The sequence below is a fragment of the Pleurodeles waltl genome, chromosome 7 (assembly GCF_031143425.1).
Source record: "Pleurodeles waltl isolate 20211129_DDA chromosome 7, aPleWal1.hap1.20221129, whole genome shotgun sequence".
In the NCBI taxonomy this organism is placed as follows: domain Eukaryota; kingdom Metazoa; phylum Chordata; class Amphibia; order Caudata; family Salamandridae; genus Pleurodeles; species Pleurodeles waltl.
In genome coordinates this window covers 593,819,689-593,963,867 of record NC_090446.1, presented here as the reverse complement: position 1 = coordinate 593,963,867, position 144,179 = coordinate 593,819,689, and the positions used below count along the sequence as shown (strand labels likewise).

The following is a 144,179-nucleotide window of genomic DNA, read 5'->3' as shown; positions in this document are numbered from 1 at the left end:
AGTCTAGCACGACCAGATGTCTGCGGTTATCTTTTAGGTACTATTTTGAACCTTAACCTTTAAAAATTCATAACTCCAGTTCTACTCACTGGATTTTTATCGTTTTGGTGTCAAATAATTTATTAAAAGGTACTTTATTTTTCTAAATTGTTTTGGGATTTGTTTGTGTTGTCTTTTCACTTTATTACTGTTTGTGTGTTGCATAAATACTTTACACATTGCCTCTAAATTAATCCTGACTGTTTTTTGTGCCAAGCTACCCAGGGTTAAGCACACGTTAATTTAGTTACTTTTTGTGGTTCACCCTGCAAAGGATTGTAGCTGTTGCTTGACTAGGGCTCACACCCCAGCCAACCGACAACCCAATTTCTTGCAAGAGTTCTTTAAAGAGTCATCCTTTTTTGGACAAAACTTCCAGAGAATGGCTTGTTCTAAAGCACTGCTCAAGACCCTTTCTCATAATTGTCATGTGAGGAGCTTCAGGCCGTTCAAGATAGGCCAGGCTCAATTGTGTTATCCGCTAGGGTGGGGAGTCTTGTTGGCGAGAGGTGAACCCCAGTTGCATAGGCTTTTGGATGGGCTGCCAATATCCTAATACACTGCTGAAACCTGCAGGGGTCTACCCACATAACCCTACTAGACCTGGGTAATGAACAATATCCAATGTTTAAGTGTTTTATGCATGTGATGCACAAACTAAAAGGTTTGGAATTGCTCACTTTTTTTGATGTATACAAAAAAGACTGCTGTAATTTGAACGGTTGTCTTAGTTGGTGGGATGTGCAAAGATGTTTTGATAGAAAAGCAATTAAATTGCATGCTCAATGATTGATTTATTGCTTCATTGTATGTTACTTATGATTGGATTTTTTCCTACTATTTGACCATTACTTTTTTAGACAATATCCTAATACACGTCAATCTTAAAGTTTCAAGGGGCTTAGTGTCGCTGATTGTTGAATGGCAGGTATGACCGATGAATGGAGGGTGAATGAAGATTGAATCCAGTGTCCTTTGTACTTATTCAAGGGAGGACAGAGGCATATTCAGTTTATGAAAGCGTTGCCCTTAGGAGGTGCCCCACACATGAGTTACAACCCGTCTAAAAACGCACCATGAGTAAGGTTAGGTTTTCCAGTTCCACATTGTACTGTTACTTCACAGTGGCAAGGAAAGATATTCAAATGCGGAATAAAGTGGGGTTCCTAGCACACTGGTCACAAACGTGTTGTGTGACAACTTGCTTGAACCTGGGGACCCTTACAGTAGGGTGACCACCCGTCCCTAATTTTCACGGACTGTTAGTAATTTCGTCCTGCCGTCCGCTGTCTGTGGTGAAAGGCTTAACAGAAAGCGTTTGTCCGTAATTTTAGCCTTTTACCTAAAGGACAAAACGTAATTAGGACAGATCAGTTTTCCCATCTGGACTGAAAGGCAGGGAGTCTCCTGTGCTCTGAGGGAGGGAGGGGCAGAAAGATAAGAAAAGGCCTGCTTGCCAGGGTGTCTCCTTCCCTAAAGAAATGCAAATGTGCTCAACTAGTAATTCTGCATATGTAAAGGGGCTTGGAAAACTGCACTGACTTAAATCAAATGAGACACTTGAAGCTTTTAATGGACTGCAATAAAAAATGTTAGTGCTAGGTATAAACTGTATATTTTTCAAATCTGTATTTTAGAAGGTTTTTTTTTTATTTAACCGAAATGTATTTGTGCATTTTGAAGCAGCCTATATTATGATGTATGTAATGCATGTTTAAAATAAGGGCTGACACATTCACAGTTCTTTCAGGGACCTTGGTACCTCATAGTACTAACAAACATTGGCAAAGCCAATAGGTCTTGTCTATGCAAGCGTTATCGGCTTTGCCAATGTTTTTTAGCCATGTTATATACCAGAGTGACTGCTGTTCAGCATGGCTAAACATTAGTGGCATAGTGTGTAGAGTGGCATAGGAGTAGTGGCACAGAGCACAGTGGTGCAGAGTAGAGTGCAGTGGGGTACATTGACATAGAGTGCAGTGGTTTACAGTGCAGTGGCATGGAGTTGAGTGATGCAGAGTACAGTGGCATAGAGTGCAGCGACATAGAATGCTGTAGTAAAGAGTAGAGTGTGCATAGAGTACAATGGCAGAGAGTGCAATGTTGCAGAGTAGAGTGTCAGTGCAGTGGTGTAGAGTGGCACAGTGAGCAGTGGCATAGAGTACAGTGGTGCAGAGTAAAGGGCAGTGGCATAGAGTGCAGTTGTTTAGAGTGCATGGGCATAGAGTGCAGCGGCAAAGAGTGGCGTAGGGCAGAGTAGAGTGGCATAGAGTGCAGTGGAGTATAGTGGCATACAATAGAGTGACAGAGAGTGCAGTAGGTTAGAGTGGTGCAGTGGCATAGAGTGCAGAATAGACTCAAGTGACAGAGTGCAGTGGCATAGAGTGGTGCAGAGTGGAGTAGTGTAGAGTAGTGCAAAGCAGAGTATAGTGCTCTAAAGTGCAGTGGCGTAGAGTGAAGGTATGCAGAGTAGAGTGGTATAGAGTGCAGTGGAATATAGTGGATTGGTGCAGAATTGCAGTAGTACAGCGTAGAGTGGTGTAGAGTATAGTGGCTGCCAGTGCAGTGTTGCAGAGTAGAGTGTCAGAGTGCAGTGGTGTATAGTGCAGTTGTTTAGAGTGCATTGGCATAGAGTGCAGTGGGACAGAGTGGCGTAGACTGCCGTTGCGTAGAACAGATTGTTTCAGAGTAGAGTGCAGTGGCATAGAGTGGAGAGGTGCAGGGTAGGGTGCAGTGGCATAGAATGCAGTGGCAGAGTGCAGTGGCATAAAGAAAGTGGATTGTTTCACAGTAGAGTGAAGTGGCGTAGAGTGGAGAGGTGCATGGTAGAGTGAAGTAGAGTGGCATAGAGTGTGATGGCATAGTGTAAAATGGTGTAGAGTGCTGTGGCATAGAGTGCAGTGATGCAGAGTAGATTAGAGTGATGTACAGTGTATTGATGTAGAGTGCAGGAGCATACAGTTGAGTGTTAACAGAGTAAAGTGCACTAGCATAGAGTGTATTAGCATAGAGTGCAGTGGCATACAGTGCAGTGTTGCAGAGTGGCATAGTTTGGAGTTGTGCAGATTAGATTGGTGTTGCCTAGACTGTAGTGGTACAGCATGCAGAGGCGCAGAGCGCAGTGGTGTAGAGAGGTGTAAAGTGCATTGGCATGGAGTAGAATGGTACAGAGTAGAGCAGAGAGGTGTAGTGTGAAGTAACAGAGTGCAGTGGCAAAGAGTGGAGTGGAGTAGAGTGGAGTGTCCCAGAGTGTAGTGGCATGGAGTGGTGTAAAGTGAAGTGATGCAGATTAGGGTGCAGTGATGTGGAATGGTGCAGAGCAGAGTGGAGTGGAGCATGCATGGTGTGGTAACCCACTGTCATTACAGACAACACATTTTTAATTGAAATGACCATTACATGTGCACAGGCATACAGTAAAAAACTATACAGTGCACAGACAATCATGTGTGGAAATTGCATCACCTAATGCAATGATTTGTTTTAATCCTATAAAGGTATTTGTTTCCAGCATAGTTCAGAATTAACAAAAATGCGCTTCATTTGTACTCCTAATTCTGTTATATTCTGAAGTTTAATTAAATGTTGTCATGTGATAGTAAAAACTCTTTCCTAACCCTAGTATCCAGCAAGATTTTTGCATAAATCCTCTCACTTTGAAGCCATATAAAGCAAAGTAAACACTATGGGGGTTATTCCAACTTTGGAGGAGGTGTTAATCCGTCCCAAAAGTGACGGAAAAGTGACGGATTTACCACCAGCCGTATTACGAGTCCATTATATCCTATGGAACTCGTAATACGGCTGGTGGTATATCCGTCACTTTACTGTCACTTTTGGGACGGATTAACACTCCTCCAAAGTTGGAATAACCCCCTAAGTTCCCACCGAAGTCAGAGCCCGACATTTGACCTTGTTCTTTGAATGCGAAGCAAATGTGATGAGATAAGAACAAGATTTACAGGCCTGTTTACAGAAAGGGAGTACTCTGAAGGATACTGTAAATAAGGTTTGGGCAAAGGAAGGGACGAACTCAAGCTGCATAGCCTAAAACAAACAAAGCCATCAAATTGAAAGCAACGAAATGTGAGTTACAAACCAGAAAGCCAATGGCAAGCAACAGGCGGAATGCATTCCCAAGGAAGCACTATGAATGTACGTAAAGTGATAGCCATGTGATACTTTGCGGAGAAAGTCCAGTATTTTAGTACAATCCGTATCTTGCAGAGGTTTTGCCACATAAAATCACCCAGGCAGTATGACGAGAAGACCTGGAGTGGTCTCTTTGTTGCAGGAAAAGTATGTACACCCATTCTATCAGTTTGCCACCAGTCCCTATGGTGTAGAGCTTCTGTCACACCTCATGTAGTGTTAGTGCTAGGTGGCAGACATGAAATAGGGCATTTAATGATTATTTAAGGTGGTTGTAAGTGAGGAGTTGACCTAGGTGAAGATGGTAGTCTGCCACAAGAGTTTGGAGATTTAGTAGCTCACCAACCAAAAACAAATCCCCCAATTTTAAGACACCTGCAGCATGCCACTGATGGAGTTACTCTGAGCTCAGCAGTCCTCTGCAAGTGGGAAGGCTTAGCAAAGGTAGTGCAGGAGCACAGGGTTTCTTAGTGTCAATGAGTTTACAGGTTCTAGCAAGGCAAGACAAAGCTGTGCATGATAACCCCGGATGGTGATCCATAGAATGGTCATTAGGTTACAATGTGCAGTAAGCCCTCCTTAAAAGTCTTTACGGATGAACCCCATCTCATGCAGGGGTGTGGGCAGAAAGCAAGGGAGCCACCCATTGGATCTGTGCAGCTGAATAATTGTGTTCTAATCAGATGGGTGGTGTGTCTGAAGAAGGAATGAAGGACGAGCAGGGGAAGGTTTGCAAAATAATACTAGCATTGGGGTAGCCCACCATCTTCACTAGTGCCACATGGCCCACTACAGAAAGCAGAAGAGAGAACCAAAAAGCAAACTGGGCTTGGAGGGACCGTGACGCTCTGCAGAGATTTCCATCCTGCAAATCAGTGGGAGAATGGTAGATATTAATCACTAGGTATCGAAAGGTAACTGGTTCTCAGTTCAATCTGAGGTCTAATTGTATATAAAGGGGAAAACAGTGTCATATGTTAAAGAAACACTAATTAGATTTTTTTTTAAATTACATTTTGTTTGTGCAGTTTATTCCCAAATATTTTGAAGATTATGTGTGTACTTTTGACATTTAGGGCTAACCCAGATCACTAGTTTGGCTTTTGCTCAATTTCAAAACCGTTTTAAAACATAGACAAAGCGGGCAACTGCCTTGCACAACCTTGCAAGGGGTCTGGCCACTGCTCACCCTTCACAAGCACGAACAGCGGACCATTGCACCAGAAGAGTTTGCCAAGGTTAGTGGGTGCTGCTTGTTCAAACACTTGACAGTCGCTCTTCTGTTTCTCTCCTGTCTGCAGAGACAGCTGCCCAAGTACCCAATATCTTCAGATAGTCTTGGTGGACCCATTGCGTCTGATTTTAAGAATTGTCCCACCTTGTTCTTCTCTTCCTTATTTATCCAGTTCTTAGCAACAACCCTTTGATTCAGTTGCTGTGGATCTCCCATTTGATTTCGATTTCATCCTCCCCTTTCATTATCTTTGATTGTTAGTCTGGGCTCCCAGTTCTGAGATAAATGTAGAGTCGCAGACATACCCTCTAGTGCTGTGAGACTACAGACAAGTTGTGGGTACCTCGCATACTGACATTAGGTGTGAGACTGTCACCCACACCATCTGCCCTGCCTCATTAATTTTTTTTTAGGTTGTAAGTCTATAGGCGGTTCGGGTGAGCCAGATTTTTTTGTTCAATTTGTTTAAACTAGCATAAGGTCAATTGACTTAATGTTTTCCAAACTGTTTGCCAGGGGTTTTCAAATGTTCTGAAACATAATCAAAATGTTGCTGTTACTTTCTCTTAAAAAAAGATTGGGTAGATTTGGGTAGGGGTGATGGCCTTGACACAGTGCTGAAGGGCGTTAATTTACTTCTGAACAAGTACATAATGTGACACCTGAATGTAGCATGCCAGGAGACAATCACAAAAATACCACAGTGAATTAATAGCTCTCTGTTAAAAAAGAGTAAATAAATGCACTGATAACATAGTAAGACATGGCTTCTCTTGGGTGTGTCTGTAAAACTGTAATTTGTTCTTGAAGCTTTGTCCTGAATCTTGACCCTTCGTCCTGAATTTTTGTCCTGAATTGTGACCCTTTGCCTTGAAATCTGTGCAGTCCTGTCCAGAATTGGTCTCAATGCCAGGTGGTCACCCTACCTCACAGTGGCCCCTGCTGTGCAAATGTACGAGTACGCACTGAGATACTATGAAGGATGTTTTGAAAGTGTTTTAAGTAATGACAACACCACATGGTGAAGGTGACTGCAAACTAGATCAGGGTGACATTGACTTTTGCACCTAGTGTATTAAAGCTGTAAGTGCTTAAGCATGGTCATTGTTTAGGAGGCATCTACAAGGCTGGAATATCAAATGAGGGAATTATTTTTCCCATTCTCAGAGCTTAACTCAGTGTGGTGGATGCAATGAGATTTGAATTAGGAGTATTACTAGAAGTTCACCATGGTGATCTGGCAGCATGGAAACACATCCCTGGTATGACAGTCTTAAAAAGCAGTTACACCATCACCTAGGAGTTTTGTGTACCAATAATTCAAGTTCACTGTAGGCGAGAAAGTTGAGGAATAGGAGTGAGCTCTAACTGTTAACAGGGTGGAACTATCCTGCTTATGAGTTACAGAGTTGAGGTCTATGCCTAGGGCATAGAAGACATAATTACGATTAGTGCTTTCTTGCGTCAGAGCCGATGTGACCAGTTGCAAGCCAAGCATGTAAGAATGTCAGGCCATAATTTTATTTTTTTGGGTTTAAGCAGCGCAACAGGGGGCGATTCCATGAGTGGTTCCAGGGCCGCCTTTAGAGCTAATGGCACCTAGTGCGACTTTTTGAACCAATGACCTGCTCTATGGTTTCCCTCCCTGCAACCCTTCCCACCAGTGCGCCTCATCTCTCCATAGCCTTTCTCTTACATACATTTAATTTGTTTTAAAGCGCTAATTGGGATTGACTTAAATAAAAAAAATGTATTTATACTTTTTCAGCACTATTAGAAATAAATAATGAAAGCCTGGGGAAGTAAGAAAAAAATATTCTAACCATACTATTTGCCATCTACGACTTTTTTGCCGTTTGATGACAGTTGATAAGTCACTGTGCTATGTTAGCACTGTAACTTATGAACTACAAGTAACAAAAGGATCTCTGTGACAAAAGCAGTAACCCTCTGAGCTATCCACATAAAATACAGTTCTGTGATCTGTCTAGTGCACCTTTCTATCTCCTCCTTTGTAAGGAGTCAAACCGGCACTAAGCAGAACTCCAATCTCTCTCCAGCAGGTACATTAACCACCAGACTTATCTTGACATTTTTATTGTTGCCTGAAATCTCCTGGACACACAGGAAACCCTACCGCATGTGCCTGTAAGCTCATAAGTTATTTCTAAACACAGCGCCCCCAAGGTCAGCGCCAGGTGCGGCTGCACTGGTCGCACCGCCCTGCAGCCGGCCCTGAGTGGTCCCATACTCAAATTCTTTGGTTACCAACACCGCCTAGTTTAGGATTGTTCGATCAATTGTGTCGAAAGCTACAAGCAGAAGGAAGCCTGTCCCTCATCGGCATTTGATCAAGTTTCGAATAACGGGGAGTTGATGAACCCCAGCGTTGTGTTTTTTTTAGCTGTGGGTGACACTGAGGGAGGGCGATGCCTCGTGGCTGCTTTTGCAGAAGGGTACGGCCGCCCTGAACGAGTGATAGTTAGCTTTACACTGATCCTGAGGGGATTATTAAAACGTGACCAGGTTACCAAGGAAGAGAGAGGTGCCCACATTGAAGGTTAGAAGTTACATTCATCCTCGGATATCTCCGCGAAGTAGTCACATGAGGCATATTTATAAAGGTTGCACCACCAGAAATTGAGGCAAAGTGGCACAAGGTTTTAATAAATGATTTACAATCTGGCTAAAAACATTTTTTGTGCTAGAAAGTTGCCCTTAAAGGCACACAAAGAACACTTTGCACTGCTTTGCATCAAATAGGTGTTCCATGGGTGGTACCTGGATTTTCTAGCTCTACAACAATGTTTTGTTACACAAAGCCAGCTCTACAAAGATTGTCAGACTTTGGTTTGTGTAAAAAAAAAGTAACACCTCTATGATGCAGGCGCTAAGTAGGAGAAAATGTTTTAATTTCTCCAAGCATTTCATGTGTACTGAAGTCTACAGCGCCCATCTAATGTGCGTTATAAAAAAAAAATGTCTAACCATATGATTTTGAAATGGTGTCCTTTCAGTGCACAACCTCTGCTAGACAGCACCTACACACCTTTGCACCGTGGTGCAAAGATGGGTGAGTGGTGCTAGGCAGGCGCTTTATGCGTCAGGGTAGGGAAAGAACAGCACCTGCAATATTTGGTAAAGATGGCTTTGTGCTGTTCTCTCCCTTTATCGCAGCACAGTGCAGCCACGTTAGATGCAAAGCTGCGTTGCATTATTTTTTGAGAAAATGTGCCCCTTTCTTCTGAAGCCAGCAGTTCGCAGACAGCACGAAGACAGTGTGCATGCTGAGATTATAAAGCGAATGAAACACATAAAACATCTTTTTCCCCTGTTTAATTATCCAAAGAACTGACATTTCAAGGGTAACATTTGTATGTGTAACCGTCTGGTACATAGTTAATGTACGTGATTCGGTCTGCAAGGATGAGTCCACGTGCTGAGACTGTGAAGGGGCCTAGAGGCCTGAGGACCAGAGCACTGACCGAGGGAAGAGACGTGAGAAGCTGAGCACTCAGGCAGTGAAGGGAGTTGACAGGGCAGGAGCCCTAAGAGGCTGAGCACTGAGGCAGTGAGGAGGCCCGAGTGCAGGACTGGAACCCCGAGGGGGAGAATACTCAGGGCAAGAGGGGAGTTATGGGACTAGACCCCTGGAGAACGAGCTGAGAGACTGTGAGGGCTGTTGCTTGGATGGAAAGCCCCCTGAATAGACTTAGAGAGCGCCGCCCATGCCTCAAGCTCCCCATAGCAAGTTCCGCAGGTTTGTGGCCATTGGTGACAGCCATGTAGGTGTTCTAAGGTTCCCTGTGACGTGGAATGTGACACAGAGTGGACTGTGTGGCCTGAGGTGATATAAGTGTGACTAACATCGGTTCACCTGCTGTAGAGGGCTGAAAGTGGTGGTGATAGTAACAGGCCTAAGGGCAGGATGGGCCGTTTTACCTGTCGCCTCACAGGGAGAATTGCCCCCCAGCCTCTATTATGTTATTAAATTGGTCTGCCAGTCCCCTGCAAACGGGACCTTCACTCCATCCACGTGGGACACGTGCGACACCGATGCGTGTGACAATGTGTGTGCAGTAGGTTGAGTGTGGCATGTGTGAGTTTCATATGACTGTGGCAACATAGGAATTCATTTTGACTTCCTGCACTGGTGTGGACCGTAAAATGGAAGGTTGAATAGAGCCCCAGACAGGAATGAAAATTGCAAGGTGTCTGCCAATACTTTCGGAGTCCTTTGATATGGGCCAGACATGAGGGTGTGGAATATAGGAAACAGAGGGTCTCTTTGTAGTGCAGGAAAAACCCAGCCCCTCCCTCTATTAAGACTTAAGTCTTTCCTCTCAACCCCACACAACTTTCTTGCTGGAAATGTAAGCCAAAGACAATGGCCGAACAAGCCTGGGAATGCTGAAAAGGAAGTAGCTGCCTGGAACAGGCACCAGAGGTGGGATTGTGTATTACACTATTTCTGCCTGCAAAGTTAGGGACTCATTTACAAGGCCTTTGAGCCATTGTTGCATATTTATGTTTACGCATCGGTGGCGTTAAGCAGTGCTTTACACTGCTCCAGATTTACAAACTGAGGGGCCTATTCACAAGTCCCTTGCGCTGCCTGACCCACTGGCAGAACAAGGGGCTTGTAAATTAGCCCCTGAAGCATTGGGCCCAACACGTCAGTTTGTAAAACCTTGTGTCATGTTATACCTGCGCAAGGTATACTGTAAGCAAAGTAGGCGTTCCCAGGCAAAAAGACACACAGAACTAATGCAGTGAAATTTACATTTCACTGCATCATTCTACGAATTCACTGTGTCATAATTTGAATGCCTACTTAGAGCAGGCATTAAACTGACGCAGGACTTTTCTCTATGGGAGCCTTCCTCGCTTTGCTGGACTAGCGTCATTTTTATGACGCTAGTCCAGCAATGCACCAGCATAGTGTCACAGATGCATCAGAATTTCTGACGCATCTATCAAAACGTGAGCCATGAAGCCCTGTATAGTAAATACAGTGCATCCATGGCATCATTATGGAATCATTAGGCAGCACATGAAATGTGACGCATCGGGCCGATGCCTCAGTTTCTTGTAAATGAGGGTCTGAGTATATACATATGAGGTAGAAACTAACAGCCTGTGAGCCAAGTTTCTTTATTAAAATCTGTGGCTCCATAGCGGTGGAGACCAAAAAACTCTTCTGTCCTGCTAACTCCAATTTACCAGGTTTGGGACGAAAAACTAGGGGTGTTTGAAAGCCTATTGTGGGTGGGCTACCTTGGTCTAATCTTTTAGGAAACAGTTGCCTAACTACTTAGGAAAGGCATGGGGCCCTTGTAAGGAGAACATGCTGCCTATAAGAGGGGGGTTATCAGGAGTTCTGGCAGGACAAACTGTAGCTGTCTGCTGAGAGTCAGGAGTAGACTGGCACCCGTTGACTGTAGGCTGAAGTCCTGAGACTAGAGTATTCACTAGTGTGATCAGAAACTAAAGCACCTGTGATTGAAGGGTGCACAGGAAACTGCACACATACTGTGCAGGTTTCCACCAAAGAAAACATAGTTTTGACGATTGCCTTGGCCTGTCAAACATTGACCAAATTCAGTGGTCTCACCTGAAGAACTGAAGCCCCGGAAGAGGTGTTGCATCAAGCTGACAATTGCTCCCTCAATCCACAACATCATTGAGACCCAGGCCTGGCTTTTTTGGTTTATTTGACTGGTAGGATGATTGTGTTTAATCCTGGGAAAGATTCATCAGTGAAGACTCCACAGACCAAAAGCAATATGAAACAAGCGCTATCTCTTCATGACTGATGCTGGCACTGGCCATTGCCAACCAATCAAGGCATGGACACCAGATTAGGGCTTCAACAACATCAGCTAGGTTTGGGCAGAGTCAGTGCTGTTGCATTCACTGGGACCTGGTGAAGCCACACACCACCTGGAGGGGTGCTACCACCTCCCTAATAAGACTCACTTTATTAGACAATTATAAGGCAGGTATATGACAACCAAGGAGAGAAAGTTACTATACAAAGGTGATAACCCCAGGGGGAAAGGACACCTTCCATTGGCACTGATTTAATCATAAGCGGTCAGCAGACATCTTTGGGAATAACTTGCGAATATTACCTGTTAATGTCTTCATGAGGGCAAATGTCTGAATTGCATTGAGATACCAACCAATATATCCTAGTAGAGCAGCCTAGGCTGTTTCCCAGCCCACAATAATTGTTATGTAAAATACGTGTACCAAATGAAGTGCTCTCTGAAGATTATTTACAGTACTGTGTTGTGTATCAGAAGTAAAGTACTTTTTATATGAAAAATCTCTGGATGGACCCAGATGTATTGATTGTTATCAGATGTCTCATTGTGTTCTTAGCGTCTACCATGCTCTACCTCCCTGAGTAAGTCTTAGACTGCTCAAATACACTACCCTACGGGGTAAGTGCTACATAGGTGTACTTGGTGCTCCATTTTGGGCTCAATAGTGAGGTAAAACCACAGGACACCTGTTGAAAAAAGCTCTAATTATTCCATTCTGAGCCTAGTAACCCGGGTCCACCCTGGACACCAAAAAAGGTCCCCACAGTGGCCTACAGGATTGGAGGTCTGGGGAGCTAAGGGCCATATGTACTAACACATTTTCCCATAGACATAGAATGGGTAAAACCCTTTGCTACATCTAGCCCCAAGTACTGTGGCTGTGAGGAGGTCTAAAGAAATGTGTCCCTAATGGGATGAGTGAAGGGGATGCAAGGTTGCCTTGAGTACTCCTGTAGCGAGTGGCTGAGGGTATAATTGACCTACACTATTGATGCTGTGAGGGCACTGTGGCTAATAGTGTAATGTACTGTAAGGCCTGGGTATTCAAAGCTGCCTAAAGTTCTGGAGTCATCTTCCCTGACAACTCAGGTGTTGAAAAGGCAGTGGGCATCTAGCAGTCGAGTATCTAAGATACAATGGGGCCAGATGCCCTGAAATACCAACACTAGATAGTTTGACGAGGCTTTCCTGCATTATTGTCAAACATACCAAGCCTTGAGGGTGTAAAGGAGTTCGAGCAGTGTAGTGTCAATGGGACCAGTACCTAGAGGGACAACTGTGGAGAAGACAATAGGATCATGATATCTAACGTCCTGAGTGAACCAAGTATCTTAGGGTAAACCTGGGATGTAAAATGTAATCCAATTTCGGTCGGAGTAATGTTTCCGTAGTAGCCTGCTCTCTTCCTATGGTCCACATCATGGGTGTGACAGGCCTCAGTCCCAGAGAGGCAGAAGGATGAGGGTGTGGTGGGGTCTAGTGCCCTAAGGTGCCATGCAGTGAACTGTGGGTGCAAGGAAGTCAACAGGCCTGGAAAACACAGTGTTCAAGCGACTGAAGGTACATTGGGATTCAGAGGCCCAGTGATATAAGGGACTAGACACGGAGAATACATTAGGATGTGGAGTTCAGTGTAACAGAGCAGCAGATGGTCTAAAAGGGCATTCAAGTCTGAAACTCTTAAGTGCAAAGTGCTGAAGGTGCAAGGGTGGGAGGGGCCTGAGACACTAAGCAGCTCAGGGTTGAATGGGACCTTGTGCCCTTAGAAGCAGAACAACCAATGGAGCCTCCTAACTTGGAGAACTGAAGGACAGAGCAGCCCAGGGCAAGATGGGAAATATATCCAGGAGGTGCTGAGCACTGAAAATGTGCTGGAGCCTGAGGCCAGACCTGCAGATCGGAGGGGCAGCGTTTGGCCAGTGGTGTGGAATCCAGTGTGGCTGATGATGCAGTGCTCAGCTGCCTTTGGTTAGGTTCACTCTATAGAAATACCACATACATACATACATGAATCCTCTGGGCATAGAGATCTGTGAAGCCTAAATTCTGAGGGCACATTATGACCACGTGAAGCCTTGAGTCCTAGAGCTCTGCCTGCATGTAAAAACGTTGATTCTTTCCATGGAATCCGAGTGTAGGGCAGTTGTGCCTCTTGAGGGAGAGCAGATGGGGCCTAGGGCCCCCTCTCTATTTATCCTGCTTCACCCGGGCCCCCTGCACCATAGCACCTGAATGTTCCAAGAAAGACAGACACTGCACCTTGCCCGTACACGTTAACTTGTCCAAATACCTTTCACTACAAAGCAGTGGTGTTTGCTTAAAATGTATAAATCTCACTTTATATGTATGTGTATCTATGTATACCTACAAAGATATGGATGTATATACACATGCAACGTTAGATTTAAACATTTTAAACAAACATGTTTAGATAGACATTAGATAAATAAAAAAAAAAAATTACTGTTCGTCGCCGCCGCCGTACTCTCTGGCTGCCTTGTTTGTCTTACTTTCCTGTTCTGGTGTCCCAGCATTCCCTGGGACACAAGAAAAGGCACCCAGCAATCCTGGCATTGCTTACATGCTAAACATAGCATTTAATCAGTGTCAGGATTGGTGTGAGCGGCAGCAACTGCTGCTAAGACACAGCCCTGAGGCCTGTGCAGTTTCTCCAGCCCGGCAGTGTACACAGCCGGGCTGGAGAAACCTAACTGCACATGTGTGTTTGGACGGCCGTCTTAGGCCGCCCAAACACACATTTGCACTTAGTGCACACAATTCCTCATTCCCCCTTCAACCTCTCATATCCCAAACCTGCCCCTTCCTTCACAGCAGAAAAATAAAACAATATAAAAATATTATTTATTCTTCTGCTGATGGCTCTTGGCCAGGGGGTCGACGCTCTTCCGCTCTTGCAGAGGAGCCGCCCAGGCAAAGCTTGTGTCTCTAGATGGCTGATAGGACAGAGGCAGAGCCAGTCAGTCTGGGGTGTCCAGAGGTCCAGGACATATCAGGATGGGTTGGTCTTCTTTGGTTGGAGAAACACGGACATCTGCCTTACCGGAATTCGTGTTTGGTTAACTTTTTGGATAAATCTGTGTTCGGGTCAGAGACAACAGCAGCGTGTGCAGAAAACACAGTACCACAATGTTCAGATGTGGCTTGAACAAGTGCTGAAAAATCTAGCTACATTACATGTTAGTCAGACTTAGATTATTGGTTTGGCTCCAGCCATACTAACCTGTCTACTTATCTCCCGGTTTCACTACAGGCCAGTTCCTCAATATTGTTCCTACATCACAATATTGCGGTACGCTCTCGAGGGAGTTTTAGGTCTAAAAACTGTCATTTTCTTAAAACTATTGACCGGAAGGGTGCAAAGACTTAGGACCTGATTTAGAATTTGGTGAATGGGTTAGAATGTGATGGATATTCTATCCTCTATATTACAATCTCTATAGGCTATTATGGGATTGTGAAAGGGCGGACGGGATATCCGTCACGTTTGTGACAGAGAATCCCACTCCACCAAATTCTAAATCAGGCCCTTAATGCGCTCCAGGTAAAATAGCATTTTCCTGTTGAAGCACCCATACGCACTCCCTAACAAAATTGCAATTATTCAGACCTTTCCCAGTACGTTGGCACTAACAAGTGGTGGGGATCTTGAATTGTCTTGCCTGTTGTCTTGCACTGCCTTTTAAACAAAGCAGCACACTGCTATGACGCTTCACGAAGATGCACAGGTTTCCAAACTAATAGGTGCAGTACATCAAGAATGTTTACCATCCGTTAATCGTTATCAGTATTTTTTTAATTATGCACCCTGAAGAGGAGGCCAGTCAGGGTCTCGAAACGCGCAGAGGCACTTTTGCAGTACAGCACTTTCTTAAGGATGGCTCAGTGAGTTTTACGACATGATCTGCTATATTGGTTGAGTGCAGTGCTCAGTTTCTAAGGACTTGATTAAAACTGCTGTCCTCTGAAACTTCCTGTACATAGTCCATCTCTATTGTACTTTTGTGTGGTGCACGCTTTGGGGCTACTATTTTGTTCACAACAACCTGCGTTCACTTTTTCCCACTGAGCACATTTATTTGGATTAATGTCCGTTAATTGATTTATATCTGTTATGATAATACAGTCTGGCTAGTAATGTCTGTATGCTAGGTTGTTCATTTGTTTGTTTGCCATTTACTGTCTGCTCAGATACACTGTAAAGACCACTCTGAACTATTGGCTCTTTTTAGTTAATAATACCTGGATGACCATTGTTGTCTCTCTATATAAGTTTAACCCATGTCCATCTACGGTCTACAAGCTGCTCCTATTGTTCATTACTAATGCTGTCCTAAGAGAGTGTAACACCTGTAATTTATAGCGCTTAGAAATGCGGTATGAAGAACCACCTTCATACAGTCGTTTGGATGGGATCCCTGAAGAGTGTGAGAAAAATTATGTCCTGCACTAGGACTGAGAAGACATCTTTGAACTGATACAGGGCTACAGACACTGGGAGCAATATGTATCATTATTTCATGAAGCCCGACACAGCAAGATACCTTGTTGCAGGATTGTGTTTGTGCAGTAAAGGACATCTTCCCACACAAAATCAATCCTCTGATGCACATGTAGAAAGAGACAAAAACAAGGAGCTATAAAGATATTTCTCCTTCTTAGGACTCCCCTGAGAAGGCACAGGATTCTGATGCATTCCCAGGTCTACCAGTATCAGTAAATCCGGGAATGCTTCAGAATCTATGGGTGGATGTATGGGAACACCCACCCTTCACCCAGGGAACGCCTCCCAGGGACACAGTAACGCAGGGCAGCAACTTACGCTGCCTTGCATTACTCCAGCTTTACCAAGCCACGCAAGGTGGCCTTGCATAGCTTGGTAAGTCTCATTATAGGTTTGGCATTGCGCTACACCACCTTGTGTGGCGCAAGGTTGCTGCAAAACCCTTGATAAATGTGCCCCCAGATAGACCTTTCATCGTTAGTGGGTGTTAATGTTAATCATCTGATTCCCAGACCAGTGGGGCAGAACCTGAAGCCTTAAAAGGGTGATTCTTATAACCCTCTAAAGACAAACAGCAGGTCCTCTGTCTAGAATGGACAACCATTTTCTATTATTCTGGAAACTGAGGAGAAGACTTGAGAACAAAGATCTGATGACCTACCTTCCAGAAGTCTGCAACACCTTAAAAGCACACTGGCTCTATACAGTGGATATTAGGCATCCTTTAAATGGGCCGTCCAGTGTAGGGAATAAAAACACTTCTTTTTATCCAGTTCTGCCTATTCAGCAATCACTAACAATATGTTTTCTGGACTGTTCTTTTGTTTGATGATATCTGCTGTGGTTTTGAAATTCACTGTAAATGAACCCTTCGAGCAAACAATCCTTCATAAAGCCCAGTATGACGGGGGCTCAAGGTCCTTGTAAATGCACCATCTAGGACAAAGTTTCGGTGTGTGACGTCATGGGACACTCTAGGTGGATGCCTGTATGGAGGGCACCACCTCCCCCTTGGATCCTTTCCTCTTTAAGGATGCCGGAGCAAGGGCCTAGACTGAAGGGGACTAGAACCTTGGAAGCTGAAAAGGGAAAGCACTGGAGAAAAGCTGGATCCATAGAATGAGAATCTGAGAGGCCAGGGTGAGGCTTCACAGTCATAGCTTCTTACTGGATCTTCCTCAGCCCGCCTGGGAGAAGGGTTATCAGAACAGGAGTGCACAGGGGACCGTTTGGTCGGGAAGATAAGAGCATCTCTACTTCCCACCCTAGGCTGGAGGCCTCCATGATGAAGGCTGGTAGTTGAACATCCTCTCTAGATGAAATAGCTCCAGCGCTGGCTGGTTGGGCATCTTATACACCTTCTGAAAAATCCTCCCATGTGGGTTCTAGTCCACTGAGGAGTAAAACACCTGAAAGAGCTAATCTGCATTTAAATTCCCTTTTTCTGGTGAGAGGCTGGTATCGGGTACAGTCGTTGTGCTTCAACCCAGGAACACTTCGGAAAGCCGGGACTACCTTTTCCTGCTCTGGCGATATATTAAAGCATTGCTGCCTGGAGGTCTGTAAAGAAAAGAAAGGCCTTCCCCTGAAAATGTGGAATATGGCCACCAACTCTCTCTGGTTTGAGGATTGGCAGGTATTTTGTGACGCCCATCATTCTAGCCCAGCATTGCCCTCAACAGGTGCTCAGGGGTCAGGATCATCACTAATGAAAGACTCGCAGGCAGATATCTCTGACCTGATTTCTGGAATGACTGACACCAGTACCTCACAGCCTTGCTTCTTCAGTCTCCGGCTTCACCTTAAGGTCAATGTTGGCTAGGCCCAGAGGCCTCCCCAATTTCTCCTCCAGGATTCCCCTCATATTTCACCAGTGGACATTACAATCTGCTGGTTCTAGCTCATATCTCGGGTTATTTTACCTTTCCTGTGTGAGCCTTTAATTCTTTGTGCACGAAAGCAGAGAGAAGGAAGAAGGAAGAAGGCAGAAGACACAGGAAAGGTCCGTTCATTTTGGGCTTGAGGTTCCATGATGACCTCGAGCTGAGCCAGAGGCCGGCATCATACTCCAGCCTGGCTCGAGCTTCCAGTGGGCGCCCACCTCTACCTACAAATGTACCAATTCAGACTATTCCAGGCCACCCAGAGCTTTAGGAAGGGGTGGACAGCAGGTCCCATTCATTTTTAATCTATATTGATTTATTAAACACTGTTGTGCTCATCTCAAAATTAGACAGACAGCTCCACCAGGTAGTGGATGGTCATTACTGCTGTGTTGAGAATTACATGCTGGTGCCAAGCACCAAAAATCACCGGCTCAAATTAACCACTGTATCAGGCTAAGAAGTTATGCACATGGACCGGACTTATCTGCATAGGCGCAGTGCTGCCATTACATGTGCATTAGGTCAAGAACACAGAAACTTCCTAGCATGGTATCCATATTATGCTAGTCACAAACTGCCCACCATGATGGATCCAGGCATTGGCACTTTACTGAGAACACGTTAGAGACCACATAAACAGAGCACCAACACTTGTACCTGCCCACTTCCTCGGGTAGGTCTGATAGAGCTAATGTAGTGAGGGGACACTTAGACCACCCCAGTTTAGATGAGGAACTTTGGTGGACCTGGGGTAGAGGTGTGTGCATGTTTTACTGTCATCAACCTGCTTCAGCAAGGCATGTGAACGTGGAACTTTATGGAAAGATACAATAGCAGGAGAAACACCAATAGCTTCTACAGTTATTTGCCTACTTACCGAGAGAGATGGAACACTCATTTGGCAAGGCTATTGTGAGTTACAGTGATAACAGTTTGAGACACGTTTACCATCGCAGATCTGGTGGATACTGGGCAGAAAACAATTCAGGCAAATGTAGAGTGTTGGGTGCTCTTTCTTACAAAAGGGTATTGGCCCAAGGGAAAGGGAGATCCCTTGTATAGTCCAGTCTCATGTTTGATGGAAGGGACATTTGTAAGCTTTTTTTTAATCTGCAGTGACATTTTACTTGTGGTAGAAATATTTACTCTGCCTCCTAAAATTCTGACGTATTTAGCAGAAAAATGTAGAACTGCCGATGTGCATATGTCAATAATTGATTAATATCACAAAGCTCCAAACAGACTATAGCAACCAAGGGCCCCTGAAACTTCTGGTGCCCCCATTTACTATTATTTAGTAGGAATTTGCATGATGCAAAGTGTCACAAATGGCAGCACACCAACCTTTTAGGGCAAAATATATTTATGCTGAAAAGTTGAAGCAAGCATATTGAAAAATTACCATTTGTCATGGAGTGCCAACACTTTTTAGGTCGAATGCTACCAAACAGTGTAGGTGTCTGGTTTGCTAAAGACATCTTTGGGACATTCAGAAAGCCCACCTAGGAATGCATTCCGCCTGTTGCTTACCATTAGCATTGGTTTGAAACTCACATTTTCTAATGTTTTATTTGCTGGCTTTATTTGCTGTAGGCTGTCCATCTTGAGATCGTCTCTCCTGTTGCCCAAACCTTGTTTACTATATTCTTCCACAAACTCACTTTCTGTAAACAGACCTTGTGGAAATGGCCCTTTTTGCAGAGTCATCCCCAGTCTTTTTGCTCCTTCCTCCTATTTTTTCTGACCGGTTTTTGTTGGCTTTAGGACTCTAGGCACTTTATCTCTGCTAAAGTGCATATGCTCTCTGTGTAAAGTGTACTGTTTATCCATGATTGTCATATCTGATTTACTGGTAAGCCCCTAGTAAAGTGCACTAGAGGTGCCCAGGGCCTGCAAATCAAATGCTACTAGTGGGCCCGCAGCACTGGTTGTGCCCCCGACATTAGTAGCCCTGTAAACATGGCTCAGACCTGTCACTGCAGTGTCTGTGTGTGCAGTTTTAAACTGCCAATTCGACTTGGCAAGTGTTCCCACTTGCCAGGCCTAAACCTTCCCTTCTACTACATGTTAGGCACCCCTAAGGTAGGCCATAGGTAGCCCCAGGGGCAGGGTGCAGTGTATGTTTAAGGTAGGACATATACTAGTGTGTTTTATATGTCCTAACAGTGAAATACTGCCAAATTCGGATTTCACTGTGCAAGGCATATCTCTCTCATAGGTTAACATGGGGCCTGTCTTTAAATATCCTTAAAGCGTAGATTCCCTTTGAGAGCAGATGAAAATGTGGAGTTTAGGGTCTCTAAACTCACAATTTAAAAATACATCTTTAAGTGAAGTTGTTTTTTAAATTGATTGTTTAAAAATGCCACTTTTAGAAAGTAGGCTTTTGGTTGCTTAAACCGTTCTGTGACTCTGCCTGTTTGTGGATTGTCTGTCTCGGTCAGTTTGACAGTTGGACTGTTTTGCAACTCTCTAGACAGTGACACAAAAGGGGGTGGGGTGTAGCCTGCATAGCCTGATGAGCCATCTGAGCTAGAGGGGAGGGAGGAGTGGTCATTCACACCTGAAAGGACTGTGCCTGCCCTCACACAATGCAGTCTCCGACCCCCTGGTGTGCGTCTGGGGCCTGGCCTGGACAAGGAATGATCTTGCAAACACTTGAGACTTTGCTTTGAACTTTGCCAAATTTTTGGCAGAACTGGGTATAATAAGAAGACCCAAAACCTCAGACTTTTAGAATCTTTCTTGAATCAAGAGGAACCTCTGCCCAGGAGAAGAGCTGTCCCTTTGCTGTGCTGCTTTGCTGGACTGGCCTGCAGTTGCTGCTTCTGCCTGAAAAGAGTACAAAGGGTGAACTTTGCTGTGTGTCCTGCTTGAGAAAATTCTCCAAGGGCTTGGAGTAGAGCTTGCCTCCTGTTGGAAGTCTCAGGGACACCAAAGACTTCAGTTTCCTCGACCTGCAGCACTGGGAACTGTGTGTTTTGTGCTGTTCAAGAGGAGAAACCACTGCAACGTAGGCAACAACCCTGGTCTCTTCAACGTCGTCATTGGACTACTTCACCGAGCCGCTGCTCGCACCACGACCTGAGGGCCCCGCACTCCGGCATCGCCTGCTCACACCGCAGCCTGGGCATCCCCAACGCTGCCGCTCCTGACACCGGTGCCGCTGCCTACACTGTGGCCTGTGGACATCGCTCGTGAAGTACACGAAGCACAGTCCCGTCCCTCACCGCAGCCCCGGTCCACCGACGCCAGCACCATCCACTTCTGTGTCATCACCAGGCATCCTGCCTGCGGACAGTGCTCGTGAGGGTCACAAAGCACCGACTCATCACGCACCGCTGGCTTGGGCCTACCGACGACAGCGATTCAGCAACGACGATGCTGCCTGCACCGTGACCTGTGGACACCGCACGTCACACCGCCCCGCTTCACACCACAGCCCTGGTCTCACTGACGCCACTAGACGCTGCCTGCACCGTGATCTGTGGGCACCGCAAGTCGCATAGTCACGCTTCACACCGCAGCCCCAACGCCATCCACGCCAGTACACCTGACTTCATCAGCCTGGAGTTCGCTCTGCAACCTGTGTGACCTCAAGGGCCCGACAATTCCTGCACCGACTCCGGAACCGACACAGCGACGCTACTCTCCGGAGCTCACCGCGAGGATCACAACGGCCTGCAAATCCAAGTTACTGTTTGTGGGTCTTCCCGACACTGTAGCTGGCCCGCAACGCCGCGGCAGGCCTGAACTGTTGGTTTTGCTGATCACGACGCCCTGATAGCCCCAAGTGGAGCTATCGACTTCAAGGAACTGTATTTTTAAGTAAATCTTACAGAATTCATATTTTTATTACTGTATGTTGGATTTTTATCATATTTGGTATTGTTTTATATAGATAAATATTGGCTATTTTTCTAAAACTGTTGTGGTGTCCGTTTGTAGTGTTTTCACTTATTAAAGTGTGTTATGTGCAAATGCTTTACCCATTGCTTCTGAGATAAGCAAGACTGCTTGTGCAAAGCTACCAAGGGGGTGAGCGGGGTTATCTGAGCGGATATCTCCCTTATCCTGACTAGAGTGAGAGTCCCTTCTTGGACAGGGTGCAAACCGACTGCCAAGTAGAGACCCCATTTCTAACAGGCCTTTAAACCTTGTTCTTATCTTTGACATTTGCTGTGCATTCAAATAAAGATGTCAAATGCCAAGCTGTATCTTCTGAGGGAGCTTGGTGTTTACTTTTCTTTCTCTGACTTCAAAGTGAGAGAATTTATGTGACAACTCTGCTGAGTATCCATGTAAGAAGAGAGGCTATAGTATGTTTTTTTCCTAGCACACAAAAAAACTACTTTGCTGATGTTTCAAAATATATCAGAATTAGTACAAATGAAGCATATTTTCTTTGTATTTCCTGATAAGTGGTGGAAACAAATATGTGATCAAAAAACTTAATTACACTATGTGGTGACATTTGCACACATTATTCTTTGTGTGCAGTAAAACTGTATTTCAATGCAAATTTAATGGTCATTTCAATTGAAAATGTGTTGTCTGTAATGGCAGTGCACTACCACATCATGCATACTCTACACTATGTCACTCGCCTCCACTCTATGTCCTTCCACTCCATTCTACGACCCTCCACTCTATGGCATGCCGCTCCACCCCTCCACTCTAAGACACTCATGACATGCAACGCCACTGTCTGACACGCCATTCCAATCTACGCTACTCACTCCATGACACAACATGCCACTAAAATCCTCACCACTTACCCCACTCCACTCTACCCCAATCGCCCCAATCTACTCCAATCTAATACGCTCTAGTCTATCCCACTACACTCAATCTAACCCAGTCAGCCCCACCCCACTCCAATCTACTTCACTCTACAGCAATCTACCACACTCCACTCAAATCTACCCAACTCTGCTCCAATCTAACCCAGTCTATCCCACTCCACTCCAGTCCACTCCAATCTACCCGGATCCATCCCACTCTAATGTACCCCAATCCAACACATTCCATTCCAATCTAACCGACTCCATTCTAATTTACCTCACTCCATTCCAATTTACCCCACTCCGCTCCAAACTCTACTGCAATCTATCCAACTACTCTCCACTATAATCTACCCCACTCCAATATCCCAAAATCTACCACAAACTACCCCGCTCCACTCCACCCTAATCCACTCTACCACACTCCACTGTACCCAAATTTACGCCAATCAACGGCACTCCAATCTACCATACTCCACACAAATCTACCACACTTTACTCAAATCTACTCCTCTACACTTCAACCTAACCCACTCCTCCCCAATCCACCCCACTCCACCCCAAACTATCCCTATCTACTCCAATCCACTCCACTCCAATCTACCCTAATCCACACCACTCAACTGCAATCTACTCTACCCCACCCCACTGCAATCTACCCCACCCCACTCTACCCCACTCCACTCCATTCTACCCCACACCAAACTATCCTACTCCACACTAACCCCGCTCCTATCTACTCACTCTACTCTAATCCACTCTACTCTAATGCACCTAGTGTACCCCACTCCACTTCACTCCAATCCACTCCACTCCACTCCAATCTACCCCAACTCCACTTTTCCCCAATCTATTTCACTCCACTCCAATCTCGACTCGAGTCCAATCTATCCAACTCCGCCCCAATCTACCGCACTCCACTCTACTCTAATCTACCAAACTCCATTCCTCTCTACCTAATCTACCCCCTCCACTTCACTTGTCACATGCCACTCAAATCTACCCCACTCTAGTTCAATTTAACCCATTACACCACAATCCACCCCACACCACTCCAATTTACCCGACCCCACTCCACCACAAACTATCCTACTCCAATCTACCTCATCCAATCTGTCCCATTGCAATCTACCCCAATCTACTTCACTCTAGTCTACCCCCACAATAACCCAATCCACTCCACTCCAATCTATCCCACCCATCGCAATCTACCCACACCACTCTGTCTAACACCACTCCAATTTACTCTGCTCCAATATACCCCACTCCACTCCATTCTACCCCACTTCTGTCTCACTCCAGTCTACCCACTCCACTCCATTCTACCCCAATCCACTGCACTCCACTCTTCCCCAGTCTGTCTCAGTCCACTTCAATCTACCCCAATATATCCCACTCCACTGTACCCCACTCCAATCCATTCTAGCCCACTTCACCTCTGTCTACCCCAATTTAATTGACTCCACTCCATTCTACTCCACTCCAATCTACCCCACTGTACCCCCAAACAACCCCACTCTACCCCAGTCTAACCCATTTGAACGCAATCCACCACATTCCAATCTAACCCACTCCCCCAATACATCCCACTCCACTCAATTCCAATCTACCTACTCCAAACTATCCCAATCTATCCCCACTCAATTCAATTCTACCCTACTATAAAGCTCCCAATCTACCCCACTCCACCCAACTCCACTCTAGTCTACCACACTCCACTCCAATCTACCCCAATATACCATACTCCACTCTTCTCCAATCTACCCCACTCTAACCCAATATATCCCTCTCCACTCTACCCCGGTCTACCCTACTCCTAACCACCACACTCTAATCTACCCCAATTTACTTCACTCCAGTCTACTTCACTCACCCCAATCTACCCTACTCCACCACAATTCAATCTACCCTACTCCAAAGTAGCACGCCAATCTACTCAACTCCCCCACTTCAATCTACCCCACTCCACCACACTCCAATCCACCCCAGTCAACCCCACTCCATTCTACCTGACTCTACCCCACTTCACTGTACATCAATCTACCCCACCCCACTCTACACTAATCTACCCCACTCCACTCTACCACAACCTACCCCATAATACTCTACCCCAATCTAGCCCACTTTAATCTACCCCATGCCACTAACGTTTAGCCATGCTGAACAGCAGCCACACTAGTGTACACAATGGCAAAAACACATTGCCAAAGCCAGTAGCTCTTGCATAGGCAAAACCTATTGGTTTTGTCAATGCTTGTTATCTATGCAACGATGGTGTAATGTTAATCCCGAGACAGAATTACTGCACACATTGATAGGTTTTCACTCAAAGTCAGATCTAATAAAAAGGCCTGACTTGGCTTTTCAAGAAATCCTAAAGTGAAGTAGGGTGCCAAGAAGGGACATACGGAATATCGTGTGGTTTTCCAGTGGCTTGGATATGTAATTATGGCGAAATTACACACTGTATGTGGCTTACCCTTGGTCAGTAGTCCTCATGGTGAGATGTCTACTGGGGGGTATACTTTGAGTACAAATCTCACTCAAGACAGATTTGGATCACCTGTGAGCTGAGGGTCAATGATAAAGGTCATGTTAAAATGGTTGAACACATCATTTGTGTGTAAGCGTTAATAAAGACGGCGTTAAACATGTTTTTAACCATTCACGTAGCACAGCACTGCTGATTTTCATATAGCGCTGTGCGAACTTTAGTAAATCTGGTCCTGGGTGTATGAACTGACTATGGGGGTCATTCTGACCCCCCAGGGTTGGCGGGAGCACCGCCAACAGGCTGGCGGTGCCCCGCAGGGCATTCTGACCGCAGCGGTTTTGCCGCGGTCAGAAGTGGAAAACCGGCGGTCTCCCGCCGGTTTTCCGCTGCCCATTAGAATCCTGCGCCGCCATGGGGATTCTGACAGCCCATACCGCCATCCTGTTCCTGGCGGTCCTCCCGCCAGGAACAGGATGGCGGTATGGGTTGTCGTGGGGCCCCTGGGGGCCCCTGCAGTGCCCATGCCAATGGCATGGGCACTGCAGGGGCCCCCGTAAGAGGGCCCCACAAGGAATTTCACTGTCTGCATTGCAAACAGTGAAATTCGCGACGGGTGCAACTGCACCCGTCGCACCTTCCCACTCCGCCGGCTCAATTCTGAGCCGGCGTCCTCGTGGGAAGGTTGTTTTCCACTGGGCTGGCGGGCGGCCTTTTGGCGGTCGCCCGCCAACCCAGTGGAAAACCCAGAATCACCGCAGCGGTCTTATGACCGCGGAGCGGTGTTCTGGATGGGGGAACTCTGGCGGGCGGCCTCCGCCGCCCGTCAGGGTTAGAATCACCCCCTATGTTTCTAGAATTAGACAAGAATTAGACGTTAATGAAATTAAACTCTATATTTATTACACAACAGAAATATTTACAGCTGTCAAACACAATGAAAGCAGAGGCAGAGAAAGTATATATATACATATAGGTAAAGCTACCAGTTGGTTCCTTGTCACCACATGTGCAGTGCCTTTTTCTCGGTCTTCATCCTCAAACCTCATGCATTCTGGGAGATGTAGTAGTAGCTCACTTCAACTCACACACTTGACAGTAAGGTTTTGTAAAAGAAAAGTCCGGGACCAAAGCACTGCATCGTTGCTGACATGATGTCACCATGTACATATGTTACAAAGGCCAGAAGGTGCAGCAAGTCACTCAAAAGATAACAATATTTAAACTGCTGACAGTACAAGCCTGATACCACCTTCTCTCTGACTTTTGATTGGCCTGGGGGAGGACCTACCCCCAGTTCTCACAGGTCCCTGTTGAATCCCTTCCTACTCTGTAACACCACAGCATCCTTTCTTCCAGTTTACGCACCCTACTCTCCCCTCTCCAGGGCAAGTATCATATAGATCTCTCAGGCTTTGGGCAACTAGCAGAGGACCAGGTGTCATTTACTGTGAACACAAATGCGTTCAATTAACTTGTACAATCAAGGAGGCCATCAGTCCTCCGACTACTTTCCTGGAATCCAACATAGATCAGAGGCCAGGCAAGCTAGTAGTATCTCCGGAAAGTAGTGTGAAAATGCCCATGGCTTATAACCATGGATGACAAGAGGTTAAAAGGAAGACTGTACCTTGTGTTGTTTGAGGGGGTCAAACCATAAAATGCCAGAGAGCGTCCTGGCAGTACTGGAGTGCTGTGGATCTGCTAATGCACAAGAAGGAACTGCTTAGCTGGACCAGAGGGATTCTGTGCTGTCCCTTGCCCCAGTGTCTATTAACATAGGAAGAGAGTCACAGGTGCACCCACCGCACACCCTCCATACAGAGGTAAGAAAACGCAAACAGCATGGTGCAAATGGGGAAAATGTCCTATGAGGGACCTGCTTAGACCACAGGATATGCTAATAAGCCAATCTTACTGGATGTTGGATCCGTAGTGGATGAAAGAGTCCTTGTACCCATAACCATGCAACACATCATTTGAACCATACCTGGAGTTCCTAGGAATATCAGTAATTCATTTAGGTTTCCCTCTAGGTATGTTTACAAAGATCTGGATCTTAGCTTTGTCCAGTCTTAGCTGTATCAAGAACCTCATCTCAGTAAGGTTCAGTCTGCCGTGGGGATATTATCTCACCAGGGTGGGATGAGACTGCCGATCATGAAACTTGTCACAAAATGTTGGTGAGGCTTCCTCATCCACTATGACTGGCTTATTAGCATATCCTAGAGTCTAGGCAAATGCCCAAATAGGATATTTCTTCCATTTCCACTGTACCTTTTGTGTTTTCCTTTACCACAGAACACAGACTGCTGAGATCCCCAGGGCAAACAGTCAGCCACCGATGTTGGCTTTTAGAGAGTGAAGCTGGAGTCCACACAAACATAATACAAAAGAGAGTAGTGGCTGCATTAACACCATGCAAACACCTCGAAAGATACTAATCCTGCACTGTGGAGATAGGAGGTCAGGCACTCTGCCCTAGCAGGCTAGATGTAAAGTGGTGAAAACCACAACTCCATTTCTTGACACATTAATTACAAATATACCTTTTAAATTAGAGCATTGATGGAAGAGATCGAGCTAAATGCACAGATGGGGAACACACAGGTTGCAGTAGTTGCAGACAGAAACTGTTGGTTTCCCACTTCGTTAATGGGAAAGAGATGATCGTTGAAGGTCAGTTGAAGCAGTTCTTGGCTGCTGCAGTCAGAAGGAGAGAGATGGCTCCCTGTGAGCCCTCCCAGACTCTGTGGAGGACTGCACGGGGCAGAGGACCAGGCACAGGATCAAAGACGAGAATGGAACTATCATCAATGAGAGTCTAGAGCCCATAACTAGCACATGCCACACATGTGGCTTCCCATCGCTTAGGGGCTTTGGCTCGCCAGGGTTTGGTGTAGTATCACATGTTCTGTGGCTATGTAAACTGTTGTTTGTGTAAGTGAGAAAGGACAGACATACTGATTGTTAGTGTCTTGTGTGCCTGAGCTGCAGGAGAGCTATATCACTTGAAGTGTGTCTCCTGTGGCCGTCTAAGTATATCAGTAGATAAGCTAAACTTACAAATTCCTGGTGAGGTGTGTTACTGGGAACAAACATATAGGATTCTTCCAACTTAGACCTAGAGAATAAAGTTATCTGTGTTCTACCAGTACATGTGGACATTCTTGAATATAACATTTGTGTCTATCTTCCTAGCACAATTGAGAAATCTGTTCTCCCTACTAAGGGGGTTATTCCAACTTTGGAGGAGGTGTTAATCCGTCCCAAAAGTGACGGAAAAGTGACGGATTTACCACCAGCCGTATTACGAGTCCATTATATCCTATGGAACTCGTAATATGGCTGGTGGTATGTCCGTCACTTTACCGTCACTTTTGGGACGGATTAACACCTCCTCCAAAGTTGGAATAACCCCCTAAGTGTTTTTCATCTCTCCTCCTTCTGGTGGATTTCTGCTCCTGTCAACCAGGGGATGATGAGATCGCGACAGGCCCAGGGGACCTTTCTGTTGATGTCCCCAGTGCACTGTGATATACAATATGAAAGAATTCCCTTTGCATGGAAAATGGTGGGTAAACCCAAGGGAGGGACAGTTAAAGGAAACACAAGGGCCTGGATACACTAAGGGTTGCATGAGTTCTTGCCCAACACTAAACAACTTTGTGTTGCACCAGCAGACGTTTTAAATGGAAAGTAAACATACTATTTTTGGCATTGCTTTTCATTATGCAAGCCCCCACACAAAATGTTAGTAAATATCCTCCAAAGTCTTCCAAATGAGACATGCGGCCTCCTTCACCACAGGACAAGCACGCAAGTTACAATATGGCTGACAAAAGCCTCTCAGGTGTCCGCACCAAGTCAATGGCAGAAATCTGGCTTGTGCTAAGGTGACCGGAGACATACAGCACTAGATTGGTGGAGTAACACTCTAAATGTATGGTGATCTTTGTCTCCCAGTGGTAGTGTTTAGAGGCAGTGTATGTGTTTGTCTTGTATGTGGGCATTGTTGTTTGAGAATGTGTGGATGTTTGATGTGTCTGACAGTTTAAGTTGTATGTGTGCAAACAAGTATTCATCCATTCAAAGGGAACACGTATGTTGTGCGAAAGTTTGTGTGCAGTGTGTGTAAGGAAACGCGTACATGAGCATCTAGGTATATACACATACTGTGAGAGAAAATGTGTCTATATACCTTCACGAAGAATGCAAGCTTGAATGTATGTGTTGAAGGCATGAATGTGTATGAGTCTTTTTTATTCAGTAAAACATTGGAATGTTGGGAGCTCTGTTGAAGAGAATGAAGTGGCTCAGGGCCAATGATGGCTCGTAAAATCTTTCTGCTCCAACATTCCAATGTTTATCTTTCTGTTTGCCCCTGTTTCATTATAACATTCTGCTTTTAGTCGGTGGAATATTTAAAAAGCCTTAAAGCCCTTCTGCGTCAGGCTGTAACAGTTATTAAAGGACCTCATAATCAATCTAGGTCCTTGTCTGTGGCTGGTACCTATAACTGAGGTTTGGGTCTCGAATAACTGTTACTGCCCTCGGCAGTGGGCTATAACACTTAAATAACTGGACGCATTTGGGGCAATAAAGTGAAAGAGAACACACTGAAAAGACAATATTGACATACACCACAGGCAGAGTTGTGGTGGCCAGGGAATCAGAGGCCAGTAATAGAGATGGTGATGAGGGGTTCCCACATGTGGGCAGGAAGTTGTTCAAGAGTTTGAGCATGCCATACTAAGACTTTAAGTACCTTCAGAGAGGTAGTGTGAACCTAAACGTGGGAGAAAAATGTGAGAGGAATTGATATCACACACCCTTTGTCCCTTGGTCCATCAAGAGCCTCTGACTGGTGAGGGAAATGTTGTGTAGGGCAAGGTATGGAACCTATGGAAAGTAAACAGGGCACATAAGGCTCTGTTTCCTCTCTACTCCTGCTACCTTCATGACTCAATAAATAGCAAGGGAAGTATCAGGGATTCCAAGGGGCACATCAAGGTGGCAATTGCTATCCCTTATTAGCACCCACTAGTGAAATGCAAAATGGTGGTGCAACCTGCAAAATGTAATGAATCTTCAAAACTGCATTTCACGTGGTCATTCCACAGACTGCAAAGATCTTTGGCTGAGTGGAGGAGCCTGCGAGAGGGATTTCTTTACACCACATTGGTTGAAGGGTTATAGGCTATGCCCTTCATCCCAGAAAGTAAAAGATGACCCAAAAACCGACCCTAAGCAAATGCTCCAGTCACAGCCTCGGTGGAGGCTCTGTAGCAGGTATTAAACTCCAGCGGAGAGTCTGGCTACCATGTGAGGAGCTGGAGGGAGCCGCACCACTATGTGCAGCGACTGGACTGTCCCGGGTATGTGGACTGTGTGTGAGGGGCTGGAGGGACCCACACCACTATGTGCAGCGACTGGACTGTCCCGGGTATGTGGACTGTGTGTGAGGGGCTGGAGGGAGCCGCACCACTATGTGCAGCGACTGGACTGTCCCGGGTATGTGGACTGTGTGTGAGGGGCTGGAGGGAGCCGCACCACTATGTGCAGCGACTGGACTGTCCCGGGTATGTGGACTGTGTGTGAGGGGCTGGAGGGAGCCGCACCACTATGTGCAGCGACTGGACTGTCCCGGGTATGTGGACTGTGTGTGAGGGGCTGGAGGGACCCACACCACTATGTGCAGCGACTGGACTGTCCCGGGTATGTGGACTGTGTGTGAGGGGCTGGAGGGAGCCGCACCACTATGTGCAGCGACTGGACTGTCCCGGGTATGTGGACTGTGTGTGAGGGGCTGGAGGGACCCACACCACTATGTGCAGCGACTGGACTGTCCCGGGTATGTGGACTGTGTGTGAGGGGCTGGAGGGAGCCGCACCACTATGTGCAGCGACTGGACTGTCCCACGTGGGTGGACTGTGTGTGCAGGAACCGGAGAGCAGCATATGGTGGAGGGCTTGAAGGAGCCATACCACTGTGTGCAGGAACTGCAGGGATACACAGACTGCGCAAGGAAGCTGAGAGAGACACAAACTATGTGCAGGGGACGGCGGGCGATACACACAGAGTATGGTGGAAGGAGACAGAGACACACAATGTGCTGGGCAGCGGGGAGACATGACTGTGTATGCAAGGGCCGCAGAGAGACAGAGACCTTGTAGTTGCTATACTGCTATGTGTAGGGGTAGCAGACCCAGATCATGTGCGCAGAGTAGATGTAGCTAGAACGCAATCTGCATTTATTTGAGAGGGAAAGGGAAAGAGAGAGGGAGAGTTACCGTGTGCAAGGACTGCAGAGACAGAAGGGAAGAGTTGTGAAGAGTCCAGAGGGAAGCAGGCTGCTATGTGCTGGGGCTGCAGGGGCCGGGCGTGAGGCCTGGGAGCCCGGAAATGGGGGGAGAGCATACATTTTCCACTCTGCCATTCATTAATGCTTAGCAACGTGATATGATCTGTAATACTGTTGTATTTACAGTCCCACTCTCTAAGTGCTAATTGAAGTCTATCTCAGCCCCCGGCCCCCAGGGGCATACCATCCGAGTATCACTGCTCAATATGGTATTGTCCAAGTGAAGAATACGCCTATGTTCCATCAGCCCGGCCTTCACTGCTCGAGAAGTGCACAGAGAAGAAGGAAGGACTCAGGAGTCGTCGATGACTGCCTCGCTAGTCTGGAACATGACTCCCATGGCCCTGAGGAGGGCTGGGCTTCTTCCTGTTCAGAACATCCGGGAGAGTGTCATTTCATTGAAGCAAAACCAGGCCCTCTAGATTCATGCCTGGTTGATTACATGTAGACCATGGTCCAATGAGCTCCAAGCATGTCTGATCCAGACCCAGGCCCTCACCCAAGGCCGCTGGGTCTTATGGCTAATGCCTGGAAGAAATAGAACCTAGGGCACAGAACGAGGGCAGTGAGCTCCACACCAGCCCCCCCTCGTGGATACTGTGCTGGACAGGTTGGTTGCATGTCTAAGGGAGGCTGTGTGGGCACGTGCAAGGACATCTTATGCTGACTTGCAAAATACAAACGTCATTAGCAGTTCCTATGCAGAATCGGCGGTCTGTGTGCACATCTTGTTCTGGTAAAGGCTCGGGGTGTCTGCACATCCATGGGTCTATATGCATATCCACGAGGCGAGGGGCTGCTGTGCACATCCTAGGGAGGGTTTGATTACATATACAAGAAATGCACTGTGTGCAACTCCCTAGAAAGTCCTGTGCCGCTGAACTGGTCGTTGAGTTTCTTCCTGGCAGATGCCGTGCACAATAAGTCTGCCTTCATCAAACATCAGACAACTGTTAAAACCTTCCTTCCAGGAACATTTCTCAGAGTGTTTACTCCCTCCATAAAATTGTGGCAAGAGATGGTACAGCCCTGCAAAGAGATGTCCAGGGCTGGTCCACCTCCTTAAAGCGGTGTCACTGGCTGGTCCAGCCCTGTAAAATAAACACAACAGCTGGTCCAGCTCCATGAAGCAGGGATGAGTGCTGGCCCAGCACATATGAGAAGCAGTGACTGCTGAACCAGTGGTGAAGAATGAGCGGGTTCTGCTCCCATCTGTAGAAGCTGTGGATGTGCTGTTGGGCCCTGCAGAGAGGCTGCTGGTCGAGCTAAATGAAGTGGGGGGAAGGAATGGATGCTGGGAGCTGGTCCATCTCACTGGAGTGAGGGTGAAAGATGGTCCTTCCCAGTGAAGCAGGGGTGAGTACTAGAACAGTCATAGTCTGCAGAAGGGAATGCAAGAACTGCCCAGCCTTGAGATTTGGTGATGCGTTCTTGTCGGTTCTGGGTGAAGAGTCCCAGTCTTGGGGATGTCAGTAGTTTCCGCCGAAGCCAGGTGTCTTTTGCAGTCTTGTGGAATATCCCACTCAAATCAGATGTTTGTCCACTGTGCCGTGTCTACTCGAGATTGCACCCTATTCAAAAATGTCAGAAAGAAGCCGATAGGTGGCCCACGCATCATCAGAGCTGAGCGGCCTGCAGGAAGCCTAGAAGCAGTGTCAGCGGAAGAGAGGGCATGAGGGAGCCTGCTGACGTATTATTAGTAGATGTCCCGGAGCCCCATGTGGCGACTTCATGACGTTCTGCAAATTTACCAGTGTCCACCTCCACCACCTGCGGTAAGTAGAAACAACAGCCAGTAAGACAGGGGCCGGTACAAATAGAATGAAAGAGGCACAACAGGGTGACCAACCAACCTTTATACGGCAAGTTGCCTGCAATTCTGCAATTGCCAAATATTCTCAATTCACTCTTATTCTCAATACACTCTGCTTCCGACCCTCTAAATGTGTCAGTCAACACAACAAGCTGTCATAAGCATCATAAACACCCTTAATCATGTGAACAACCTCAATCTTGCTACTCGTCAGCCAAATGCCAACTGCCCCTTTTCAACCATCCTTGACACAGACGCAGCCTCTATCCTGCCAACCACCTCATCAGCCTGCTACTGCAAATCACTGACATTTTTTTTATAGCTGTCCTGCTAACCACCCACAACATTGCTAGCCACTCCGGCCGTCCCTGACATGCAACCTCATTCCTGCCAATCACTGAAGACCATCCAGAATCCTGAAAACTTTCATCTGTGACTGCCATCAATCATGCCACAACCCCGTACAACCAATATAGTTTCGTACTTCCAGCCTGCACCTGGCCCTCCTTCCTCTTTTGTTTAGTGGATATAACTTGCAGAGATTTTAAGAGCAACTTATTACCTGCTGCATTTCAGACGTCAAGGAGGCATCACTGCCGCTCCTCTGGAAGGTGCCCGAGGTTGCAAGGGCATGAGGCAGCACTGGGTTCAATCCCATCTGAGCTCGAACTGCCGTCTCTATAACAAGAAGTTAAATCCTTATTGTAAAAGGCATTTTCATAAGGTCAAACTTGCCAATAGAGGATGGAAAGGGTAGTACATAGCACTGCAGAATATTTATTATTTTATTTATTGATTGAAGTACCTGTTTAACATGGACCACACCACTCAGATATACAACAACAATTGTAGAGGAGTACAGTAAAGTCAGTAAGGTGGAGATTGTTGAGTTAGTCTTTTGGATATGAGCTAAGTAAGTTGGTTTTCGGGTTTGCCCTGAAGGAGTACAGGTTGAGACTCAATCTGAGATCCTCACGCAGAGGGTGTTAGAGTCTTGCAGTTAAGTGTGATGGCCTGGTTTGTGGTCTTGGATGTATTTTGGGATTTTGAGGATCATTTGAAATTTGCTTCTAGGAGAGTACATCTTTAAGCAGTAGTAACTAAACGTTGTAAGCATAGTTCACAAACTGCTGGTGCACTGAGAACTTGGCACGGAGAAACATCATTCCTAACTGTGTGGACATCTGATTGGCTCTAGCAGCCCAAGGCTGACATTGGACTCCACTGCATCTCAGCCATGAGTATGATTCCATTCCATAAGGTGTTTCTTTCAGTTTGAAAAGCAATGCTGAGGTCACCTTGCTGAAGACCATTTCAGATTACCAAACAGGGGTGGGGCTGAAGTCCTTGTGACCTCCAAACTTTTTCTGAAGCCAAGAGCGCTAGTCCCCTGAGCTCTGGCACCACAAAACGGGGTACGGGTTGCGGAGCTTGATGATGGAGTAAGAGGACAGCAGTGCAGGCAATCCAGGTATATCAAGAAACCCAACAGAAAAAAACACACACTTCGGCATCAAAATCCTGTCAAAAGAACTGTGCAGCAGCGACATGGACCACTGTCCTGCAAACCCTACTGGAATGGAGTCAGCTGGACAATGGGCGCCAATGGAGGATCTACACTGCACTTCTAAGGCTTCATTATGATTGGTCCCTTAATGCCAATTGTGCCAATAAAACAGCATTTACCATATCTATCAGAACTATAAGATCTATGGAAAACCTAGACTGATTTACCTGAGTTGACTGATGAGGTTTTGATATGGGTCAGTGATAAAGGGTTCTATTTATGTATACAGTTGACCTGTCTGTTTAATCTTATTTTGTTGCGCTAAAAATGCAATAAAAACGTTATTAAAAAAAGAAATTTACTTAGCATGTATTGAATTGAACGTGAGGGCATACGTTGCATAAAAAAGTAATGCAATACACTCGAAAGACTGGTTCAACAGAAAATGTCTCTCAGACACAGAAGAACTACGTTTTACTGTCCCTCTGAGAAGTTCTGCTAAAACCAGGCTCCAGTGGGCCGATAACTTTGCGAAATAACACAGATGTGAAATGGAAAACTAACGAGTCTGTTTGCCTGTCACTTTCAAACGATGACTTTTCGTTTCTCATCAATATCTGAGAAAGCTGAATAGAATTGGATTGGTTTGTGCATCTGGTATGCCCAAGTATAAGTAGCTTTACCAGTATTGAATACCTTACGGTAAGGCGGAAACAGAGGCCAGTGAGCTTGATTCACAAAACCTTTTGCCGTTCTGTTACAGCCAAAAAGTAGAATTTATGCTAGCAATTCCCAAATCCTGGTTCAGGAGCACTTGTGTATATATGTATGCAGTATTTGTGGAGCAGAAATGCATTGCAGTACTGTACAGGGTTAAAGGCGAGGATGCAGTCAATGTGTGATAGCAGGGGTAGATGGTTTGTGTATTGTCACTGCACTCTGGTGTAGTGTTCTTTAAAGATGTGTGTCTTCAACTCTTCCCTAAGTTAGAGCAGGGTTGGAGTAGTGCAGGTGGATCTGTGGATGCTGCTCCAGATGTGGAGAAGGCCTGTTATCTTGTTTTTTAATCATTTGCACTCCGTCATCTCCAGTCTGATGGGATTCTGGCTGCTGCAACACATCGGAGGTGTTGAACTTTTCGGTCAGATAGGCAGCGTTGCCAGTCCTCCTGGCTTTCTAGATGATGTAGCTGTTTTCAAATTAGTGTGGGCTGAAAAAACACCAGGATTTGTGAATTTTCAAACTTCAGATTCTACTTACTACTGCCTAAACTCCACTAAGTTGTCAGGAGGTTCCAGACTAATATATTTAGTGAAGGGTTAAACAAGTAGGTGTTCCCAGGTAACAAACCAGCAATATTTAAAAAAACAGCCAAGATGGAACGTTGTAGGTTTTCACAAAATATTGACTCACTGTTCCTACTGTATTTGCACACCTACCTTTGGGCCTGAAAATGTCATCATTCATGAGCAAGCATGGTTGAAAAGTGCCCCAAACACCCCCATAGTTTCAGGATGGGAGACTACGGGAAGCAAGCCCTCCCATAGGGAAAATTATTTCAACAGTAGAAAAAAGCTTCACGTAAAATGCACAAATGCACATTTGTACCATAATTACTCTTGAGGAGCTCAGTAGTAGCTACCAAAGCTCCAAGTATTTCAAGTGCTCTTGAAGTTGGCCCCACAAGATAATATTACTCCATAGAAAGTATAGATGGCAGACACCATTTTCTGTTGCTACATCATACTATGTAAAAGCTGTCTTGGCTTGTAGGTTGGCATCTAATAGGGCTAAGCTAAGAAATACATTGATTTAAAAACTGCGATAACCTTCTGCTCTATTGTATTTGAGGCGAAACTGTCACCACCTTTGAGAGTGAACCCCGACTGCACCGCGACAGCTACCACTGGAGAGTCCAAAAACCTGAAGGTGTCTTGGCTAACTACTGGATGCAACAGTACCCACCGCCCTGTGCCAGTGACAAGAAGAGCCTTTGCCAGAAGCAATAACGATGAGCACTATTACCTGGCCGCACCAAGGCTTGGAAAAAATCATGTCTGTGGGTATATCAATCTCTGCATGTGTTTGCTTTGTACTGAACACAGAGCCACAGCTCTCCTTCCTTAGCTCTGAATAACAACCTCTATCACTACATTGTCCTCAATAGCTGTACTCCACACTGCAGCATGTCTCATCAGAGGTCTGAAGAGGTAGGTTTAACCTCCTTATCCCAACACTGAAGGAACAATGCTGGCTCCTCCTTGAAGCTTGCATCATCTTGAAAATTAGCCACAAAAAATGGCACTGCAGCAGATCTAGCAGACAAAATAATCACCTCCGGCGGATAGCGTCACAGTGGGAGCCAGAGCATTGCCAGACTGGAGACGAGGACATTCATGTAGGAGAAGACCAGAGGCAAGCCTGCTCCATTTATGCACCCAGCATCTGGAACAACATCCTCACCAAGCTCAGAACTACTGCTAAAGCATGTCATTCAAAAACAAGCATTGGCAAACCCAATAGTTTGGGCACTGACTGCCTGACTTTCGAGTTTGAGGGGAGCTGCCAGGCCCTTGTCAATATATTAAAAAAACAATGGCTAGAAGCAGAAATATTTTTTGGTCTGAAAAACACAATCATCGTAGGAGTCTCTGGCACTTAAGGGGTCGTCTTTGTGTGGGATCTGCTCCTTGTGAAAGAGCAGAATGCCATCACTCACTGTAAAGTTATCCAATGGCTGAAGAGGGCTGAACCCTTGCCACATGCTGTATGCCTTAATGAAAGGGGAGGAGGGGAGGAGAATGTGACTGCCCCAACACAATAACGATGAAGAGAGCTGGCTGAAAGCAACCAAATGTATGTGTACTATATATATATATATTCTTCGAAGAAAAACAACTTGTAACACTCAGAGCCCAACATCAGATGGCGGGATGTGCACAGCATGTGTATCTGCAGCTACACATGCCATCGAACATATATATATACATGGAAAATGTCACTTACCCAGTGTACATCTGTTCGTGGCATTAGTCGCTGCAGATTCACATGCTGTGCACATCCCGCCATCTGGTGTTGGGCTCGGAGTGTTACAAGTTGTTTTTCTTCGAAGAAGTCTTTTCGAGTCACGAGATCGAGGGACTCCTCCCATTTCGGCTCCATTGCGCATGGGCGTCGACTCCATCTTAGATTGTTTTCCTCGCAGAGGGTGAGGTAGGAGTTGTATATGCTAGTAATAGTGCCCATGCAATGGAGTGAATACGTATGTACATAATGTAGTTTAAAGTAATATATTTACAAATATACAGATGTTCAAGATCAACTTCTAAACGGCTACAGGCTCCCGGGGAGGCGGGTGGGCGCATGTGAATCTGCAGCGACTAATGCCACGAACAGATGTACACTGGGTAAGTGACATTTTCCGTTCGATGGCATGTGTAGCTGCAGATACACATGCTGTGCATAGACTAGTAAGCAGTTATCTCCCCAAAAGCGGTGGTTCAGCCTGTAGGAGTTGAAGTGGTTTGAAACAATGTTCGTAGTACTGCTTGTCCTACTGTGGCTTGTTGTGTCGTTAGCACATCTACACAGTAGTGTTTGGTAAATGTATGAGGCGTAGACCATGTAGCTGCCTTACATATTTCGGTCATTGAAATATTTCCTAGAAAGGCCATGGTAGCACCTTTTTTTCTAGTTGAGTGTGCCTTTGGTGTAATAGGCAGTTCTCTTTTTGCTTTAAGATAACAGGTTTGAATGCACTTAACTATCCATCTAGCAATGCCTTGTTTAGAAATTGGATTTCCTGCATGAGGTTTTTGAAAAGCAATAAATAATTGTTTTGTTTTTCGAATTAGTTTTGTTCTGTCAATGTAGTACATTAACGCTCTTTTGATGTCTAATGTATGTAGTGCTCTTTCAGCTACAGAGTCTGGCTGTGGGAAGAACACTGGTAATTCTAGTGTTTGATTTAAGTGGAACGGTGATATGACTTTTGGTAAACATTTTGGATTTGTCTGTAGAACTACTTTATGCTTGTGTATTTTAATAAATGGTTCTTGTATGGTAAATGCTTGAATCTCACTTACTCTTCTTAAAGATGTGATGGCAATAAAAAATGCAACTTTCCATGTTAAGTACTGCATTTCACAAAAGTGCATGGGCTCAAAAGGTGGTCCCATGATGAGTCGTGTTAAGACAATGTTGAGGTTCCATGAAGGAACTGGTGGTGTTCTTGGTGGTATAATTCTCTTTAGACCTTCCATAAATGCTTTTATGACTGGTATCCTAAATAGAGAAGTTGAGTGCGTAATTTGCAGGTAAGCTGAAATTGCTGTAAGATGTAGCTTAATGGAAGAAAAAGCTAGCTCTGACTTTTGCAGATGTAGTAAGTATCCTACGATGTCTTTGGCAGATGCGTGTAAGGGTTGAATTGGATTATTATGGCAGTAATAAACAAATCTTTTCCACTTATTTGCATAGCAATGTCTAGTGGTAGGTTTCCTAGCTTGTTTTATGACCTCCATACATTCATGTGTAAGGTCTAAGTGTCCGAACTCTAGGTCTTCAGGAGCCAGATTGCTAGATTCAGCGATGCTGGATTTGGGTGTCTGATCTGTTGTTTGTGTTGCGTTAACAGATCTGGTATGTTTGGTAGGTTGACATGAGGCACTACTGAGAGGTCTAGTAGTGTTGTGTGCCAAGGTTGTCTTGCCCATGTTGGCGCTATTAGTATGAGTTTGAGTTTGTTTTGACTCAACTTGCTTACTAGATATGGAAGGAGTGGGAGAGGGGGAAAAGCGTAAGCAAATATCCCTGACCAACTCATCCATAACACATTGCCCTGAGACTGATCTTGTGGGTACCTGGATGCGAAGTGTTGGCATTTTGCGTTTTCCTTTGTTGCAAATAGATCTATTTGTGGTGTTCCCCAACTCTGGAAGTAAGTATTCAGTATTTGGGGGTGAATCTCCCATTCGTGGATCTGTTGGTGATCCCGAGAGAGATTGTCTGCTAACTGATTCTGAATTCCTGGAATAAATTGTGCTATTAGGCGAATGTGGTTGTGAATCGCCCAATGCCATATTTTCTGTGCCAGGAGACACAACTGTGTTGAGTGTGTCCCTCCCTGTTTGTTTAGGTAATACATCGTTGTCATGTTGTCTGTTTTGACAAGAATGTGTTTGTGGCTTATTATGGGTTGAAATGCTTTTAGCGCTAGAAATACTGCCAATAGTTCTAAGTGATTTATGTGAAACTGTTTTTGGTGAGTGTCCCATTGTCCTTGGATGCTGTATTGATTGAGGTGTGCTCCCCACCCTATCATGGAGGCATCTGTTGTTATTACATATTGTGGCACTGGGTCTTGGAAAGGCCGCCCTTTGTTTAAATTTATACTGTTCCACCATTGAAGCGAGGTGTATGTTTGGCGGTCTACAAACACCAGATCTAGAAGTTGACCCTGTGCCTGTGACCACTGTGATGCTAGGCACTGTTGTAAGGGCCGCATGTGCAACCTTGCGTTTGGGACAATGGCTATGCATGAGGACATCATGCCTAGGAGTTTCATCACCATTTTGACTTGTATTTTTTGTTTTGGATACATGGCCTGTATTACATTGTGAAATGCCTGAACTCTTTGTGGACTTGGAGTGGCAATCCCTTTTGCTGTGTTGATTGTCGCCCCTAAGTATTGCTGTGTTTGACACGGCAGAAGGTGTGACTTTGTGTAGTTGATTGAGAAACCTAGTTTGTGGAGGGTTTCTATGACATACTTTGTGTGTTGTGAACACCTTTCTAGCGTGTTGGTTTTGATTAACCAATCGTCTAGGTACGGGAACACATGTATTTGCTGCCTTCTGATATGTGCAGCTACGACTGCTAGGCACTTTGTAAAAACTCTTGGCGCAGTTGTTAATCCGAATGGCAACACCTTGAATTGGTAATGTATCCCTTGGAATACAAACCTTAAGTACTTTCTGTGTGAAGGATGTATCGGAATATGGAAATATGCATCCTTTAGGTCTAGTGTTGTCATGTAGTCTTGTTGTTTGAGTAGTGGGATTACGTCTTGTAATGTCACCATGTGAAAGTGATCTGATTTGATGTAGGTATTTAATGTTCGGAGATCTAATATAGGTCTCAGACTCTTGTCTTTTTTGTGTATGAGAAAGTACAGAGAGTAAACTCCTGTTCCTTTCTGGTGTTTTGGTACTAATTCTATTGCTTCTTTTAGTAGCAATGCCTGAACTTCTAGTCCTAGAAGATCTATATGTTGTTTTGACATATTGTGTGTTTTCGGTGGGACGTTTGGAGGGAATTTGAGAAATTCTATGCAATAACCATGTTGGATAATTGCCAGTACCCAAGTGTCTGTTGTTATCTCCTCCCAATGTTTGTAAAATTGGCTTAGTCTCCCCCCCCACAGGTGTTATGTGTTGGGGATGTGTGACTTGGAAGTCACTGCTTGTTTTGAGGGGTTCTGGGGCTTTGGAACTTCCCTCTATTTTTTTGGAATTGTCCCCCTCTATATTGCCCCCGAAAACTTCCCTGCTGATATTGGCTTTGATAAGTGGGCCTTGCTTGTGAGGTTGTGGCCTCTGTAGGTTGACCTCGAAACCCTCCCCTAAATTGTGTTTTGCGAAATGCGCCTCTGCTTTGTGGGGAGTAGAGTGCGCCCATGGCTTTTGCGGTATCAGTATCATTTTTGAGTTTTTCAATAGCAGTGTCGACTTCCGGCCCAAACAACTGCTGTTCATTAAAGGGCATATTCAGCACGGCTTGTTGTATTTCCGGCTTGAATCCTGACGTACGCAACCATGCGTGTCTCCTTATCGTTATTGCAGTATTTACTGTCCTTGCAGCCGTATCTGCTGTGTCCATTGATGACCGTATCTGATTATTGGAGATACTTTGTCCTTCTTCTACCACTTGTTGTGCCCTTTTTTGGAACTCTTTGGGTAAGTGTTCTATGAAATGCTGCATTTCGTCCCAATGAGCTCTATCGTATCTTGCCAAAAGTGCTTGTGAATTGGCAATACGCCATTGGTTTGCTGCTTGTGCTGCAACTCTTTTACCCGCAGCATCGAATTTGCGACTCTCCTTGTCTGGAGGTGGTGCATCTCCCGAGGTATGAGAGTTTGCTCTCTTGCGAGCTGCCCCAACAACCACAGAATCTGGTGTTAATTGCTGCGTAATATAAACAGGGTCTGTTGGTGGTGGCTTGTACTTCATCTCCACCCTTGGAGTTATGGCTCTGCCTTTTACAGGATCCTGAAATATTTGTTTGGAATGTTTTAGCATTCCCGGGAGCATAGGTAAGCTTTGGTATTGGCTATGAGTGGAGGAGAGTGTATTAAACAAAAAGTCATCCTCAATTGGTTCTGAATGCAAGGTGACGTTATGAAACGCAGCTGCCCTTGAGACCACCTGCGTGTAGGATGTACTGTCTTCAGGTGGCGACGGCCTCGCAGGGTAACAGTCTGGGCTGTTATCTGATACAGGAGCATCATAAAGGTCCCATGCATCGGGATCATCTTGACTCATTGCAGTATGAGTCGGGGATTGCATCAGTGGTGGAGTGGCTACCGGTGATGTGTGCATTGATGGTGGTGGAGATGGTGGTGGAGTTGTTTGTCTTGCCACCTTTGCCTGTGGCTGCTTGTCCTTTTCTTGAAAGGCAAGTCTTCTTTTCATCTTAATTGGGGGAAGAGTGCTTATCTTCCCTGTGTCTTTTTGAATGTGGAGCCTTCTTTGAGTGTAGTCTGGCTCAACAGATTCAAGTTCCTCTCCGAACTTGTGTCCTTGCATCTGGGAGGACAATCCCTGTTCCTCTGTGTAGGAACCTGTTTTTGGTTCCGAGGCTGGATGTTTCGGAATCGAAATCTTTTCAGTCGCCTTTTTGGGCTCCGAGGAAACCTTCTTTATTTTTGGAGTTGTGGTGTCTCTGTGCCGAACCGTTTCGGTGCCACTGTCTCGGTGCCGAATCTGCTCGGAGCCCCTGTCTCGGGCCCGAGATTGTTGTGTGGCGGTATCTCGACCGGAGTCGGATGACTTCGCCACATGCATGCCCTTTTTCGGTGTCGATGATCGGTCACCTATTTTTCGGGTTAAGCCATGGCCTGTTGGCGGTGGCGTCCCCTGGGCTTTTGTTGTCTTCTCGTGAGTTTTATGTTTCGACGTCTTACTCACGGTTTTCGGCGTTTCTTCGGGATCGAGCTCATCCGAGTCCAATTCCTGGATGGAGAAGGTTTCTTCTTCCTCCTCGAAACGCCCTTGTCCTGTCGGCGCCGACGCCATCTGCAGTCTTCTCGCTCTTCGGTCTCTTAATGTCTTCCTCGACCGAAACGTTCGACAGGCTTCACAGGTATCCTCCTTGTGCTCTGGAGACAGACACAAGTTACAGACCAGATGCTGATCTGTATATGGATACTTGTTATGACATTTTGGGCAGAAGCGGAATGGGGTCCGTTCCATCAGCCTTGAAGAGACACGTGGTCGGGCCGACCAGGCCCAGACGGGGGGATCGAAAAAACCCCGAAGGGCCACCGGAGCTCTTCAAAAGTCGGTGTCGATCTGTTGTAACTAACCCGATACCGAACGCAAACAATACCGATGATTTTTCCGAGATTCTAACTAACTTTCCGACCCGAAACACGGAGCGAAAAGGAACACGTCCGAACCCGATGGCGGAAAAAAAACAATCTAAGATGGAGTCGACGCCCATGCGCAATGGAGCCGAAATGGGAGGAGTCCCTCGATCTCGTGACTCGAAAAGACTTCTTCGAAGAAAAACAACTTGTAACACTCCGAGCCCAACACCAGATGGCGGGATGTGCACAGCATGTGTATCTGCAGCTACACATGCCATCGAACATATATATATATAATTTAAGTAAAATCAAAGGGTCCTGGCTAATGGCACGCCTAAAAAGGAACTGAAGACACAGCTCTTTAGAAAACACTACCTCCATACACAAAAGGAAGAACCTGTCTGAACATTTTGCCTCACTGTAAGTTATTAATCATATCACTGGGAATAGGAACTCGGTTCAGGGCTCCGTTGCTCTTTAACTCGGTTTGCATTGTAAACTACTTGTACATAAACACATTGACGTGTTGTGGTATTCTTGGCCCATGTGCGCTTATGCATTTAGCGACACATCTGAGTCCCAGAAGTTCAAGGGTGAAACTGTGCGTTGAGTATGACCACCTAGAAGACCACGCCAATGGTAGACTGTGCATATGGTAATACCTCTGACTATGCAAGAATGCGTTATATATTTTTCGCGGCCTGTTGCTACATCCTTTGGTTCCTTCTGCCGATGATGCGCATATGCTGGCCCTGGGCATCCCAGGAGCAACCACTCCTCACTTCTTGTTCAAAGGCCTACGCAAGTCATTTCTAGCACTAAATTACTTTTCAAATCAAAATTACATAAAACAGATGCCCCGATCACAATTTAGATTTCTCTGCAGTAATTGCAATTCACAATACCATTATGTGGATGAAAAAGAACCTTAATGGATTCATGTTGTGTGCACAACACTTTCCGAATTGAGGGGCATGCGACATTTCCTGTCATTTGGCAGAACATTTAATTCCTCTTGTGTAAGGCTCTTTGTTTCACTGCAGAACTGAAACATGTTTTCTCCATTGTGGAAGTGGGACAGCTTCCAGAGGATGTCTGAGGATTTCAATTGCCCCTGTTGTTCTGTGTCTCAATTGAGTTTAAGACACTTGATTGGTGTGAGACCATCTCGATGCAGATTTCATTCTTCTGAAGAGTGTGCCAACTGTGCGCTTAGGGCACGAGCTAGAGTTATTTGTATTCTATGACGGGGCCCATCAAGTGTAGAAAAAAACAGAACAAATCGTTTTTCCTCGTCCTGAATCTCTAACAATCACTGTCAATAGACATTCAAGAATTGCCTTTATTTGTTGACGTCCAGGGGCGTCTTATAAGGCCCTGCAGCCCCCGCACTGCGGGAGGCTCCCCAGCTCCCGGGGCCCCATCTGCACACAGTACACTCACTGACAGCGACAGTCCCTCTGGGATCTAGTTTTGAACATACGGTCGTCATTCACCCATTGAATTAATGTTGGAGGCTGTGTGCCACGCAGCTGCGTGGTCTTCAGCCTCAGGGTGGGGCAGGGCTGGGCTGGTGTGACTGTAGTGTCATGCGCAGTCAGTGTAAACTGCACGTGCGGTGGCCGATAGGTCTGGGCATTGGGACCATAATTTACTTGCCACACCAGCGGTCTTCTTCCGCCCGCCTGCAGCCAAAGCTGCAGGTCCGCCTCAGGTGAGTCGGTGAGAGAGTGAGACAACCGAGACGTAGAACTAGTAGGCCAGTCGCTCAGCCTCACTATTGAGTTGTTGTATCCTAACTTATCTCTTCATGTCTCTGCGGTGCGGTGGTGGCTCCTTTTATTCAGTGTTCCGGTTGGACCACGGGGTTGCTTGCTTTGCCAGACTCACTAGAGCCACCACGAGCCTCAGCCATAATGAGGCAAGCCTTTAGCCTGCCTGGCCCTACGCCAGTTATATTGCGGATGTGACTATGCAAGCCTGCAGCCCTGCGAGAAGGGCATTAGATTGACTGATGTGATGGAAATCTTTATTGGAGGGAGTGGTGGCTCATGTTGCTGCAAGGGAGAGAGGGGCCGGGGTTCCCATGGGGGCTGTAGTGGCAACGCTGCTTTTTAGGTCAAGCGTGCAAGCGCTTTAGGTCAAGCGTGCAAGCGCTTTAACGTGTTGTAAGTATTGTGGGCTTTTAATCACGCCCATCTCACACTCATCCCTTTTATTCGTTCCTGGGCTTGCCTTTCAACAATTACTTGATGTCACTGGTAAATGCTTTACGTTTGTCCTGCCTTGAGGCTGTTTTTGTCACGCCTTGCAGACTGCTGCTTTTACATGTATTATCGCATAAGTGGCAATATACTTCATCGTGGGTGAACTATTTTTTGGTTTGTCTCTTCCCGTTGTGCTGCACGACGGCCTTGGGGCTCACAACATGAACAAGCACAACAGTGTGAACTCGATCTGCAGTATTGGAGCGCTGAGCACATTGTTTACAGTGGCTCTCCCCATAAAACATTTCAAATTGGTAAATGCTTTACATAAAACAGAAGTCCGCAAAGCAAAAGCGGCTCTCCCAGCACAGTGGGAGAGCCTATACTACAATATTTACTGCACTCAGAAAACTCGCCCCATAATACTTTGCAGGGCATTGCTTTTACAAAACATTGTTGCTTATAACTCAGCCTGTGGTGGTCCTAGGACAATGGGACCACCACTAGAATGTTCAGCACAACACACTCTTTCAGTCTAGGTCAACTCTGGGTCCCCACACTAGGTTGATGGGGACCCCAAAATAATAACCCCTCCTACCATTCAGTGCCTTTTAAACATTCTCATGGCTGGAACTTTTGTTTTGTAGCAGGGAATTACTAATGCTTTAAGGGCCTTGTTTGTATTGTCACTGCTATAGTCCTGCTACCTTTGAAATGTGTAATGCACTATGCTTCCTAGGGGCTAAGTATATGGTTACACTGCATTATTTAATGACATCTTCTTTTTGTGTGTTAAGTCCTCTAGGGGCTAACTATATTGTTACATGACCATGTTTCTTACAAATGCTAATTTTACTGTGGTATGTTTGAGGGGCTGTTCTAAGCATTACAGTCATATCAACATACTAAAATGTTTGTGGTACAGAAACTTGCTCCATAATGCTTGCAGTGCATTACTTTTACAATGCTCTTTCCGTATACCTCATCTCAGGTTCCCCACACTCTGCTAATGGGGACTCCAAAATTAGAACCCCAACCACAATTCATTATTATTTAAGCACTTTAATGGCTAGAACTTTTGTTTTATAGCTGGGAAATTATGTTTTATGGGCCTTGTTTGTAAAATCATTGCAATAGGCCCACTAGCCTTGAAACTGTGTAATGCAGTAGGGCCCTGATTTATACATTTTGACGCAAACCTGCATTAGCGCAGGTTTGCGTCAAAAAGTATACCGTCGGCTAGAGCCATTCCTGGAGGCCAGCCGGGCATCATATTTAAGCAATGATGCTAGCCGGCGGTAAGGCCCAGTTAGCGTCAAAATTATTGACGCTAACCGGGTGGGGGAGGCGTAGGGGAAACTAGAGTTTGTGCGTGAAAGGATGGCGCTAGTCAGGTTAGAGTCAAAAAAAGATTCTAACCTGATTAGCGTCATTATTTCCACGCACAACCCCCATGGACATGACTCCTGTCTAAGTAAAGACAGAAGTCATGCCCCCCAGCCCCATGGCCATGCCCAGGGGACTTAAGTCCCCTGGGCATGGCCATTGGGCACAGTGCCATGTGGGGGGCCCAAGTTAGGCCCCCCCTATGGCTCTTTGCAAAACAAACAAAAAATACTTAACTGGACTTCCCTGGGATGGGTCCCTCCCCATCCTTAGGTGTCCTCCAGGGGTGGGTGGAGGTGTCCCTGGGAGCAGGGAAGGGCACCTTTAGGCTGTTTCCATGGTCTCTGACCATGGAAAAAGGCCCACAGGTCCTCTAACGCCTGCCCTGACCCAGGAGTTAAATAATGGTGCTAAGCAGGCTTAGCTCCATTATTTAAGGCCCTCCTCCTCCTGCGCATTATTTTTGCACAGGAGGATAAATAAGGCACTAGGGCCTTTGAGTAATTTTTTGCCCGGGAACGCCTACCTTGCATCTCATTTGCGCAAGGTAGTTTTCCGCAGGCAAAAAATGACTTCAACTCCAATATTTTGGCGCTAGACATGTCTAGCGTCTAAATGTAAATATGGAGTTAAGTTTGCGCTGGATTTGTGTAAGAAAAAAATGATGCAAATCCGTTGCAAAGAGAGTATAAATATGCCCGTAGGTTCTCTAGGGCCTACGAATATGGTTACACAGCAGTACCCATTCTTTTTTATGTGGTCATGCTCTCTAAGAGTTGACTGTACTGTATGGTTACATGACCATGTATTTCCAAATGCTGTTTTTATTGTGGTGTCTTCTAGGGAGTGTTCTGAGCATTGCAGTCAACATACTATGAATATTTGCGGCACAAAAACTCACCCATAATGCTTTGCAGGGCATTACTTTTACAAAACATTTTTGGTCATAACTCAGCCTGTGGTGGTCCAAGAACAATTGGACTACCTTCAAAACGCTCTTTCTGTCAACATCATCTCTGGGTCCCCAAACGAGGTTAGTGGGGACCCCAAAATAATAACCCCTCCCACCATTCAGTGACTTTTAAGCTTTCTCATGACTAGAACTTTTGTTTTACAGCTGGGAGAAGTTTTGTTTTAAAGGCCTTGTTTGTAATATCATTGCATTGGGCCTGCTAGCTCTAAAAACTCCATCTAGGGTCTAAGTATATGGTTATACTACAAGGGCTAAGTATATGGTTATACTACATTCCGTTCTCCTGTTGTTTTCAAGGGGTTATTCCCCTTAGGGGCTAACAAAATGGTTTCCTGACCATGTTTCTTACAAATAATATTTTTGTTATGGTGTCCTCTAGGGGCTGTTTTGAGCATTACAGTCCAATGACAAAACTTTATTTCTGATAAAGGTGTATATGATAATTGTATATGTTTTATAATCTCTCCTTCTTAGACTTCTGACCATGATTCAGGCCAACTTAACATCCTTATTACACTATGACTGTCTGAACATTCTTGATATGTTTGGGTGACACTTCTAGTTTATTTCTCCTCTGTGGCTGTCTTGTGTTTTTTGGGGGGGGGAATTGTGTTAGCCAGCCAGCATATCTGATGATGGGGTGGTAAAAATGGTATTCTATTTCAATTAGCATTGAAGATTTAAATTAGGATGCTAAATGGCAACATTTTCATTTTTGCTGCAGATAGAGGAAGAAGGTAAATGAAGTGCTTTAGTTATACGCAGGGCCACTGGAATTATATGGCATGAAAAGACGAAATTATGAGAGAGGGTTGACCAATTTATGTGGCAAGAAAATTCCTGATATGAATTTACAATGCCAATAGCGTTAACTCAAGAAAATGCAAGAGCTATTGCATTGCAAATGCTTGTTTGGGGTTTCTGCTACCTACATTGGAGGCCCCCCCTGCCTCAGTGTACGGCTTTTGTGCATTGGGGGGAGAGGGTTTGGTCGCAGAAACCGCAAGACATCATTTAAAATGATTTCTGTAGGTGGATTTTGGTGCCCCTCTGCCTACAAGACTGTCTCTCGCCACCCTGCTACTTGCATTTACATGGCCACCATTTCATGAAGGTCTGCTATCTTCCCTTACACCTCCTTCCACGCACAGCAGCTCCTGTTCCACGCCACTGCTCCAGGCCTGATTCTGAGTGCTCTGCCACATATCATGTTTATTGAGCCATATCCTTAGACTCGCCTCTTGCCAGGGTCTCCCTTCCTTTACTTTTCCCAGATCAATTGTATCTGCCTCTTGTCTCCAGAGGTGTTTTAAGGCATGGGCAAAGTGGGCTATGGCCCCGGGTCCCCAGCCTTTCAGGGGGCCCCTTGGTAGAACCATCTGTCTTTTGCAGACTCTTGCCCTGATGACATTGAAACAGTTTGTTTTAAATACAGTTTTCCTTTGCTTTATTTTCAATGTGGTTGATATAGGACTGTCTATTACAGACATTTTGTAGTGAAATGTTGTGTTTATGTTACATGCAACATCCATAAAAAAAGGTGCTTTTAGATCAAATCAGGTCCTCACGTATAAGACATGGGAGAGTGTCACAGAGATTATTTGCAGTAATATTAGTGAGTGCTTTGTTACAATATCGAAAACCCCCACCACTATCTCTGAATACTGCATGTAAACACATTTAGAATTTGGATGAGTTTGGCTGTGCACTGTCAGTGGCCAAAGAGGGCATGAAAGAGCTGAAATTGGATGATAAATTCAAAACTGTTCCTAACAGGGGCCCCCAAAATCCTTAAGATGTCCGTGGCACCATCTGTGAATATGATGGTCCTAATTACCATGTCATGGCACGTCTAGGCCTATGAAAAAGACATTATGTGGACAAAATTCAGCAAAACAGAATTGTAGCAAAGGTACTTAGGGCGTGATTTATGAAAAGTTTTTCACAGCCTTTGTGTCATTTTTTGATGCAAAAGCGGTGCAAACTTACAAAATATAATTATATTTTTTAAGTTTGTGCCGCTTTTACGTCAACAAATGACGCCAAGGCAGAGCTAACTTTTCATAAATCAGGCCCTTAATGTTTAAACTCTACTAAGTATTTATGAGGTTATATGAATTGCTACTAGCACTGTGCATCATTTCTCTTTGTATTACAAGTATGCTTATATCACATTCCCTCCAGTTGTTTAACAAAGGCCTTCGTAGCCTAAACGGTGGGGCCCGGAGCTCCAGGGGGCTCCCTCCGGAGAGCACCTAGCCTGAGTGAGTCTGGACGGGGGCCTCCTCCATGTTCTTTGCAGGGGGGCTCCCCTCCAAGTGATGATGTCTACTTGGGCTTTGAAACCTAATGAGACTCTTTAATTGGTCCCACACACAGATTTTTATTTGGCTAAATATGCGTTTGTGGAAGCAACAGGAGTTATAATGCCTCACATAGGGGGTCATTACAAGCACCGCCAACAGGCTGGCGGTGCTTCCATGGGGGATTGCTTCCGCCGCGGTCGCACCGCCGGGACCGGCGGTTTCCCACCACTTTTGTCCCAGCGGGAGTAATCCCCCAGGGCATTACGAGTCCCCCTCCCGCCAGTCTTTTCATGGCCGTTTGAACCGCCATGAAAAGGCTGGCGGAAAGGGGAGTCACGGCCCCTTGCAGCTTTAAACTGTCTGCTGTGCCGGCTCCTGTGTTGCGGCCGAGATCCCCGCTGGGCCGGCGGGTGGAAACTAAGTTTCCGCCCGCCGGCCCAGTGGGGATCTCCAAATGGCCGCGGCGGTAGTGCGACTGCATTGGCGGCGAAGCCGCCCGCCAAGGTTGTAATGAGCCCCATAGTGATTACATATTTTTGCTAATATGTTGATTGGGTATTACATTTTAAATGTCATTATATTATGCAGAAGCAGTGATGTGAGGCAAAATGATGCCCCCCCTTGCAAAATGTGATGACAGGCCTCTACGTCTCCCATATTCATTGGCTTTGGGCTGACTGGGGGTGCCCTGAAGGATTGGGGGCCCCTCAAAGCATGGCTCCCTGGAGGCACCACAGGCGACCACTTTGTGCCCTGTGCGTAGGTCCTCTGCTATCATTGATATAGGAATGAAGAACTTACAAAGAAGTGGCAGGAACTAGAGGAGATGTAAGAAAGTAGAAATGGTAATCGCGTAGAAATGTAAGGGGGACACAAAGACAAGATTAATAACATGGCGATAAGTACATTCAGGTGCAGCACTAGGCTTATTATTTTTTTAACGTAGTGTGTACAGAGAGAGAGCTTTTGAAGAATTTCTGCTAGGAGCAGTGCTTAATTTGTGCTTGTTGTTTCCGGTGCTCAGCACCGGCACTTATTTTTGCGGGTCGGGGCTTTTTCTTCTGCCCCAAGCATTTGCTGCGAGCAAAAGACATATATGGAAAAAACGGAGGTAGAGAAAAACGAAAAAAGTGTCACAATGTGAGAAAGCAAGAAGCTGCATGAGTGAGCTGAAGGGGCAGGGAGTGGCTTTAAAGAGGGCCGAGATGGCTTCAGGATTACGCTGCCTAAGTATTCCGTGTTCGCATATTTATTTACAGCAGCCACCTGTTCAAGAGGAGAGCTTTGGCACCAGCACTTTTTTATATACAAATTAAGCACTGGCTAGGAGCGGATATTTGTGAAGATGAACTTCAGGCCTGTAACCTCAGGACCTGGACTGACTGCTTTTCGGTGAACGATAAAGAAAACGACAGTGTAACTCGCGTAAATTCAGGGATTTTGTATTATGCTTTCTATATGGGATTGTGTGAAATTACACAATTATACTACTTTTCCTAATTTTGGCGTCACTTAGATGAAAATCCTATTGCATGAACAAAGGGAATGCAAGACGTCTTGGGTGCATCACTTGTGTTTTTGTGCTTTAATTTAGCGCAAAGTGTGCCATTGCATCAATTCAAATACAGTGATGTTTTACACTACAAAGTAGTGCAAAATGCCAGATAAGAATTTTACAGCATCCCACATCATTTTTCTGAAATTTCTCATTCTGCAAAATAAAATTATATGAATTTTGCACACTAATAGCTCAGTTCTAGTTATTTTTTATTAAGTTTTGAATACACAGTTGTAAGTAAAACCTAGAAAATGTGTTTGACACAATAATCCAATCCATGTAAAAGGTTTATAAAACAAGTTACAAAAACGGGAATACTTAAAGAAGAAATTGCGTTATAAGCTGAAATTAACCCTTCGAAAAACAAGCAGAATTGAGGTTATATGAAATGCTACTGGCACTTTGCATCATTTCTCTTTGTATTACAAGTGTGCTCACATCACCATACCGCCAGTGGCATAACAAAGGCCCCTGCAGCCCCTGCGATGCAGTGGGACTGAGCTCCAGGGTGGCCCCCTCCGCACAGCACCTGACCTGAGTGAGTCCAGATGTGGGCCCCCTCCATGTTCTTTGCAGGGGGGACCCTCCAGTTTTGGTACGCTAGTGGCCACCGCATTCTACGCCGCTGCATTGTATGCCGCTGATTCAACGCCACTGTACTCTACGCCACTATACTTTGCAACACTCCATGCCAATGCACTCTACACAAGTCAACTCCACGCTATGACACTCCAGTGCATGCCACTCTACGCGACTCCACACTGTATCGCTCCAATACACAACACTCTATTCTACACTTTAAAACACTCTATTCCACTCTTTGCCATTCCACCCCATGCCACTCTCCTCTACCCACTTTTAGCCATGCTGAACAGCAGCTACGGAGGTGAACAACAAGGCTAAAACACACTGGCAAAGGCAATAACCTTGCATAAGCGAGCCCTATTGGCTTTTCTAGTGCTTGTTTAGATTGGCGCCCCCTGGCTCGGTGGGGTTCTCCCCCCAAAGCCATTATGCACGCTGCTTCAAGTGTATGTCAGGCCATTATTTTGCCTTTCCTCCCGGTGATGGGGGTAGGGATGCCAGATGCTTAACCCCCTTCTTTGTGCGCATGCCTAAAGGGCCTGCTCTGTTGTTTTCTTGCATTAACCTCCCCGACCCCCTTTCACCTTTCATTGTTTTCCAGTCTGTTATTGCTGGGTTTGCCATATATACTGCTAACGTTGAGGGTTCAACAATGTACAGAGCCACTATGCACAATTGTCGTTTGTAACCAAGCTAGATCCCGCAGAATGAAGACGAACGCTCATTTCTGGGGAGGAAGCAGATAAACAGCAGGTGAAGGAAGTGGGACAAAAGGCCACCATATGCCAAGGTCAAGTGGCTGAGTGGATCTACAGTGGGGACGTGTGTCTGCTTTAATAATATCAGGTTCAAATCCTGGGGGGTCCAACCTGCCTTTAATCCTCCTAGGGTAGATAAAATGAGTGCTATTAAGTTGGGTAACAATAAACCTCTGCTTTCTGTCAAAAGCACCAGCAAGCACCTTGGATCAAATGCATGCCCAAGCCACCACTGTAAGACCACTATGTGTCCATCCTGTGGGGGACGGGGGGGGCTAGGGGAGTTCCCCCTTCACCATTCCACAGCCATACTGATCGAAGGCCTTTTCAAAAGCAGCTTTGGACCTCCCTGAACTGCAGATGCCAAGCTCTGAGAGCCCAAAGGCATCATTGACCCCTATTCTCCCAGCATGCTCCAGGCCGTAGATAGCAGGGTGAAAGACCCACGGATCTACTTCTTGGTGCCCTATAATATCACGATTTCATTCTTTAGCAGCCTTACTCATGTACCCATTTAATTTCTAAGGTTCCACTTTGATAATAATCCACACCATATTCCAAGATAACGGGCGACTCACGTAAATACTTTTTCACTTAGACTGTTCATTTATCACATATGAATACTCTGAAAATCTACCAGCAGGGCTTAATTTCTCCTGGCGGTACCAGGTGACAGACACTGGCACTCAGTGACTTATCTTTCATCACCAGACTCGGACTCTGAGCAGAAGGGTGGAAAGCAGAAAAGAGGTAAATAGAAACAGGAGGCGAAAGCAGGGGTGAAAAAGAGCCTGCAAGAGTGAGATAAAGAAACAGGAACTGGAGGCTGGTGCAAGAAAGAGGCCTGGGGAGGAATTAAGTCCATGCAGCCTTGTTATTAATCAGCCCCAGCATTCAGCTCTGCCAGCTGCGGTCTCCTTAGAAATACTTTTTGCCCCTACAATTACACACATTTTACAAATTAAGCACAGAGTGATGCACACCTTGTAAACCAGCATTGGACCCATCTGTTTTTTTTGTATTCCATCCTTTTTCTTTTCCTGGTGTCTACCCAGCGGCTGATCCTCCGCTATGGGGGAGGAGTGTCACCACCCCTCAACCCCCCCTCCCCCACCCACCAGCAGCAGCAGCTGCAAAACTTTAAAAATAAAACGACAATAAACTATATTTATTATAGTTTTATTTTTAAAGGGAGGAGCCATGGTGATGACAAGCATGGGGGTGGGGGAGAGTGCACAGCACTCCCCTCAGTGCACATGTGAGTTTGCCCGGCCATCTTGGACTGGCCAAACTCACATGCGCACTGTACTCTCTCTAACCTGGCACTGTGTTGCCAGGTTCGAGAGAGCAGGCAGAGTCTCCCAGTCTGCCTTGGAGCGCAGAACCAGGGTGCTGTGGCCAATCCTAATGTTGCTTTCATGTTGCCAGCAGCATGAGAGCAGCATTTGGATTGGCCGCAGGGCAGGCTGGGAAACTGTACTTGTAGTGGAGCCAGAACGGCAGCGGGCAGTGAGGTAAGTTTTTTTTTCTTCATTTAATTTAATTTTTCTGTTTGTCTCCCCCTCCTTCCCCGTGCCACCCAGCCCCTTTTCCGCATCGCGAGCCACAACTGTGTCTAGCATTCTTTCTTCTGCCACATTTGGTTAGTGATCCTGTCTGTATTTGTGCCCTCATCCAGACTCCACATACGGGTCTCACCCCTTAGCATTGTAGCATGTGGTCCATCCGTGCCTCCCTGGGCGCAGGGAGCCTGTACCCTTGGGCCTTAGTGCCTTTAGCTGGTGTCCACGTGCTGTGCACCTCTGAGTCTACGAGCTTGGATCTGGAGTGTGAAACGGATCTGAACTTCAAAAAAGGAGAGATTTAAACATTCAACGCTTTTGTTTCCTTGCTTAGGATCCTAGGGAAAAGATGCTTTTATGAACATTAAATATTAACGCCCTTTGCTGCCTGGGACGGAAGAAGCTTCACCGGGATTTTAATGCGCTTGTTTCATTGTATTTTACTTAACAGCTTTTACCTTATCAATCTCTGTCTGGGCAGACACAGCGCCTAATTTATACTTTTTTAGCGCCGCATTTGCGTCATTTTTTGACGCAAAAGCAGTGCAAACGTACAAAATTCAATTATATTTTGTATGTTATATGTTGTATGTCTTGTGCGTTAAAAAATGACGCAAATGCGGCGCAAAAAAAGTATAAGTCAGGCCCATAGTGAGAGACCTGGATGTCTCTGTCCACCTGGAAAGAGACTTCAATCCGATAGCAAGTTACTGTAACTCATGGTCTATTCCCCAGCCTATTTATTTGTGGTGACTTATGTAGTTAATCGCTGTAGTGCCAGAGGCAAAATGTTTTGTTTTATGGAACATGGAAGCAAGCAGCTGTGATTCACATAATTTCACATCGGTACTCTGTGAAACATAGAAAGCAAATGTCACACAAAAAGCCATGAAACATTACATTTCGTGATTGGTTCTGAGTGGTCCGTGAACCACATCAGTGAAACTCAATGAAACCCCCATGAAAAGTGAAACCAAACAATTTCTTGACACAAAGCTCACTGAATAGTTCTGCTCATTAAATTTCCCTGCAGCTGGATTTGGCGTCTTTCGCATTCTGGAGTAATGTCTGCCAACCTTTACTTATAAAGTCACTTGTTACTGATACTTACGCAGGGTACTTGGCTGGCCTGTAAGCAGGCATGCATATCTGGCACTTATGCATATACCTCCGGGAGTGTCACTTTATTACCCATTTTGTGCTAATTAAAGCCAGCTTAAAGCCCAAAAACATTAATCTATGTTAAACTTTCAGAAATGGAATCACACAGAAGGAGCTCAGATATGTCTTGCTTGGGGAGGATGAGATGGAGAAACAGATAGAAGTGATGGATAGAAAGGTGCTCCCTTAAGGCTGGGGACCCTGGGCAATTCCCTCCTTTGCCTATGCCTTACATTGGCTCTGACAGCCGGTACTTACGCAGGCACGTGTTGCTGGTGAACAGGTGCAGGATGGCATTGCATTCTTCCAGAAGGTTTCCACTTCCGTCGCACGTGCACCAGAGTGAGATGTCCAGACTGGAATTGCTGATGTAATTTGGTGTCAGTGTCGTACCTTCCCCGGAAAAATGAAAGAACAGAAGAATTTGAGACTGTCTGTGAGTGGCTTTGTGCGCTGCATTCACAGAGAAACAAAATCAATTCAATTTCCTGGATACTCACATACGCAGTTTCAATGTATATTGATTATTCCCACGGTCACTGGAATTATATGATTTTGTGGCTGACGTGACACGAATATTCCGTTCATGAAGTACACACTTGCTCCCCTGCCCTGAGTGCCGGACTGGAAGTATATGGGATGATGGTTTTTGATTTTAGCTCTAGCCTCACACTAATCTAGTGTGTGTTCAGTGGCCAAGGCCTCTCCTTTGACGTGAGTCAGGTCCTGGACCTCGCCTGTGACCTGAAGAGGCACACCAAGCGTGCCCTCATTCATTTTAATGGGGTACTCTCCCTGTCATTGGTAAGCATTTCGAGTATGATGAGGGTGAAGGGTGCGAGTGCAGTCGTTGTTAAGCTGAAAAGGGCCTCTTTAGGTGAGGCCAGCCTTTTATCTCTCCATTAATAACTGCTAAGCGTGGCTTTTGATAGCAGGGTACAGAAACCTCACACCTCATTATACCTCTGTTGTAGGCTCTGGAAGCATGAAACTACCTTGTATTGAGAAGCATCACTCTACACAAAGTTTGTGTCTGGAGAGCAGCCTGGATAAAGAACACTTGAAAGAAGCATTACCCAAACCGGTTCTGAAAACTCAGACAGTGAATCCACATTTCCAGTCTCTTTTTAATGTATCAGTGAGGGAGACCCTGACCTATTTGTTTTTCCTGTTCCAATTTCTCTTTGACCAAGGAAGGTAGTTTTCCACTTATTACTCAGAGGACTGCTGTGCAACCGACAGCCAGCTTCCCAAATTTGCTGTGCTGTGCTGCATCGCAATAGAAAGCAGCATAGCCCCATATTTACTAGGATATAGTGTTGCTGATCTCTTTTCAAGTGCTGGAGCACAACCAGACTGCCTTGCACCACACACATATCTTTGCACAATAGTGCAGCACACATGCAAATTGGGAAAACTTTGAGAAAATAAAACGTTGCTTGTACTTTCCTCCTACCTCAAGGAGGCATATTTTTAGGTGCAAAGCCCTGTCTAAAAATGTTAGTAGATAGAGCTTTACATCAAAAAACAAATGGTAGCTGGGGAACACTCATGTACCACCCAGGGGATTCCACCTTGACGCAAAGTAGCGCAAACCAGCGCATAGTACTAATTTGAGTTTTTTTTTAGGCAACATCCCAGTTCACATAAAGGTTTCCGTCATTTCTTTGCACCAGATCAAAGTATTGAAAAATCTAGTCCACAGTGAGGCCTTTCCTGGACAGCAACACGTTTCACAGCTTGCACCGGCTAAAGTTTGTAAATGAGCATGAGACCGCAAAGTCCAGACATATTTTGACAGTTCAGGCTTGACTGAAAAAGCACCATCTATGGGGGGGGAAATGATCTGTTACAGGCAGCTTTATAAAGGTCACCCCATGCCTCTCAATTTTCGTAGTCCTATAGGCCGGAAACATATACTACTACTGTTGGAATATAAATGATTAAATGTATCACCCCAGTGATCACAAGATCAGCTAGGTAATGGAATGTGACGTCAGCAGGTGTGGCAGAGGTGGGAGGTGACTTCACAAGGCCGGATGTGGAAAGTGACATCATTATGAGGGCAGGCATGGTGTCCCCTTAGGCTGGACTCTGCGCAGGGTTGGGCTCTGACAGAGCAGCCCGAACCTCAGTGAGATGGGGTGTACTTTCCATAAGCCCTGGCACCGAACCAGAGAATAACATCATCACCATGGCCAGGATGGAAATGGCATCAGCAGCAAATGACGTGGTCTGCGGTGGTTGAGCCTACGGAGCTCACCAGACAGGTCTGACTCACGCTAGAAGGTCTACTTTTCAGAAGATCCTCAGGGACCACGCAGCGGCTTGCCCAAGTCTCAGTGAATGGCGCTTATTGAGATACAAATTTGTCAGGGTCATCCTCATTTACCACTAACACAACTGACAATTATTGATTTCCGTTTGGAGTGCTGGTAACTGGTAGAAAGAGTTATGACGAAAATTACAAACATGATCTTACCATGTATATGACAATTCGTTTTACATTTAGGACCGCATTACGAGCCAGAAGGAGGAGCATTCCTTCGGGGAATTCCGCTCTGTTTGATTCCAAGGGGATGGGTGTTTCCATGCTCGTTTAGGCGCGTGGGAGAACCAGACCCAATTTTACTGTGCAGTAATTCTGCACCGTAAAATCATGAGCCTTTGGCTTCAGTAGTAGCCATAAATCATTCCCACTTTTTTTCAACACTGCCCTGTTTTAGCACTGTCCTTTGCTAGAAAACATCCACCCCTTCCCTTCGCTTCTCCTCCCAGCCCTCTTCTTTCTCGCCCACCCAACACAGAGGTCCGCGCACACATTTACCATCTGCTCAGGGCACGTGTTAAGCCTCACAGAAGTGTGAATTTTGTGTGGTTTTACAACTGGAACAATCGGCCTCACACAGTAATTCCCCATGAGGTTTACGTTGTAATTGCACAGTATTAGGCTGGGTTTACTGCAAGGTTATAATAAATGACGTGCAATTTTACTGTGCCCAGTACCGTGCAGCTCGTAATGAGGGCTTAGCATTAGCTGATCAAATTTAGGTTTTTATTATGGTAATTCTTACCACGTTTTACCAGTGATTCAAAACAGATGTTACTATTGCCCAATGTAATGGTACTCAGTTTACGAACCTCAGAAGAATGGAAGGCGGGCTCTGCTTAGTTGGAAGTTAACTCCTGACCTTCTGATCGCTGTAGATGTCAGCATTTGTGTTAACTCTCTGAGCCCTCTTCGCAGCTTAGGGCAGATAAAACTTTTAGAAGACCTTTTATAAACATCTGCTGTGATCAACAGAGTGGGGTCATGCCAGCAAATGGGAATTAAATGACAGACCCTCCAGCCTCAGTCGACAGATGTCTAAGGTCAATCGCTCTCTTAAGTAAGGTTGGGTGGTGGACTGTGTTCAAGGTAGAAGACTAGTCCAGTAGAAGAAACGCAGCAACACTGTTCTTGCCCATGGTGGTCTTAAGATCCTGCCAGGTGGCGGTCAAGGTGCTTCAGTATTGACAGAATCCTGTTTAATTATCAGATTACGTTGTTTTTCCTGGAGCTAGGCAAAGGACAGGGTGAAGACTGATCGCTCAAGGAGTATTTTCATGAAGGGTTTGATGGGCATCGTTTCAAAACGGAGTAGAGGTTTTGTTTCTTTAGGATTAGTTTGACTGGGAGAGCTTGAGGTCACTGAGATCGCACCGATGATGATGGTTCGAGTCAGGACTGTTCCTAGGTGGTGAAGAGGTTATTCATGAATACTGGTGAGGAAGGATGAATCTGCCAGGAATCCAACTGCCCCACCGGCCTTGCTGAGCTCCGTGAGTTTGTTAGTAATGAATGGGTTGTAGATGAACAGCCCTGGGTGTTGCCTGGAATGTTAGATCTTGGGTGGAGATGGATTCAGCATGGGGCTTGGTCTAAAGTAGAGTTGCAGTGTTTTGGCCCTAGAGATAAAGTGGGCTGCTGTGCATCAGTGGGTTCTAGATAGTAGTTAAAGATATTCGGGGACAAACAGGTCAAGGAGTGATAGGTATTGTATCGAAATATCATTGTCAGAATATTGTCTCACATAAATATCTAGTCCTAAATACTGTTTGCAAAACTCTTGCCCCATTAGAGTTAATAATAGAAAATCGATACCTCATGGGATTATACTTTTCTAAACAATATTTAGGACACACTATTTTTCAGACAATATTTTTGTAAACAATATTATGACATACAACCGATTTCATGGGGCTAGGATCAAAGGATGGGGCGGGGGACAGTGGTGGGAGCGTTGAGAGAGGTGGAAAAATGAGGAGTGGGGGAGGAGATAAGAGGAGGGGAGGAAAGGGTGAAGGGCACTGGCGAAGCATAATATGACATTGATGGATCCTCAGAAGTTGAGGAAAGGTGGCAAAGAAATGTGGGGGGGTCTCTGTCTCATCTGCAGGAATTCACGAGAAGAAGCATGCATGGTGTGGGGGAGGAGACAGGCAAGATTGGGGAGAAGAGAACTGAATATAGAAATGAAAAAGAGCAGGTTAGGTGTGAGGAGGATATGGAGTGATGTAAGTTAAAGAGAAAGCTTCCAGAATTAGTTGGACAACAACGGCAAAGTGAAGGGTTCTGAAAAGAGAATTTAGGAATTGGGGGAAAGAGGTGGGTTTGCAGGATGAAGTGGGACATGATGAGATAGGGAGATTATGGCAGAGGTGAAAGGGACAGCTAGTAGGGTATAAAGAGGTGAGAGAATCAAAGCCTGAGTTGCATGGGGAAGCAGGTAGAGAGGAAACAATGAGGGGTCAGAAGAAGGTAGGATGGACAGAGGTTGGAGAGAGGTTTTCCTAGATGTAAAGATTGTACTCCTGAGTGGTGCAGTTCATTACAAACCCTAACAGCAAACAAGAAAATTTACAGAAAATAAATTGTTTCTGATTGCACACTATGGACCGCACTGTTACAGATTAAGACACATGGATTCAAGACCATTATAGCAGCATTCCTTTTCAGATCTTTTATATCTGTTCAATGGAGTAGTAAACTGCACTAGCACAGAGTAACATTAACGGCCAATCAAGATGTCAGTGGTGTCCTGCACTAGTACCTACTAACATTTTGTAATAAGGGGCTAATGCTTTTTTTGGAAATGGCGGCATGTAAACGTGGCTGAAAATGGTTTAGTGCATGATCCTGTTCAAATAAAATAAATGTACAAATGTACATTAGTGGTTGTAGTGCTTCATGTTAGAGTTTTGTTGAGGGTGGAGAATATTATCGCCTGCTTGTGAATGGTGCTATTTTTGATCAGTTTTAGGATTCTAATTGAATTAACAAATTGAGGCGTTACAACATATTGGGTAATACCTCCAAACCATATGTAAATATAATCATTTGTGGTGAAGTCTTATTCTGCTAACTTTCGGAGTTAAAAGCAGTTCTCCAAAGTTTGTTAGCATTAAGTCAAAGCTGAGGTTTCAGAGATTTAGGACAATTGCAACCTCCAACACCATAACTTGTCTTCCACTGGTCCCACTACACCCATCACTGTGTCTCCACCTGCGTCCATCTCTACTGTTTTTTTTTTCGGTGCATCAGCTGCACTTGTAGCTCTTCCACTCACTCCCTGTGGCTGTAGCGGCTGCAGTTTGTTTTCCGCACACTCCATACCTGACTCACCAGCCACCTTAGCTGGACTACTGCTGCTTGCTATGCTCGCTAATTAATTCAATTTCCTAAGCACACAACGCTCTTTATGGTGCTTTCTGTTGTGATTGGTCCATTGTAATGGGGTGGAGTTACAGCCCTCATTAATGGGATTGTTTCTGAGAGTCCTGGCTCTGTCTCTGCAGGTGAAGGACATGGTTGCTCCTGGGTTACTGGTCATACCTGTGGACTGATTCACAAAAGTTCTTGTGTGAGTAGGTGTGGTTATCTAATTTGTGTGTCATTTTTTAGGGTTAAACCTCCAATAGCATGAACTAGCGCCTGCGTCTTGCTTGCAAGACACTTTTAAAGGGCTTGGAGCCCGTCTGTTGCTTACCATTTGTTGTCTTGCGAGGCACTCTGCTTTACAGCCTTGCAATTGGTCACTGCAGGCATATAATAATTTTCGTTCCTGTCCATGGAGCAGGGACCAAGCACTGATTGATTCAATGTAATCAGTGCTTGTCCACTGCTCCCAACATGACTGAGATACTATTTTGTTTTTTAACTTCTACTGCCCTGCAAATAGAAGGTGTGTGAATGGCACAATCGTGCCCAGTAGGACAAACCAAATTGTGAAGTTTTATTTTCTATAGTTAATTTCTTTTCTCTTAGTTTGCCCAGTCTTCTTTTTTGACTTTACAGTCATGTTTTCTTTTGTATTTGCTTGTGGGTGCTGTTCTCAAAAGATGACGATTATCTTGAACTAAATATTGCAAAGTGACATTTTTTATTTCTTATGTGCAATTTTCAGAATTATGCTTTAACACATTATCGTGCAGTACACCCCAATCTACCCTACTCCAATCCTTTCGGCCCCATTCCAGTCCACCCCATCTTACCGCACCCCAATCCACCCACTCAATCCAACCCACCCCACTCAATCCAATGCATCCCACTCAAATGAAAATCACTCCAATCCAAACCATTCACTCTAATTCAATCCACCACACTCCAATCCTCCCCTCTAGGGGCGGCTTGTCCATACGGGGTGCCAGAGAGCAGCCCCACAGCCTTTCTCTGCAACTAACTGATTAATTACAGGTTTTACATGAAAACAAATGCTCTCATGAATAATTTGTTTGCATATAAAAGCAGCAATGTCATGTTGGCACTAGTAGAGCACTACACTAGCTGTATTGCACATGTGTCAGGCGGGGGCTGTTACATACCAGTCCCTCACAGTCACAATACATCTCTAACATTATCTGACATGCTCTGCTACCTTCTGGCAGCATAGCATGTCATATAATGGAACTTCCGGGCTTGTCAATAAGACGCCCTTATGACCTTTCAGAAGCATGAATAGGGAGAAAGGCCTACCTCGGTATCTTTAACACTATTCTGGCTCCTGATTGGGCTGAAGCTCATGAATCTAGCTCTGGCGTGGTGCTTGCTGAAAGGAGGGATTTGGGAATCCTGAAAAGCACAGACGTCATGTTGAAAAAGGGCTGCTTCAGTAAAGCTTTGTTTTCAGCAGCCTTTTCAGTTGAGTATGTGTGTGTGGGTGCGTTTTAGCACTTGGGACTGCGTATGTATGCATGTTTGTATGCATGCATACGCATGGGACTGCCTGGGCATGTCTGGGCCCTTGTATGAATGTCTGGGCCCAGCGACAGTGCTCATGTGTGTGTGTTTGTGATATTTTCACAGCATGTGCCATTGCTTTCTAAATCCCAGAGCTTAAACGGTGTGAAAGGGAAAGGTACATCAGAGGATTTATTTAGAGATTACATTGTGCATCTTGCTGATGGATGATTTACTTAACTATGCAAAAGCACATTGCTAATGAAAACATCATGAGCTTATTACACTTTACCTGGAATGGAGTTGATTGCTTAGTAAATGAAGGCTAATGTCAGGTGAATGCAGAATTATAGCCAGAATTACAACTTTCTTTGGAAATATTTGCATGCCTATTTTGTCCTTGTAGGTGAAATGCAACACTTAGGCTCAAGATAAACAGAACCACCGGTATATCTCTTAGCAGCTTCTTTGCTTACGAGTTCTGCATCTATTGTTGAGCTGCAGTTAAACCAGAAAACTGTGGATGTCTCAAATCATGCTAAACCAGTGAGGCATCGCAGAACACACAAGGCAGCAGTCGCATATAGTCCGCAAAGGAAACAAACACGTTCTGCTCTGTTGCATGGTGGTTTGTCGACAGTTGCATGTAAGGGATATAGACTGGCTTATAAATCAAACCAAACTCTAAAGACCCTTTCGACCTAGTAATCTGCCAGATGTAATGCCCCAAGGAACCCATGTTTTTGGATGCCAGTATGCTTCTTGTCTTTCAGGAAGTAACACAAACCTGGAGGTCCCATAGTCATACCTGAGCAGCCACCTGGTTCCACAAAAGGCGTCCCTCTTTTAGCCCAAGTAATGCACGTCATTTGCTGCTGCTTCAATATTCATTTTGAATGATAATTGCAGGAGGGGGATCTGATGGTCGTTGGTGCAGAGTTCTTTCTGGATGATTTATGTGATTTGCTTCAGGGTTGCCCAACTTGATGGATTTATTAAGCCACTAACCTCCTGAAACTCTTGTAAATTAAAACATACTATAATGAATGGCAGTAAAACAATACTCTAAATGTTCCATTATCGTGCCGTTTTTCATGTGTGTATACTTCCCTGTGGGTGACACACATAACCAGTGCATGTTTTGAACCTCCATGGTGCAGAACCATATGTAAGTCATACATCAAATCTGCTCCAATTTTCTAAGGCATAAGGTGATACTACATTTGTTGGATGTTGTTGTGATGAGCTATGTTTCGGAGTGTATAGTAAATATTTTTGTTTATGTGGGTACTTCTGGAGTCGGCTAGATTAAGCAGCAGAAGTCATTCATGTAGCAAGATAGGCATGGCATACATAATATGGTTCATTGGATAATAATGTTATTGACTGGAACAATGGGCTAGCTGTGTGATATAGGTGAAATTAAGTAATGGATGCATGATGTCTTCAACTGTGGATGTGAAATGATTCTGCATCCTCACTCACCATATATGTAGGTGTTTTTCATCACAAGTCCATGCCACCATTCAGTTACTACTCCAGTCATAGGGAGTGTGTAGGTAAGCCATAGTGAGTACCTTTACACCTATGAACGATCTTCTTACCACTGTTAGGGGAGTACACGTGGCGTATTGACATTTGCTGCTGGCTTTGCAATATAGGGAGCCAGCTTCAAATCCTCGCCTCAGTTCAACATCCCTTGATTCTTGGCAAAACAATCCCTCTTCTCGAATAATCTTGCACCAAGTTCATGCATAAAAAAACTACAACAAAATAAAACAGTTGGCCAGTTGATAGGACACTCTCAGAGAAACTTCCATTGAACATTTCCATTGCTCTCCATTACTCTCAAACTGATAGATGCGGAACTTCTGAATGGAGAGTTCTGTGCGGATATTAAGCCCACAGAATGGGGAAGGCCTAATCCAATGATTGATGAAAACTACCAGGATGATGTGATCTCTACACATTTATGTCTCTTAGCATGCCCAACGTTACAGGCATCTGGATGTTGCTGGGGATTAATGATGTTTGCATCAGAGGCTGAATGCAGCTCTTGTCATGTGTCTCGCAGGTATTTTAGGACCTTTAGGCTGAGCCATCAGGCTGTGTACTAGGTAACCTCTGCACAATTAAAGGCTTTCTATCATGGAAAAACACTCAGATATCAAGTACGAGGAAAAGAGAGGTGCTTCTTGGTCTGTTGTGGAAAGAGTATTGTAGTCTGTTAGGCAGATCTCCGAGGTGTCCTGGTCCATACAAAAGTGGCTGGTGCAGTTCCAGTTTTTTCTCTGAATTCTGGGGCTTTTAATCCCAATTTTCTACTGGGACCAAAATGACTATAAATCTTAGAATGCAAATAATTCTAGACTGGATGGACACCTTGTGCAAGGAACTGGGGAACTTGAGAGCTCTGGTGAAGGAGTACAAAAGGGTTCTTAAATGACTGCTAACCCGAAGGCTAGAGGTGGAGGCTATGCGGCTGCCTTTTGATTGGAGGTCGCCACTGCACCATTTGGGGATTAAAGCCACTTGTTGCATGAGGGCAGAAGCAAACGCTGTTGTCATGGGCAGATGGTACATCTGATGTTAGAGTAGTAATATACACTGCTATTGTGTAATATGCACTGCTGTTGCTATTTTGGAGCTCACTAAGTCTAGGAAACTAGAAGCACGATGACTGTGCTTCTACAGCAGTCCTAGAAGACTGTTTCTAAGGTGAGAGCAGTGTAAGTTGTTGTTTTAGATCCCCTGTTTGAAAGAGCTTCGAGTGTAAAAGGGAAAGTTAATCTATATATTGTTTTTTTCCTCTTCTCTGTTGGCTCTTTCCTGCTTCTCTTCGTCAACTTAAAACATGCAAGCTCTATATATTTGAACAATAGTCATCATTTTTCTTTTAAAAAGTTACATTTTTTTCTTTCTTGCGGGCAAGCACTGGTATTTTTGGTTTTTGCTTTTTATCACTTGTAAATGTGCCTGAACATCTCGGTTCGCCCATTGGAAATCATAGGGATGCGATATACAACACTTCCACCTGCTTCTTCTCAGCCCAAAGCCCCAGTTCCTCCACTCATAGACTAAATGCCATATTAGGCTTCACACATTTTCATTTTTCATCCCACCTATTTGGATTACCCTGCCTGGTCCTCGAGCCGGGAGCCTAGGTGAAGGATGGCTTTTCTGTTTGGGCAGCTCTAGAGTCAGCTCTCAAGCAAGGATTTTTAGGAGCCACAGGCAGAATGACATTTTGCTTCTCATGAAGTAGCCTTCCCCTAAGAACACAAAGGTTTTTTTTATAGCCACTTTGTTCAAAACTGCCTCCTTCTTCTTATACCTTCATGGTGGCACTGTGAAACAGTTGCCTATAGTGGTCTTAGATAAACATTAGCATGAGCAGAGTACAGGCAAATGCAGTTGAAGGCACTCTTTCGGCTCCCTTTGTTAGCTTGACCAAGCATAAGCTTTCAACCTGCAAACAGTCATGGAGGTTTCAGGAAACAACACCCACAATTAAAAATGAAAAGTGTGCCGCACCACTCAAGAAGACTGGTCAGTCATAGTAACTGGTCAGTCATCACACCTTCTGCAGCAGAGAAAAACTGATGAGTGTCCCCTAGCCTATCATCTATCTCGGATTGTATCTGTCATCAGTAAGAGAACCTGCACAACCCCTAGGCCCGGCTTAATAAGTGCACATTATCCTTCGAGTGCAAGACTGTCATCCTTACAAGCATGGACATGACATTGAGGTAAGTGAACCGCAGCATATTCAGTAGGATCCTTGTTTCTGTAAAACAAACTAGTTTTACAAAAATTTCCTAGAGGACCTCCTACTGACATGCACCACAGTGGAGGTGACGTTTGTCTGGTAAACCAGGAATGCTCTAAAATATTTCATAAGTTTTCCTTTAGAAATGCATGTAACTACTTTTGCTTTTTTGGAAATTGTGCTGGAAGATTCACCTTATTACCTATTGTTTTAAATGAAATTCTCACTGGAAAAATCTCAAAGAAACCCCCTTTGGGATACTTGTGTTGTGTTTGCTCACTGTGCATGTTTGCCATGGAAATTTCAGGATCTGGTCTTGTGCTCATTAACTTTCAAAGTTTACCAGCCGCCACTGCACCGCACTTCAATCTGTCCCACTCTTCTACCAAACAATCTGCCCCACTCCAATCCAAAACAACCTGCTCCATGCCAATCTTCCCCACTCCAACCCAAAACAGTCTGCCCCACTCCAATCCAAAACAATCTACCCCACTACAATCCCAACTGCCCCACTCCAACAAACAAAAATCTGCCTAAGATCAACCCTTAACAATCTGCCCCACTCCAACACAATCTGCCACACTCCAATCCAAAACAATATCCCCCATTCCATTCTGCCCCACTCCAATCCAAATAAATCTGCCCCACTGTAGCCAAATCAATCTGCCCCACTCCAATGCAAAGCAATCTGCCTTACTCCAATCTTCCCCACTCCAAACCACCCCAGTCCAATCCAATCCACCCCATCCAGTCCACCTAATTCAATTTACTCCACCCCTGTCAATCCACACCACTATACCCTAATCCAATCAACCCCACTTCACCCTATTCCACTCCACTCCACAACACAACACTACAGGACACTGTCTGCCACTAAACTACTGAACTCTACTACCCTCTACTCAACTCTACAACACTCTAGTTCCCGACCCCACTCTACGACACTGTACCCCAACAAATCCACTGTCTGATACTCTACTCCACTACTTTCCACACCACTGACTTTTAACCATGCTGAACAGCAGCTACACTGGTGTACAACATGGAAAAATACATTGCCAAAGCCAATAGCTCTTGAATAGGTGAGACCTACTGACTTTTCCAATGCTTGTGTTGTTTTTGTGCCTGATTATATAGAAAAATCCTTTTTAAGCCTCTTGCTCTTTTTCTTTATAACCGTTGACCTTCTGTAACCGTGTGTACCCACCTCTATTTCAATGCCTCTCCTTGGAGAATGCCAATTTCTAACGCCACAGTACTACAGATGTAATAGGGCAGTACAGGAGTACGGCACCACGGTTCTGAGTAAAAACAGATGCACAACAATAGATGGGTTTTCAGGGACACTTGAGGAACAGTGGACACATGTCCTCCTCTGTCTGCACTGGCGGAGGGAGCATATCATGAAGTTTTCAAGAAGCAACACAGAAACTAAAGTCACTTTCTTCATGTTACCTATTCACCCTGATTTCGCGAATAACCTTTGTAAAGCGTGCTGTTTTAGTAGCTTTGAGAAAGCAAAACATGTTGCAAAACACATGTCTGTTGAGTAGCCACAACCAAAGGCAATGATAAATCACATTAAAACATTACAGAATCATAGCAACATCCATGCATTCGAAATTAATACCATTCCTTCCAAGCACTACAGATGTGTTGCACTCTGCTTGTGCCAAACAGCTCATACAGTCAACTCAATTTTCAGCTTGTGGTACTAAAACACTTCGCCACAAATGACTTTTGTGTTGAATGCTGAATGCATTTTATTCTTACCTGAGGTTATTTATCGGGCATGAAAGGGAAACTAACATGCCTAAATAGTATGTGGTCCCATATTACACTACATTACAAGTTATATTTTTCCCTAATTTTCAAGTATCACCTGTTTTGTGCTTTTTCTTCAGGTTGGATGGTGAATGGCGACTACCTTAAGTTGGCTTATAAATTTGAAGAATATATATATATATATATATATAAATAACTCGAGCCCCAAGGTAACTATAACTCGCGTCCTGCCAAGCAGTTTTTTCGTCAAAAGTTTTACTGCAAATATTACATCGATTTTATCAATGATGTTATCAAAGGTGTCATGAGTACTGTAATTTGTAGGATAATTACAAGTGCATGGCGAGGGCGTGAGTTATAGTTACCTTAGGGGCCGAGTTATAGTTACTTGGTGAATTTCTATGGTTTTGTACGTTTAACATGTGAGCCTAACTATAACGCCCCTATAACCATTGTTTTTTTTCAGTGAATTTCTATAGTTTATTTAATGTATTGTAATTTTCATTACTATACATCAATTCAACCACCGCCGCCGTGTGCGACGGCAGTTAGCCAGGCCCTGAGGCCAACCCTCTATAAGCACCAAACCTTGCATTGTGTACAGCCTTCACCCGTGCACAGCGGAGTTTGCCTGCGAGACCTGGCCTGCAGCCAGACCCTGCAGCCAACCCCCCTACCCACCCATTCCCATGCTGTGCACAGCTCTTTGACCACGCGCAGCTGGACTTGGCTGCAGCTTTTCTGAGTGTGAGAATAGGTGTGAGAGGGTGTATCTGGGGGTGAGAGTGGCCGTGAAAGTATCTGTCTTGGTGTGACAGTGTATACATCCATGTTTTAGTGGGTGCGTCAGTGTGTGTGTGGGCTTGTGAGTGGGTACATGAGGCTGTCAATTGGTCCGTGAGTGGGTGTGTGAGATTCTGAGTGGGTCTGTGAGTAGGTGCGTAACTATCTGAGTGGGTGTGTGAGGGTCTGACTGGGGCTGTGAGTGAAATCCACCCCACTCCCATACAATCCACCCCACCCCACTCCAGTCCAGTCCACTCCAATCCAATCTATCTAGCCCACATTGTGTAATCTAGTGTAATGAAAAAATGGAGTACAGTTAGCTGGAGTATGGCCGTTCTTGGTTGAGGTAAGTAAAAAACACTTTTAAATGTATGTTGTGTGCATGCTTGCGGGTTAGAGTGTGCTTATGTAAAAGAGAGTGTATATATAAGTGAATGTGTGTTTGTGTAAGCATATGTGTGAAAGTAAAGATGAAATAGTGTGTGATGTCACTTCCCCTACCCGGCATTTTGGTGAATAAACGTCCAGGTGATAACCTCTTTGCCCAGTGCCCACATCTGTAATACAGTGCAAGCAGAAAGGAAACTGCACCCCTCATTTGCGTGGGGCATGTCCCATGCAAATGGGCCCCCCCCTTTGAGACTGGCTGGGGGTGCCCTGATGTTTATGATAAAGTGGCTACGCAAGTGTCTGCGGCCCATCTGTAATACTATTGGGCATCAAGGACACATAAACCATACACACAGGCCCGTTCCGACCCTGAAGCACTTTCTATAATATGAACACCAATGGCAAATATGAGTAAAAAAACTGAGGTGGTCATTATAAACTTGGTGGTGTGGCCCGCCATGCCACACCGCCACATAAAGAACACCATGAGGGCCGCCATCGGCAGCCCTCACTCACTGTCCCTCGGATAATGATCCCTAATCCTCCAGCCTGCCAGGGAAAGGCTGGTGGAGGGGGTGCCCCGCGGCACCCATGGGGGCCCCTGCACTGCCATGCAATGGGCCAGTACTGTCCGGTACTGAGTACCAGCACTTTTTTATTTTGAGAGGCAGAGTACCTGCACTTCTCCAGAAAAATGTAATACTTTCAATTAGAGGGTACCGGCACTTTTCAGAAACAATCAGGTACTCTAGTACAGAGTACCTACACTTCTATTTTTCCATTTCAAACACTGCCCCATACCACAGGTTGTAAATTACCTCGGGAGAGTTTACAAAACCAGGGAGGACCTGGCCTGGCAGTTCGGGCTGGACTGTTCTCATGGGAAACAGGGTCAAGACTGATTTGCATATGGCTGGGTCCAAACTGGGGTGATGAGGCGAGCGAAATACCGATGGACAAACCCAGCTCTGTGACTGGGGGGGTGAGCGTTTGAAACGTTTCAACACTCCGTCCACCGTTTTTTTTGTGATGTAGCCTTGAGTTTACAAAACCAACTGCTTAAGACCTGCCAATGTCTTACTGTGGCTTTTGTGACATGGTAGTCTTATTTAGACAACATTTGCACTGGATTAGATCATTATATTGATGGGCTACGAAACAGGTCATTTAAAAAAAAAAAAACTAAAAACGAAGTTGATTTGAAGCTCTGACCAGAACATGCGTGGCATGTCTTCTCGTGTCCCCTCTTAACTCTGCTTGTACAACAGCTGCTCATGTCCACTCGCTATCCCAAACCCCGGAGGCCCTCGGGGGAGACATGCAGAAGCCCTCCCGAAGGTCTGAAGGAGAGCATACATAAATAATGTCATGAAAAGTAAAATGCGACTAACAGACAGTAAAGAAACAACAGTATAATTTACGAACACAGAAAGTGTGCGACGCGTGTTCAGGGTACTCACCTATCAACCCCATGTAGGACTGCAAGCAAGCGTCGCGGTGCACGTGAGCGCATGCACTGTGACCTCGGCCCAGGGACTGGCACTGGGTCTGGAAATGGGCCAGACGTGACCTGCAAAAAAAATAAAAAATTCAAAGGTGACCAGGGCCAAGAGCAATACAGGAGGGCAGCAAAGGGTGGAATACGGGGGAGCAGACCTAGCCGTACAATGCGAATTAGTTAAGAAAATACATTGACTGCATGTTGATGCCACTGGACAGACGTGCTTTTTACCACAGTGCTCTTTATACCTTTTAAAGCCAGTCCCGCCTTCGCTTGAAAATAATTTGGAGCTACCCAAAGAATGTATTTTTGCAATTAGAATGTTAATTATTGTGAGGAAAATAAAAAGCATTGTAATTGGGCTTAAGAGTTTTTTTTCCAGAAATGCAGCCTAAAGCTGATGTCCAACTCTGCTTTTCAATTTATTGAAACAAAACATGCACTGACACCACTACTACCCAACCAAACACATTGAGGTATGAGATTACCTCTTAGAAAGACAAAACCCATGCTACACTTTGAGACTTTTTTTCTAGTATTCGATTACTGCAAGAGAGTCTGGGAGTGGAAGGTATGTATTGTCAAGAAATGTTCACAATAACATCATATTCGTTGTTATCTTTTATTTTCTCACATTAATTTCGCCATTTCATGCATTGAACAGATGTTCAGGGGTGCCCGTTGTAGAGAGCCATCCGGCCTCTCCTATAATTTGTATCATGTTCCGCGCGTCCGGGAGGAGCGCGGAACCGAGCCTATAAATAAAGAGGGGGCTGCACTGACGCAGTTCTTCCCCAGTAGCACACATATGTGTATGCGTGTTCTTTTAAGCGCAGCGAACAGGCCCAACGTCTACACTGGCGACGAGTGGGCCCATGAACCCTGCGCCGTGCAGGAGCAAAAAAGAAGACGCGTTCGGAGCCTACCCGAACGCGCCCGTGACGACCGGCGACCCCGCTCACCCCGACCCAGACGGAGGAAAAGAAACGTGCTTGAGACCTACCAGAGCGGGTCCGCCGCACCACTGGTCGAGGCCGCTGTGCGCCCGCTGGGTCACAGCCAATCTGCACCCGGCGCGCGCTAATCGGCACTGCGGGGGTCGCTGACGCGGACCCAAGAACAACGAGGCGGCCCGACCTCAGACGGTGAGTCAGCTCCAGCGCTCCCGTCCGAGGCCTGCGTACACCACGTGGGAGGCAGGATCCACGTGTGCTCTCGGTTGCCGGGAAATGGCAACGAGAACACACGGCCGCGCTCCCCGAGCGAGGGAAGCGCTGTTTTCAGAAGAGCGCCTGAATTTAGGAGCGGAAGAGCTCCTTGAAAAAAAATATTAAATAAAGGCAAAATTAACAATAGAGACACGGCAAAGAGCACAATGGATAGAAACGGAGGAAAAAGAGAAGCCCCAAACAAAAAAACAAAAAATAATAATAAATAAATAAGAAGCAGTGAAAAGGGGGCATTACAGTACAGTGCAAAAAAAAAGATAAATAAAAGGAACTCAAGAGACATAACCACATTAAAGGCACTAGAAGAAGAAAAAAAAATCACCCAACGATATAGTCAGCAAGGAAGATGAGTGCACCACAGCAAGACAATCCTCAGCCGCCTGCGCAAGTAAACACCAGGGCTCATTCCTCAGTCACCGCGCTGCCTCCATTCAGCCAACTAATTGATCCGGCCACTGCAGAGCCAAGATGGCGCCTGTGGCTCAATCGACTGGAAAACTACTTCTGCGCTACTAGAGAAACAGACGGAGCAGTACGCAGATCCCTCATGCTGCTAATGGGGGGAGATGAACTGCAAGAGTTATTTGATGCACTCCCAGACACAGGGGATAAGTCAGATTTTGACGCCGCAGTCCTAGCATTAAACAGTCATTTTGACCCACAACTAAACTCAGACTATGAACGCTTCAAGCATCGCCAAGCTCAACAAACTGATGTCGAGTTAATGGAAATGTTTTATGCGCGGCTGAGAAAACTAGCAAGTTCGTGCGTAGGGCTTAATCTGCAAGAAGAGATCAGAGCCCAGATCATCCAAGGGTGCCGATCCAACGCCCTGAGAAAACTCATCCTACGCCAGCAAGGCATCTCTCTTGATGACATACTGGTCCTGGCACGATCACACAAACTGTCGGCAGTGCGGGCGGATGCCATGGCAGCGGTGAGGGGTCAATCGATGGCAGCTTCGTCCAACACACGCCCACTTCAAATAAAGGAAGAGCAGACAGAGGCCATTCACGCTCGCCCACCGTCAGGACGCAGGCCGAACTTTTTCAGGTCCAGTGAACGCACCTGCGGCAGCTGCGGGTATGAACACAGGGCTACGTCAGGATGCCCGGCAAAAGGGAAAACATGTAATCAGTGCGGCAAGAACAACCATTTTGCCAAAGTATGCAGGTCAGGACGAAACAAGCCAGTAGACCAGACGGGAAAAGACGCCAAAGTCAGGAGTGCGAGTAAAGGCAAGGATGACTCTAAGGAAAGCACAACTCAAGGGATGCCCGTCTTTGAAGAAGATGAAGACGAAGACATCCTTGTAATCTCGTTCACCGGTCCGAGACAACAAAAGAAGCGACCGCCACCAATGAGCAACATACAAGTCAATGGCATGTCAGCAACAGTACTCATCGATACGGGGGCATCTGTTAACGTAATGGATGACACCCTGTTCCGACAGCTGGTCCTGACACCATCTCTTGCCCCAACTACCACCAAAATATACAACTACGGAGGTCGAGAGCCGCTGCCGCTGAAAGGCACGATAGAAGTGTCTGTGGCCAGTGGAAGTGTTTCAACACAAGCAAAATTTTATGTGGTAACAGGAGACCGAGGTACACTGTTGGGGTGTCACACTGCGGAGGAGCTGGAACTGGTGTTCTTTGCACGACAAATATACGAATCACATGTCGAACAGCTGGTTGGGGTGTTTCTGCAGTTATTTGAAGGGCTGGGACGGTTAAAAGGCAAACAAGTCAAACTTCACATAGACCCAAGCGTCCCGCCAGTTGCTTTGAGACATCGGCGTGTGCCATTCCATTTATGACCGGCAGTGGAAAAGGAGTTGCAGTTACTTGAAAGTCAAGGAGTAATTGAAAAGGTAGAAGGGCCAACACCATGGGTTTCACCTCTGGTAATAGCGCCGAAACCTAAGCAACCTGGTGCCATTCGTCTGTGTGTCGACATGCACATACCCAACAAAGCCATCAAGAGGGAGAGGCACATAACACCTACCATGGATGATATTATAGCCGATCTGAATGGAGCACAGTGGTTTTCAAAATTGGACCTGAATGCTGGGTATCATCAGCTAGAATTGGATCCAGAGAGTAGGAACATCACCACATTCTCAATGCATGTGGGGCTCCGGCGGTACAAGCGGTTGAGCTTTGGGGTGTCCTCGGCTGCCGAGGTTTTCCAGAATGCTATTCGAGAGACTTTGTCTGGACTACCAGGGGTAATAAATCTAAGTGATGACATCCTCATACACTCTAAGACAAGAGACGAACACCATCACCACTTGAGAGCTACGTTGCAGAGGCTAGCAGAGGCAGGGCTGGCGCTCCACAGAAAAAAAGGTGCGTTTTATCAAACGTCGGTGGAGTTTTTTGGTTATGTGTTCTCTAAAGAAGGTTTGCAAGTAGACCCACGGAAAGCTGACGCCATTCGGCAAGCCATGATTCAGAAGAATCCCACTGAAGTGAGAAGTTTCCTAGGCATGGCCACCTATTGCGGAAGGTTCATTCCACAGCTCGCTACTATGGCAGAACGACTCCGACAACTCACGAAGGGAGTACAGAGGTGGGAATGGAGCCCGGTTGCAGACAAAGCGTTCACAGACATCAAATCAGCGCTATTAGATAAAGCCACCATGGCGTACTTCAATCCCCATCGACGGACGGAGGTCGTGGTTGATGCCAGTCCCGTAGGCCTCGGTGCCGTTCTTCTCCAAGAACAGAATCACCAGGAGTGGGTTCCGGTTGCATATGCCAGCAGGGCGTTGTCTGCAGTTGAGACCAGATATGCACAGATTGAGCGAGAAGCGTTAGCTATTCGATGGGCGTGCAGACATTTTCATCTGTACTTATATGGACAAGAATTTCAGGTGGTAACTGACCACAAGCCTTTAGTGTCTCTGTTTGCTGGAGGTATGCGTCTGGCGCCTCCACGAATAGAGCGGTGGGCCGTTCTGCTTCAGCCCTATCGATTTTCTGTGGTCTATCGACCAGGTGTAAACAACCCAGCTGATTACTTGTCTCGCCACCCGTCTCCGGTAATGTCCGATGAATACCAGGAACAGGATGAGGAGAGCACGGAAGTGTTTGTAAACATGGTTGTGCAGTCGGCATGTCCTAATGCCCTTGGGATAGTCGACATTATGGATGCCACCAAAGCAGATGTGGTGTTGAATCAAGTCAAGGAAGACCTAGAGAACAGACAAAGGAAACACTTCCTGGAAAAGACGAAAGTATCCACTCTGGAACATAAGGAGATGATGCAGGGGATGTGGAGAGTGCGAGACGAGCTCTCTGCAGATGGTCAAGGGCTAATTCTGAGGGGAAGGAGAATTGTGCTGCCTCGGAGTCTGTGGGCCCGAGTGGTGGAGTTGGCCCATCAGGGTCATCAGGGTGCTGCCAAGACCAAAGCCAGGTTGCGTGCGAAAGTGTGGTTCCCTGGCATGGACGGTCAGGTGGATGAGCTGGTGGGGAAGTGTCATTCATGCATTATCACATCTGGAGAGCCACCTAGCTGCCCAATCATCACGGAACCAGCTAGTCAGAAGCTGTGGACGAAAGTGAGCATGGACTTTGGCAGTTTTCCAGACGGGAGGTTGACAGTCGTCCTTATGGACTCGTATACTAAGTTTCCGGTTGTTGAAGTCGTATCCTCGACCTCGTTTGAGAATGTACGGCCCATACTTCAAAAGACATTTGCCATGTTTGGACTCCCGGATGAGGTCAGGACTGACAACGGGCCTCCGTTCCATGGACAAGAGTTTAGGTCTTATCTGGATGGTCTGGCCATACATCATCGTAAGGTCATGCCTTATTGGCCTCAGGCCAACGGTGATGTTGAAAGGTTCATGCGCACTCTAAACTGAGCGTTACGGATAGGCGTGGAACAGCGAGAAGATGGAGAAACATGTTTGCAGCAGTTCCTCAGTGCTTATCGCCAGACCCCACACAGCACCACAGGGTGCGCCCCGGCTGCGTTGATGTTTAGAGCTCCACCAAGAGATAGTATCCCGGCTGGTCCTCACTGGGTGGCCCCAGAATTAGATATCCAAGCTACCCAGCGCCGTCGAGAACTTGCTAACCAAAAGGCTACGGAGAAACGGCGAAGTAGGTTTAGAGACTTTCAAGAAGGTGATCTGGTGGTAGTCAAAAGTCGCCGGCCAGGAGGAAAGTTTCAAACAACTTTTGAACCTGAACCGTGGCAGATCATGGGTGTAAAAGGCGCCATGGTGACAGTAGCTCGGGGAAGGCAGAGAGTCACCAGGAACGTGTCACACTTCAGGAGAGCAGGAGTCTCATCCCAGTCGGGGGATAATGGAGAGATCGATGAAGAGTCTGGTGTCCTCCTGAATGATATTGGAAGGGCTGAAGGTGGCACAGCATCCGTCCCAGAAGTGCAAAGATCATCAGCAAAGGAGGGTGAGCCTGAAGGGGCGCCTCCCAGAGGTGGAAGGTATCATCTGCGGCCCAATCCCATGCCGAACAGTCAACTTAAAGACTTTGTTTGTCCTCTATACTAGTCACCGGTTAAATCCTGGTGTGGTCGTCCAGTGACGGCACCCCGCAGGGGTTTTGCAAAATAAGAATACGAAAAAGTTGTTTCCAGAATTTGAAGTGAACCGCTACCCTATTTCTGCGTTACTCTTTCTTTTGTTTTGTTTGAGTCGCAGGCTCTCCATTGTGGACTTTTGTTTGGGTCGGGTTAAATGTATGCATTTGTTCTACTGGCCCGTGTGAATTAAAACATGGGAGGGATGTAGAGAGCCATCCGGCCTCTCCTATAATTTGTATCATGTTCAGCGCGTCCGGGAGGAGCGCGGAACCGAGCCTATAAATAAAGAGGGGGCTGCACTGACGCAGTTCTTCCCCAGTAGCACACATAAGTGTATGCGTGTTCTTTTAAGTGCAGCGAACAGGCCCCACGTCTACACCCGTCAACAGCACATTTTGACAAGTGCATTAGTAAACTGTTCATTTAGAGAGACCCTTGTGTAGTTGCTGTGGTAGCTTGAGATTACTTTTTTGTCACAGTCTCATGCCCCCTAAACATCACCCGCCATCGGACGGATGGGGACCACCCACATTTTGAAGACTGTTTCACAAACATGTCTGTAGGCAAATTATAATAGGCCATGGAGGAAGCAGAGAAGGGCCGGGTGGTCAGAGAACGAGAAAAGAGGGGGTTGAATGGGTCAAACAGGAGAACAGAGCAGGGGTGAGATACAGGTGAGCAAAGCGAAGGAAAATGAATTAAGGAAAGCACTGGGGTGAAATACAGGACAGCAAAGCGATGGGATGCGGAATATGCAAAAGCAAAGCTAAAAAAACAATGAATAAAGGAATGCAAACTTAGGAGATGTGGTACAGAGGAGAGCAGAGCTAGAAAACAGGCAATAAAGAAAAAGAGAGATAGGGATGTGAAATATGGGAGTAGAGCTTGGGAGGAGGAAATAAAGAAAAGGAGAGCTGGGGTGTGTGTGAATGAATACAGGACAGCAATGCTATGAAACATGAAATAAAGGATAACAAAGCTAGGGGGTGTGCTCCACTGAAGAGCAGAGGTAGGAAACAGACAGTAGAGGGGAAATTAGCAACGTAATGGGTGTTGCGTTTGTTTGAGTTAAGAGCTATTAGCGTTGTAAATTCCTAACTAGACTTGTCTTGCCACAAAACTGAAAATAAAAAGTAAAACTGTTGACATAATCGAGCCGATCCAAAGCACAACAGCCGATGTGAGCGTGAGTGCAAAGGAGAGACACAAAAGGAAAAAGAAGTTCGCTCGCAGCCAAAGTTATCGGCAAAAGTGCATTTATCCATGTAACAAGGTCAGTGTTCAAGGCGGTAACAAAACTGCCCCAAGGAGGGACAAATGTAAAGCATGTACCAATTTTATGTCAAGAACGGAGGCTCCTATTATGCTTCTCTAACTTGCTTTATTTTAAATAGCAGCAGTCAAGAAACTACAACTCCCATGGGGTTTAAAAAACAGAAAAGCCAATGGGAGAACAACAGAAGAAACAGATGTACCAATCACAATACACGGCTATACGTGACCACTAAGCTTGACTGCGACCAGCCCTCTTTCTTGCTGCTCGCAGTCAAGATAAGTGGTGTTTTTATTCCTCTCTCATATTATTCCATTGTTTTGTTCTGACGCGTCTATTTATTTATTTACATGTTATTGTTTCCTCGATATTACATTTAAGCGGATGATTGTTTCGCTTTATTCCGCTTAAACCCGTCGCAGCGTTCCTTCCAGCCCTTAGGCTTCGGAAGCTGCGCTCACGCGCGTTCTTACTGAGGCATTTCGCTGCCTCTTTTCCGAACGTTCTAATTGAACGCTCCTTACCGCTGCTTGCCGTTGTTTCCTCACACGCGTCTCGCACCGTTGTGGAGCCCCGACTGCTCTTGTTTATCGGTGTCGCTCCTCTGCCTACGCAACTACTTCCTCCTCAGGCAATCTCTTCTCGGTCAGACACGCCTTAGGGGTGTGTACTTATTTTTTACTTTGTATTTCCTGGTTTTACCTAACCCTTTCAGTAAGGGCTTTTTTCTCCCTGCCACAATTGTATCTGTTTCTTTACCTTTAACTATTCTTTAACCATACTTTTCAGTATTATGGATCCTCTGGATTCTTCATCATCCAATATGAATGATTTTGGAACCCTCATTAATGAGGCTGTGGCTAAAGCTGTTTCAGCTTCCATGTCAAAAATGTCTAAGAATTTTGAGACCACTGTTCAAAACATGGTCCACAAATCCTTCCTGGCCCATTCTGCGGGGGATAGCAGAAAAAGAAAATCAAAGGATTTGTACATTCAAAAACCATCCGATGGTGCTTTTTCGGCTGGTGAAGTTTCTTCACCCAGGGATGAGGACGAGTTTCCTCCCAGGCCTCCTTCTCAGGAGGGGAATAGTAATGTTTTTAGTAAATGTAAATCCAAGTCAAAGCATTCTGTTATAGCGCCAAAACAAATTGTTATCTCCCACATTTCAGATACCGATGAGGATGTCGGTGATGCAGATGAGGCGGATGACGCCTCAGATATATGGGGTTCACAGTCTCAGGCTTCCCCTGCTAAAAAGCCTAAATTAAATGTTTCGGACCTGTTCTTTGCCAAGACTGTTTTAAATGCGGATGGTAACCCCATGTTCGATCCCTCACTCCTTCACCACCCTAACTCCACAGAGTGGTCTCCTTCCTCTCAGGTGGGCAAATACATTGCTTCCAGGTTAAGAGTTCCTCTGGATAAACAGACAAGGGCCAAATTGAGATCTGAGTGCCCCAGACCATCACTTTTTTCCCATATTACAGCGACTCCTTCCATTGACGAATCAATCTTGACCTTTTTCTCCAAATTCGGAAAGGACCCCTGTAAGGGGGTAGACAAGGCCTGGTCAAACTGCCAGGACAAACTTCTGGATGTAGTGGGTCCTCTGGCTCGTATTTTAGACCTGGCAGAATCAGCAAAAATGGACGAAGCAGACATCGATCCTGCTGAGCTATCTTTATGGACTCAGAGAGCCTTTTGTCTTCTTGGCAACGCTAATGCCTCCATGATTCACGAAAGGAGGAAAGGGTTACTCCTAAAGTTGGACCCCAAATTGTCTAACCTAGCCAACATGGATCCCGGTATTAAAGCCGATGGCCATCTTTTTGGTGATACTTTCATTAAAGACTTGGGAAAATTTGTTTCTACTTTTTCCTCTATTGACAAGGCTCAACAAAACATCAAAAAGGTTTTCAATCAACGTGTTTTTGCCAGGGCCTGTACAGGCAGGAGCCGCTCTACCGGCCGGTCCTTCCAGGGAAACAGAGGCTCATCTTACTCCTCTCATTCCACCTACGCATCTCAAGCCTACAAGCCCCAGTTCTACCCACAACGTGGCAGAGGCTACAGGGGTCATGGTCAACGTGGATTCCGATCCAACAATAACCAAGGTAAGCCCTGTTTCTGGCCTTCCTCCAATCGGGGGCCGATTTCGCTATTTCACCCAAAAATGGCGCACACTGACTTCAGATCCTTGGTTTCTCAATACAATTCTAGGTTACCAAATAGAGTTCTATGCCACTCCCTTCCAAAGTTACTTTCCCCCGCCCCCTCGTTTTTCCACAGAGATGACCACCCTCATTTCAGTAGAAATAGCATCTCTTCTGTCAAAGCGAGCCATCCAAAAAGCTCCCCTAGATCCCTCCGGTTTCCTCAGTTCTCTCTTTTTGGTGCAAAAGAAGAACAAGAAGTTCAGACCTGTGATAAATCTCAGAGATTTCAACCAGTTTGTCGTTTACCGACATTTCAAAATGGAGACCATTATACATCTCAGGGACATTCTCCTTCCCTTCGATTTCATGGTCCGTCTAGACCTTCAGGATGCTTATCTTTCAGTTCCCATTCATCCGAGTCACAGAAAATATCTTCAATTTCAATGGCTAGGTTAGTCGTATCAGTTTTCCTCCCTCCCATTCGGCCTATCTTCCGCACCTTGGTGCTTCACCAAGTTAATGAAGCCGGTCACGGCTCATCTCAGGTCGTTAGGCATCAGACTTTTAATTTATCTCAACGACATTCTCTTACTACATCAAGATCATTCCACTCTCTTATCTCAGTTGCAAATAACTTGCTCCCTTCTCTCCCAACTCGGTTTTCTTCTCAACGAAGCAAAGTCAAATACTCTCCCATCTCAAAGAATAGACTTCTTAGGGTTCGAGATAGACTCCTCTTCCTCGATTCTCCATCTCCCGTCACAAAAAGTACATACGATAAACCAGAAATCCGGAAAACACTCAGCAGATCTCAAATTTCTCTCAGAACTCTGGCCAGGATTGTGGGTCTTCTGTCTGCTTCAATTCAGGCCATATTTCCTTGCCCTCTCCATTACCGGGCTCTTCAGAGGCTCAAAATCCGTCATCTCAGAAGAGGTCTTGCCTATTCAGAGATGGTAGCTCTCGATCACGAGTCTCGTTTAGAACTCCAATGGTGGATAGACCATTTAGACGCCTGGAACGGCAGGGATATTTTTCCATCAGCCCCCGATCTTGTATTAGAGTCCGATGCAAGCCTGACGGGTTGGGGCACCCGCTGTGGCTCAATCTCGACTGGGGGTACATGGTCACTCGAGGAGTCCAGATTGCACATCAATTATTTAGAGATGCTTGCGGGGTCCTTTGCAATCAAACGTCTTTCAAAGGACAGAGTGCAGTGTACCATCCTCCTCCGCATGGACAATGTTTCGGCTGTCCGTTACATAAACCATCTCGGAGGAACCAGATCGAAGCCCCTCGCAGACCTCGCAAAAATACTTTGGGAGCATTGCCTCCTCAACGAAATTTCCCTCTCAGCAGAATATCTCCCAGGCTTCCTCAACCAAACAGCGGACTGGCACTCTTGCTTCCTCAAAGACTACAGCGATTGGAAACTTCATCCCTCAGTTTTCCATTCTATATTTCACAAATGGGGCCCTTTTGCCATAGACCTTTTCGCTTCCCGTCTCAACTCTCAGTTACCCCTCTTTTTCAGTTGGCGTCCAGACCCTTCCGCTTTGGCCTTGAACGCTTTTCTACAAGACTGGTCCCAAATGACCAATTATGCGTTTCCTCCTTTCTTAATGATCACCAGGGTATTGGCCCAGATCAGACGCCAGAAGGCCACATCAGTGCTGGTAGTCCCTTTCTGGCAGTCGCAAATGTGGTTTCTCCCTCTCTTGGAATTGGCAATCAACTCCCCCCTCCTTCTCCCTTCGTTCCCTTCTCTTCTTCTGGACCCGCGCGGGAATCCTCATCCCCTTGTCATCAACAACACTCTTCAGCTTTCGGCATGGAAGTTGTCAGGACTTCCCGACCTTCCATCCCAATTTCGGATGAAGCTGCGGACCTCATCAGCAAGGCCTGGGCCCCAGGTACCAGAAAGGCATATAACTCCGCCTGGTCGCTTTGGTCTAGCTGGTGTATGGGAAGGGACCTCGATCCAGTTTCAGCAGATATAAATTATGTCATTAATTTTTTGGCTGCACAGGCTGGCATAGGTAAGTCATACAGGACGATTAATCTATATCGATCAGCAATTTCCATGCACCATGACCACATCAATGGAAAACCTGTGGGGGGACATCCCCTTCTTTGCCGCTTGTTAAAGGGAGTAAAATTTTCTTTTCCTCCTTTACCTAAATACTCAAAGTTGTGGGATGTGAATTTAGTTCTGAATTTGTTTTATCATGGCAAGATAATTCTGAGTTGTCTTTAAAAATGCTTTCTGCCAAACTCACTATGTTACTCTGCCTAGTTTCCATCAAACGTTTATCGGATGTTCGAACACTAGATGTTTCTTCTCGACAGTTTGCCCCTACATGGGTATTCTTTTCTGTTCACAAACGCACCAAATCTAATTTGCATACAGTTTTTTACCCATATTTTCCCAATCAACCCAAGTTATGTGTTGGACAATGTCTTAAATGTTACGAAGAACGCACGGCTAATCTCAGAACGTCTTCCTTTTCCCAGTTGCTCATTTCTTTTCGCAAACCCCACAGACCTGTTTCCTCAGCAACTCTTGCCTGATGGGTTCGCTGGGTTATGTCCCTGGCGGGTATAGATACCTCTGTTTTTGGGGCTCATTCCACTAGAGGTGCTATGGCCTCCAAGGCCTTTTGGGTTGGATCTAGCTTGGAAGACATTCTGAGATCAGCCAATTGGTCTAATGATAATGTTTTCAGAACATTCTATTGTAAACCTGTACATACTGCAACTTCTGTAGTGATTAATATGCTTTAAAAAAGCATGATAGGAGCCTCCGTTCTTGACATAAAATGTAGATTTTCCTAGTAATTTATGACGGAAAGTCTTAATTTTATTAAAGACACGGAGGCGAGTATTATCCCGCCTCAAGTAGGCCAATTTCCTGATTTTGTCTTCTTTTCCCTCCCTCACAGCAACATCCTCGACATCTCAACCAGCTACCTGATCGGACCCTGGTTATACCGAACTCGTACGCTCCTTCTGAAGCTCCGACTCCGTTCCAGTGGAGTCTCCCGAACATTTCCCGACTTTCTCCTCGTCTCTCCTTTTGCTTGAACTTTGTTCAGGAAGTTGATCTTGGCAGTTACAATTATTTTAACTATCTTTCCGTTGTTTTCACACATGGACTAACCTCTCGCATCAAGAAAGAGGGCTGGTCGCAGTCAAGCTTAGTGGTCACGTATAGCCGTGTATTGTGATTGGTACATCTGTTTCTTCTGTTGTTCTCCCATTGGCTTTTCTGTTTTTTAAGCCCCATGGGAGTTGTAGTTTCTTGACTGCTGCTATTTAAAATAAAGCAAGTTAGAGAAGCATAATACTCGCCTCCGTGTCTTTAATAAAATTAAGACTTTCTGTCATAAATTACTAGGAAAATCTACATTATAACGAACAATTTTTGAAAGGCAGGCCCAGGAACAAGCGATAGTGATGGGCGTGCAGTGGGAGTGGTTAAAAACCCAGATACATACCAACACATCGGAAAAGCTAAAAACCCAGTCGGGTGAAGCAAGTGACCAAAGTCCTTAGGAAGGGGAAATAAAAAGCAAAGCAGAGGGCAGGTAATACAGGAGTGAAAAGCTAGGCGATGTGGAATACAAGACAACAGAGCCTGGCAGCAGAAATTAAAGAAAAGCAGGGGTACAGGAATATGGAATACAGGAAAGAAGCACTGGAGAAGACCTGATAAGGGACAGAACAGCGAGGGGATTTGGAATACAGGAAAACAGAGCTTCAACGTCGGGAATATTTACGAAAAGCAGAACTGGGGTGTGGAGAACAAGAGAACAGAGCTTGGGAAAGGGAATTACATAACACAGAGTGAAGGGTGCAGAATACTTAAGAGCGACTTGGGAAAAGGTAATAAAGGAAAGCAGAGCCGAGGAAATGTGGAATATAGGAACAGTGTCATACAAATACATTTCTGGGCCCTGGGCAATAAATGTTTTGGAGCCACATGTTAGGATGAAATTATAATTTTATTACCTATTTTCTAATAATTCAAGCCTAACTGACGCCAAACAGTATTGAATTATACTTTAACTTTCATCATAAAAACAGCTGAAAGTCTTTCCTGGGACCCCAAAATTCCTAGAAAATGACTCTTGGTAGTGAACGTGAGAAAAAGAGATAGGCAGAGAGGTTCGGATAGTCATACTGGGAGAAAGATCACTTTACTAGGGGGGCCCTTGAAAAGTGGGGGAACCGGGCAATGGACCACTTTGCCCATTACTTAAAATGTCAACGCACAAGATAGTAAAGTTAAAAAGCATGGAATAAAGGAAAGCAAAGTTACAGGATCTGATATACAAGAAAGAAGAGCTAGGAAACAGGCAATACAGGAAAAGAGCTGGAAGTGTGGAATACAAGACCACAGCTTGGTAAAAGTGAAAAAGGGAGAGCCAGTGGGAGGTGGAATATAGCAGAATAGAGGATGAGGAGAGGACATACAGTCAGAGGTTGGGGAAAGTTACCCCTGTTATTATAGGATTTCACTCCTGGCTACAGCCCATCCATACAATTACAGAATGAAGATAATCGCTCCTGTCTTCAGGGTACTAAAGCCCCAAGTACATCTCAGACATACATATACAGGGTGGGAATATCTACTCCTAGGAATATAGAATTTCGCTTCTGCTTACATCCCACCTATAAATTCACATTAGTCATTCAAACGGTCCACCATGTCTCAATCATAATATCCTTATCATCAGATGATATCTTATACCACTGTGCTTATTGTTCCCTTCTGATTTGTGTAAGACCTGTCAGGCTTAGCGTAGACTTTTTGCCTACTCCGCTCCTATTTTTCATTAAATTATTTTTTGTTCGCTTTAGGACTGCTAAACAGTACAACAGTGCTTGTGCTCACTCCTTAAAACATAGTAAACTTAGCCTACACCTGATTGGCTCATTTAATTTATGTATAAGTCCCTAGTAAAGTGGTACAACTTGTACCCATATGCTACTAGTGAGCCTGCCACACATATTGTGCCCCCCCTTATGTAGCCCTTTAAAAGATGTCTCAGGCTTGACATTGCAGCCTGTGTGTGGTTTAAAACTGCCAATTGGACCTGTGAAAATAAACCTTTCACCGGCCTAAATCTTCCTTTTTAGTACATATAAATCAAAACTAAGTTACCCCTAAATGTAGGCCCTAAACAGCTGATCAGGCAGGGTGAGATGTATTTAAAAAATTGCACAACTACTTTAAAATGTTACATGTCCTAGTACGGAAAAACTCCTAAATTCGTTTTTCACTACTGTGAGGCCGACCTCCCGCATATGCTAACATTGGGTTATGTTATTACATTTAAAAAGTGACAACTTTTGTTTAGGAACAGATAGAAATATCAAGTTTGATCTTTAAGGAATTGTAATTTGAAATCCTCTTTAATGAAAAAGTCAGATCTTAAGTAACAATTCTGTCAAACAGTGAGATAAAGGGGGACTAAGTGTTGGCAGTATGGAACATCCTGCCCGGATGTGGGCGGTGGAGCTGTTCCCTGTCCCACTTTCATTACCTAGAGCTGCCTCAGCACACACACAATGAACTTTACACTAGGCTTTGTCAGCCAGACACCTGGGAACCTGGGCAGGGAGAAAAGGAAATTTCAGAATCAACAGTGGAGGGAAAACTCCAGAAGTTTCTTTCACTGATATATTACTTGCTAAAGTGCGAGAAATTGGAATATCAGCATCCGCCCTAGATTGGATTACATCCTTTATTAAGGATTGATCGTATCAGGTCTTGAACAGGTCTTATTTTTCATCTTCCGTCAAGAATAGCTGTAGAGTAAAATGTAAATTTCACCCTTGTATAGTGCACTACTCACCCATTAGGGTCTCAAGGTGCTGTATGCATACCACTGTGGAACCCCTCCTGGCTTTTCCCTGTGATGCACCCACTCCTGGACAACCCCCAGGGGGAAGCCAGGCATCCAAGCACTGTCAGGGGCGTTGTGGAGATTAAGCAAGCTATTGCCCAGAGTTACAGAGTGGGGCCCATTTATTGGATTAGGCACCAAGGTGAGAATTATCTGGTCCAAGGGAATTGAGCCCAAGACTTGCCGAAGCGGGAATTGAACGCAAGTCCTGGGCCAGATCTCTGCATCAGGGTCTGCTGCTCTAACCATTGTGCCACACTTCACCACAGGGGTTTTATCATCCCCACCCTATTTAACATTTATATGTTACCTCTGGCAGAAGTTGTCAAGCCATTTGGGATGTCCCTAGTCTCATATACAGATGACACACAGCTGGTAGTATCACTATCGACAAACTCCAGTGGTAACGGTCCACTACTTGCTCCATGCCTTCAAGCCGTGGCGGCATGGATGTCCCAAAGTAGGCAGAAACTCAACAATAATAAGACTCAAGTGATGATACTTGGACATCACTCACAGCCTAGATCTAAACCCTCTTTCCTGGCAGGCTTGGGAAACCTTCCCCCTCCTAAAGTACTCATTAAGAGCCTGGGCGTCTGGCTGGATCCCCAACTCACTATGGCTCAACAGGTCAATAAAGTCTCTGCAACCTCTTTTGGTTTGCTTAGGCTTTTGAGGAAGGTTTTTCGAATCCTCCCTTTTGCAGCCAAAAGACTCATCATACAGGCCATGATTAGTTTGCGTCTTGACTATGGCAGTGCTCTGTATATTGGATCTCCCAGATTTGTGATTAAAAAGCTTCAGGTGGTTCAGAATGCCTCCGCCTGTCTACTTCTAAATATACCAAGGCATGAATCTGTAAAAGCAGCAATTTCCTCTCTTCGTTGGCTTCCTGTGGCACACCGGATAGAATTTAGGTCCCTGTGCTATATTCACAGAGCCCTATACAATAGGGGTCCATCCTTGCTTAGGACATGGGCTTCCTTTTACACACCTTCTAGACATCTTGGGTCTTCTACGGCCTCCCCAGCCGTAATTCCCAGAGTAAAGAAGTCTAGATGGGGTGGAAGTTCACTGACCTACCAGGGGGCCAAGCGATGGAACTCGTTACCACCTAGTCTTCACCTGATCCGCCGTGAAAGGCTCTTAAAACTTGGCTGTTCAAAGCTTAACTTTCTGTTGATTCCAAGTGTCTCTGTTTCGCACTATTTGCCTAATATAACAAAACACTTCAAAGCTGGCACCAGGTACAAAAGCAAGACCCTCAAACTCACTCTTAAGTTAACTCTTCGACCTTCAAAACCTGCGAAGGACACTCAGATGGCCTGCCTTGTATTTCAGAGGACACACAGGCTGCAATGTTAAGCCTGAGACATGCTCACTTCACAGCCTCTCCGAACACCCTGCCCCTAAGGGACCCTACTGCAGTACGCATGCACAGGGCGATCTTAAAATGGTTACAACTTCAGTGTTTTCCTGTTGAAAATGCAAATGCAAATTGCTGTCTCAGCAGGTATTTATCAGCGTTTTTTGGTTTAAAGTGACAACCGGAAATTATAGTGATCATTAACCGGACAGGTATTTAATGTATGGAAGAACCTTTTGAACTCCAGCGGCAACTGAGGACTCTGATACCATTAATAACTCAACACCAATCGGACATAGAATGACTGAAGAGATCTACTAATCTACTGGCCACTTGGGGACTCTAATATCACCCATCCCGGTGGTCCCACAGACACAATCTCTGAGTGCTAACACCTTCTAATGTCAATCAGATAAAAAAATAATATCAAGCAGTGCACCCTAGCAAATCACGCTGCTTGGCGGCCATAATGGCAAGCATATACAGGAAGACCAAAACACAGGTATTCTAGGAAGATGTCGGACTCACTTTTCTCTTTATCTACACCTGTTACGTCTCGTATACCTATAAGCTCTCACAGTGGGTGAGCTCCTGACACAACTAGCATACGACCCCAGATCGAGAACATTCAAAATTACAAACACAATAAAAGGACATGCGGAGTGAACCAGGGCTGCCTGCATAGGCCACACTACAACATGTGCACCTGTCGCTCACATTCCATCATCCACTACCCTGCCAAGTACGGCGTATCATAACATGATAAATGCACCTCGGATTTTATCATCCACGATATGAAAACACTTCCCACATCATCTCTAAACAAAGTCAACACCCCTCCAACCATACTTGCTACTTAATGTATCCTGTGCTTCGGTGCCTCACAAAGGGGTAGTACATGCTACACAGATGCTACAATTCCATGCAGATCAAAGGAGAGCTAGGAGATGGGAGTGCAGGGAAGCGCAGGTTGTGAAATGGGGCATTACAAGTCAGCAGAGATAGGGGCATGGAACACCGGAAAGCTGCACTAGGAATGGGGGTATAGAATGTATCGGTAGAAATGGAATACAGAAAGATGAATCAGAGCTGCAGCATATTACAGAGCATACCTAGGAGGACAAGGACCACAGACTAGTGTAGCTCTGCACATCTGGGAACCGGGAATAGCACAAATCAAGAAATAGAACATACCAATCATGGGAATGGGTAACACAGCAAACTTTGAGGAAAGACGAGCACTGCTATATGAGAAGCATGGGTAGGCCAATGAGGCCCTAGTGGAACAGTACCTACACACGTGGTCCCGCTCACGTTTGCAGGAGTCCATCAGCTGCAGACAGTTGCGCTGCTTGGGTTCCTCGTGCGCGCACTGCGGCACAATAGTATTGCGCCGCCGCTCTGCGCACTGTGCGTTCTCGCATGCGCAGAAGAGCATGGACCTTGTGAAGTCCTCTGGAACCTTTTCGAAGAAGTGTCGCAGCTGACGGTGGCACTTGCGACGGTCACAGGGCCCTCCTGTGCTGTTGGCACTGCAGGCGGACACGTACTCATTGCGGTGCTTCCGGCATCGTCGGTTCGCCACGCACACATGCGCCACATCCAAACACTGATTGTGCCCACTGCCAAGAGAATCTGGAAAAACACAAACATGTTACCATGATCGCCGTACATGGTTTACCCGCAAGGTTTTACTTCTTACTCCTGTTTGCTCCTTCTTTCACTTACTGTTATTTGTGCATGGGCAGCTCATTTATCTGAAGTCAAAGTACTCCATGCGTGGGGACCATATCTTACGAAATGTATGGGGCATTCTATACCACCATAGACTGCTCCCTCAGCATCAAGGCACCAGTCCGCACCCATCGCTCTTCCTCTATAGTCAGAGTCTGTGGGTGATCGCACTTTTAGGCAATGTCTCTCCTAGGTCACTGCATAACACATATGTACACACAGTTTTGATTCTGAGCAACATCCGGATCTTCTCAGACTCCCTGTAATTTTTTAATCGCTCTATGGTTCAATTTAGACCTCACTGTCCCTCTATTTCATCTGCAACCTGCTTCTAGTATTGTTGTGTCAGTGGACAGGACCATGGTACGTATGTAAATGAACAGTGCCCCCCACACCTTCTGAAACACATGACATTATTTATACAACCAAACTTCAGTAGATGTGTACTTGCACAGTATGTCATAGGAAAGGTTTTTAAATGCACCAAGTGAAAATCTGCCATCATTTTGCCATGATTGCCACCTCTCTTGGGAATGCTAAATCAGCAGCCCAGGTTGCCTCATCAAGTTAACCAATGTTCCTCTCATTTCCTTTTTGGACTTGAAGTATTCTGCAGCACACACAGAAAGACGAAATAACCTCAGATGATTGATTTTGTTCAGGAGGGTGTCCCTGCCTGCACAAAAACAACCCTGTCTACAGTGCAGGTATCCTTGCACCATGATGCTAGGCAGCCAAAAGTGCACCATCGCTAGGAAAGGACAGGAATGCACTGTATAATGGTAAATGCGGCGCATTCCTGCCATTTCATGCAGCGCAGCAAGGTGGCTTGTTGTGTTGCGCTGCGTGAAAGAATGATATTTATGCTCCCTGGTCTTATAATGAATTTTTCTTAAACTGGAAAAGCTGTATTTTGCACATATATAAAAAGGGTACAGGAGATCTAACATTTTGAAGAGCACACATTTATTGAAGCAGTTTATTCCAATGGCACACCTCCTGTTTATATAAATGCTGTAATGGTTCTAGATAATTAAAAAAAATGGTCCAGTCATTTGAGACTGATAGGCCCAGAGTATTTAACATTCTCAATTATTCATTTTATTTTTACATAACACTCCACACCATCTTTGGAAAACCTCATCAGTGAACACCACCATCTGCATTTAAAAACATGTCAATGTCTTTTTGACTCCAGTGAGTTTGCCTTCCCTAGAGAAGAGTCATTTTTCACTAGGATCTCTTGTAAAGAATAGTATAGTATCATTATTGCGATATGTGCAACGCATCACCACTGACTAATTCCGCATCCTGAGCCGGGGAGTAGCCCACATCAAAGCTGGATGGCTGCACTACCTCCTTCCGAGGCTTATATTCCTGAAGGCCATGGACCTGAGCAAATGTCGCCAAACTCACTTCTGTAATGCTCTCAGCTATCTGGATCCACTGGTTGATGGTCACTTCATATAATTGTGCTTAAATCTTAGTTATCAAAAAATAATCAGTGTGCCAAATCGACAAATCCAACACAAATTCACCCACATCCCCAGTCTTTATGACACATTATAGTCTTCAACCGCATCTCCTTTCTCACAATCATAAGAGCTTTCTTTCTTGCCAGGGTCTCCGCATTTGAAATTCTGGAAAAGCAGGAGTTGGTGTATGTCCATCTGAACCACCACCTATTTTCGTTACTGCTCTCGGCACTCTCTACAGCAGAGTAGAGAGGTGAGTACAGGGTGACTATACTGTACCTGGCGTCTCAGAGTAATTTCCTTGGAACTTGGCAGGAAGCCTGTATGTAGACCTCACCAGATGTAGTGCTGATTCAATTATTTCTTTGACCTCCAAGAGATAATTTATCGCTTTAGTCATTTCAGACAGTAGAGCATCATTGGGAAATGCTGTTTGATTCTATGATATGAAGCTCTTTCCATAGTATCCAGCTGTACTATCGTCTTTAGTTTTAAAGACACCAAGACCTGGACAGTGGCGTGAATTGTAGCATTGCTAAGTTCTAGGCCCTATAGCTTGCAATGTCTTCACACGTTCAAATTTCATGTTTTCCATTCTGTTCGTGAGGCCTTCCAAATTCCTCTCCACTCTCCCTCACAGCAGAAGCTATCTGCGCAGTTCATTCTGCCAGGTTTGGTCACAACACATTGATGAAGTTCATCAGTGCCTTTTCCCATGGGTCAGGTCTTCTTCCTCAATAAGTGCCTCTGATTCCTTGAGGGTGCCCCATCTATGATTCTTGGCCTCCTCCTACATGGTTCAAAAAGGTTCTCTCTGTTTTTTTGCAAATGCTGATGGCCACAGCACGTTACCATAGAAGTGAAAGCTAAAAGATGGGCCTGCAAGAACCCTCAGGCAATCACATTGAGACCATTACCACAATCAGCAGCGTAAACCCCAGTCCTGGACAGCTTATGAGGCAACAATCCACATGGGAGGGCACTTGATGTGCATTTTGAAGTACAGCTGCCAGTCCAGCCTAGGGATTACAGGATGATCTTCCTCACTGGGTTTAGTGCACGATGTCCCATGTCTGCCTCCTCCACACTTCTCAGTGTGAATCGTCCACATTAAGACAAAGACTGCTTCAGGAGCCAAGAGTGCTGGCAGACTCACTGACCTTAGCACCCGCATCTCACTCAGGAAATGTGTAGGTACAAGCTACGGGTTTGACGTGCTATGGAAGAGTACTCTGATAGCCTCTACCATACCAAGAAATCTTGTACACCATAATTAAACGGGGACAAGGACTTCTCCTGTTTTGGATACTGTCTTACCTACATTCAAGACTGATTGAGCTGGAGGAGTTGTCAATGGATATCACCACATATGCTACTCACATGGAGCCCTTCTGTTACAAGTGGCTGGGCTTTGTGAGGTGGTCTACCACTCGGGTGCTTCTGGAGGAGAAACACAAAGTGATTCAAGGATTTCCTATAGGCTAACCATTAGCAATGACATTTTCGTTTTTTGCAGATCATACCAGGAACGCAATGAAGTTGTTTTTCAATGTTTGCAAGGTTTTACTGCTGCCGACCTCAGTCTTAACCAAGTAAAATGAGGGGTCCATTAGTCTTCGCTGACGTTCTATGGACACATTGTAACATGAGGGCATACGATTTGAAACAGTGAGAGCTCTCACTTCACTGCTGATAGCACATAATGCCTCCTCCCTTTGCTTCTTCCTGTGCATGGCTAGTTTAATTTGCCAGGCACACCCTAAATTCCACAATCTCAGTGCCCTTCTTAACGTCTCGGCAAGATGGGACAATATTTCTGAGGTTCTAGTGACTACCACAACAACTTTGACACCATAATGTGCTGCATATCTGGGGCCGGTGGAGTGGCCTATTTCAAGTCATCCCTTCACACCGCAGTAATCAGCAATGCCAGACCAATTGATGTACATACCATTTTAGCTCAACATGAAAGCGACTGTCGTCCTCCTGAGAGGTGCCAGTTATAGTCACACCAATCAGAACTAGCATGCTATCAACCAAAACGGTGTCCCTCACTGTGATTTGGGATTGTGAAATTTTCTTTGATTGTTTATAGGAAGTGTTAGAAATGGGGTCTCTAGTTGGCAGTCGGTTTGCACCCTGTACAAGTACGGACCCTCACTCTAGTCAGGATAAGGGAGATACCCGCTCAGATAACCCCTGCTCACCGCCTTGGTAGCTTGGCATGAGCAGTCAGGCTTATCTCAGAAGCAATGTGTAAAGCATTTGCACATAAAACACAGTAATAAGTGAAAACACTACAAAAGGACACCACACCAGTTTTAGAAAAATAGCCAATATTTATCTATATAAAACAAGACCAAATACGATAAAAATCCAACATACAGTAATAAAAATATGAATTCTGCAAGATTTACTCAAAAATGCAGTTCCTTGAAGTCGATAGCTCCACCTGGGGATATCACGCGTCGTGATCAGCACAATCAACAGTTCAGGCCGGCCGCGGCATTGCGGGCCAGCTACGGTGTCGGGAAGACCCGCAAACAGTACCTTGGATTTGCAGAGCATCGTGATCCTCGCGGTGAGCCCCGGAGAGCGGCGTTGCTGATGTTGCGGTGTCGGTTCCAGAGTCGGTGCAGGAGTCGTCAGGACCTTCAGGTCACATGCGTTGCAGATTGAACTCCAGGCTGATGAAGTCAGGTGCGCTGGCGTGGATGGCGTCAGGGCTGCAGTGCGAAGCAGGAAGATGCGACATGCGGTGCCCACAGGTCACGGTGCAGGCAGCGGCTCGGTGACGGAATCCAGCGGTGTTGGTGAGACCAGGGCTGCGGTGTGAAGTGGGGCGGTGCAACGTGCGGTGTCCACAGGTCACGGTGCAGGCAGCGGCATGTTGTTGCTGAAGCACTTTCATCGGTAGGCCCAAGCCAGCGGTGCAGGACGGGACGGTGCTTCGTGATCCTCATGAGCGTTGTCCACAGCCAAGGTGCAGACAGGATGCCTGGTGATGGCACAGGAGTCGATGGTGCTGGCGTCGGTAGACCGGGGCTGCGGTACGGGACGGGACAGTGCTTTGGGAACCTCACAAGCGGTGTCCACAGGCCACGGTGCAGGCAGCGGCACCGGTGTCACCAGGAGCGTCGTCGGCGGGGATGCCCAGGCTGCGGTGTGAGCAGGCGATGCCCGAGTGCGGGGCCCACATGTCACGGTGCGAGCAGCGGCTTGGCGAAGTCATCCGTTGACCGCGTCAGGGAGACCAGGGTCGCGGTGTGAAGCGAGGCAATGCGACTCCGTGTGGCGTCAGAAGGTCACGGTGTAGGCCAGCGGCATTACAGTGGTTTCTCCTCTTGAACAGCACAAAACACACAGTTCCCAGTGCTGCAGGTCGAGGAAACTGAAGTCTTTGGTGTCCCTGAGACTTCCAACAGGAGGCAAGCTCTACTCCAAGAATTTTCTCAAGCAGGACACACAGCAAAGTTCACCCTTTGCACTCTTTTCAGGCAGAAGCAGCAACTGCAGACCAGTCCAGCAAAGCAGCACAGCAAAGGGACAGTACTCCTCCTTCAGCTCTTCTCCTTGCAGAGGTTCCTCTTGATTCCAGAAAGATTCTAAGGGGCATATTTATACTCTGTTTGCGCCGGATTTGCGTCGTTTTTTTTAACGCAAATCCGACGCAAAGCTAACTCCATATTTATACTTTGGCGTTAGACCCGTCTAGCGCCAAAGATCTTGGAGTTTGCGTCATTTTTTAGCGTGGACACCTACCTTGCGTTAATGATATGCAAGGTAGGCGTTCCCTTCTAAAAAATGACTCTAAGGCATGTGCGCCTTATTTATACTCCCGTGCAAAAATGACGCACGGGAGTGGGCGGGCCTGAAAAAATGACGTCCAGCCGCTTTTGCGTCATTTTTTAACGCCTGGTCAGGGCAGGCGTTAAGGGACCTGTGGGCTCGGAAGGAGCCCAGAGGTGCCCTCCCATGCCCCCAGGGACACCCCCTGCCACCCTTGCCCACCCCAGGAGGACGCCCAAGGATGGAGGGACCCATCCCAGGGAACTTAAGGTAAGTTCAGGTAAGTATTATTATTATTATTTTTTTGTGGCATAGGGGGGCCTGATTTGTGCCCCCCTACATGCCACTATGCCCAATGGCCATGCTCAGGGGACATAAGTCCCCTGGGCATGGCCATTGGGCAAGGGGGCATCACTCCTGTCTGTGCTAAGACAGGAGTCATTTCAATGGGGGTTGGGAGTAAAAAAAAATGGAGCAAATCGGGTTGAGACCAATATTTTGCCTCAGACCTGACTTGCCCCATTTTTTGACGCCCAAGTTCCATTTTCCCCTACGCCGGCGCTGCCTGGTGTGGGTCATTTTTTTTTACGCACACCAGTCAGCTGCGCCGGCTAACGTCATTCAATAAATAAGGCGCCCGCATGGCGCTTTTGAATGGCGTTAGCCGGCGTTAAAATGTTTGACGCACAACTGCGTTGGCGCATTTGTGCGTCAAAAAGTATAAATATGGCCCTAAAAGTCTGGGGTTTGGGGTCTTCTTCTTATACCCAGTTCTGCCTTTGGAGTTGGCAAACTTCAAAGCAAAGTCTCAAGTGTTTGCAAGATCCTTCCTTGTCCAGGCCAGGCCCCAGACACTCACCAGGAGGTCAGAGACGGCATTGTGACAGTCATTGCTGACCATCAAGTTGTTGCCACCATTTTCGGTAATTCCAAGCTTAAGATACTACAGCATACATAAAGGAGAGGTATTTGCCTCCAGAACTTTTTCTACACTGTGCCCAAACTTGGAAAAGTTTGGAACCCAGTTGACTTTCCCTCCTACTTTCCATTTCCTGGCACCTTTCCGCACCCACAGGTGAGGAATACATGGGTTTTGTAGTGCAGTGAGCTACTCAGTAGTGCTGGATGAAAAATGTGTGCCACTGCTGTAGATCAGATACTCATTACTGTTGTGCTAGGCTCATTGGTTCACAAAGCTGGAGGGATCTGGAAACAATAAAAAAGGTGTAAGGAAATACCTCCTTGGCATGGTTACCCCCTGACTTTTTGCCTTTGCTGATGTCAAGTTATGATTTGAAAGTGTGCTGAGGCCTGCTAACCAGGCCCCAGCACCAGTGTTCTTTCCCTAAAACTGTACCTTTGTCTCCACAATTGGCACACCCTGGCATCCAGGTAAGTCCCTTGTCACTGGTACCCCTGGTACCAAGGGCCCTGATGCCAGGGAAGGTCTCTAAGGGCTGCAGCATGTCTTATGCCACCCTGGGGACCCCTCACTCAGCACAGACACACTGCTTGCCAGCTTGTGTGTGCTAGTGGGGAGAAAATGACTAAGTCGACATGGCACTCCCCACAGGGTGCCATGCCAACCTCACACTGCCTATGGCATAGATAAGTCACCCCTCTAGCAGGCCTTACAGCCCTAAGGCAGGGTGCACTATACCATAGGTGAGGGCATAGGTGCATGAGCACTATGCCCCTACAGTGTCTAAGCAAAACCTTAGACATTGTAAGTGCAGGGTAGCCATAAGAGTATATGGTCTGGGAGTCTGTCATACACGAACTCCACAGCACCATAATGGCTACACTGAAAACTGGGAAGTTTGGTATCAAACTTCTCAGCACGATAAATGCACACTGATGCCAGTGTACATTGTATTGTGAAATACACCCCAGAGGGCATCTTAGAGATGCCCCCTGAAAACATACCCGACTTCCAGTGTGGGCTGACTAGTTTTGCCAGCCTGCCACACACCAGACATGTTGCTGGCCACATGGGGAGAGTGCCTTTGTCACTCTGTGGCTAGTAACAAAGCCTGTACTGGGTGGAGGTGCTTCTCACCTCCCCCTGCAGGAACTGTAACACCTGGCGGCGAGCCTCAAAGGCTCACCCCCTTTGTTACAGCGCCACAGGGCATTCCAGCTAGTGGAGATGCCCGCCCCCTCCGGCCACGGCCCCACTTTCGGCGGCAAGGCCGGAGGAGATAATGAGAAAAACAAGGAGGAGTCACTGGCCAGTCAGGACAACCCCTAAGGTGTCCTGAGCTGAGGTGACTCTGACTTTTAGAAATCCTCCATCTTGCAGATGGAGGATTCCCCCAATAGGATTAGGGATGTGCCCCCCTCCCCTCAGGGAGGAGGCACAAAGAGGGTGTAGCCACCCTCAGGGCTAGTAGCCATTGGCTACTAACCGCCCAGACCGATACACCCCCCTAAATTGGGTATTTAGGGGCCCCCAGAACCTAGGAAAACAGATTCCTGCAACCTGAAGACGAAGAAGGAGTACTGACCTGAAGCCCTGCAGAGAAGACGGAGACACCAACTGCTTTGGCCCCAGCCCTACCAGCCTGTCTCCCCACTTCAAGAAAAACTGCAACAGCGACGCGTCCCCCAGGGTCCAGCGACCTCTGAATCCTCAGAGGACTACCCTGCATCTAAAAGGACCAAGAACTCCCGAGGACAGCGGCTCTGCTCCAAAGAAGCTACAACTTTGCAACGCCTGAAGCGTGAGACTTTCCACTCTGAACCCGACGCCCCCGGCTCGACCTGCGGAGAACCAACACTACAGGGAGGACTCCCCTTCGACTGCGACCCTGTGAGTAGCCAGAGTTGACTCCCCTGAGGCCCCCCCCAGCGACGCCTACAGAGGGAATCCAGAGGCTCCCCCTGACCGCGACTGCCTGCTTCTAAGAACCCGACGCCTGGTAAAGACACTGCACCCGCAGCCCCAAGGACCTGAAGGATCCGACCTCCAGTGCAGAACCGACCCCCAGGTGGACCCTCTCCCTTGCCCAGGTGGTGGCTACCCCGAGGACCCCCCCCCCCCTTGCCTGCCTGCTTCGTTGAAGAAACCCCTGGGTCTCCCATTGAACTCTATTGCAAACCCGACACCTGTTTGCACTCTGCACCTGGCCGCCCCCATGCCGCTGAGGGTGTACTTTTTGTGCTGACCTGTGTGTGTCCCCGGTGCCCTACAAAACCACCCTGGTCTGCCCTCCGAAGTCACGGGTACTTACCTGCTGGCAGACTGGAACCGGGGCACCCCCTTCTCCATTGAAGCCTATGCATTTTGGGCACCAATTTGACCTCTGCATCTGACCGGCCCTGAGCTGCTGGTGTGGTAACTTTGGGGTTGCCCTGAACCCCCAACGGTGGGCTACCTTGGACCCAACTTTGAACCCTGTAGGTGGTTTACTTACCTGCAAAGCTAACAAATACTTACCTCCCCCAGGAACTGTTGAAATTTTGCTGATTCAAAGTTCCTATGATACCTGCGTGAAATACCTTTCATTTAAAGTATTGATTGTAAATCTTGAACCTGTGGTTCTTAAAATAAACTAAGAAAATATATTTTTATATATAAAAACCTATTGGCCTGGAATTGTCTTTGAGTGTGTGTTCCTCATTTATTGCCTGTGTGTGTACAACAAATACTTAACACTACCCTCTGATAAGCCTACTGCTCGACCACACTACCACAAAATAGAGCATTAGAATTATCTCTTTTTGCCACCGTCTTACCTCTAAGGGGAACCCTTGGACTCTGTGCATGCTATTTCTCACTTTGAAATAGTACATACAGAGAAACTTCATACAAAAGGTAAACAGACAGTCCAACTTTCAGGAACTTGAGTCATTTTGCAACCTCACTGTGTCCTCCTTCAGATTAGACTCCTGCTGAGGGGAAACAAGTAGTTCAGGGTCCCACTACCCAGAAAATGTGGTTTACTTCTTTACATTTGCCACAGTTGAAGATGAGGCATTGCTCTTAAAACTCCTCTACATGTCTTTGTTTGCAGTCGGATATAAGAAGTAGCCAACCATTCAATTAGTGCCATCTTTTTGGATAGTATCTGCCCATAGTCCTTATTGCCGGTGATTGTGCAAGTACAAAGCACGGCTGACTCATAATGCCTTCCTTAAATTGCAAATACTTAACTTACAGAATTCCTTTAGCTGTCAAGTTAGTTTTTTTCCTTGAAAACACATTATTATTTTTGTTGGATACCACACTATGGCCTCAAGGGAATGGCTTAGTAGAGGACATCATGACATGACTGCAAGCTCATAAAGAGGAACATTTCCAGAATTCTGTGCCATACTCGGAGAGACGTCTGAAAAACTCCTCATAGTACCTCTGGAATGTCTCTAGCTGGGATGCTGTTTAGAAGGCAGGTACAAGAACTCCAAACAACATGCCACTTCTCAAAGTACGATTGCAAAGAGATGCCCAGAGGACTCAGTGCACGAAAGACTGCACAAATCTCGGTCCAGCTGACATAGTTCTGGCTTGTTCCATGAGGTCCTTGAGGCATGATCTTCCATTTGATACACACACATTCCTCATCATAGTTATCAAGAGTTTGATGCTTACCATGTGGATATATGGTCACACCATGACTAGGAGCACCTTGCACTTCCACACCCTCGAACGAGAGTCCCATATACTGTTACTAGATGAAGAAGACATGGACTGTGGAGACCTGACTTTGGACAGTTTACTCCTGGATGATGCTGTCCTCATCTCTGATCCTCCTATCTTGATAAAGTTCTTGCTGGGTTGACACCTAACTAACCCCGGCGATAAGTCTGGCCTCTAGAAAGAATCATTATAGCTATTGACTGAGAAACTGATTTTGTAATTTAAATCAAAGGGGGATGTACATTGTCACTTTGTTGCCAATGAGACGAGTTCAGATGCCCATGATTGGAGGACCGCAGAACAGAAGCTTATGTGGATGTCTGAAAATGTGGCATGTTGTCAGCCCTTGTCATCCAATGGCAGCACCCACAAGCTTCTGGAGATCCAGTTCCATATCACTAAGTCCTAGCAGATGTGAAGAGGAAAGCCAAAGCTATCTTTGCATGCCATTAGTTGTGTGAGCTCAAATGTTTCTTCATCTGCAATGATTGATCTTTAGCTATCTTTTTCAAGGCACATAAAAGGTGGCAGAATGCTACCAACAAGATCTTTTGCAGCTGTAAGCTCAACCCAGAGCCACCTTTACAGGACAAAGGAGTCAAGTTGAACAGCATTGCTGCACAGGAACAGTCAGTCATGACCTGCATGTGTTCTCTGTGCTCAGTCAGAGTTATCCTGACACACAGATCCTCTGCTAATGGGGATTGACATAGATGCTGTGCACCAAGGCATGGACGTCATCCGTGGCTGAGATCCAATCAGCTGCCCGAGCCGTACTGGCACTGGAGATTTGGAGAGGCTGCTGCACTCCAGGAATCAGCCACAGAGCATACGTGAGATTCCATGCCACACTACAGTTTATTGTCACTATTTGTAGCATAAATGAGACCAGGAATGGCTCCTGAGTGAGCACAATAAACAACCATCTTTGTTTTCCATTATCTTGGGAAACTTTGACATAAGGTATTGGGCATAGTGTCTGCAAACACGAAAAATTTACTCCAGGTCTTCTGGGCAGGGTAGTTCTTACTATATAGTCAACCAGCACAGGTCTGTTGGAAGTCTTTATCCAAGAGAAAATTGAGGTCACTCAACACGTTAAGCTAAGTGTGCCATAACTATCTTAATATACTAATAATCTGTCCTGTGCATTCTAATTTGGAGTCATGAACTCTAATGTGCAGTATGCAATTTTGAAAACTCTCTTGGCTAAGACAGAACATCCTACAGTGGCTCAGCGCAGGGCCACTTTAGCTTCAAAAATGGATCCAAGACAAGGTGGGCTGAGTAACAGCTGAGAAGATCCAAATGAAAAGAGTAAGGATGGATGATAGATTGGCTGAGGATTTAGTGAAATGTGCACAATCGATTCAACTGTTTACAGGTCCAGCGGACAACAGGCAACCATGAACAATGCAAAACCTCAACAATGTTATAATTAAAAGTATAAGCATGTTCTATTACACTAAACATGCCATGAAAAGTAACATGTTGATGGAATCTTGAGTGTCACATCAAGACGATATAGACACAATTGAGGTCTGATTAGACCTCGAATCGTCTTGTAAAGTATTCTTAGCATTAGGATTAAGCATTGTACTGTGATGTAAACATGAATGTATTAGACCAAGCAAACGGGTGCGAACTGTGAGTGTAACTGATTGCAGGAAAAGAATGCATGCCATAAATTATACATTGTTATTATTTAATCTTAGCAGTAGATAGCATAAGTGACATGAAGAGTGCAACAGTGTATTTCGTCAACAAGAGCTTTGTTTTAAGTATTCGTCTCTATTGTATTTACTCATAGTTTTGAGGGAAAAATCTATATGATGTAAACATGAATATATACTATAAAAACTCAGTTTATTTAAAAAAAAATCTAATGTGCTCACGCAGCATGCGCCAGAACATTAGGCCCAGACCTATAGACTTTGGCAATGCTTGTTTTGTTTTTTTACTTTGCTTTCAGTTTTTCTGCCTTAAGCATTATTTGTGAATAAATGATTCTCTCTCCGCCACTGTACACCCACCTCCTCACTAATGACCTCTCTCCCCTTCCCCAATTGCTGGGGATTTGCCCGCGCAGTACCTAAGGAGGGGGGTTTTGGGCGGTCATGAAGTCTCCTTCCTAAACTGAGGCAAACTGACATTTTCGTTTATGTGCAGGACTTTTACCGGACCTGACGTTCTTCCTGGGCCTATAATTCTTGAAGTATGTCATTAAATATTACTATACACCCACATACAGTATTATTTAACAGCCAAGAGATGATATGTGGGCCCATGTACCGAGCAGGTGCAGCAGACGTGCGCGCACCCTCCTAGGAAGACAAGTTGATAATGTGAGCTGAAATGCAGGGAGAGCTCCTCATAAATCCGGGGTTTTATGAGCACGCGGAGCGTAGAAATTGAATTAATGTTGCTACGACATTAAAAAAGTAGGTTATTTAGCCCTTCGAAGGACATTCCCTCTCAGATGGGAAAGGCGCCGTCAGGTTTCACTTCAGTCTTAGTGTTACTTCATCAAGATGTAAACCCAGGAACAAAAGCTATTCTTCTGGCCCCACCCACAAGGAAACCTCAGTTGCATCTCTAGAGGGGGCCCAGGTGGGCCTGCGCCCCAGCTCTGTTTGTTTTGTTTAATTCCCATAGGACCTTTGAACAACTGAATTACATAAAATTTGGCAGAAAGCTAGCTTTCGGTAGGCAGATTGTGCTTTTGCGTATTTAGTGTAAATCCGTTCATTAGTTTTGGACTATTAAAGGGAAAATACATTTGTATATCTCTGGCTGCGACAACTTTGCGAAAAAAGACGAGCTCGTGCAGGGAAATGCAGAAAGTGTTGGCAGCCATCTTGGGACTCTGCCTCAGCCGAGTCCAACTAATAAAGTAAAAAAAACAACAACAAAAATAAAACAAGAGGCAAGGGTAGAGTCACCCTGTCCCCTTAGCTCTGGTGCTAGGTTCCCAGAGGGACCCCCCCAGAGCTAAAAAGCAAGAGCCGGCTCCCACGTTTCTTTTCTATAGAGCTCCTGGGTGGGCAGGTCCCAGGGGTATCTACTTGGATATGCAGGGGGGACACCCACCCCTCCCCCCACAGACCTGAGGACCACCCCCTCCCTGGGACAAATTTAAAAACAAATGGAAGGATTTCAGTTAAATGTGCAGGGTAGCCATGTGGCCCCCCTGCACCCTGGGGACCACCACCTCCCTGGGGCTAAATGCTTTTTTGATGTGGTGGAGGCCCGATGGCCTCCCCCACAGACCTGGGGACCACCTACCCCCTGAAGCATTAAATTGATTTAGTGCAGCGGGCCATGTGGCTCCCCTCATGGAGACACTGATGGCTCTGGGGACCGCTACGCCCCAGGGCTGGTTTCTGCTATGTCCAGGGATGCACACCCCCGGACATAGCTGTTTGCTGTGTCTTGACTGCAGCTTTGAAGCTGCTGCCAAGTCACAGTAAACACTCAAGTCCGATGAAGGGACTCCCTTTATCAGAGCAGAGGTTTCCTCTGTCTGCCTACCCCCCGAGATGCAGGCAGACACAGGAAACTGCTCTCACATAGAAGGAGCTGCTTTAGCAGCTCCCTCTCTGTGACAGCAATGCTGGTTCCCACAAGAGGTAGGGAGCCAGCTGGGACTGTGGGAGCCTTCAGGCACACCCCCATGGTCCCCAACATTGAGACTGGGTGCCTTGGGGAGCACCCAGGTCATATAGCCGGGCCCCAGGGGATGGGGTCCACGGGATGAGATTGGCCTTTGGAGGGGGGCTGTTGGGCCCCCCTTCATCCCTAAAAATAAATAATTTGGCCGTTTCCTGGGGGATGGGGTCCCGGGGCCCAGACTGGCCTTGAGAGAGGGGCTGTGGGGCCCCCCATTCCTAAAAAATAAACAAATATTTGGCCAGGCCAAGACAGGCCTGGCGAGGGGGGCTGCGTGGTCCCCCTCCTCTCCAAAAAAAATAAATAATTAGGCCAGGCCCTGGGGGATGGGGTCCCCGGAGTAAGATCGCCTGGGGGACCTACGCAGCCCCCCTAACCCACCAAAAAATGAAGCGAACTCCTGCTGCACACGGCCAAAGGCCATGCATAGCACAGGGTTGGGTAGTTATAGTGGTTGGCTGCAAGAACTGGCCACAAGCCAGGCAATGCTTTCAACTCCAACCGGGCACGGCCAAAGGCCATGCGCTGTGGTGTTTGGATTAATGTATACTAATGAAAAATATTATACGTTAAAAAAACATAGAAATTCACTGACTGCAGATAAGATATTTTTACTAATGGCCCAAACAGAACGTAGGTACTACAGTGCTGAACTAATGGGCCAGTAACAAACCGGAACAACAAACCTCTATAAAGCTCCCAGCTAGAACCTAGAAACAGTCCCTGTTTACTGCTTGGTCAATCAAAATATAGGCACAACTACAACCGGCCAATTCAGAACACAAGGCAAAACAGGAACCAATCGAAACCCATGGGCAAAAGTCCATACTTATGGCCCAATGGGAACCCTGGAGTCACAGACCCCTTTCTAATAGTCAGATGAAGACTAATGTCCCTTTTAAAGGACCCATTATGTCAAGAACAACATCCTCGATTAATGGTCTGATCACAATACATAAACATTATAATTTGGCCTGTGGAACCAATATCAAACCAAGAACAACAGCCCTTTACTAATGGCCCAACCAGAATCCGGGAAAACCAGCCTTCAACTAATTGTCCATTTAAAACCCAGAGAAAGAGCACTCTACTAATTGTGTCCAATTAAAACCCAGGAGTACAGCACTCTAAAAATTGTCCAACCAAATCTGAGGCACTACACTAAAATAACTGTAAGCAGCCACTCGATACTGAAGGACGCCACACCTTCTCCATACCCATCAACCCAGTCAGGAACTCCCTTTCTCTCCCCCAGGCCGCCCCACTCTTTCCCAAACCCCTCCTCCACCTGCATTGTCATTCTTGTCCTTCAAAACGACAGCAGCAGATAAAGTGTTGAGATCGGAGCAGACAATCAAATCCTCTGATTTACTACAGGATGTCCTCGCCTTAAATCTTCCATGAACCAAATTTCCTACACTGGTAATTGTTATGCTATGTTATGTTTGGCATCACTAACATCAATCAATCATTAAAAAAATGTATAGAGCGCGCTACTCACCCGTGAGGGTCTCAACATGATTAGCGCGTCCCTCACAAGTGGATCTATTAAAGGTCCATCAATTATAACACCAATCTTAAAGACAAAAAGGGCAGACCCATCAACCAACTACCACTTGATACCACGGGCTCCTCCGTTCTAGCAAAATCATGGATGGGAGGTGACCAAACATCTACTAGAAATACTTGGAAAAAGTGTATTCTTTACAACAGCAAATTAGGCTTTTAGCCTCACATGGGCACAGAGCCAGCACTGAAGAGCATCAAGAAGGATATTTTGCCCTCGATGGATGAAAGCAAAGCATCTTGGCACTCCATGAACTTTCAGCAGTCTATGACATAGCAAACCGTGTCACATTTTTGAAGATAAATGAAGAGTGGATGGTGAAATCGGGAATGGTCTTATGGTGGATTCAGCCAGGAAATACGCAAGGAGTCACCTGAATCAAGAACAGTGCCATGACGAGCTCTACGTGGATAATCCTCCCACTGCCCCCTGCGACGTCTACATCCGCCAGCTGGCAGAAACAGCAGAGCCAGAACGGGTGCGCTACCAAATGCATGCCAATGACACACACATCTATATCTGGCTGCAGATCGTCCAAGAGTTTCGGGCAAACACCTAGCATTGTTGAATACAAAAGAGCTTCTGTTGAAAACAGTTCGAAACCTGAATTGTTGTGCTGGTGACATTATATCACATTAGTGGATATGGTGTTCTTATTTCTTCTGCTACGCTGTACCCTCCTGGGTGCTCTCCAGTGGCAACTGGGGCGTTGTGGTGCTGTACAAAATGCCAAAATAAACTAATGCATACATGAAAAGTTAGGAACAACATCCACTATTAATGCCCCTATTATCTGGCCAAAACCAGAAAAACATCTACTGCTTACGGCCTAGTCAGAACCCAGAAACAATACCACTCTTTAGGTGGCAAATCAAAAATAAGGAACAACGTACCCTTCTTCTGCCTCGTTCACAACCAGGGGCGTCATCAGTCCCCCTCTTTAGCAGCTACAGGGGGGTAGGGTTTTTGATGGGACTCTTCTGTCTGCAGCTTGGCAGACAAAGGCTCATAATTAACGCGAGATGGATGGATGCATGTGGGCCATGAATGGATGAGCAAAAGGATGAATGGCTGGATGTATGGATGAGTGAAAGGATCGCTGCAAGGACGAATGAGTGAAAGAAAGGATGAATAAGTGAAAGGGAGGATACATGAATGGCTGGATGAAAGGGTGGGTGGGTGGAAGAGTGAAATGGTGAATGGATGGATGAGTGAGCAAAAGGCTGGATGAATGAGTGAAAGGGTAAATGGATGGAAGGATGTGTGAGTGAAATGGTGGATGGGTGGGTGAGTGAAAAGGTGGATGGATAGATGCATGGATGAATGAGTGAAAGGATGGATGTAAGGATGGATGACTGAAAAGGAGGATGGATGAATGATTGGAAAGGTGGATGGATGATGAGAGGAAGCATGGATGGATATGTGAGTGAAAGGATAGATAGATGAGTTAAAGAGTAAATGGATGGAACAATGAGTGGATGGATGGACGATGAGTGAAAGGGTGGGTGTAATGATGGATGAGATAATGAATGGATGAATGAGTGGAGGGAGGGTCGATGATGGCTGGAAGAAAAGGGTGGACGGATGAATGAGTGAAAGGGTGAATGTATGGACGAAAGAGTGAAATGGTGTATGAAGAGATGAGTGAATGGATGGATGGATGAGGGAAAGAGTAAATGGATGGATGAGTAGATGGATGGGTCAAAGGGTGGACAGATGAGTGAAAGGATGGATGGTTGAGTAAAAGGATGGATGGATGTGTGAAAGGGAGGATGTACGTACAGAGTGAAAGGATGGATGGATGAGTAAAAGGATGGATGAACATGCAAAAGGATGGATGGATTACAAAGGATGGATGCGAAAGGATGACAAAGGATGGATGAATGAATGGATGGATGAAAGGGGCAGATAACTTGAAGTGGTGGATGACTTTGTGAATGAATGGATAGGTTTGATAGATAGGTCTGAAGATTGATGGTTATGTTTGGATATGGATGGATGGATGGAATGGTGACAGACTGAATGTTGGATGAAAGACTGAATAGATGACACAATGTAAAGGTGAAATGGTGATTATCAGCGAGTTGATGAAGGATGAAAAGATGAATATGTATAGATACTTGGATAGAAGAGACAAGCAAGCTCTTCGGGGGAGGGTCACAATGACTTGCTTCACTTGCTTGGTGACCTAAAAGCTTTGGCTCAAAGTGGGGAGTATTTTAATTTTCTGGCTAATCCCTTGGTCACAACCCAGTCCCCACAGTCGCAGCAACGACTTATGGCCCAACCGGAAAACAGAAAAAAACAACCTATTATTAATGACCAAACTGAGAGTTAGGACCACCACAGCCTACTGATGCTCCACCCAGAACAGTGGATCAACAGTCACAACTGAAAAATACATTTGAAACCAAATACAGGAGCCCCTCCCCAAACCGAACTTGGAAAGAGCAGAACATTACACTGGCCAATTAGAACTCCTAAGCGACCTCCTGATCGTGTTCTACTCAGTGAAACACTCCCATGTGAATTTCCGGAACAGTGGGGGGGACCAACAGCTTCTATTACTAACTCAGTCACAACCGAAAAAAAGCAAGCCCCGGTCACCTAAGCTTTTTTTGACCCAATCAGAACTGTGATGCCTCCTAGGTCAGAAGAGGTCTGCCAAAGGGCAAGCTGTGGTGCCACGTGCCATGTGGGTAAAGGAGCCTAGTTAAAATAATGTTGCTTTCCTGTCGAAGGCAATTCTCCTCTGCATTTACAGGGGAACAAAGTGGCCTGGTGTAAGAGGTTCCCAAAACTGGACTAGATTAGCTTAATTATTAATCTGTTCAACCATATCTGAAAGTGGGAGAGTTTAGGCATAGGATGTCAGTAGTGTTGAGCTAGAGAAGCTCCTTTTTTAAATTCCTACATGTAGGCAGGCACCTATTCATTGAGACCCCCAAACAGCCCTTCAAGGTCTGTGGTGCTGGCCGTGTTAAGCGTTGCCCATTCATTGGACCACTGGTTCACACATTCATTCATTCCAAAATTCGGGGCTGAAAGTCTAAATTCAGACCCTATGTGATCCTAGGCTGGAACAGTCTTGTCATACCGGAGAGCATTGCAGCCAGGCGTGAGAAGTCCGTGGTACCGGGCTGTTCCATCTCGGTGTCCTCATATGGTGAGTCCTCCATGTCCAGAAACCCTAGAAAGGCAAAATGGAACTAGAGTTAGGAACACCTCCTATCAAGAAGGGGTCAGATTTATAAATACCCATAATTATATCATGTATGACAGTGCCCCCACCACGTCAGCTGCTGCCAGGTCGCCAAACTTACCTCCTCATAGCAGCCATTTTCCTCAAAAACATCTCCAGCATGCATGGAGTGAGCAGCTTCGAGGCAAACTGATCAGTGATGACAGGTCTGACCTTGCATACGGGCAGGGAGAACATGTCAACACTTACGTTATTCCTGAAGACAGCAACCCAAAGTGGGGATCCTTCTTTTTGAAGAACATTTCTCCTAGCCCATGGAGGACATTTTAGAACTTTTTTTGTCCAGGGTCTCCATGGCTCACACAGTGGTCCTTGACAAAAAAGGACATCAGGGGCAACGGCTTCAGAGAGGCTGGACTGCCCTAAATTGGGTGGTTGCTCCAAAGCAGTGACGCGTTTTCCAACACCGGAATCATGATCACCATCATAAGAGAGATCCTCCAGACAGTGGTTCCCTCATCAGAAACTTGGCATTCCCCTGACCATTAGTAAGATGTGCATAGGAGTGAAGGGCAGGAGAGCATCTACCTTTTTACAGTAGCTGTCTCTTTAAGGCCTTCTGCTATAGAAGGCCCTGGGCTTTTAAATATCCCTTGCTGCTAATGCTGTGCCCTTTAGAGTCGCTGTAATCAATGGGTGTTGGCATACAGCAAATTCAATGGTACCCAGATAGTAGCTATCCTGTAAGCTCATATTAAACCTGTCAACCCACTGTCTTTTGGCAGGCGTCACCCCATTTCAATATTATGCACCCTTCTAAAAAGTGATATGTCTCCATAGATTTCCGTACGGTCACTCTTGTTGCAAACCAGAAACGCCGTCGAACAGTGTTTCTTTCTCTCTATTCACGTTAATAGGATCCCCTCTTAAGCATCTGCATCATTAACGGTTGCACTGACACAGAGCACAGCCAAGCCCATGTTTCTATGCGCTTTCACTGTCTGAAGTGCATTCATTTATTTCTCCGAGTTAGTGCATGATTTTCAGACAGTACAATTTAGAAAGATTCTTGTTGTTCCTTTTGCCTCAGCAAACCCACCTCACCGTTTCCAAGCTGAGCCATCTGAAAATTATGTACGAACTCAGAGAAATAACGGGTTAAATGAATGCACTTTAGACAAGGGGAAACGCCTAAAAATAAGTGGGCGGTTCTGCACTGAGCTTGCGCGTTTGTTTATAATACAGCCCTTGGCCACAACACCACTTTAGATTTTCCATGTGAAAAAGAAAGCAAAATAGGACAATCTGACATGGTATGACATTGGATAACAGCTGCATCGCTACTATGGATGTTCTGTGGAGTTCAGCGTAAACGTTCAGAGATACCATAATATAATACATGATCAGGCAGTGGCTGCCACAATTCTAAAGAAGCCCTCGCCTAGTCACAGCGAGGTCCAGAAATCTGAAGAAGTCCAGACATAGCTGTCTTGAACCATCGGGAGACAAACTGAGTGTATGGACACCACCAGAGAAGAATAACACACCATGTGGGACTCTGCAAGCATTATTTGGTAAGTCACAGGCTCATTCACAATTGGTTTGGACAAGAAAAGGTTTGTTCCCCCTGATGTAGGGCGAAAATGGGGTGTAGAGCCTGGTAGACTGAAGCCATCACTGGCTCCATCCCCAGGTCATCACAGAAGGGTGTCTGCTCCCCTGGCATAAAGATGTAAAAGCCATCACCCACCCGCACCCCAGGGATATCCCTTACCTGTGGTGAAGACGGGGTGTAAAGCCCAGTAGATCCCCAGGCACATCTTCTCCCGGCTAATTGTACGTGGACACTTGCACGCCCCGAGGGGGCTTCGGCGGAGCGTTCTTTCGGCTTCCAGGCATTCCTTCTGGGGTATTTCACCATGGTTGGCACCAGACTGGCACTGCTCAAAAAGATGGTAACTGGCATTGCAGGATACTTCCTGCAGGCACAGACTCTTGGCGTGGATGCAATCCATTTGCGTGGTGGAGAGAGCTGCCGGGGAGGCACCTATTGTAAGCATGGACATAACGAAAAAGTCACAGTGGGCTGGGAGGATCACCATAACAGTAACATACCCCATCAGCAGACACCTTCCCCATAAGCAAGCACAGTCACAATGAGCAAGCAGAGTCACCACCAGGACCAGTCTTTCCTCAGACAGCGCCACTGCCGAAACTAAATTTGGCGCCCCTCCTGGCCCTCCTTCTCCACCCATTGCCCATCCGCCCCACCCACTGATGATCCTACTGGAGGGCCCATTTGCACTCACAGGTCACATCCTTGCTGAGTACGTCAGAGCAGTGACCAGACTGTGAACACACATTTAGCCGTGTCCCCTCACCCGAATCACCTATTCAGCTGCTAAACTGGAGTGGAGAGTACATGGGGGTGGGGGGGCTGAGGGTAAGAGGGAGAAGATGGGGACAGGAGAAAGTGAATCAGTGGGAGACTGAGGAAAGTAGACAAAACAAGATTTTATAGACAGCCCGGAGGTAATTAACTGAAACAGCGCCCTGAAATGAAAGCATTATTCAAGGCTGCCAGCGCGGTCAGCTGCGTGAGCACCCCTCTAAATCTAGGCACCTGGGCCCAGATCGCCCATGCCAAAAGCCGGCCTTGGTCACCACTAGAAATTACAAATACTTGTAAAAGAAGAGGCCCTGTTGATTAAATGCCAGGGGCGGCTTCCACAGACTTCAAGATGCTATGCTGGTTGATTTTTAACCATGGCCCACTTAAAGGCTGGTTTTTATATAGCTTGCTATTTCTCTAAAAAGCTAAACGAATTTTTTTTTAAATATTTTGTATTCAGTGAAAAGCATAATGGTATTTTATAACTGGTCTTATGGTGACCTTGGTATATTGCGGCCATTCTCGGCTTAATTGTTGCCATTCCTGCCATAAAGAGGGTCCTCTAATTCATAATAATGTAAATGCTGACATCCATGATATAAATGCATTCTGGCATATGACACGACTTTTTTGGCATTTTGTTGGCTATCACTGGTATAAACATGTCTAGCCTTAGATTACTGTTGATCCTGGCATACGTTGTCCACCCTTGGCATAAAGTCTGTCATTCTAGGCCCAGTGGTGACTTTTCTTGGCATAATGATCGTTAAAGAGAATGGTTATATAGAATTTATTGAGCACACAAACGCCCGATTGTCTCTCGGCATTAGAAGCTCATGAATGTAGGTGGGAGATAAGATCTGAGATAGGTTTTAAACTTTTTACAAAAGGACAAATGTAAATTGATCTGCCTAAAGTCAAAAGGTGGCTGATTTCTGAGTTGTGGGGGTAGCGATCAAAAACTCTCCCGCCCACTGAGGTTTGTGTGGCACCTGAACAAGATCTGACTGGACAGATCTTAATGTCCTAGTTGGGGTGTAAGGCAACAGTCATGTGTCAGGGGCTTGACCTAACAGGCACTTAGTTACTATACAAAAAGATTTAAATTCAACGCTTGTGGATAGGAAGTTAATGTAGTTTGAGCAGCAAAGGACCAGCCTTCATGAAACGAGGGACCTGGCAGATACAACAAGTTGCTTGATTTTTTTTACCATTTGCAATCATCTCAGTTGCCCTTTTTGTAAGCCCAAATAAAGGCCATTCCTATAGTCTAAACAAGCATGAGTCGTGGAGGCAACCACTGATCTTCTGCATCTCCTCGAATAAATCTAAGTATCGGTGTAAACATTTTAGTAGAAAGAAGCACGTGGCTACTGTCATGGAGATTTGTACTTCAAGTTTCAAACTGGCCTAAATTTTGAAAGCAAGGCTCTTCACAAGGTTTTGGGAGGAAGGCCAAGCACCGAAGTTCTTTGGCCAAACAATTGAGTCAAATACTACTGGTTAATGGGCCAGGACAAGAACTTCTGTTTTGTCTATAGCCAGTTATGGTCCAACCAGCCTTTGATAATTAGCAGACTTATTGTGAGATGATCTAAAGTATCAACTAGTCCATTTGCTTTCAACAAATCATCATGAACTACTGTAAAACCAGATTAAGTGCCTCTACGAGGGTGAAAGCCCACTTGGGTGTTATGCAAGATGTTGTTAGATTGTGACAGGCCGTGCATCACTGTGGTTTAAGTAGCAGAATAAACTAACACGGTTGAAGCTAGAATGTGTACAATCAGAACTGTTTCTAACCCCAAGATGGCCGTTAGTGTTCATAATGGCCGCAACAGACGACATCGACTCCCTGCTGGTCAAGGGAGAGGCGGCGGCACTCATCCTGCTAGACCTCTCGGCGGCCTTCAACACAGTCTCCCATCACACCCTGGTACACAGACTTCACAAAGCCGGCATCAGAGACAAGGCCCTCGACTGGATCCAGTCCTTCCTCTCTGGCAGAACTCAATGAGTGAGACTCGCCCCTTCCTCGCAGACCCGACACCCACCACCTGCGGGGTTCCCAAGGGATCCTCCCTTAGCCTTACGCTGTTTAACGTCTACATAGCCCCGTTAGCCACCATCATCAGAAGCTACGGAATCAATGTCATCTCCTATGCCGATAACACTCAACTCATCCTCTCCCTCTCCAAAGAACCCAACAAAGCCAGACATAAATTCCATGAAGGCATGGAAGCAGTCGCCAACTGGATGAGAAACAGCTGCCTTCAACTCAACACAAACAAAACAGAAGTGCTTATCATGGGCCCTCAACCCAACACGGGGAACGACTCCTGGTGGCCACCCACCCTCGGAAACCTGCCACCCCCACCAGCCAAGCCCGCAACCTCAGGTTCATCCTGGACTCCAAACTCAGCATGAACCATCAAATCAACTCACTTACCTCCACCTGCTTCTGCCTCCTATGCAAGCCCTTCAAATGGATCCCCCTCGAACATAGAAAGACCGTCACATACGCCCTCATAACCAGCAGACTGGACTATGGCAACGCACTCTATGCCGGAATCAACAAGAAACTCACCCGCAAACTACAAAACATCCAGAATGCCACCGCCAGACTGGTCCTCGACCTACCTCGACACTGCCATATCTCATAACACCTGGGTACACTGCACTGGCTCCCTATAGAGAAAAGAATCACCTTCAAGATCCTCACCCACACACACAAAGCCCTCCACAACACGGGACCAGCCTACCTGAACCAGTGACTCAAACTCCATGTACCCCACAGGGCCCTACGCTCAGCACAGCTCTCTCTCGCAGAAGTACCCAGCATCAGGAAAACTAGAACAGGAGGACGCTCCTTTACCTACCTCGCAGCCACCGCCTGGAACGCCCTTCCTCTCCACATCAGACAAACCACCTCCCTCCTCAACTTCATGAAGGAACTGAAGACATGGCTTTTTCAAGAAACACCTCACCGGTGAACGCTACACTTTCCACCCCGCTCAGTGCCTTGAGACCCTAACGGGTGAGTAGTTGCGCTTTACAAGCACTGATTGATTGATTGATTGATAATGATAGAAATAGCAAAAATACTGTTCGGGGATTCTACTTGGGTATGGCACGATGGTGGTTACCAGCAGTGACCCATCCATATGGCCCGATGGGCCTCGTCCCCCATCTTTTTCCTGGCAAGAAGAGTGTCTGTCAGGCTGAAAAAAGGTTAGCCGGACAGACACTCTTCTTGTTCAGGTCAGGCAGCCGGGAGCTAGACATGTGCTAAATGTGCAGACTCCTGGCTGCCTGAAGTGAACTTTGCCAGGCTGAGGATTTCACAGCCCTGTGGGCGAGACCTCCTCAGACTGACAGAAGTGCCTCGAGGCCCACTCCCTCGTGACAACGGAGAACACCAATGATTGCCTCAGACCTTGGCACTTCAGTTTTAAGCCCTGAAGTGCCCAGGGTCGAGTGTCAATCAGTGACACCTCATCACAGAGTGCGGTGGGGTCAGAAGTCGCACTAATCCCATTCCACTATGTGACAAGTGAGGGAAGGCAGCAGACCCAACCCTCCTGGGAACTCCGAGGCTTCCCTCACTACAGTGAAGGTAAGTTTTATGGGGTTTTTTATGTTTGGTGTATGCATGCTTGCAGGCGTGTATGGTTGTATGTGTATTTGTTAGTGAGTGTTGTGAAAGGGTGTGTGTGTGCATGTGCATGTGTGAATGCATGGATGTGAGTGAGTGAGTACATGCGCATGTGTGGTCCCCTGCCTACCATGCTGGTAAAATCAGTGGCCGCTACTTGTGGTTATCGTATCCTAGTGGTGGATACCACAGAATGTGACTTCCATGTTAGCTTTGAAACACATCTTTGGCAAAAATGAAAGACCCTCTTAACCGGTGGCTATCACTGGCTCATGGAAGATATTTCTGGCATGAGATTGGTGAGCCAGTTTTACATGTGACAAAAATACATCTGTGTGCTTGGTGCAAATAATTTGATATTTGAGGCCAAAACTCACACATACTAGAAGGATAATTCTTTATTGCAGATCAATTAAAATCAACGCAAATGTAAACAACAATTAAAGCATCAAGGAATTGTTAATGCACAGATGGTATTTGGTAACAAAGGCTGTTTAATGACAACAGCAAGATTTTGTTAGTGGAAATTGGTTTATTTCTCCAAAATAAAATGCTTGAAATATCATGCTGAATGTATGCACAAAAAAAGTCAAAAGGCTAATATTTGAGGCACAAATAACCTAGTTTAAGAAAATGACAAGCTCATATTTCCATTAAAACGATTGCCTTTCTGTACCACTTGTAAAATGAATCTTTGGGTGATAATTCATGTTGAGTTGGAGACCTTATTGCTGTTGTTATTTCTCTGGTGTCAGAACTGCCACAGTTATTAAGGCCCTCATTACAACCCTGGCGATAAATTCCGCCTACCGCTGTGCTGACGGCCGCCAACATACCGTGACCGCGGCGGTATTCCGCAACAGATATTATGACCCACACTGAGAAATCCACCACTATACAGACACCCACACAAGTCTGCCAGACCAAAGGTCAGTGATAAATTGGCAGTATCAAAACCCACACCGTTAAGCCAACAGGAATATCCCCACAGTATCAGGACCCACAAATCACCGCAGTGGTCTTTCAACCACGGTAAACCATTGGCGGTACACACCGCCATGCTCAAAATACACACACACTTACAAAACACCACCACATTGGCCAATTCAAAATACACACACCTGACACACATACACACCACACACTCAGACCACTATAGAACACACACCCACATTACCCACAACCCTTTCACCGAAAAAAAAGATTACCAAAACAGAGAGACACAAGCTAGGACCACCCACTCAATCTGAGTCACAGAACACCATCACCCATACGCCATCCACGCACCTCACAGCACACACCACAACATATCACCCCACACGTCACCCCACACATCCTCACACATATCACTCACACCAAATCCAAGGCACCCCAGAGACACCCCAGGTTTTCAGAGGAGGAGCTAAGGGTCATGGTGGAGGCAATCATCCGGGTAGAGCCACAGCTATTCGGATCACAGGTGCAGATGACGTCCATTGCTAGGAAGATGGAGCCATGGTGGAAAATCGTGGACAGGGTCAACGCCGTGGGACAGAACCCCATAACAAGAGATGACATCAGGAAGAGGTGGAACAACCTATGGGGGAAGGTGTGTTCCATGGTTGCAAGACACCAGGTAGCTGTACAGAGGACTGGCGGTGGACCCCCACCTCCTCCCACACAACTAACAATATGGAAGGAGCAAGTCTTGGCAATAATGCATCCTGAGGGCCTCGCAGGAGTAGCAGGAGGACTGGACTCTGGTGCGTCAAATATTTACTACCTTATCCCCCACCCTACCTGCATGCCATCACAAACTCCTACCCCTACCCTCACCCCATCACTCCACCACCTCACATATACCCCACTATCACAACCCACCCATCCCAAAACCAAGCCCTGCACGTAACACCAATTCATGAACCCCCATCACAGACCTGCATTGATACCCATCACTACAGCATGGCCATTAGAAAGAATCACCTAGCCCTCAAAATCACCACGCACACAAGGCAAAGCTGACAGGGCTATCACAACCATACAGGGAAACACACCCATGCACAAGATGGCACACGCAGATACAATAACACTGCATTTTCATCCCCACAGGACTCCTACTCAACGTCACCGGAGAGGAGTTGACAGCAACATCCAGACACCCCCAGAGGAGGCCCACAGTGATGACAGCAGCTCTGCACGCCTGGATCACGATGACCAACCTGGCCCATCAGGGACCTCTGGACAGTCGGTTACCCTGCCACAGTCCCAACCCACCACACTAATTCCCTTTTCTGCCGTCTTTTCCATCCAGGTCATCAGAAAAAGGGTATTTGGCGTGCCATTGCCAAGGAGGTGCGGACCCCGAGGGTCTTTGACAGGCGGAGCACCCACTGCCGCAAATGTTGGGAGGACCTGCGCCGCTGGGCAAGGAAGATGGCGGAGGCCCAGCTGGAGCTGGCCTCCCAATTAGGAAGGGGTGCCCATCGTACCCTGACCCCCCCTGATGTTCCGCATCCTGGCGGTAGCGTATCCGGAGTTGGATGGGCGCTTGAAGGCATCACAGCAGCCACACGGGGGTGAGTACAGATTCAGAATCATGACTGTGTGTGCGCGTTAAGGTTCACCTAGGTGGGGGATGTGGGCTGTGGGTGCCCCTAGGCCAGGGTGAACATGGCAGAGTAGGTCCCTTGTTGGGCAGGCTCTGAAGCACTCCAACCCCAATAGTGTTTGTGGGCATCTACTACAGGGCAGGGTCCTGTGGGTTTCAGGTCTGCAGCTAATGGCGTTAGGCATTGTACCCCATGAACTGGTAACTATCTTAGTAACTGGTAGTGCATGGCCTAGTGCATAGGGCTGCTCCCTGTGTGTTGTGTACGCCAACAGTAGTGGTGTTGCTGGCATTGACCAAGTGTATCCTCTGTCTCTCCCCCCCCCTTTTTGTTTTGTCACCCTCTCCTTGTGTGCAGTAGCATCATCTGGCGGAGGAGCAGAGGCAACGGAGGGAGCTGCTTTCCACATGGCCCTGGAGGCCGAATCCACCGACGGTGAGGGCACCAGTTGGACGTAGGGCGAGGGTAGCACCAAGACGGGGACAGGAGAGGACACCACAGACAGCGACTCCTCCTCCGATGGAAGCTCCCTGGCGGTGGCAGACACCTCTGTGCCCACCCCAACAACAGGTGCAGCCGCCACCCCCCTACCAGCACCGCCCTCCCAGCAGCACCTCAGCGTGTTTCCCGTGCCCGCTCACCCAGTAGGGTGGGCATCTCCTTCACCCCAGGCACCTCAGGCCCTGCCCCAGTCAGCCCTGCTGCCCTCAGTGAGGAGGCTATTGACCTCCTGAGATCCCTCACTGTTGGACAGTCAACCATTCTGAATGCCATCTAGGGTGTTGAGAGGCATTTGCTACAAACAAATGCATACCTGTAGGGCTTTCACTCTGGCGTGGCGGCCCAACAGAGAGCATTTCAGGCTCTGGCCTCTGCAGTGATGGCAGCCATTGTCCCTGTCTCCAGCCTCCCCCCTCCAACTTCCTCTACCCAGTCCCAATCCCCTCAACCCCAGACTATCCCAAGCACACCTTCAGACCAGCATTCACCCAAATCAACATACAAAAATGGCTCAGGCAAACACAAGCACCACACTTCATCTCACAGGCACTCCCACAAGCACCATCCCCATGCAGACACACCAACATCCACTGCCTCCACTGTGTCCCCCTCCTCCTCATCATCCACCTCCCTCCCAGTAGCGTTTCCACTCACACCTGCACCCACTACATCCTCATCCACTACCTCCATCACCAACATGCTTATCACTACACGCCCCTCACTGGCAGTCACCACCCCCACATCCATGCACACGTCCCCTGTGTCCTCTTCCAGTGTGTCTGTGACCCCTCCTCCCAAAGTACACAAACGCAAGCACCCACCCATCCAACAGCCATCCACCTCCCAACATCATCTAGACTATGCACCTGCACCCAAACTCAGCAGACAGACACCTCCTACAACCACTCCCTCTTCCTCCACTCCCAAACCCTCTCCCTCTTCCCGCCCCAGTTTCTCCAAGAAGCTTTTCCTGGCAAACATTGACCTCTTCCCTACCCCTCTCCCCCCTCCGTCCTTTCCTTCAGGCCAGGGTGGCCATAACCCAGCCCAGCAACTCAGCCACCACGTTGACGTCTGCAGTGGTTCCTGCAGCTATCGGAGGCTCAAAGGGGGCACCCGTCAGCCCAGCCAGTGTGCTACCAACCCCTGCCAGGGCCAAAGCCATCCCGCCAGCAAGGGGAAGGAGCCACAACCACCCAGCATGGCCACCTCAAAGACTCCACCATCTGACAAGGTGAAGAAGGGGCAGAAAACACAAGGCAAGGCACTTCAGCCGTCCGAGGCTGCAGGTGAAGGCCTGGTGGCTACCAGCACAACCGCCAGCACCGCCACCTGTACCGCTGGCAGCACCACCACCAACCCCGCCGCTAGCACCACCGCAAGCAACGCTACCTGCACCGCCGCAAGCATCACTACTGTCAGCAGCAGCAGCCCCAGTGGGCAGCCGTCCGAGGCTGCAGGAGAAGGGCTGGAGCCTCCCTCCACTGCTGGCAGCACTGGCACCTGAACCACGGCCAGCACCGCCACCTGCACCTCCGCTAGCACCGCTGCAGACACCGCCACCTGCACCGCCACCTGCACCGCTGACAGTAGCACCACTACCAGCAGCAGCAGCCCCAGTGAGCAGCCGTCCTAGGCTGCAGAAGAAGGGCTGGAGCCTCCCTCCACCACTGCCAGCACCCCCACCAGCACCGGCACTACCACCAGTTTGCAGCTGTAGTCGTCGCCGGATGGAGTCTAGCCCTGCCTCCATGAACTATCATGCAACCTGGTCCCTGCAAATCTCGTGCCTTAGACACCCAGGTGAGGTACTGTGAACTGCCACGCCCCAAGTGTTGCATCACTGGGCACAAAGCCCCCTCCAGAACCGGTGGAGAAAGGCATCCACTCACCCTATCCTTGGCAGGATGAAGCACACTGGGCACAAACCCCCCTCCAGAACCAGTGGAGAAAGGTATCCACTCACCCTATCCTTGGCAGGATGTAGCAGACTGGACACAAAGCCCCCTCCAGAACCAGTGGAGAATGGCATCCACTCAGCCTATCGTTGGCAGGATGAAGCAGACTGGGCACAAAGCTCCCTCCAGAACTAGTGGAAGAAGCCACCCACTTTAGAGACTGTGGCTTTGCACTCCCCAGGCAAACCAACCACTTGAGAGACTGTGGCCTTGCACTCCCCAGGACCAAGAGGTGGGCAAACCACCCACTTAAGAGACTGTGGCTTTGCACTACCCAGGAAATCGCTGTGGGCATGGAGCCCCCTCCAGGAGCAGTGGCGTTATTCCATCTTCCAGCTGAGGTGCCCCTCCTTCCCCGTCCCCCTGAAGTGGGCAAACCACCCACTTGAGAGACTTGAAAGACTGTGGCTTTGCACTCCCCAGGACCAGGCAGTGGGCAAACCACCTACTTGAGAGACTGTGGCCTTGCACTTCCCAGGACCAAGCAGTGGGCAAAGCACCCACTTGAGAGACTGTGGCATTGCACTCCCCCGGACCAAGCAGTGGGCATGGAGCCCCCTCGAGGAGCAGTGGCGTTATTCCATCATCTGGCTGAGGTGCCCCCCCCTTTCCCCGTCCCCCTGAGGTGCCTGTGTTTTCGACCTGATGCCCCTGCAGTGTTCTCTCTGTATTGAGGCAGGAGTCAAGTTTGGGCTTGGCCTATGAGTTTTGGCCCAGTGGCCCACGGACATTCTGAGTGGACAATGTACTGCCTTATGTACATATTGTAAATTTTTGTAAATACTGTTTTTTAAATTATTACGTATATCTGACTATTTCTAAAATATCACTGATTTGACTCTATTCCTTTTGTCCTTGCGTTCTTCCAGGGGGTTACGGGGTGTAAATGTAATGTTGTTGCATCTGTTTGTGTGTATGGTGTTGTGGGTGGGGGTGGGGGTGTTGCGTGTGTGTGTCACTCTTTTTCCTCCCCTCTCCCCTGTGTACTAGGTGCAGTACTCACCGTGGTCGTCACCGCCGCCGTTCGTACTCCTGGTAGATGAGGAGGTAGACCAGCATGAGGAGGACGTGCAGCTCGGGCTCCATGGCGTCCTGGTTCTTCGTTGAGTGTCGAAAGGTGAGTGGTTCCCCTTCTGGGTACTGTTTCAACCGTGCTTTTGATGGCGTTGGTACCACCCCGGAAAAGCAAGCGGATGGGCGGGTTGTGATGGGGTGGGCGGTACACGGACTTACGCCTGTCTGTTGGTGGTTACCGCCTCGGTGTTTGTTGCTACCGCCGGGGCGGTCGGAGTGTTAAAGTGGCTGTATTTGTTGGCGGTTTCCGCTGTGGCCGTGATCCCATTTTTTTTTTCCTCCGGCCTGTTGCCAGTATTACCACCGCTTTAACACCCAACCGCCAAGGTTGTAATGAGGGCCTAAATGTCTCTTTTAGAAAGAAGCATGTAATCATAAGCACTGATATAAATGTTTATACCATTATTCATCTTCCCTACTGCCGAATAAGGCTGGGTATTTAAGATCAATGTAACCTAAAAACTGTCTGATCTTCGGAGGTCTCTGTAAACTGAACAGTTACTCCAGTGTTTAAACCTGTGGGCTCTCTTTAACCTGAGGAATAGCGTTGCTGTCTATGGCCGGATATTGGGAAATCTGTTCCCACCTGGCCATTAGATTTTCCGACATAAATATGAACATAAGAATCTACCTGGATGGGACAGGGTGGAAAAATGAAAGACAACAGAACGGGAAGCGAGAAGTCAACACAAAGGCTATATACATCTCTAAGAATGATAGCCCATGAAACTGAATCCCCACGATATTTGAGCTACCTTTGAAGCATACTGCTGCTGTCCCAAGCAATTTTTGTAAGAATTGTACAGAGAAATATCACTTTTTTCCACCCTGGCTTTAAAGTTTTTTGGGACATTAGGCATTTAACTCAACACTTCTCTGGAGATTTGAGCTGCTTGGCACATAAAAAGTATTGGAATACTTCATGAGTGTCTTTCAAAACTAACAATTAAACATGTGCCTTTTAACAAATTTATATCAAAACTGTATTTTAAAAATAACCCCCTGGCCTAATATTTTGGCACTCTTGTTTATAATATTAGCCTGACAAAGAACGCAGCACCTTTGACCCCCACGTCTCTGGGGTGGATGGTCAGCTGTGTCCTCCAAGCGCTGCATGTATACTCTGTGTGTTTTCGGTGTTTCTCTTTGTTTTCAGGGGCGTAGCTTGGTCAGTAAGATTGGGGGAGTGTGAGCTTCAGATTTCCCAACAATCACGCTGGCATATCATGGTAAAATACATTATCTGAGAAACAGGACATGAGGTGGGCTTAAGGGGGCAGGGGAAATGGAGAGCAGTATATTTAGCAGTACATAATACAAAATATTTTGTCAAATAACCAATTTTTAAGAAATTCAAAAAAGAGAGGAGAGAGTGTGTGTTTTAGTCTGTGTGCCTGTGAAAATCCTAGGTGAAATCCGACAGACACCTTACCATACCCGACTGAAAGCACCAGTACCCACCTATTTACTAAATAATACATTTATTGGTGGGGTGTGATACCCCAACTCCCTCTCCCCTCTCACCCACACCGAAGCAACACCTCTATGTGCTTTCCCTTGCATGTATACTGTAGCGCGTGTAATGCCAGCGTTGATGAGTATACTGTGTGTGTTTTCAAGTACTGTGTACAACATGTAATGCCAACATTAATGCATAGAGAGGACTTTCAAAGAGGAGCTAAACTGGAAACCTCACGGAGAAACAATAGAAAGAACAACTTCCTTATGTTCACAAAAAATAAAGTGTTATTTCCTAAGGCTTTGCACAGCGGTTTTCTGAGTGATCTCTTTTGCCCTGTGGTAAGGGGAGGAAAGGGGATTTATTGAAGTAAAAACTGTGGAAAACAACATCCTCACGCCTTTCCAGAGTGAAACAGAAATGCGTGGGAACGATTTATTTTTAGGTTTAACTTAGTCCCGGTGGAACATGTTGGACTTCAAAATGAAGGTATTTTATTATGTGCAGCGCCCATGTCTTTGCCACGCTGCCCTCCAGCATGCACTTTAATTAGAGGATTAGTGGGGGTGGGGAGCTTTCTGGCTCACCCAGTCCTTTGCCTCTCCGCTGACAGTCGACACAAATACCGAACATGACCTTCCAGTCGACGAGATGGCCACCTTCCCGCTCAGTTCGGTCTGTTTTTACCATGAAGGCGATCTGATCTCCGGCGCATTTTCTTAGGGGTTCGCATCAGGGTGACTTCTGTTCCCCAAACTGAACATTTCCGATAAATCCATGTAGTTCTGCCAGTGCACCTCTTCTTGAACTACCCCCCCCCCCCCCCCCCCCCCCGCGCGCACAGACGCGCACGCAGACACGCACGACGCTATTCGTATATCCCCACCCACACTCACTTCTGATGCTGCCCCCAGTCCTTCCTGCAGGGGGCTGTAACTCTCTTCTGCCCGCAGTACCATCTGCTGTTTTAGTACACACGGTTCTGTCAGAGTTACACCACAGTTTAGCTCCACAGTCCCGCTCTTCCAAGTCTGGGGCCCACACGTAACTCTTTCGAGCCATCGCCCCATACCCTGCAGACCCCCATAGCCACGTGCCACCCCTACTGTCGAGGGCTGACCTACACACACATATCTAGCAACGCCTGTGAACTCTGACCTCTAGCACCGCCCGCTGTTCCAGCACTGGGATTGTGCTCATTGCCCTGGAGCCCTGCACAGCACCATCTTCCAGCACTGCAGCGTCTTCTTCATGTCCTGTGTGTGTATGTACTGTAGAAAGACCATGCCATGCGAATGGTCCATAAAATACATTTCTAAGCCATGCTGTTTGTGTACTATGCAAAATATATAGCTAGCAAATCCATCATTGAACTTAAAGTTGTTTAATTCCATTGATGATGTCATTCGAGAAGTCATCAGTGATGTTAGTGGTCATGCATGACTTCTCATTGGCCCCCACCACTCCATGGCTAGCAGTCGCGGCTCACTTTGCTCATAAGAGGCGTGGCAGGGCAGGTGCGGCATGCAGGGGTGGGGGTGTGGAGGTGAAAGGGGGTCTAAAATGTAATTAAAAAAAAAAAGTTAAACGTACCTGATCCGCCGCTCCTCTTTCTCCCGTTGCTGCAGGTACAGGCTTCAGCCTGCCCTGCGGTCAATCCTGACGCTGCTCAGAGTAGCGTCAGGATTGGCTGGGAGTGCCCAGCCAGTGGCTCCGAGGCAGACTGGGAGCCTGTGCCTGCTCTCTCCAGCCCGACAACACAGTGCCGGGCTGGAGAGAGCCTACTGCGCATGTGTGTTTGGTCAGACCGAGACAGCCAACCAAACATACATGTGCACTGAGGGGAGTGCACAATGCACTCCCCACACTGCTCGTCACCCCCATGGCCCCGCCCCTTTAACAAACAAAATGATAATAAACCTGGTTTATTATCGTTTTGTTTGTTAAAAGTTTTGCAGCTTCTGCCACTGGCGGGGGCGACGCTCCTCCGCTCTAACAGAGGATTCGCCGCTGATGGCTAGCCCTCTCTTCTTGTTCAGGTCCACTTCAGGCTACCATGTTCCAACTCACATACCCTTGAACCAGAGTGCAAGGGTGTGTGCATTCTGTCAAGCATAGGTTTGGTGGAAGGGGAGCCTTTCAGTACAAAAAACTATACTTTAATACTTTTCTGACTTTGGGTGTGTCCTGTACTGTACACACTGTGCAACACACGTGCAAAGTTGGAAAAATGTGCAAAGTTTTAAAACTTTCTCCTCTGTTATACCTGCCATGAGGAGTCATATTTTTTGTGCAAATTCCCGTCTACAATTGTTGAAAGAAGGAGATTTGTGTCAAAATAGAGAAATGGTTGTATGAGAATGCCCATGTGCCACCCATAGTGGGCCCCTTGACTCAAAAAAAGCACAAAGTAGCGCATAGCGCTACTTTGTGTTACTTTAGGCAACTTTTCACAGCAAATTATGCTTGGCGTTGGAAAGTAAAGTAAATTCTACCACAATGCTTTGGAAAAGTAGCAAAACCTGTGCAAAGGACTAGTAAATCGGGGTATCTGCATTCAGTAAGCGTCACAATATGTATGGCCAATGCATGTCACATAGTGCACACTCAAGAGTGTTGAAGAGTGTTGCCGTTGGGTGCCACAAGGTTAACATCTATTCGGTATCACACAATGTACAATGAAGTTGTCACAGAGAGTGTAAATAGTGGATGTCATGTGTTTTATGGGAGACGCATAGCACCGAACCAATGCCACATAATGCACACACAATTGGGTGTCATGCAACAATTACCAAATCGGTGCATGGAGCCCTGTGCCCTTTGGTATTTGTCAAAACTGACTACAGGGTAGAGCAAAGTTTGCTAAACTGTAAAAAAAAGGTAATAAAGCAATAAATGAATGAAATAAAAATATATTTCAATGTTAGAGACTCAAGATGATGGTGGTTTGCTTGGTGTTGAACTACTGCTAGACTGACTGGGATAGAAGTCCCTAACAAAAAGAATAATTATGGCAAATCCAGTAGGCCTGACATTAGCTGCCAGCCTCTTGGCTTTGTTAATGCTTATCTGTAAAACTTTGGTTATTGGGAGAGCTGTGAGGCCCTCACCAAAATAAAAAATATATATTTGACTCAAAAGCAGGAATATTTTTCGTGTAAAAAGCACACATTGCCACAATAGTCCATGGCACTTAAAGGATCTACTTTGTGTGTGGATGTGCTCCTTGTGGAAGAGCAGAACGTCATCATTCACAGTGAAGTTAGCCAATGACTAAAGTAGACTAGCTCATCAGCCAATGACTAAAGTAGACTAGCCCATCACCCCATGCAGTGTACTATAATGGGCAGAGATAAAACACGAATGACACAATAGCAGAGCAATGAATTAATGGGGATGGTTGAAAGGCCCTCTAAGTTAATATATTACATGTATAATTTTGTTAAAATCAAAAAACCTTGACTAACCCTAGACCTAAAAATGTTTTGTGCATTAAACATTAAACTGCATAACCTAATGCCATTACTCGTTGTACGCTGATGAGCAATCTACCAGTGTCTATTTAAACAGTCACAACATATGATGTTTTATAGTGTCAGGTTTATATTGTCCACTTTTTGAGTTTTTATATTGTCATATTGTGGCACCATAGAAAAATAGACTGAAAAAACAGAGGCAGTAATACACAGATTAAAAATACAGAAAGCTGAAATTTCAAGTGTGAGGTCTTTTCTTTAGGTCCTGGGACAGCAACTGGTTTCATGGCAGTATCATGTGATTAGGTAGAATTCATATATGTATGAAATCTATGAAAATAGCTGAGCTGCAAGTATTAGGACAATTACACATTATAGGATTAGGACTGTTTTGACCAGCAAGAATAAAATAAACAACCCCAGCATATTAGAATAACATACATATATGAATTCTACCTAATCCCTAAGAGAGCACAGCGGTGATAGCACAATCTGAGTCCATGAGAAGAGCACCCACCACCATTACCTGGAAGATAGGGGTCTGCCCGCTGCCTCCCTGTTTGGTTGTAGAGATAGAGCTGAGGTCAGCAATGAAATGGCATGCAGTGAGGATGGATATCCTGCCCGGAATGACCTCCCTGTTTTCCAGTGGCCTGTACAGTGTTTTAATAAGAAACATATTTCTGTTACGTGAAACAGGCCTGACGTGGGCATGTGCCTAAATGTCGGACTATTTACATACTCTTGTGGCGACAATGCTAGCTGGATTACTATATACTGTTCTTGTCAGCCTTGGACAGAGGTACATAGTGAAATGTCATGCACAGAAATAATAACAACACATTTGCAGAATCGGAGCTGATTAGAAAATTAAAACATCCCACTGAGAAGCAGGATAACTAAAAATTTATAAAAAAATAAAATAAAATCAGAGAACCTATGTAGGTGAAGGGACACAGGCCGTAGGCCTAAATTAAGCAAAAACATTAGTGCCCATGCACAATGTAAAATGAACCCATGCAAGTCAGTGCTATATATTCAGAGAAGAATCACATTTTTATGTCTGGAGTTAGCCAAGACCTTTTGAGTTTTCTAAAATATACTTTTACAGGCTTTCAGTAAGCTGTTTTACAGGCATTCAGTAAGCCCTCTTCATCTGTTGGTCTGTTATGTCATTCTCATTTTCTTCCACCTGGTAGAGTATACAGCATGGGTCATTGGTAAAGCTCTCAGATTTATGTTTTTACTGATTTTTACAGATAAATACAGAGAGGAAACAATCTATTTTCTCACCTATGTTTCTTTTAAGAATGGAAATATACAGCAAATAGGTTTTCTTCTCGACGATTCTCACTGCTGTCAATCATGTTTGCTAGGTCAATAGTTGTGCAGACTGACAAGTAGGAGAGTCAAAAAAATTCAATGATTGCCTAAGGAAACTTAAATGTTTGCAGCAGTGCAGCTGTTTAAGCTGTTCTGCAATGCAAATGATTTTGGATGATTGTGTTAAAGTGTAAATGGCTAGATTATTGGACATTCAAACACAAGTAAACATTTCTTGGTTTTAAATATGTGGAAATATACCCATTGAAGCTTAATTTATTACAATAAGTATGCACTATATATGGATTAATACAGATACAATGAGCAATATATGGATAAATACAGAAGGAAATGTCAAAAGAGTAAATATAAAACTGGGAGCTCTAGTCATTGGGTCTTCTTACTACAGCCATTGGCTAACTTCACTGTGAGTGATGGCATTCTGCCATTTCACAAGGAGCGCTTCCACACACAAAGTACATCCCTTAAATGCTATGGACTGCTATGGCAATGTATGCTTTTTGAGACCACAATGCATTTATTTGTATTTACCAATGTTTATTTTTCAAATAGATGAGGGCCCAGCAGTTCCCTAACAGTAAATCTTTACAAAAACCCAAAATTTAAAAAACAGGTACTGACAAAGCAAAATGTCTGACAGCCAAACTGATTGACTTTGCCAATGATTGTTACGTAGAGATATGTAAAAAGCTCGGTTAGACCATGGTTACAAGATCCACCTTTCATAAGTGGGAGGGAGGAACTCCGCACATATAAACGCGAGTGCCTTGCATTACCGCCGCAATCTCCTGTGCAATTACGAGTTAAACCCCTCAGATTGGTGAATAACTGTGCAGAACCAGATTTACCAGCTGGAATTTTGCATGGAATTCCCAATTCCATTTGGTAAATGTGTGTGGGTGGGGTTGGTATGAAGTGGGGAGTTGAGATTGTGTGGGAGATGGATGAAATGTTAACCAGTGGGAGCATCATTAGGTGCTCCCGCTGTACCTTGCCTAGGAATCTGTTGAGGTCTGTGGAATGGGCATGGGCTGTAATGGAACCCTTTTCCAAAGTGATTTTACCAGCCAGATTTTCAGGCCTGTAAAACTGGCCCCAGAAAACCCAGGTGCAGGAACCCAGGACCACTGACTATTGTGCGTACCAAAAATCCACATGGAAATTCTGCTCCCACCACTTGTAGTAGGGCCTTGAAAAGTATGGTACAGGAAGAAAAACAGAAGTTTCAAGCACCTTCTGTGGCTAAATATGATCTAAGATGTGTTTTAGTGTTTATGACCCACACCAAAGTGGTTGGTCAACATCATCTAGGAATGTCACAAGAGTGCACCAAATTCTAGAGGTACTTATCATGAACAAGATGTTTACATTAGCGGTGGTGAGGGTGGGGTATGAGGCTGGAGTCACCCATGGAACCCCAAAATTCCACGAGTGCCAGCTAGGACCTGGAGTTTAGGGTGGGAGCTACCTATGAATTTAAACTATGATGTGTCTAGGTCCAGAAGGGTAGTTAAATGGTCCAAATGGCTCCAGAATCAGGACAGCTACAACCAGCCAATGAGACCAGAACCCAGTTGACGTATGTGAAAGTGAGACAAGCAAATGCTGTCTGGACAGGGTTGTGTCTGGGTATTTCAGAACCACAACCAAGATGCATTGTGCCTAATCTTCCCCAGCATGCACTGTTCACTCTCTTCTTCTGTAGATCTCTACCTAGAGCAGACTAAGGGGTGTTTGAATGAATGTATAGCACAAGACTAAGCATTTACTGTTGACGTCTGCATGTCCCGTGCAGATCACAAATTTGAATGCAGGCAGAACCACCTCTGACCTTCATTCTTTCAGTCCCGGTAAATTGATTAATAATGTCAGTATGAATCAGAGACCAAAAGCCTGCAATATGAAGTACTATATTAGGAGCAAGGTATTATTTCATATATCACCAAATTTCAAGGGTGTGTATTTTGAATTTTCTATCAAGATTTTTTGGTCAAATACATTATTAGATAACGTTATTTTAAAACAGCACGGCAGTAACATTTAACAAATATGTTAGATGTTAATCTCGTTTTAGAGGTGGCTTTATACACAGGATTTAGAGGTAATATAGTTGCACACTTTATGCAATAACGCAATCCTATTTAAAGAACAAATATCAGAAGGACCAGGGTCGATTGTTGAATACACCAAAGTTAAAGGACTATCACAGGCAACCTATGCTCTGACATAGCATACCTGTTAAGTGACTCTCATTCACAGAGTTCAGAGGTCAAGTCATAGCTCCACTCAATCCATTCAACGACCCTGCTGAGATTAAAGCATGTCCTTTGCAAACTACACATAGGCTTCTGCAATCGGTGCTCAAACCCACTGAGCAGTCTTGGTGCTCTTGCACCTTGGAGGATGTGCACCAGTCTTTGGGTAAATAGGCATTCACTTCAGAGTGGTTCAATGGAAACTTCAAGTTGGACCAGCTTTTCAATGTCACATCGCCCTGATGGGTTAAGAATTGTGCATTGCTGTGTATAACACTCCTAGAATCATATATTTTTTTCACTTCTGTCCTGCCGACTGGACCCATGTTATGTGCCACATCTTCAGCCACTCTTGTGTATTTAACCACAAGCACTTTGCATACTGAGGCAGGTAGTGTCACTTTACCACTCCACGAACTCAATTACAAGTGCCCTGGAGGATTAGATTCTATGTATCGCACGATCTGGGAGGCCCCATATTTACCAGGCCTTTCCAGTTACATTTAGGTCGGTGTGACCCGCAGAAATGTATGGTGTGGGGGGGAGGGCGGGGGGCCTGAAGGCACAATCTTTATCATACACAGTTATAACTAGGTGTGATGAACATCTCAACACTTGTAATTGTGATGTCTACACAAACAGGAGTTTGCGCACCAATGTAATTTAATGAGGCACTCGTGATCCAGGACTAAGTAAGGGTTTAAAAATCCCGTCATGCAAAGCGTTGTTGCCTAAAAAGTAGGACTGGTGAACATACTGCAAGTGATGCGGACAACTTGTCAGGAATAAACTAAAAGGCTTTAAGTGAGCTGAGTACCTCTGAGTCTCAGACCTGCTAGTAATTAAAAGCAGACAGTAAAACATGTCCCTGTCAGATCCTCTGTTTATGTCCTTAACTTTACAGGCAAAAACATTGATTGATTATTTAACAATGATTATAAAAAATGTTAATTGATGTGAGCAATTTTGTTAGTTTATATTTCACATTTTACTTAATCTTGCCTTCTCTAAAAGTGGTTGCTAAATCCAGAACATTTTGTTTCTTTTTTTCGTGAAGCATATTACTCTTGTATAACACACACTTTGCACTCAGTCGCCTTCATGCATTTCTAAAGAACAATGATTGAGAGCTCTGGAGTTGAGGCTGAAGGCAGCACAAACTTCTTACATTGCCTGTCAGCGGGTCGGAAAGGTGTTTAGAATATCTGGTCATCCAATCCTTGGCCTCTCTGCAGAGTGCACACAGCAGTGGTCACTTATTCCAAGTGTAATTGTGAGTCTGTGCGAATGTGCGTGAAGGAGGTACACAGTTGTCAAAATATTGACACTTCGAAAGTAAAAGAAAATGTAGTGCTTAGAGGTGAGTGGGTGTGTTGTGTGTTTGGGGGTGGTGGGGTGAAGGAGATGGAGGAAGTGCTTTTCAGGAAAGATAGATAAAAGGGTGTTGAAGAGAAAAGAGGTGTGGGTTAAGTTATGTATATGGAGGAGATGTGGAAAGAAAAAAAAAGGCATTCGTTTCTAACACAGCGTGAACATAACAGGAGTGACTGAGACACTCAGAAGACCACTAGTCGTTCATGCGCTTGAGTAATGTTTAATACTCAGTATCATAATTTCAGAATGAAAACATTTTCAATAGCAATCATTTATAATATTATCATTTGTGTTACTCATTTATCTTAAACAGCTAACAACCATTGCGTAGCCAGTAGTCCTGACTGCTGTTGGGTGTTTGTCAGTTTGCTGTTATATATCTGGATGCAGTAACAGAAAGCTCAGAGAAGCACACAAATATCAGTCGGGTCACACACTATGGAAATAACAGAAATGCAATTTACGTTTTTAAGCAGCGCCCTTAATTATATAGGCCATGGCACTTTTAGAGACCCCCACCCCACTTTTTTTTCATCCCACTTAAAGCCCTCATAAACTACATCCCAACATAACATGATTTAAGCCAGCAAGTCTCTCTCGTGGTTGAGAGACAACGCACATTCATTCAGGAAATGTACAAAATAGCACATGCTTGAATACTGTAAATAATAAATGTTCAGGTTTGTCGAACTGTGTGGGAAGTGCTTAGCTGTCTGCAACAAAAAGCTATCACGTATTAATGAGGTTCTACAAGTAAACATTTACTGAACGTCTCATGTCATTGAAGGCATGGCATGGCGGCGATTCTTCCAGTGCTTAATTTGTGCTTGCTGTTTCCGGTGCGGCGCACCGGCACTTATTTTAAAGGGTCGGTGCTTATCCTTCTGCCCCAAGCATTTGATGCGAGCAAATAACCCATATGGAAAAGACGGAGGAAGAGAAAACGAAAAAGCGTCACAAAGGGAGAAAGCAGAAAGCTGCAAAAGTGAGCAAGCTGCAAAAGTGAGCTGAAGGGGCAGGGAGTGGCTTTAAATAGATTGAAGAGGCCCGGGGTGGCTTCAGAATTAGGCTGCCTCAGTATTCCGTGTTCCCACATTTAATTGCAGCAACCGCGTGTTTAAAAGGAGGGCTTTCAGCACCGGCACGTTTTTATTTACAAATTAAGCACTGCTTGTGATACCCCGAGATGGCCCTGCCTTAAGAACTGGGAAGGGGCACCCTGTGGCTACCTGATAGCAGAGGGTGGTGCAGGTTCCCGGCCCTTCCTCGCACACGCTAAGTTTTCTTTTTGGAGTGTTGCAGGTCTGGTATATGCAAACCACGTATGCTCAGATTTGCATACAGGGCGCGCCCCGGGAACATGTTTTGTGTGTTTTTGGCTTCAACTGACTCAGAGGGGGGAACGGGGAGGCGTTTTTGTTTACTGAAGTCTGATCCCGGGTAAAACATTCTGGAAGTTTCCAGCTGCTCTTCTTTATGTGGCGACCGCCGTGTTTACTCCTCAAACAGCTCCCCAGGTGGGCGAGGCGCGGGGAGCAGGTGAGGTGCCGTGTTCGCCACGTGCCCACCTGCTGCCTGTGTTTGCTGCCTCCGTTTGCACACGGCTTGTGTGAGTTGCCGTTACATTTACTTCTGTGTAACAAAACTACAGTAACAAAAAACACAGAGAGCTGGGACGCAGCTTTCCATTAATCAAACACACCAGAGCGCAGCGTCGAACCCCGCTACCAGCACTCAGCCATTGTCATGATACCGCCTGTCACCGCGCCAATTCAAGGAGAACTTCTGCACGTCGTAGACTTTAATGCCATTCAGTAGAGAGGACAAGAGGCACAACGATGGAGTGTGTCACACAAATAAATAACGAACGTTCATATTCTATTGTGGTATACAGAGTGCTGATCTCGTAAAAGGGTTCTTTGCCATTAATAAGTAACAATAGTGCTTCTGCCATGTCTGAGCGGTGTAAGTAACACATGTTGCTATTATCCAAGTTACAATGTTTACAGCAATTAATTAACTGACCTCGGGAAGATGGAAGGCTGAGTTTGCCTTTCTGGGACCCAAACAAGAGACCTGCGCTCATTGTATTTGGCTTGGGTTCCGGAGCAGCGTGCTGCCCGGCGTAAAGCGCTTCAATGCTTCGTTAGGGTTAGTAAGCGCCATATGAATGCAAATAAAAATACAATTTGCCAGCAGCAAGGATTCAACAGTCGGAGCACTCCTGTACAGAAATGACAGTGTACGATACGTAGTAAAGAAGGCCAAGCAAAGACTCACACTAGTAGTAAGTGCACGGACCTCATTATGAGTACCCCAGATCCAGTGACGAAACAAAACCTAGAAGCCCCCCAGCAAAGTACCTGTCGGGGGCCCATGGACCGAGTCAGGGTCTGCCTCCCTTGCAGTGTACTGTGTTAAGGGGCCCCTGCCAGAATTCTTCCTTTGGCACTGTATTATCTCCTCATTCTTTCCCCTGCTGAGTTTCTCTCTGTCTTGCTCTGGGTCGAAGCCGGGTGAGAAAAAATATCTGCCAGTCTGCAAAAATAAGTACCGGTGGGCCACACCTGTAACCACCGGCTGAAAATGAAGCACTGTACGTTTTATAAATCTCATGTGACGTTGCCCGCACTAATTCTCCTGGAACACAGTTACAACTTGATTTTTGTCACCATTGCTCCCTTGTCAGATGAGTAAGACCGTCCCAACATCTTCCGCCACCTCGTGGGCCTGTTTATTAACACTCATGGCCCTCTTCTCGAAGGTTTTACCACCTTGATGCCTTCTCTCACGCGGTTTCAGAGAACGCTTGCTCAGACTATCGTCTGACTCTACCTGGATCTGCACAGCCATCTGGTCAGTTGCAACACCTGGCGCTTCTGGGAGCTGATACAATCTACAACACCCGTGCTCCAATGGTAAGTCTGAAATCACACCACCCTCTGACATCTTTACTATGCCATCTGTGTACCAAGGCAACTGCTGAGCGTCCTGAGAGGGCTACCAACGGAGTAATTATATAAAACCCTGAGTCACCAAGAACAAGAAGTCAAACTTGACCCACATGGTACAGTCAAGTCCAACATTATTATGCACCCCTCCCTTGCCTTCTTGAAAATGTCAGGGTCCAATTCTACTCCAACACCAACTTCTAGGTCTACCCCTAATTTCTGTGGCCCCAGGATCAGTCCACAGCAGCATCCAAAACACCCTGTTGGAAGGGATAGGAAGGAGAAACATCAAATAAAATGCCTTTAAGAACAAAAATGTCCCCTAAGGCATATGGCATACACCTTACCATTGGTCGAACTTATCCATCTGGTTTAACGACCCCGTCACATTCAGTACATCACAAAGAATCAGGCTGGATGAAAACCCATCAACATCACTCTCACCTGCCGCTACCTCAGGTACTGAGGACCAGCCCTACGAGGCCTTCCAGCCTGCAGTGCAAGCTATGAATGTGATTCCTCTCACACACTCTGCAGACATGTGAACACACACACACGTGGCCTGACACGAGTACCTGAGCTCCAGCTGAACTAATAGCTGCACCTCCTGCTTCTATCTTGGGGTTAGGGCTCTTCTTTATCTAGCATCAGAATAAACCACTTTTTATCTCACCGCGACTTTGGTGAGGATGCACTGAAAAGGGTTCCTCTAGAATATTTAAGCACCCTATGTTTAGGAGTAACCCATGGGATAGGAAACAGAGACAACTCCTTTTTTTCAGCGGCTCATGGAGGGATTGCCCTGCCCCTATTCCAGCGCACCTTCATAAGGACTCTTGTAGCATGAAACCAAAGGTCTCAGATCCCCTTCTTCAGAGAGACAGCAGACAAGAACTAGCCACAGATTACAGTGCTGTTGGCTGCCAGGATGTACCTGTGTCAGAACGCTGAATATAAAGTACCTCACTGGAGGAAGCTGGCTCTGTATATACTATATCAAAATGAGATATAGTGTGCACAGAGTCCGGGGTTCATCAGAGGCTTAACAGAGGGTAAAGTAGATAATACTAATGCTCTCTTCTGTGGTAGTGTGGTCAAGCAGTTAGGCTTATCAGAGGGTAGTGCAAAGCATTTGTTGTACACACACAGGCAACACAGGAAGCACATACTCAATGACTAACTCCAGGCCAATAGAGCGAAAATATATGTTGTTACTTTATTTTTGGAACCACAAGATTCACTTTGCAGGTAAGTGCATTTGCAAGTAATTATCCAACTTATGTATCAATACCACTTTGTTTCAAATTGGCAAGTTATACAGCTTTCAAATAAATATCAATAATCTGTTTTAAAAGTTGACAGTGCAATTTTCAGAAAGAGTTCTGCGGGGTGAAAAGTTAGCACAGTTTCCAGGTAAGTACAAGACTTACAGTTTCAGCCTATGGGGGTTAGGATGTACACAGGTTGGGGTTCAAGTTAACCCCAAACATCCACCACCAGCAACACGGGGTCGGCCGGGTGCACAGGTCAAAGTTGAGGTAGATTTAACATGGGCTCCTGTAGAGATTGGGGGCACTTGGAATCAGGCCTGCTTGCAAGTAAGTACCTGGGTCTTCGGAGGGCAGACCTTTGGGGGTTTAGAGGAGCACTGAGGGAGCCACAGGTCAACACCAAACACACACCCTCAGTGGCGGTGGGGTGCAGGGTGCAAACACAGCATTGGGCTCCCAATGCTTCCCAAAGTGGGCGTGTCCGGGGGTCACAAAGATGCTTCAGGCTAAGTCAAAGGGGTCAGTTCTGGAAAACCAAAAACTGGACAAGGAAGAGGGCCGCCTGCTGGATGTTGCTGGACCTGTGGGCGGGTCGTATCCCCTAAAACCAGAGGGCTGCAGGTGCAGAGGTACCTTTGGGCGTTGGGTATCTTCATCCACTTCTCTCACGGTCAGGGGGGGGTCCTCCAGATTTAGGCTGCAGGCGTCGTTGTTTTGGACAGGAGGGTCAACCCAGGGTGGACACTAGGTCAGAATCGCCTGGGAACCAGCTCTAGTCAGTTCGGCCACCTGGACCTAGGCCGTGGGTGTCGGGTGCAGAGTGGGCAGGCTAGTGGATCTGGGGCGGTTCTGGAGTCCTATCTTGGAGATTCTTTTTGGACTGTGCCACTGTCAACGGGAGTTCTTGGTCCTTTATAGTGCAGGCAGTCCTCTTGAGGCTTTTGAGAGGTCGCTAGTCCTGCAGGATGCATCGCCTTCTTGTAGCAGGGCTTCAGAAGCTGGAGACAGGCCTGTAGGGCTGGGGCCAAGTTAATTGTTGTCTTCAGTCTTCTCTGCTTAGGGTCAGCTTAGCAGACTGTCTTCTTTCTTCTTGAATTCGCCAGGAATCTGGTGAGCTGGGTTCAGGGAGGCCCTTAAATCCTGGATTTAGGGGTGTTACAGAAGTCAAGGGGCAGTACCCAATGGCTACTGTGCCTAAGGGTGACTACACCCTTCCGGTGTCCACTCCCTTTGAGGAGAGGGACACAAACCTAACCCTGTTGGCCCCTGTCCTCCAAACCAAAATGGAGGATTCTACAGGAAGGGGTTCCCTTCTGCTCTGGACACCTTAGGGGTGGTCCCAGCTGAAGTGGTCACTCCTCCTTGTTTTTCCTAAGTTTCCCGCAGAACTTGCTGCCAAAAGTGGGGCTTTGTCCGGGAACGGGCATCTCCACTAGCTGGAGTGCCCTGGGGCACTGTAACAGGAGGCCTGAGCCTTTGAGGCTCACTGCCAAGTGTAACAGTTCCTGCAAGGGGGAGGTGTGAAGCACCTCCACCCAGTGCAGGCTTTTTTTTCTGGCCTTGGAGAGCACAAAGGCTCTCACTCCATGGCGTCAAAAACGTGTCTGTTAGTGGCAGACTGGCACAGACTGGTCAGTCCTGCACTAAAGGATTGTGTAAAATACAGGGGGCATCTCTAAGATGCCATTTGTGTGCATTTAACAATACATCTATTTCTCACATCAGTGTGGGTTTATTGTGCTGAGAAGTTTGATACCAAACTTTTCAGACTTCAGTGTAGCCATCATGGAGCTGTGGAGTTCTTGATGACAAACTCCTAGCCCATGCATGTAATATGGCCACACTGCGCTTACAATGTCTAAGAATAGACATACACACTGTAGGAGCATGTTGCTCATGCAGCTGTGCCCTCACCTGTGGTATAGTGCACCCTACCTTAGGGCTGTAAGGCCTGCTAGAGGGTGGCTTACCAATGCCACAGGCAGTGGTTGGTGGGCATGGCACACTGAGGGGGATGCCATGTTGACTTTATCTCTTTCTCCCCACCAACACACACAAGCTGCATTGGCAGTGTGCACGTGTTTGGTGAGGGGTCCCTTAGGGTGGCCAGTATACGCTGCAGCCCTTAGGGACCCTCCCTGGTCACAGGGCCCTTGGTACCACTGGTACCTTTTACAAGGGACTTAGCTGTGTGCCAGCGGTGTGCCAATTATGGAACAATGGTGCAGTTTTAGGGAAAGAACACAGGTACTGGGGCCCGGTTAGAAGGATCCCAGCACACACCCAGTCAAATTAGCGTTAGATATCAGGCTAAAAGTGGGGGTACTGCAAACAATGGGCCAGTTTCCTACACTCACTCAAAGCAAATCTCTCCTCCAAAGGAGCTCCCTCTTAAGAGCTCCCTCTTTCTCTAGGATGCTCAAGACCAGAAGTGCTCCACTTGTCCGGTTGGCCTCTGGGCTTCTCTATGTGGACACCTTCTTCAGCCAGGAGGGTGCACAGTAGTTTGGAACAAGCACCCAGCCTCCTCCTACCGCTAGGGACAGCACACCTTGTAGTTTCTGTTAGCAGCTACACTGCCACCTTCTCTCCAGGTTGACGGGCAGTTGTGAGCTGCTGTTTACTCTGCTCCACTCAATGCACAAAACAATGCAGTTAATGTCTAATCTCCTGCACTCCCTGCCAATGTCGCTCACCGGACCAGGACGCTTTTTCTAGGTCAGGACGCCCATGACGAATGAAGGGCTCTTGGAATCCTGGTACATATTTACAGATTTGGAACAGGAGTGAGGCTGATAAATCCTAAGGGCACTGGCCTGAAGAGTAATTCACCACTGAGCTTTCCTTTGGTCATGAAACCCTAATGAAAAATGGGGCACCAGGGCAGCAGACTGCACTCAGAGCAGTGGCTGTACCCACACCAAAAGATCCCTGAAGAAGACACTATTGACATGTTGCCCTATCTGAAAGCCCACCAACACAAGACAGCCACAAACAACTCAATACAACCTACTACAACTTAATGTAAGGCAAACTCTTACCATACAGCCCAACACATATCACCGTTAACAGCGCTGCTTACAACAACCCACTCTACTACACTCCAAACTACTGCAATATAAAACAAAACACAACCACTCAATACAGCCCAACATTACTCATTTTACACCAACCAACCCTACCCTGATACTACCCAATCTTACACAACTTAGCACAATCTCAGGCACCTCGATACAGACGAAAACACCACCTCCGACGCAAAACAAATCAACACTGCTTAACATACCTCAACACAACCTGAGCCATGAATCACTATAGCCCAACATAGCCTATACCCACTCCTCAACACAATGCAAGCCATCACAGCCCAATCAACCCAACATAAAACAGCACAGCTGAGAACATACCAATCAATCACAACTCAACACAGCCCAAAGCAAATCAACAAATGCAATTACAATTCACAGCAACTTTACATTTCACAATTAAAAACAAGCAAATGCCGCTCAAATGCAATCAGCAGGATGCAATCTATCACAACTCAACAAAGTCTAAGAATTAAAAAGCGCAAGCCAGCATGATTCACCACAATTCAGTCCAACTTAGAAAGGTGGAACAAGACCCATGCTTAAAGATCCCAAAACAACACACCAACCGTAATGCAGTTAAACACAACAAAACATTCTGCCCCTAAACAACACAACTTAAACTACCACAGCTCAACACAAATATGTCAACACAACTCAATCTGGTTCAATACATCTTAAACCAAGCACAGCGTACTATAACTTAACCCATGGATGTTCAGCACAATAGTACATAAGTCAACTTATTACAACACAACACAACACAACCTACCTTAATGCAACACAGCACAAACAAACCCACTGCAACTCAACAAGGTAAAGCAAACCACAACACAGCCAGATAAAATCTAACACTGCCAGATACAACCAAACAGAACATATCCTGACATAACATAATGTACTAAAGTTAAAACAGACAAGTGTAGACAACACAACAAACAAACCATAGTTAAAACCAACACACCACACTAAACCCAACATAGCAGATGTAAAAGACTTCAACCAAACTCAAAACAACTTAGCAAAGGCTACAGAACAAACTAACTCACTATTGTGAACAGCACACCATGGCCCACATTTACTAAAGATGTGCATGAGTGCTTGCACACTGCGACTCACAATGTAGCCTCAGCTTACTTACCATTTAAAAAACGTGCACGTGCTGCGCTAAACTACATTGTGTCGCACAAGTGCCCAACTTTTGTAAATGTGGATCTACGACTCAGCTCGGCAAAGTGCAGCACAAAAAGATGAACACAACTGAACCCAAACCACACCCCGCCCGAGCACATTATAGAGCCAAAAAGCACAGCAAGGCCCCAAAACATGCCACAAATCAGCACAAAACAACAAAACCCGGTGCAACATAAATTCAAACTCAGCACAATGTAAACACAACAAATATCTCGCTGAAGCCATAGGTCCAATTGCAGCCTCAGCTTCTTCCAGCATTTCACATTTTCTTGTATTCCGCCATTCTTCACTGATTCAGTCCCATGTCATTTCACTGACCCCTTAACCCTCACACCGTCATTTAAACCAACCCTCTCCTCGCTGGCATTTCAACATATTGGTCACCTGTCCAGTGTGTCTCTACTTTAAAACTTCTACGGTGTCTGCATTAAAAACCCCTGCTGTTAACCTTTTTCTAAAGACTAAGGCTCATATTTATACTTTTTTTAGCGCCGCATTTGCGTTATTTTTTTGACGCAAAATTTTTATTTTGTAAGATTGCGCCGCTTTTGCGTCAAAAAATGACGCAAATGCGGCGCTAAAAAAATATAAATATGGGCCTAGGAATCTGCTTCCCCTTCCGACTCTTGAAGTTACCACAGACACCCGCTTCCCTGCAACCTTTGTAAGAATCATCTTTCTCCATTATCTCAAACAATGACTTGGTGGCCTGTGCGATCGAGGCAAATGAGGAGCCAGAAAATTAAAATACTCCTACTTGAAATAAATCACTAGCCACACCAAGCAAGTAAAACAAGCAAGCCCAACCCACCTAAGAAAACTTCCTTTCACCGTTTCATCCTTCCTCAATTCATCCAACAATTCACCCATCCATCTATTCACTCATCCATTCGTCCAACCCTTCATCTTTCCATCCTCCCATCCATCAATTTATACATCTGTCCTTCCAACCATTGACCCCTTCACCTGTTGAGCCTTTGCCTCTACCATCCAACCACTCACCCTTCCATCCATTCATTCATTCTTTCCTTTCTGTCCTACCGTTCAAGTTTTCCCTTTTTATATCTTTCATGTTTTAATCTTACCTGTCGCCTGTGCTTCCTTCATTCTTTCACCCCCTATTTACCCACCTTTTCCCTCTTATCTTTAGCTTTTCCGTCTTACCTTTTATTTCATGTTCTCTTTACTCTGTCTCTCTCTTTCTGTGGTTCCCACATTTTATTTTCTGTCTTTCTCTGCATCCTTCACTACACACGACCTCAACGGCCCACGACCCTCACGACAGTGCTATTTTAGAGCATTTTGTCTGCACATCTGCGGACGGAAAAGGCTCATAAACAATTATTTATTTTTGAAGTATGAACCAGTTCAACAGCCCTTGAGCCTCATTTGCAGGCCCCTCTTAAGCTGCCATTGAGTCGCAGGTCACCCAATCCTCAAGCTTCTCATACTCCAAGCACTGCCGCCATCTGCCCTCCATTCCCGTCCCTCGTCTCCTCTCAGCACCTTCACACGGTCAAAGTGCCCTTCCAGCCGTGCCTAGCTTGGCATCCTTGGCACGTACGGGGCCTGTGCTGCCCACAGCCAGAACTGTGCAGTGTGAATCACTGGCGCTCCTCCCATGCCCCTCTCTCTGCCCTACAGCACCTCTCTGCTGAGGGCTCTCCACCAGTCTTCTAGACACTTTAAGAACCGTCTGTCCCTGCGGCGTCCACCTCTGCACGCCCTCGCGCACAACTCTGCCGGGCCCCTCCACCCTCCAAAAACCCTCTGTTCCTCCAGGCTCAATTCTCTCTTCTCCATCCGCCTGCTACAACCGGGGAGATCACTTCGAGCCCCCCTCTTCATTTCCTGAACGAACGCAGGCGCTGCCCGTTACTAACAGCCCAGCCTCATCTAAACACACACACTTCATTTTTTTAAACAGTTTTACATAGCGCCAACCCGACCTGAAAGTATTGGAGCGCTGTGCATGAGCCCCCGTACAACACAGAAGGTCGCATCCTTCTACTAGGCACAGGGAGATCAAGAATCTGCCCAGAATCACAGGATGTTGAGTCGACGCCGAGATCCCAATCTGGGTCCCCGTTCTTAAATCGGCAGATCTGGTCGTAACGCCACCACATCCTCTCCCCTTGTAAGTTGGTCCATGACCCCGATTTACGCTCTAGTGCGCAGCAAACCAGGGCACGTGAGGCGTCCTCTGACTACCTCAGGAGCTCTCCCCACCCCTCCAAAATATCCCTAACGTCACACGTCGCTCCCGTCTCAGCCTCCCCTGACACCAGACAGGGTGGGTCACAGCGCACAACAGGGGCCCACCCGCGCCCCTCTACTCAGACTCTCCTCCCATGCCCCCACACCCCAAGACCGCCTTAACAACCCCCATCTCCCTTACACCACCAAGCGATTAGACTCGGGCGACCCAAACACGCACGTCCTTACTCCTCACAAGTGCTTTAAATGGAACTATAGAAGCGCAGGTACTCACTAATTAGAGTACCTGTTTGCTGCTCAGAAGTGCCCGTACTCATAATAAATGTATCGCAGCAGTGCTGAGAGGTGCAGGTACTATACCTTCCAAATTAAAGGAGTGCTGGTACTCCGTCCCGCACAGTCCCTGCCTATTTAAAGCACCGCCCCTCAGTGAGACAGCGGTCGCCCCATTGCAGCTTTTAAAACGGCCCTACCACGCCACCACGAAAACACAACTCCGTCTCATAAACCGAAGCACGACCAAAGCCCCGATGCACGGAGTCACTCTGATGAAGCGCGCGTTGCTCACCCCTCGGCTGCAATGTGACTAATGCATCACCTCACTATCCGCCCCCTCCCGCAGCCTTTGTATTTCCAGACACTCAATGTGTCCAGTGTACGTGTTCGAGACGCTACCAAAACATGCAAATATAACTGCAATTCACCACTGCTGCAGACACCTCACCACAAAACAGGAGGGCCCCATTTAAAGCATCCCAATCCAACTTCACTCAACATAGCACATCGGAACTCATCCACTGCCCCACCCAGCATACTCTATCATGAGTGGCTACGACCCAGGCCTAGACGACACCCCAATATAACATAACACATAACAGTTTATCGGACCCTAAAACCTGCTATCTCAACTTACTCTAGATCGACCAAACAGGACACACTTCACCAAAATAGTACACACCACCAAAATGCAACATTTGTTAACCTGACATGCCACAGCTCAACCAAATACAACCTAACCCAAAACAGAGCCCAAACCTCACAAATCCACTGCAGTTAATTCAGCCCAACCTAACGCTGGTTATTCCCAAACCAAGATGCCTTAGTCCAGTCTCACTCAACACAACCACTTAACTTCAACACAACACAGTACAAAGCAACACATTCCAATTTAACACAGACTATCACAACCAACTCCAACTAGACTCAAAGAGCACAACAAAATAAAACACATTTGTAATTCCATAACACAGAGCAACCAAATGAAATCCAACCTGCAGCTCACTTTAATCCAGACATGCAAATACAAATCTACGCAACACAAGTCATCCTCAACCCTAGAGGCCTCCTCACAACCCAATACAGTTCGACAGCGTCCAATCTTTCACAACACAAGCAATAACACTCAACCACATTCAAACCCAACAAATAACCTAACATAACACGGCCCAAATAATACAAGAAATCCTAACACAGAAAAACATGTTACACCTCTTTAAATTTAGGGGCCGATTTATATGTTAGCAGGGAGGGAACTCTGTCACAATGGCAAAAGAGTTCCTTCCCCACCAACATAACGATCCGCACTCCCAATTTACATTTGGGAGGACTAGAGTTTTACGATGGTGGAAACTACTCCATCTCCCTTGTGCCCAAACTCCTACAACAATCGGGCAGAGTAATGGCTGCAGGAAGTTTGGCTGTGTGTCTGCCCACCTACTCTAGATATACTGCCATTTCCTTATGCCTGTCACCAACAGAAAAACCTTGCAGTAGAGGCATCAAGAATTGCTCAATGACCCCTTCACTAGGGGAGGAAACTTTCTGGCAAAGGGACATTTATTTATGTATTATTTGTAAAAACAAAATCCTGCTTTGGGTTTTTTTTTAAGTAAAAACGTACATTTGACATATACCTTTGTTATGTTGACGGAACTTTCATGGCAGTTCCTGTCAGTGTTTTAAAAATACGCTGGACCATTTTAAAATTGGTGTGCGGCTTCTCCGTCAGGGTGACGGAGTAGTTTATGCCATCGTCCAGGTGGTGGACAGACTGCCCACCATATATTAAATCAGGACCTTAATTTGCAGAGAAAAAAAAGCATGTCCCCAAAGTTTTGCTAAGGAGCTAGCGCTACCAAATGCCAAAATTGCCCAACACCAAGGTTGTCTCATCTTGAGTCCAATGTGTGCCTCTTTCTTCCAACGCCCTACACATCTGGTCTCTTTTTCGCACACTTGCAGGTTCTTCTTCATCCCTGCTTTCTAACGTTCTCACTTTTATTCCATCTTTTGCTCCCTTTTTTTCCCATTCTCTCTTTTGCTCTGGGTCAAAGTGTGATGATGAAAAATAAGTCCCGGTCCCCAAAAGTGAGTACCTACCACCGGCACAAATTAAGCACTGCCGCCAAACCCCAAAGCCGAAAGGAAGCAACCACTAAAGCAGCCCAGTGGAACACAATGAAATCCAGCTCAGGCCGTGGAGAGAGATGTGCTTACCGGACAGTAAGACGACCAGCAAGACCCCCGTGAACTGCATTCCTGCGGTCCGTGTCAGCTGCACTCCAAGGGGCCACGTGCCCTGAACCCCGAGGGGCCTTGGGACCTGAGCCCAGAAGAACCCCATGCCCTGGGTGCCAGGATCAGGTGACGACTACAACTTCTTCGGGACTTTGTGTGGTCATCCCTCTAAAGTCCGGCGTTAGCAGGTTTGAAATCCGAGGTGGTCGGAAGCGCACCGAGAGGCAGTGCCAGGCTGGACTCCTGAGCCTGAGGACTTCTGAGCGCTACAAAAACCAGTTCCGGGCGTAAATATAGAACTAGAGGTTCTGGGAGCTATTATCATCTATGCCTTGCGGTGACACCTGTGGGGCTTCTGAGCGCTTTGCAGATGTGCCCAGTACGCTGTTAAATGGTGAGGGCTTTGTGACGCTACGAAGCTCTGTTCTGAGCGCTGAGAATATCTGCTTCGAGCGCTAGACGAGAAACATACACGGGCTCTCAGTCTCCACCTGTAGAAAAACTCTCGCGTCCCTCCTTCCGTCCCTCCGCCCTCCCTCCAGTCCCGCCGCTGTCCCTGGTTGTGTCGCTCGCTTTACCCTCTCTGCCCTTCTTTGGTCGCTGCTCTGTGCTGAATGAAACGGGGCAGAGCAGCTCCGTCCTAACCCCTCCCTCCGCCTTCCCGCATCCTCCCTCCTCTCCGTCCGCTCCTCCCTGGCCCTCTCCTTTCCACTTTCAATGCCGTGTTGCTTTTTTTTTAGTCTCAGCCGCGCCTTTTCCCGGCCATAGAGGTACATTGAAGGATAGCAGCGGCGAAGCCGAAGGAGCCTGAGGTGCATCAGGAGAGGGTGTGTGTGTCCGGGGGGGGGGGGGGAAGAGGGCAGCCCCGCCAGTGGAAGAGCAGGGAGTGTGGCAGTCTGGAAAGAGGTGCACTGGTAGAGCTACGCGCGACGCTCTGTGGTGCACAGCAGAGGGCGCCCCAGGGCAGCACTGAGGCGACCAGCAGTGCTGTGGTTGGACTAGTGATGGAGTAGAAGGGCGCTCCAGGTCAGAACCGAGGCGCTTGTTGCGTGCACACCCCTTCAGGTATGGCTCATGGCGCTCTGGGAGAGCTGCGGGTCCCACTACTGGAATATCAGTAGGCGCGAATCAGTACT

The 144,179-nt window shown here is 46.3% G+C and overlaps 1 protein-coding gene across 1 annotated transcript; it reads right to left on the bottom strand.

The window, feature by feature from the left end:
• Positions 1-28,306: 28,306 nt before the first annotated feature.
• Positions 28,307-143,619, bottom strand: GFRA3 (GDNF family receptor alpha 3). Its single transcript, XM_069244455.1, has 8 exons — positions 143,023-143,619; positions 109,506-109,778; positions 107,627-107,719; positions 88,949-89,291; positions 71,117-71,226; positions 55,966-56,100; positions 33,679-33,794; positions 28,307-33,073 (listed from the first exon to the last, which is right to left on the bottom strand). The coding sequence occupies exons 1-8, from the start codon at positions 143,147-143,149 to the stop codon at positions 32,921-32,923; spliced, it is 1,350 nt and encodes a 449-aa protein (XP_069100556.1). The 5' UTR covers positions 143,150-143,619; the 3' UTR covers positions 28,307-32,920.
• Positions 143,620-144,179: the final 560 nt, after the last annotated feature.

Bases quoted from the DNA above. Each gene is read 5' to 3' on its own strand.
- GFRA3 (XM_069244455.1), bottom strand. From the start codon at position 143,149: ATGGGGTTCTTCTGGGCTCAGGTCCCAAGGCCCCTCGGGGTTCAGGGC. The intron at 107,720-109,505 runs GTAAGGGATATC...TTGCCTTTCTAG, and splicing joins ACACCCCGTCTTCACCACAG to GGTTTCTGGACATGGAGGAC. The intron at 89,292-107,626 runs GTATGACAAGAC...GTGTTTTTCCAG, and splicing joins CCTGGCTGCAATGCTCTCCG to ATTCTCTTGGCAGTGGGCAC.